We start from the raw sequence: 113,743 nt of genomic DNA, 5'->3' as shown, positions 1-113,743 counted from the left end.
CTCAGTTTTGATCTTTTTATGTTTACTCAGTGACTATCCTGGGGCTAGGGCAACCCTGGAAGTGAGACACAACTTCTTTGCCATCCAGTTCCAATGAATAAGTCCAGAGGAACACTCTGGGCTATGTAGCTAAAGGTATAGCTAAGACTCCCTAATCAAATTACACTTGACCATAACTCATGTTAGCTACAGAGGCTGACATATAATTTTTTTTTTCTTTTCTTGAATAAACTTTCTCATGGATAACATTAAAATCCATCCACTTTATTGTTTTGTTTCTTAGTGGATTTCCTTCTTATTCTTGGCTTCCTGTACTTTTTTATAGAGTTGCTCATGGACTTAAAAGTTCAAAAAGAAGAAAACAAGTCTGGGTTATAAAATGGCTGATTTTTTGTGAAGCACATGCTCCCTTTGGTCAGTACCCGGTGACTTGTCAGTCAAACATCTGGGGAAAACTAAAATGTCAGCTCTTGTATTTTTCACATCCTGTTTTTCTATTTGCTGACATTGGTGCTATTATTGCTACTTTGGCCATCATAATAAGGGAAAACAGCACTCCACAGACTCTCTGCTACAGTACGCCAAGCAGCTACTCATGGAAACTACTTCTTTGTAGACTGCTTTTCCTAAGAGGCTTTTTTAGCCATTGGTTAAATTAGATTGGCATTTGAATTTCATATTTTTCTCTGCCAGAATTGTCTTTGATCTGATCTCTAATAATAAGACAGTGTTTTTTTCTGGGATCTGTTTCCAGAAAGGTTTTAAAAGTGTTGCTTTTACACACTGCCTCAGGTTTACTTCAATCTCAGCTCTAGCCTGACCATAGTCTCATCAAGTTCTTAATTTTTAAATAGAACCTTCTGTTTAAATGTTATAGGAAGCCAGACTTTCAGTAGTATAAACTGAGGACACTTCAGTACTATATCAGTTTATTCCATCTGAGGATCAGACAAAAAATGTAACTGAAAATTCAAACAGAGGTAGTTTAAGAATATTTATTTATTTTAATTGTTGTAACTCAGAAAATACAGTAAATTTAAAACGCGTGAAAGTGACAAAAATTAGGTGGAGAATACTTTTGCTATGTTTTTTGAGCATAATTACAGATTTCTGTAACACAGACATAATACGCTACAAAAATTCTTCATAGAAGAGAATTGAAAATTAAAAGAGTTACAGCTCTTATAAATCACTTTTTTTGCTTGTTCGGGTTTTTTGTTTGTTTGTTTGTTTGTTTGTGGTTTTTGGTTGTTTTTTTTAGTAATAATTAGTTTCAGTCATGTTAATTATCAGGAGCTTCATTAGGAGATGTGATAGTGCTTGGTAGCACTACTGTGGTATAATTTTATCATTTGGATATTTTATCATACAGTTGTATGCATATGTTCTTTAGCCAAATCCTTTCTTTTCAATTAGTGGACTGATTTTCTGACCAGCAGAGCATAAGACAGAGAAATCAAACCGACTGAACTGTAGCCAATAACTCAATTTTTTTACCTGGCAAGGCAAGCAATTTCTCTCTCACATGCATAGAGTTGACTCCTATTGAACTTAATTGTGCCATGTCATCCATACCATCAGCCCAAGGTCTACTCCCTTCCTTCAAGGACCTCCACTCTCTCCAAGTGAGGATGAAATTAATCTACCAGATCAGTTTTACTGGATGGGGTGAGCTCTAAGGTCCCAGGGAGGCATCTCAGACTCTGGACTCTGAAATTTATGCTCCACAACAGCTTCTTTTGTCCTCAGACAAAGCTTTTGTGACAGAGGAGAAATAGCCAAACACACACAGTTCAGCTGGTCAGAATGGCTTATGTGAACGAGATAGTGAAAATCTTACACTTCCATGCTAAATACAGAGCAGTTTTGAGATTCCTGTGCAGTGCTAGTGAGGTGTGCCTCTCTTTAACAATAGGCTTAGGAGGATCACTAGAATTTGTCCTGATTCCTTATACTGGGGTTTTTCTATCTTAGTAAATGTACACAAATCTTCCACTTACAAGAAGTTAGTTATATTCTGTAGAAAAAAAAAAAAAATACAGCAAGCCCTGGATAATCTGCTATTTTTCCTACCTGTACTAGCATATGGGATATATCATGCATTGTTCTCACACTGATGTGACACGTATGTTTTCAGATCCACAACACTTCTCACAGTAAAGTTATATACAATAATATACAAACAATGGCTGGGAAAAATGGATATCATAGTATTTTATCTGAATATGCCTTTCTGTTTAGAGAACTTCACTAGCCATCAAGTTTAGATTGTTCATGGACTCTGACAGCCAGTTTCATTTATCTGCACCACTATCCATTAGCATTTAAGTGCCAGGTGTAGGGTTAGAAAGATTGTAAACTTGAACACAGGCTCACGGGCTTCTCTCTGGCTAAGCAGATGGAAAATAGGTAAACAATTCACTTCAGACTGAGTCATAAAATCAGCATATAGAGAGGATAAGCAGGGAAAGCAAAAGGAAATTATAGATGAAGAAAACAGTCACAACCTGTACACACTGTCTTAAAGCAATATAGCCTGAAGAGAGAAAAATTCCAAGGAGAAGGATAAAAAAAAAAAAAATGAGTATGATGTACCTGTACAGGTGCTCACATAGAGGAGTTTAAGCTGAACTGTTTGAAGGTTGGAAGGCATTTGCACTTAAAGTGAAGATGGCGTGCTGGTGCTTATACTGGAAAGGCATGACAGCATGAATTAACCTGATGCAATCAGGAGTTGTCACTGTGTGGCAGGATTTACTGATTTCAGTGTCTCAAGTAGCAGATCTCTCCAAAGCTGTGTTATTGAAATCTTTGTCTATAGCGTGCCAGAAAGAATAAGATTTTTTGGTTTGAAAGGAGCAGCATCTTCTTTGTTCATAAAGACAAAAATTTAGGGGATTAGATACCACCTCAGCAGCAAGGCTGTATGTATTTCTGTGCACTTTCATAGTGACACATTCATGGATCTGCTCTGGTGCTTTCCTGATTTAAAACTCCTTGTGCACGCAAGGCAAGGCTGGAAGTAAATACAAGTCTGCTGAATTATTTTAGAAATGCCTCTCAGATCTGTCACTATTCCTCTTTTTAATCAAAAGACAGTTTGAATAGCAGTAATACATTGCACTCAAATTAATATCCACCTCATAATGTCCTAGCATTTTGCGTGCAAACTTTGGCTAAGCACATATGCAATAATTAATCTGGCACATGCCAGGAGGTTTTCTCTGTGGCTGTTCAAGTGTTTCAACATGAGATGAGCAGTGCCACTCTCATTGAAAGAAGCAAGCCCAATTACTCAACCCTAAGTGCTGTGAAGGAGCCAAAGGGCATCAAACCAAGAAGCAGACAAGGATTCCTTTAGGAATGAATATTCCTAGGTGGTACAGCCTGCTGGTTTAGGAATGATTAATACTCCCAGGCAGGAGATGGGCAAGCCCAGGCACTCTGGGGTGTATCACTCTTGTTGGACATGTACAAGCTGATAACACAAGTAGATACAGCATGCTTAGAAAGTATCACATTTATTGTGTATGTTATGTACTGTGAATTTGCATTGTGCGCCCTGAAAAAGGTCAGGTTCACCATGTCCCTAAAATGGGTTGAGGAAGCAAACATACATGAACCCCACAATGGACTGCAGTGGACAGGCCTATGGTTTGTGGCCCATTTGTAAGTTTGTGGCCTATCTGCAAGTCCTGGGCAAATAGTGAGACTTCCCAGATTCTCACTGGATGAGAGAACACACGCAGGGAAAAGGGAAGGAGCCAGCACAAGACTTTGGCTGCTTTTCAGGCAGGAGAGGGGGGCGAACATGACTGTACCAGACATCTTATTATAAGGTACTTTTTCTGTATCAAAGATTGCACTGCAGTTTAGAGATGTCCTAGCTAGCTGTGGTAGTAGTGGCACAACACAGGCTGTCTACATTTGCAAGTAGCACAGCCTGACAGGAGTGAATCTGCAGAGCAAATGGTGCTGAGGACCTGAAGTCTACAATGTACCCATTTCATGGTGAGTTAGTTTAAATTTAGATTAGCTCTCTTCAATCCCAGTTGGCAGCTGCAGTCCACTGAGTCTGCTCCTGGAAGAAATCTTTGAGGTTAGTTCAAACTGGATCCAGTTTGCACGGTACAGGATCCCTTCACAATAAGAAAAGAGCACCATAAGGGGAGACAACCAGGAGATTCACTTCAGCTATGTACTCCTCATCCAGACTAGAGCACTAAAGTAGCTGTCCCAGAGAGGTCAGCATGAACTGATTTAGCCAGCCAAGCAGTTGGATTTGCTAGTCTATGCAGATGTCCATGCTGGCACAGCAGAACTGCTGGTAGTGTCTGAGCTTGCCAGTTCAGTTCACTCCACAGCACAGTGCAGGATTTAGCCAAGATCAAGAATGATTTCAGCAACATAAAGAATCCAAAGATTGGGAAAGAGAGAAAAGTTTTAGAGCTGCTCTCTTACTGTGTGCTGGTATTGAATGTTGCTGACAAAAACTTCTGTGCAAAAACCTTAGGCTGATGGTTTCAAAAGTAGTATTTCTCTTGGTGTCATCATTTTGAGTTACAAGGCAAAAGAACGTAAGGAAGACAATCTGAGAAGTTATTTTTAAAGATTTTGGTGCAAAAGGCTTGCCCAGGCCCACACAAGAGGTCATAGGCAGAAACATACACAGTTGTCAGAGAGGCAATGATCCAGGATTTTGAAATCATGCAGAGAACTAGAGCAGTAAAGAGTATTTATACCTTTATCAAAATAGAAATATAATTTGCTATTCATAGGATCCAGGTTTACTACTGTTGTTGTCTGGGTAAAATCAGGCTTCAAAATTTGTGACTGAATCTGCTGAAGATTGCTCCACTTTACATTTTAAATTGACTTTTTTTTAATATACTTTGGATAATGTAATTTATTTTTAGAAAAACATAGAAACCTATTTATGTTTTAAAAATATTTTAAAAACTAAATGGAAGCAAATGTCCAAGAAAGTAAAACAATGGAGATACAGCTGAAATCAATAACATTATACTAAGATCTCCACCATTTGCAAAGCTTCAGAATTAAAGCTAAGTTACAATCAGAGAATAAATATCACAGACCTTCCTTCATCAATTATCTTTATACAGGTGATATTGAAAGCAAAAGCATTGACATTATTGACATACAGCCATATGGGAAATGACAAAAGCCATTGCAGAAATGTATTTGTCTATGCAATATCTTCTGAGTTACACAGATGCAGTTGTGTGGCACACCCTGCAGTAAAGAGCTCTGGAGTCTGGAAGATGGCAGGCAAATTTAACAACAGGTTTTTGAGATGGGGGCAGAATCCCATGTCACAGTTCACTGAAGTTACAAAACACACATTGACCATCTTGTCTGCTGAAATGTGTTTATCCGTTTCCATACACAGCAGGCAAACTTATATTGCTCTCTATTCACATTTCTAAATGGGTGCTTGTTTATTTATTGCTGTTTTTTAAAGCAGATAGAAATTAATGTCATCTTTGCATAAAAAATTGTAGAGGTTTAGATTGTAATCTCTGAAGGATTTTTTTTAACCCAAAATTTGTGCTATTTCTCTTAATCGTCCATATATAGATGTGCTTGAACTGTTCTGGCTCAGGTAAGGTTTTTCTGTGACTTACACAGAATGGTTGGATCAGCTTTTAAATGCAATAATTTAATTTGTTCCTGCAATTCATCTTAGGTAGCCTTGGTAGCCTTCAGACTTGAACAAAACAACATGAGTCAGGATATTTGAAATAATCACTGTGATGAAATACTAGGTGAGAGGAATGCAGCCTGCTGCCCTGCAGATGAATTCTGCCAAGCAGCTAGCAAATCCCAACCAGTCCGAGTATCTTGCAGTCTTAAATATTCTGGCAAGACTAAAGAATAGGGAAGATGTGTAGCCCTAAAACACAGTATTCCCATGATATAACAGGCATTGAGTTTGCAGGGCCTCGGGAACTGAGGCTTGCCAGGTTTGTTCTTTTTAAACTTTTCTTGACCTCCCTCAATTTTGTTTTACATGGCTTATCTCTAACAGCAGCTTTTCTAATTGAAATGAGAATTAGTTTGGTTGTAATATGGAGCTGCAGACCAGTGAAAAAAGAGTCAGAGGTAAAAGCATGTTAGCAAACATATTAAACAGGATTACGCAGATCCTAGAGGGAAGAAGAAGCCATTAACATGAACATCATAGTCCCTGAAATTACCAACTCCAGATGCTACAGCTCACCATAACATCACAGACCACCACCATCAGAATGAAACCACCTACTCTGGGTCTTAGCAAAGCAGGGGAAAGGTGAGGATAACATCCAGAAAAGGAGTAAAAACCAGGAAGTGTATATAAGTTTTAACTTTAATGTTATTAATACTGATTTTTTTTCTCTGTTTAGACATCTTTCTTTTTCTGCCATAATTAAATTGGCTCTAGTAATGATTCTTATATTAGACTGTTAAGATTCAGTTATAATAATTACAAATTCTTGTGTTTATATATATATGAGGTGCGTGTCCTCTTTGCCAATAAACAAGTGTAACAACAGGCAGACATCTACATGAAAATATTGTTTCTACGTGCTTTCTGGGATAAACTTTCAAAGGACCACTAAAAAGGAGCATAATTTATATATGTATTTCTGTATTCAACTGTTCTGACAAATTATTGTACCTAAATATGAAAACAGAAAAGTCACAGTAGACCATGTGCAACTGAAAATAGATGCAATTTCAGATTTTGTGGGGATATTAAGAAAAGCACTTCAAATATTTTCCCCCAACACCCAAGATAAATACAGACCTAAAAGAACTATATTGCTTTCATCTCCTTTTTTGTTGTTCATCGAAAGAATTCTTTGGGGTTTTTTTGGTCCTAAAAGTTAATATTTGGGCTGATGAAAGCAAAAAGTTTGGCATGTTATTCAGAATAGATTGAATAAACACAGGGATTTTCCAAGGGTGAGGTAGGGAGTGTGTACAGATCAGTAATATTTTCCTCTTTCAGTGGACAATCATCACCGTGCAACTGGATCAGAGTAAGGATGACTCTCAACTATGTAATCTGCTCAGTTTATTCAGTATTTTTAAGTTTAAGAAGAAATCTGAGTGATCATCCAGGATCATATGATCTCAGTAATTAAGGTTCACACCAGGCCATGCATTCTGAGATGAGCCGGTGCTATTAGCAGCTTTCATCTGCTTGCCTTCCGTTTGTTTTACTGTATGCACAGATGCACAGATGAATGTTGCCTCAGGAAAAAGATCTGCAGAAACCCCTTCACTTGAAGATTTGTAGAATAAGCTATTTGGATCTCAGCACAAGTATTTTTTCTCAATGCACATGCATAATTTTCTCGTGAATGGGATTTATGTGTGCACATCAAAAGAGGAAAATCCCTAAGGGCTCAGTTTAAACCAACAATAGCAAAGAAATTCAGGAATCTCTCACCAGAGCATGCCCTGCTTTGCCTACTTTATATCACGAAGACTTTGAATGAAATCTGTGGCAGCCAGGCAAAACAGGACATGAATTGGCTTTAAGGCTGTTCATTTTTAAAGGCATACAGTTAAGCCCTTAAGAACTTACTGGCTTCCTAATGAGAGCACATCAGCTGTGGGAGATAGCATTGGTGATAACTGGATGCAGACAAGGTGAAGGAACTCTCAGCCCCGCCACGGGTTTGGGTGGCAGCACTGTGGCTGTACTTACAACAGTACCTCTTAACAGGATTTGCTTAGGTTTGCTTGAAGGGAAGAGGCTGTGAAACACAAAAGTGGTGCTATGCAGGTGGCATTAGCACCATGATGAGGATAGGGCTGGGGGGAGGGTGCCTGGGGTTTGGACCATTTCAGTGCTATTCCTGAGCTACAGAGGCCTGATCCATAGGTCTACACCAGAGGCTGAGTGGTGTGGGTCCCCCACCCTGGGGGCTGGCTTCTCAGGATGCTGCTGCAGCAGGGGCCCATTTTAAATAATACTAAAACTACTACTATTACTAACAACAACAACAACAACAACAGAACAATAATAACTATGCAACCAAAATAGCAATAAAACATAATTTTCTGTAATTATATAAAATGGTATGCTGATATAATTAGTATGTGTTCGAACATAATTGATTCTATTATAATCTATTCTGCTAAATAATAATAATAATAATAATAATAATAATAATAATAATAATAATAGTAATAATAATAAACAACCAAATACTCCCTTCCCACCCCAAAAAGAACCTCTAAAGAGCAATAGTAGCCAGAACTCCATGAGCACAAAGTGCTGCGGGAGGGAGGCGCCGGCCCCGCCCCGGCCCCGCGCAGCCCCGGGCGCGGAGCGGTGCGGACCGAGCTGCGCGGGAGGGCGCGGAGCGGGGCGGAGGCGGAGCGCTGCGATGTGCAGGATGTCGTTCAAGGTGAGCCGGGCGCCTCAAGGGGAGAGGGGCGGGGGGATGCGCGTTTGGGTTCCCGCTTTGCGCTTGTCGTGCCGGCAGCCCGTGGAGTGCTCTGTGGTATCCGTGGATTTGGGGGTTGATTTGGTTTTTTTTTTTAGGAAAAACGAGGGTGGTGTAGGGCGGAAGGAAAGAAAGCAGAAAGCAGTAACGTCCTTCCCGGGCTTTGGGGTGCCCCGGGAGTGCTGCGGTGGCAGGTGATGGAGCGGGCGCTTTTCACAGCTGACAGCCCCAAAAGGGTGCGTGCCTTGTGTTACATAAACTGCGAGCCTGGCTCTGGGGTGGCCGGGCTCTGTGCTGTGGGTTTTGGTGCAGTCAGGAGCCTCCTCCTCACTTTTACGACCATCTCTGCTGGTGCTGGTTGTGTAATAGTTAGGAGGCAGTCTTGATCCGTGCTCTTCCTTTCTGTGCTGTGGTGGCCACTGAAGCCAGACGGGTTCGTTCCCTTTGCCAGATGTGATTCCTGTCACTTTTTTGTACTTCTTCCATCCAAACCCACACAAGAGCAGTCATTTCAAAAGATTGCCTTAAAGAAGTTTTTTTAATCTAAGGACAGGATTAATAAGATTATTTGGCAAAGAGGAAAGCAAGCAGCAATTTACTAATGATGTCAACAGATAATATTTATGATGGATGTACATCTTCTCTGTTTTGCACTTTCTGGTTGCTGTGCTTGCCCTTCTCTTATTGATCAGCAGCTCAGTGCCAGTCCTTTGCCATATTGCTTGCATTGCATTTTTTTAAATTTGATGTATTATTCCCTGTACTTGCCTCTCTCCTGTCAGGGTATCCCCCCCCCCCGGAACGCTGGTGCTTTGATGTCACCGTGTCAGTTCAATGGTGGCACAGCAGGTGGTTCCCACCTGCAGTTAAAGCCCTCCTGTGACAGGCAGCAGAGAACCTTTGCTCCAGGGGCAGCTCAGTCTTACACTTGGTGGTGAAATCATAGAATGGTTGGAAAGGACCTTAAAGATCATCATGTTCCAGCCCTCTGCCATAAGCAGGGACACCTTCCACTAGACCACGCTGTTCAAAGCCCCATCCAGCCTGACCATGGACACTTCTAAGGATGGGGCATCCACAGCTTCTCTGGGCAACCTGTTCCAATGCCTCACCACCTTCACAGTAAAGAATCTCTTCCTAATATCCACTCTAAACCTACCCCCTGTCAGTTTGAAGACATTTGTCCTTGTGCTATCACCACATGCCCTTGTAAAAAGTCCCTCTCTATCTCTCTTGCGGGTCCCGTTTAGCCACTGGAAGGTGCTCTAAGGTCTCCTCAGAGCCTTCTCTTCTCCAGGCTGAACAACCTCAATTCCCTCAGCCTGTCTTCATAGGAGAGGTGCTCTAGCCCTCTGGCCATCTTCATGGCCCTCTTCTGGATTTGGTCCAGCAGGTCCCCACCCTTATGTTGGAGGCCCCAGAGCTGAACTTAGTACTCCAGGTGTGGTCTTACCAGAGCAGAATTGAGGGAGAGAATCACTTTCCTCATCCTACTGGTCTTGATTCTTTTGATGTAGCTCAGGATACGCTTGCCTTTCTGGACTGCAGTCTCTGTGGTCATCCCCTTTTTGGTCCTGCATTGGTCTCACACATAATTTCATTTTCTTTGTTTTTTTTTTTTTTTTTCCTTAGTTTTTCTGTCCATTCTGTCTCTGTGAGTTTTTTCCCACCTTCTTTACTCACAAGCATCCACCCAAACAGCCCCATGTTCCTGGTGATGCCAGCTTCTTTTTCTTTCTTATCTTTTTTTGGCCTCCTTGTTTATTTTACTTGTTCTTCAGGTCTTACTTGCTGTTCTGTCCCTATCAGCTCCTTTTCTATGCCCTATTTCTCACATTATAGTCCCTCAAGTTTTCCTGTTCTAAGTAGCTCACTGTTTTCCCCTCCCTCTGAAGAACTGCAGACCATACCTCCCTCTCTCTGTTTTCACTCCCTTTTCTCCCTGTGACATTTTGTTTGGCATTTTCTCTTTCTCTCAGATCATGAACTTAACTTGGATTCTTACTGTTTGCCACTGGCTGTTCACATTTTCCATCTTATTATCCTACTTACCCATGGCATTGCATTTATCTTTCTTTCTCCCACAAATATCCTCTCTTCTGTCACATTTTGCCTGACTAAACAACATTTATATATTAAATCACCTGTCCGTTTTATCAGGATCCTTCATGTATGATATATTGCTATCTAATAAAGAACTCTGCTCCTAAGTTGCACTAGCCTTTTCCATCATGCTTGATCCTGATTTCCAGTTCTTCTTCTTTAAACTTTTTACTCAATTCCTTCTTCGCAATAGGACTGGTTTGGAAACTAAGAAAGAAAAGGGAAATTTCTTGCATTTTGCCAGCATAAGGAACAAACCAGTGGGTGAACTAGCATTCTCTTTCTCCTTTCTTTTCTTTCTCTTTGTCCATTGCTTTGTTTTTTTCATCTGCAAGATTCCTGTTTAAGAACTGCGCTCTTCCTCCTTAGCGGTCACACCACTCTCACCTGCCCTTTCTCTGCAAACAGCAAATCAAAGGTAGGGCAGGGAGCAGGAGCTGGTGGGCGCAGCATTTAAAACATACTTTCCCCCTCAATATTCCTGAAATGACACAGATACCTTAGCACAATTCATCTTTTTCTGTATCCCTGCAGAGAAATGGTTTTGTTAGATTTATAATATATATTTTCCTCTAGGCCGTTTTTGAAAAAGTGTTTTTTCTAATGTCAGTACCGCATGAACATAATGCCAGCTTTTCATCTTTGGGCTGTCATAAAAGCATATAAACCATCAAAATTATCAGCACAGCCAGATTTTAAAATAATACTTTAGAGAACTTGATGAAGTGAAGGAACTTTTATCCTGAAAGTTGCTGATGCTGGCACAAGTGACATAATGAAACAAGCAATTTTCATGAAAGCTATTGGCTAATAATTTTCAAATGTTTATTACATTCTGCTCCCAGACTGTCAGTGCTGAGGATCAGTTGTTTACTTTGGGGCTGCTTTGGGAGCAGACTACCTTTATAATAAGAATTACACAAAAAGTTTGTCCAATTAATCTTTTGAAATTCAACATTACCTCTCCCTAGGAAGTATCTGATGAGACATGACTGAGTTCATAACCAAACAACAGCAGTCACATCCTGCAGCTATAAACTCATTTATTGCTCAAAATAATTAAATTCATTGGATTAGATTACATAGCTATAGATCCAGAGATATAAACTGACACATGGTACACGATAAGGCTGTTCTTGTAAGGTGCCCAGATCATCTGAATGATTTTGCACTTTCATTCACCTTAGCACGTACAATAGCTCAGATTTGCATCTGATTTTTTAATCTTATCACTGGATGGTTGATGGTCTGAGTGTGCTGTATACTCTACTTTTATACAAGGAATCCCAAGCAACGCAGGGGCACAAGGGGAAGTAAAAGTGCTTAATAGGAATCAGTTTAAATGGGAGAAAACTTTGTTTTGTGTCCTTGGTGCACTGAAGAATTCTTCCATTCCTTGGGTCTGATCCAAAGTATAAGGACAACTCTGCTGGAGAGCTACTGTAGGACTTAGAGGGGAGAAAAAAGAGGTAGGAATTTCTGACTCATAAGGCCAAAGACTTTGAACTTCTACTTGCCATCCAGGGTCACACTGGACATTTAGTTCTCTTCTCATGTGAACTGGTGAAAGCAGGCAAGAAGTTCCTGAATATGGATTCCAGTTCCTGCCTCCCTGACCAGTGAAAGTGGTGGTATATGATGAGCAATAATATAATTCAGTCTGCTACTGTGCCCTTGTAGTTAAAACTGGGGTGGATTAAATTAATCTTTCCCTTTATGGATGTGTTGCCGTACCTCTAAACTTTCTAAGACTTTAAGGGATAGTTTGGGACAATAAAAGGTAAGGAATTTGATTGTCCATTCTGTAAGGTCTAAACATGCTCATGTCTTTCCACTGAATATCATAATAACAAAGCCAACAGGACAATATTCCTAACTGCCAGCTCTATAAATAAATATCTATCTACTAAATCAAAGCAGAAAGGGCAACACGAGCCTCTGTGTGTTTAGGTCAATTGTTTGCTTTTACATAAAATTTTAGTGGTTCTAAGGATAAAGATAGGAAGACACTACAGTCTTGCTAGCAAAGAGGGTATAAACTGCTGTCTCTAGTTTAATCAACATTGTTTACATTATTTACATTATTTAATCAACATTATCTCCAGGGAAATGCAATAGCTGTGAAAAGAAGATCAGAACTGAGCTTATTGTGCTTGCTAAAATTTTCACACTCCTGCCCCTGTGTGCACAAGAAATGCCACTATTAATTTATAGGAAGTGACTTACAATTTATTGAATGGTTGGAACATCTCTCATCTGAAACAGCTGCCAATTTTCCAACCTATTATTATTAAAAATGCAACCCATGGAAAGTGCTCAGACCTGAGAGAGATTCAGATTCATGATTCTTGTGTCTACTGGTTTCTGCAAAGTTTAATGTCTTCATGTCAGTGAAGGAAGCAATTTGAACTGTGCTGTATATGTGCATTTTAATTATAAAGCATAAAACTATTGAATCTTGATTCCCTGCCACATTACATGTGCACACTGACATTTAGACAAGAAGTGCCTATGCCATTTCTGAAGCTGAATGATTGACTTTAATATCACTCTGCACTCTCTTTGGGTTATCCAGAAGGCAGCGTTTGATACAAAGCAATGTCCTTGCATATTTTTGACTCTGCTTTGGTGTGACTGTTGGTGAAGTGATGTTTTACACCTCTGTAGGTGGTTTGGGCTCTTATTAAAAAATCAGCAGCACGAGCCCGCTCTAGGATATAGATCATTGCCATCACAGTGTTTCCCCCCCACACTTCACCCTTGACAGTGCTTACCTGTCAAGGCAGAATATTGGCAACTGTCTGCATGGATTAGATAAAGAGGGTAGGAGCAAAGTCCATGTCTTCTCTTTCTGTCCTTTTCCTGTGCTGGAGCAGTCATCATTCACTCCTACCCAGGAGATATTGCACATACCCACAGTCCCAGGGTGTTAATTCCAGGCAGGAGGTAGAACAAGCAGTCTGGGAGATGCATGAGTGATACTTTTCCTGTATTGGAACTTTTTGTGCAGAAAAGAAGGAGATGGCAGAGAGCTAATCTGAGACCCAAGCAGATGTCCTGCAGCAGGACATGTCAGCAGGATGCTTCAGCCTAACTGTGGCCAGTCCCACCATAGAAACAGACAATTCAGGCATCACTGAGCATGTTGTTTTCTGTGATGTTTCCCTGTGGATCTGGCCTAGCATCATCCTTTCTCATTACAGGGCAATCTAAAAGACATAGGCTGCCATGGACACAAGGAAGACTTGAAATAACATGAGGAAGCACAGGAAGATTGGTCTCTTTAATTGCAAAAAGAAATTAAATTAGCTTCCTTTCCATGCTCTGAGTTTGAAAGAGCAGCACACTAAGCTGAAACTTTCCTGGCTTGAATGCAGAACGTATGCAATGTATATGCTTGCCCAGAGGATTTTCCAAAGTGATTTATTTCTGCTTTCCTTTTTTTTTTTTTTTTTCCTTTTCCTTTTTTCAACCAGAAAGAAACACCACTTGCCAATGCTGCATTTTGGGCTGCAAGAAAAGGAAACCTGGCTCTCCTCCAGCTGCTGCTGAACAGTGGGCGAGTAGATGTGGACTGCAAAGACAGCGTATGCACACAATGCACCTACAGCCACAGCACTCATTTTGCATCACTTTCCATAACCCACCATGCAGAGGGTGTAGTAGGGATCTAACATGAAACATATGTCTTATGGTACTTCAGGATGATTTAAAACCTTCTCCTGTCAGTAATCAAGCTTGAAACATAAGATAAAATAGTGTGATGATTTACATTAGTGGCAAGGGGTTAAGAATTTGCCAGCACTCAAAAATGTGTCTTACATGGTTATTTGTGGTGGTGACATTAAAAACACAGATCCTAGCACCTCGGGCTTCTCTTTGCAAAGAAATGTCATTGTAGTAATAGATCACAGCGAAGAGTTGGCTGAATTGAGCCCAGGTAGCAATGATTCTGTCAGCTAACAGACCTCATAATTAGAACAACAGCTGGCCTCCTAAATTCTTCCTCCTCCACCCAATCTCTGGACTGGGCACCAACATGAAGGCAAAAGATTGCCAAGCAAGAGGAGCCCAGATACATGACAAATGTCATGTGAATTTCCTTACTGTAATTGACATGGGTTGAAATTAGTTTTGAGATTATATATGGGATGATAACACGGATCATGAGCAGATCTTTCTATTCTGCCTACAACGCATGGTGAGATACTTGATTGTGCTAAGCTGAGTCAAAGAGCAAGGGAAAAGGAGGGTGAGAAGTTCCAGGTTTCTTTTTTTTGGCATTGGGAGTGACTGACACGTAGCCATGCTGGTGTTGGTAAGGATTAATGCCACTTCCAGCCCAAAACATGAACTTGCCGCAGCTTCTCTCACTTTGGATACCTTCAAAGTGTAAGAGATTTTCTAAGCCAAATGACTTTAATGTATCTTTTCATTTTCATTTCATTTTTGACCTGTAGGCAAGTATTTGTCCTACAGCACTTTTGCGGCTGGTGCTATGATGTCCTTCTGACAAGGGAGGGAAGGTTGTTCAAATAGAGGCTTGTAGTAAACAGGACAGAGATCAGTATGAAAAAATAAAGTCACTACTCTTCATATTTTCTCAAAAGAAGGCTAACTTTGGACAAGGACTTTCACACTGCACTGCATTAATAATTGTATCAGACATACACATTTTCTAGACTAAATTATTTTTTTTTACAATTAAGACTGCATGTTTCTTTTTTGTAATGTCACCCATTCCTTCTTTAAATTGAGCTTTTGTGTGTGAATGGTTTTGAAGGATGTATTTCATCCTTATGCATGTGGTTTCTGCATATTGTCCATACACTGTATACATATAAATCTTACTTCATTCCCTGGAAGTGACCTTATAGTGTACTGAGGGAGTTGAACACAGATTTCTGTACAGACAGTTCTCTCTTATAATGTGAAGAGTCACTGAGTGAGTTTGCTCTCATTATTTGGATAGGGAATTACTGTTCAAATCACCCAGCCCCTTCTCCTGACTATGACTCAGAATTCTAAGTGACTCAGCTGAGTCACTCTGCTCCTGTGTCTGAGGTTATTCTTCTGGAAATGATGCAAAGAACTTTGGGATTCTCTGCTTAAAAAGAGGGGGGGAAAAAGCTGTTTAGAAACAAAACCCATTCTTTTTATACTTGTTGCACTTATTTTGGGACAATAAGATATCATAAACTCCCTCCAGCTTTTTGGCAGAGATGCTGACTCATCCAGACAGCCTGATTCATTGCTGTAGGTGTCTCTTGAAGGTACTGACTTGTTTTTCCTTACTCCCAGCTTGGCACAACAGCTCTGATGGTAGCATCTTACTATGGCCACATAGATTGTGTACGGGAATTGGTGTTGCAAGGAGCAGATATCAATCTGCAGAGAGAGGTAGGATTCAAACATGGCTTGATTAAGTGACTGGTGGTTTGTTACAAATAATAAGAGTGTTGTCTGCTGCTTGTTGCCAATTGTTTCTTTGTCACTTGCTGTATAGTGTATTTATAACATTTATAACAGGCTCTGTTCTGAGGACATCAGGGAATCAGTTATCTGGAGTTTACAACAGAAAATCAGATGCCAGAGGTACATTTGTAATAACTCATGAAACATTTTCAGCAGATCTGGTTGGTGAGGGTCAGTTACATCTGGGATGTAACCCCCCCAGAGTTATGCCATTTATGTATTTGCAGTTTAACTTTTTGGCACAACAATTTACAGATCTCGCGATGGGATAAATAATAAGAAGACCTTTACCTTTTGATTTGCAGCCTGGTCATTAAAACAGAGTGGATGCCATTGCTAGCACAGGGATTATTTTTGACTCTGTGTGTTTTGGAGATTCTGCCTTTTATTCTGAGCTGACTCATCTCTAGCAGTCACACAGCTTTATCACCCGTACCCTTCCCTGCATCTTCTGCTTGGCATTCAAGGCATGTCTTGCACCATGACATCAGCATGGAAGGGACATCAGCAACTATTTTTTTGGGAAATTGCCTTTCACTCATACTCCATGCAGACAATTGTAAGGATTGCAGTTGCTCTGGTCTGTGTGTTAGCTGTGCAAAGAGCAGAATTGCTCTGGGACAACCACTGGTTTTAAGAGAAGAACAGTTTAAGGAGGGCATGAAGTTACATGGGATGGTGGCAGGTCGTGCAGGATAGCAGTGTGCTTGTTGCTCAAACAGTACAAGCCAAGGTTTCTTACTTTCCTTGGTTACCTGGAACCAGAGCATTAATCTCATGCTGACATCTGCAAGTTACTGAGTCAGTGAATGCCACATTTGATGATGTAGGTGTCTTTGCACTTACTGGCCTAAACTTGCTCTAACCATGATTGTCGATGTCTTTCAGTGGGGTCCTGTTCTAACAAAACATGTACTTAAATATGTCCCTTCTCTTAGGTAAACATTGCTTGGAAAGAAGCAACAAAAGAAAAAGTTAAGAACAGTTTTATGGAGCTGCTCTTGATTATCACTCAGGAAATACTGATTCAACAAGGCAACAACAACAACAAAAAAAAAAAAACCCAAAAAAAAAAGAAACAAAAAACAAACAAACAAACAAACAAACAAAAAAAAAACAAAACAAAAAAAAAACAAAACAAAACAAAAAAAAACACTGAAAGCCTCCAAAATCACTCTGTTGCAGGAAGGGAGCAAAACAGATGAAGTTTAAGTGCTAAAGACCTATGGCACTGTTCTGCAACTAAATGCAGTTACTCCAACCAGTGCTCTTGTGCACTGAAGTTGTTGTGAAGCTCAGGGAAGTGAGAGTCCTATAAATGTGCCCAGGAGAGCGGGCTCTGAAATGGTCTAAATGGGGCCATGTACTATTTGTAAAGGCTTTGGGCACTGGAGTGAATTTCACATCTAGCTCCCATTTCCTGTACTTTCTACATGGGGTGAGAGAGCCCAAAGTCAGGAAAGCTTGCTCCTTCCTTCCTTCCTTCCTTCCTTCCTTCCTTTGGACAGATTTTTCAGTGCAATGGGAAGAAAACTGAGTTAAGATACCTGGTGTCCTCTGGAGTCTTGAAATTCATCATGTCTTTTCAGCTGATATTCAACTGATTGAGCACAATACTTTTTGATTTGAAATGTCTATACTTCAGTCAAGTGTGTTGTGTTTTCTACTGTTTTAATCTATTTTTCCTTTACAGTCAGGTGCAACTTCTCTGTTCTTTGCTGCACAGCAAGGCCACAATGATGTAGTGAAGTTTCTCTTTTCATTTGGAGCCTCGACTGAATTTAAGAATAAAGTAAGATGATGGGTCTATTTTTGCATGCTGATACATTCTGACAGTTAAGGCTGGGTTTTTGTATTCACATGAAACATGACAGGGCAGTGTTAAGAGGATGAAACTTCCTCACATGAACATTTTTGAGTAATGCAACACATTGTGAAATATTAACTTTGGACTAGCTTTTCCTACTTATGATGAACTTAATGGCATAAGTTCATCAAGGTCCCTCAATAGTGATATCAGTCTTTCTTCATAAGCCATCCTCCAATACAAGATCAAAGGGTCTTTTTGCACATACCAGGTAGGATCCTGATTTAGGTGTTTTTGTACTCTGGTTGCATAGAACTTACATTTCATCAGCGTTGGGATGTCTCTGCATGCCACCATAGGACACATAGGAATATAATGCCTTCAGTCCTCCCTAAATTCCCACTTTCCTATCTGAGACAAGAAGATGAAATGTACCTCAGAGCTTTTAGTTCTTTGTTCAGGCAGGTCCTTTCCCAAAATCTTCTTAGAATAGCGAAAAGCACGGGTGGCAGGGTTTCTCACCCCTCGTGGGGTCAACAGCAGCAAGATCAGCAGTTCATCACTGACAGCAGTACATCAACCCAGGTTTTTTTGCCCAAGCCAGTATTAGCACCTCTGCTTTCAGCAAACAGGGGGAAAAAAAACCATATTTTCATTAAATATACTTGTCCTTGACATGCTGGCTATGTTTTGAAGTGTTCCCATTATCTGGGGAGGAGGACGCTTGCCAGTCACTTGTCCTGGGGTCCTTAGTGATGTCTTTGAAGAAGCAGTAGTTCTTTAACCCCACAGTAATCAATTTCTCAAGATATTTTAGTCTGTGATTTGAACGATTCTCTCAATCCATACCTGCTTTTTGGAGTCCCTGGCAATACAGGCTCTAAATATAAGGAAATTGATAGAGCATCAGAAACTTAGCTCCTTATGCTCTAGGGGCTAAAAATCTTGTTGTTAGGATTCTGATACCCCAGAGAGCTGTGCTTGTGGTGAGCAAGTCTCTGACCGCAGCAGCAATCAGAAATAAAAGCATGAATGAAATTGTGGCTGTTTGACACAACATGGAGTGCAGCTGTGAAAGCTGGCAATGCTGGAGGTTACAGTGTTAAATACAACAGCTGGATCTTACAGCTGGATAATCTCATGTGGGGCAAATTTCTTGGGTAAGGTTGCACATTCAAATAAATGTTGCTTCTCTGACTTTTATTTCAGAGTATGGGTGGGGGTTAGCAAGATTCAGAGGGGTCATCTTCCCTTGCATTCAGCTGGCAAGTCAGAGGCTCAGTACCTTATTCTGTCTAGAGAGACAGTTACATCTTCACTCAATCTTTTCACAGCCTGTGAACTAGGAGTTTGTGAAGAGGCCAAGATTTGATCCAAGAGGTGAACAGCAGACTTGAAATTGTCTTATCCGTCATGACAATATACCATCTTTAATGAAGCATGCAAAATACACTGATGTGAAACACTAGGACAGATAAAAGAGAGAAAAGATTAAATTATAAAAGAATATTCCTGTGTTCAGCTGCTCCAAATGGCTTCCATCTTTGGACAAATGCAAGTTTGGGGTCTACTGTTGCTCACCTTGAAACTTTAATTCCAGCCCCTCTTTTCCTGCCTATCTCTGCTTCTGAACCCAGACTTGACTTGGCCCATATGCCAGTCCCAAGTATCTTTTAAGCTGCTGGTTGTTCTTCCTCTCCAGGCCACAGCTTTCTGTTACATCCAGACAAGCTGATTGAAAGATAACACCAGCTCCCAATGGGCATAACATGGGAAACTGACGTGTGATGTGCATGTGAGATGATTTTCCAGCAGCATCACCTGCCTGAGCAGGAGGCACCAGTCAGTTTAGTGCAGGGACAGTCCACATCTTCTACTGGCCCACTAGTGTGGCAATGTATCAGTTCAATCTTCTGATTTAATAATGTGGTTTTCATAGCTTGGAATAATTCCATCATTCTGTTAACAGGTGACCAAGGTGACAGGCTGCTCTATCCCTCCCAAACCCCAGAAACAATATAGTTGATAAAATATGCCTTTTCAGGTTAGAGACAAGGCATTTTCTCACTAAGACACTCATCTGGGAGCAGCACTGGAAAAGATATGGCTGCTCCTGTTTTTAAAGGGCGGTGCAAAATTAATCCATTTGCAAAGAATATATATATTTCTATTATAAATCACCACAAGAATTTGGAATAAGCACACAAATTGAATGTATCCTACAAAACAGAGACTTAACTAAGGAAATGCAAAGCCCAACATCTTTTTCATGTACTTATCTGTAAATTGTGATTACTACGTTTGTTACTCATATATGAGAATTCTGGAGAACTATCTTAATACAAGCATGCAATTCTTGTTAAGCCTTGTATCATTAGAACTGATATTTGCTATGGCAAAACTGCTCTAAAATAGTGTAATAAAGTAATTAGCAATAAATGCTGATGTTCTAATGAGAATGAATAGTACTATTGAAGGTTAATTATTATATAATTAGTACATATAATATTAGTCATTAATATTATTCTGCATTGTCCCAATCTGACATCCATAGAAATATTTAACATAGGTTGAAACTTTTTTCTTTTATTCTGATAGATGTGATAAGCATGTGAGTTCTTAAAAAGCATGGTGGTACATTTTTTGAGCAGTACTGCAGGTTGAACAGTATGTCAGAGGCTGTTTTTCAGCAGGCAGCGATTGCAGAAGATCAGATCTCCTCCTCCGTTCCATATTTAAGAGATAGTAAAACAAGGTATAATTCTAAGCTGTTTCAGGTGATGATGATAGAGGAAAGAGGTCGGCAAATAGACAGGGAAGTCTGCACCACTTAGCGTGCTCCTGTTCCAAGTATTTTCACTGCAGATTGGCAGCTGCTGTTATGTGCTGCCAGTGAAGAGGACAGACTCTGGGGAGGACAGAAAAATGGTTTCAGGGGAAGAATTGCAGAGGTAGCTGAGAAAAGTCCAGGTCCTATCTGAGCTGGAAATATTTGCAGTGCAGGATTAATAGAAGCTTCATTGTGTCAGGAAAACAGGATATGCCCAAGGCAATGTGCCATCTCTAAGAGGTTGCACAGTGGCCTCCTGCCCACTGCAGAAGGGGTGATAGCCCCAGGAGCACCTCAGTGCTTGCTCACATGTCCAGCTCCCACTTGCTGCCCTGCTCAGAGTTTCCAAGAAGCTTGCCAGTACCAAAGACGCTGCTTCAGCTTTTTACTTATCTCAGCTGAAGCCAAAAAGGAAAGAGGTAATCATGTGGCTGAAAGGGGTGCTAAAACTCTGTCATTTACTTTTTTTTTTTTTATCCCCCACAACTTCTGCTTTCCTTATGGTCTGTAAAGCACTGGGGTCTTCAGCTAGAGCTTGTTGGAGTGAAGTGTAAGAGAAAATCAGATGGAAGCTCAATAGAGGCAAGAGGGGGACTGAGTTTTCGCCTACTAATAAACAGTGGACCATTGCACTGTTCAACAATTCCTTGATTTAACTAAGTGCTGTCTTATCACATGGTCAGTGGAAAAGTTTGCGGCCCCCTGCTTCCTTTTCTTACAGAAAGATGTGTATCTGATTTTTCATAGTGGTACCCCAACTCAGAGCATGCAATCCTCTGGATTGGCATGGAATCCCACTGCCTTCTGTTGAACATATTCAGCTTCAGATATCAGACAGACAGTAGAGCAGGTCTTTGAGGTCAGTTGTCCTCTTGATCAGGGACCAGACCTTTGAGCCTAGGAATTGTTACCCACTTCTCTCTGCCGCAGTAAATATTTGATTCAGAGTGGACAGATGAAACTAGGGGCCATCCAATGATCCTCTTCTAACCCCTGGACTCAGATCAGACTGACCTAGGAAAACTTGGTAACTTTAGTCTGAAAGATCCAAATGGTGTATTTTGGAATTGTGTAACTCTTTCAAAAAAAACCCAAACAAACAAACAAACAAACAAACAAAAAAGTATCTGTCTAAAACTGTTCACTGGGTTGAATCAAGCACTTGGTCAGGAACCTCTTTTTGAATTAATTTGACATGTCTTGAGAGACTGTTGCCATTCTTAAACCCCAAGCTGTCGCATCTCCCAGGGTGGGATCACACACTGGGATTCCAAGTGTTGGGCTTCAGCTCTGCTGTGCCAACTGTGGTTAGCTTTGCAGGTGTGCCTTTTATTTGGGATAAAATAAAGGTTGTCACTTGGTTCCTTACAGAAATTATGATAATAACCAAACAATCTTCTAAAAATAACAGAAATTTGTGGAAAACGCAAGAATTTTAGAAAACAAAAGCCAGATCATAAAGCAACTAACAAACTTTTTCCATATGCAACCGAGCATGTCTATTTACCCTCCATATAGGGAACTTTAATATTTTTAAGCTTCCTAAAGCTTTTCCTCCCCTGCCTCTCCACAGAGGACCTTCAGTCTGGCTAGCACAGTTTCTCTTCTTAATTCACTAACTTTTCTTTCTCAACATCATTCAGGGAAAAAGTCTTTAAAAATTTCTCCATTTTTTTGTTTTGTTTTGTTTTGTTTATAGCCCTTTGATCTAGTAAATCACCACTTGAGCAGGGTTTCACTGGTTGGGGAGGGGAAATAGGTTTCATGAAGCTATTAGCTTTTCCATTGTCTTTTAAGTGTGTATAAGGTGTTTTTTAATCCAAGAACAATTGTGATTGCTTTTGTGTTTTGTTCCAGCAGTTCCTATCAGTTCCTATTAAATTGCGGTAATTTAATTTGGCAGGAAAGTCTAATTTCTCATAAGAGAAATTTAACTCCACTGGCCTGATTACACATTGTATTTAGTCAAATAATCCAGAATTAATAGGCAATTCTTGGACTGTCACACAACAGCCTCACATCTCTGGCTTTGCTGACACCCAAGCCTTCTTTTCTTTTCAATGTTGTGGCAGGAAGGGTGAATATGAGGTTTTGAGGGTAGCTATAAACAGTGCCTGTGGGTTAGTTCAGTCATGTCAGAGCTTGAATTTTCACCAGGCTATTACAGCCATGAAATTGCACCATTGATTAATAAATTTGATTGGTGCTTCTCATTATAAAAGATCCATTTGGTCACTCAAGCTGCAACTTCTTTTGTGGATATCTGCCTGTGTGGAAAATTTCAGACAACTTTGGAGTTGTTTCAGAGAACAAGAGACTGCCAAAGCACAGTCTTGTGTCCACATTAATAACAGCTCTAGAAACCATTTACATAAAATACTTTAGATAGTTTATTTTGTGGAAGAGAGGCTTGAGACTGGGAGAAAGGAGGGGAGGAGAGAGAAGACCTGTGGTGGGAACATTTTGGGGTAGGCATCATCTTTGCATGATGGCATGGCAGGCAGACGATAAGTACTTCCTCTCCATAGCTGTGTCTGAAATGATAATTTCTGAGTGGGGCACAGCACATTTATGATGGCAAGACCCACGTCTGCTGTCTCAGTTGTTTGAGCTGCTTTGGAATCAATTACCAGGGACACTGAGGTGTTTCCCTTCTCAGCTGGCTCCCAAGGGAGTGTTTCTACAAGCAGGGATTGATGCATGTGCCTAGGTCTGCCTTTAGTGGTGATATGCAGCAACTCTAACTGCCTGGGATTGATCCCACCTGCGGGGATCACTTCTCAAGCAGCAGTAACGGCGCTTTCACTGATGGTTGTGCCTTTAGTCAGACTCACACTTCCACAGTCAGCTAGCACACTTTAAAATGCTTCCTCTCTGCTCAGCCTCAGGCCAACAGTCCATCGATGAGAGGCAGGACAAAACAGGGCACAAGGTTCTGGCCAAAGAAGAGCAGATGATCAATAGACACTGAAGCAGTGGAAAGGTGTGCAGTCCTTCCATTGGTGGAAGAGTTTGGCAGGCATGAGGAATTTGGCTGTAAAAGGAAGAGATGTGGAGGAGCTTGAAGTTGTGAAAGGAGCAAAGCTTCTAATGGCAAGGCAGAAGATGAGGAATGAAAAACAGAATTTTCTTCATTCCTTTCCCTCCCTAAAACTCAGGAGAAAAAATTTATATTGTGACCAAGCCAAGTTGAAAGATTTGCATGTCAACACTTGGCATTAAAGTTATGAAAGATTCAGTAGCTACTCATTACAGAACTGCTGTGAGCCAAATTCTGAAAACTCTTAAAGTTTGACTCCTTTTTTATGGTGAAGTTCAGCCCAGCACCTGACCTCTCACCTGACTGTACCCATTCTTTTTTGTTTTCACAGGACGGAGGCACAGCTCTCCTGGCTGCCTGTCAGTACGGGCATGCAAAAGTAGTGGAAACTCTGCTGAAGCACGGCGCCAACATTCACGATCAACTCTATGTGAGTTATTTGACACACACAATATTGACAATGGTGGTGGTGGAACAAATGTGCTGTTGCTTAGACAACAGCAGACACCCTGGCTCCAGCACTGACAGGCATTTGCCAAACGCTGCAGTTTTATAATACTCTGTCCCTCTAAGATGTGGATTTTGTTAACTGTCTGCTTTTCATGATGCTGAGAGAAGTAACACAAAATCAGAAAAGATTCTTTGGCTGCCTTTTGGTTCATGAGCTGTATGGAGGATATGTACCAAATCTGGAACAGACTTGTGCTACCCGTTAGCCTTGGATGAAAGAGCATGTCATGTTCCACCACGAATTGCAGAAGAGTGAATAGCTCTAGAGCCTCTGAAGTACATTCATTTTCTGCCAGAAAGAATAGCAAAAATTAAAATCTTTAAATGACTTCAAAGCCGTTTCTTTTTAAATATCAATTATAATTATGTTATTTGGTATTTGTGAATCTCCAGTTTGCCAGTGTTTTGGGCAAAGTAAGGTTAAAATGGCTGAACTGATGTTGCTTAGTTGACTTTTCTGAAAGTTGGATTGAACCAATGAAGCTCTGGATTTAATTTACTCCAAGTGAGACACAGATAAGTTGAGCTTTTCAGCATTCAAAAGAAACAAGTAGCAGATTTTGCCTCTGCTTCCCACCCCAAACTTTCCTACCCCAGGGCACTCAAGACTGACAAAGAAGAAGTTGTTTCTCCAAGATATATGAGTTTTTTCAGCTGTTTTCATTGGCTTTGGATCTGCTGTTGCACTCCCTACTGGCTTGTAGGGGAGCTGAGAGCTGGTGACTGCAGAAGTGGTCATAGAGGGATCCCTACCTCAGTGTTGCCTCACCCCTCATTTATAAATAAGGTTGTTCCACCCTTGCTGTTGTGCAAATTGTCTTTCTGATCTGAGGGCAGTGATTCATCCCTCTGCAGGCTAATCCCAGGGGCTGCCACTCAGTTTAAAAATAGCTATGCTGCCACACCTGCAGACTCTTACCCAGAGGTCAAGGCAATAAAATAATTTCCTTGTCTCTTCTGGAAATGAGCAATGTTTGCAATTGGATTTTAAAATGTACTTTTATTCCTCACAGATATTGGGCAAAGCCAGTCAGAAAGAGTTGTGTAATAAAATAAGAACACGATCTCTTGGGAAAAAAAAGTGTTGTCTAGCTCTTTTTATGGGCTAAGCTGCATTTGTCAAGTGGTACCTGGATGGCAGTTTCACTGGCAGCCAAATGGGAGGGATTTTGAGCATACATTTGGATACTCCTCCCAAAACCATCAAGATCAATGTTTTAATCTTAAATTGACTCATGTGAGGAGTCAGGAGAGCAAGAGACAAAAGAATACTTGAACTAAATAGTATTTCTTGCAGAAATGCATTATAGCCTCGCAACAGCATTCTCATTACAGCATCCATTCAAATCAAATAGGTATCAGTGAATGCAAGGTTCTCCATCTTGATTGATCCTACAATAAAGAGCTTTTTTAATATTACACAACCTTATTTACTTCCTAAATTGACGTGTTCTCTGCATCTGGAGGAAGCCTGCAAAGGCTCTGGTACTGCCAGATTTTTTCATCTACTCACACAGCAACCAGAGAAAACAGCCCATCAGAGGGCCCAGGGACATGCATTAATAGTTCTAGCAGTCACCTCTTTTGTTTACCAGGACATTTATCTTGAAATCAATGTCAAACATCCTAAATTCAGTCCCTGGGGCACTATATTCAGCTCATGCTTCATAAGTCTGTGCTGAGTTTTTCAGCTAGAGGAGTAGCTGTGCACACTCTCTCTGCAGACAGCAGCATTTAGTCTCAACATAGTGATATGCCAACAAGGTCAACAGCAGGCTTTCACTAAAATGCCCTGTATTTTGTGATAAGCACCTGCCTGAGTTGGCAAGAGAGGTGTATTTGCACATCTGAGATGCGGTAAAAGGGTTAATTCCTGTCTCTATTTAAATGAAAAGATTCTCGCCTCCTGGGAAGACTTGCCCTAGCACATCCTGTGCTTGGTGCTGTGGATGTAGGATGGGTAAACACCTGTCCCACCTCAATACAGATTTCTACTTATAGTTGGTTAGATGGATTATAATGCTGTTTGAAAATGTTCCATCAAAAATACTTAATGAAATATGACTTAATAATTTTTTTTCCTATGGAAGGGGTTTCTCTGAAGTAAAATTCTGAGAACATCTGCACATGAAAGACATGTCAAAGAAAAATAAAATTTATTCGCAAATTATTCTTTCACAAGCTTTTTGCAGGAAAATTCTGGTTTCTGATATGGCTACGAAATACTTTTAGATTACCATATTACAGGAGAAGGCTCTTCTACAAGATGTGCCAGAGCAGAAGCATGGTGGTTTCTGGGGTGGCACAGTAGTATGGCACAGGCCTTACTCCTTCAGCCTCAAGGGCAGCCTTCAGTGGTGGGATTTGCAGTCTTGCAAAGTACCTGACATGTCTCCACCATGTATCCATATAATAGAACACATATGCATGAGCATATAAAAGCTAAATGAACTTCTATTGCTGTACAGGAGCTAATTTCTAGTTATGTAGCTTAATGCCTAAAAGAACTAGACTCTTAGTATTCCAGACACAGGATTTAATGCTGGATTTGGTATATGATGGGAGCCACTACTTGTGCATACTGAATGAAAATCTTGACACAGTTTATTATGAACTAGACTGTGCATTTTGGTAGTTATTTCTTGAGCATGGCTGTATATCTGCTGTTACAAAGCATAATGATTCAAGGCTGAGAACTTAATTCAATTTGATTTGTTTTTGTGTGGACAAATGGCATCATTTCAACGCAGTGTAAGACTGATGTGTTTGTTCTTAGGATGGAGCTTCTGCAATTTTCCTGGCGGCACAAGGAGGCTATCTGGATGTCATCCGATTGCTGCTTTCCTCAGGAGCAAAGGTTAACCAGCCACGACAGGTATGATCAACACTCAGAGCACAGCTGGGTTCTAATTTTATAGTTATGAAATTAACACTGGAATTTTCTCCAAGCATTGGGTTCCTGTGGAGGTGTTTCATTGGAAGGCAGTTTGTGGCTGTGTCAACATTCTATGTTTTAGTTCAGATTGGTAACATGATTTTGAAGTCAATCTCTTAGTCATTTCTGAAAGAATTGAAACTGAAAGCTCTGCTCCACATCTACACATTACACCCTATGAGCCACCATCCCTGGAGGTTTTTAAAAGACAGTGTAAATGGGGCACTTGGGCAGATGGTTTGGTGGTGGACTTGGCAGTGCTGAGTTAACAGTTGGACTCAGAGGTCTTTTCCAGCCTAAATGATGCTATGATTCTAGAGCAGATCAAACCACTCCTTTAAACGGGTTTGAACCATGTGCATGTTTGGGTCAGGCACCAAACTAAATCGAAATAAAACCCTCCAGCTGTATGGAATGTTGATGTAAGAGCCTTGCACCACCTCTTGCAACTATCAATCTGTTTGTGTTGTACATTACTTTTGAAGGTCTACACAGCCTACAACATCCCTGAGTTCTTATAAAAATTGTTTGAAAAGCTTTTGAAAATCTGGGCGCTCTAGGAGGAGGCAGTACTAAATTTGAAATCTCCAGACCTTCAGACATGGCTTTAGTGTCAAAGTTTATCTTTGGCAAATGCTTTTATTTTTAGTTTAACTTTTGTTTATTTGTTTGTTTTACTTTGCATCAATCCTGTGCACTCTGAAATTCAAGCATGAGTGTTGCCTTCATCTCTGTAAGTTTTTGATACATATGGAAAGCTTTTCTCCCCATTTCCAGCTAGTTACTCTAGTGGGCCTGATGTTGCAAACACATACAACCAGTGGCAGCTGTAAGCATGAAATTAGTTCCTCTGCAAGCAGTAGGGCTGCTGTTTGATCATTAAATGGGAAGTGTGAGCTAGATTTGTGGCTGGTTCAGAGATCCCTGCTAGGGGGTCAGGGGCTGGATCCACCGTGCATCACTGGATGCTGGAGTTAGGTAAGAGTGCAAGGGGCTTTCTAGGTTTTAAACTAACTGTGGGATAGGTAAGCATAGGTGGTATACAGAGACATGTATGAAAGCTCTCTTGCTTTCCAAATAGAAGGGTTTCTTAATTGTTTAGCTGTTTCTTGACTCTAAAATCAGTGCCTAAGCAGCCAGAGGTGGAGTTGCACAGCTTTACACCCAGCATGTAGAAATGTCTGGTTAGAGATGGAGCTTCTCAGGAATCTCTACCTTCTTTGAGAGACCCTTGCCTGTGGTCTGCTGAAACCCTGCAGGCAACGTAGCTGTCCTGGGTCTTCACTGCACATTTGAAATTGATGGGGTAAGGTCTTTTCCTTGTAATTAATCATGCATGTCAGCCAGGTGGCTGACTGCAGCAAGTGAAAAAGCAGCAGGCAAGAGCAAATGAGTGTGAAAACTCTAATAACAGTGGACAACGTGGCATAAGACAAGCTCTGCCAAGTATTTTCAGTATTTCCTTTCATCTGCACCAAAAGCCTGACAAATCATAACCTGGCAACAGACACTGATCTATATGCTTCTGCTCCATGTGTAGGTCTGTGTACACTCCTAGCTGTGGAAAGAGGATTAGTATTTTAAGGGCCTTAACTGAAACAGTTTTCCTGCTGCCTCTATCCCCTCCTCTGAGCACCAGAACTGTGCTGGCAGCTACCCCTTGGATTGATGTATTAGCTACTCCTAGGTTGCCTCCACACTGTGTCCCTAGAAAAAGCTTAAGAAATGTTAAAAGCTGTTAATTAAGTCTAAAGTTTCAATGTACAAGGAGAGACCAAGGTATGCATTAATGCTTTTTGAGTAAGTCAAAATAGGGTTGGGGAACTTTAGATCTGGCTGAACCCTGTTGCCATTAAAGCTGCATTCTGCTATCTGTAATTATAATGCAGCTAATTCTTTCTGACATTATTTCTTTAGCTCTCTAATCCAATTTCTACAACACAATGTTTCACGAGGCAATTTTAAATCTTAGTTGAGGCAAAGACTTGTGTCTCTGTGAATGTTCCTCCTGGCTTTTCTGTTTCATCTCCAGCAGGACAGACCTTCTTTGCTTGAGGGTACCTTCGATCCCTGCTAAGATTATGCCTGGATAAGTGCATGGCATTTGTATTTGAGCCCACTGTAATCTGAAATATTTCCTTAACAAATGGAACATTTTTACAGATTAATTAGTCAAGTAATGGTTGGATGAACTTCGGTCTCTTTCTTACTAACAAATGGATTTGTACTTTGTTAGGAGGGGGTGTGTTGGTCATGAGGAATGTAGCTCTAGAAGGGGCGGTTTCGATGCCAGACAACTCTCACTCTCATTTACGAGCTACATTGCTCTCACTGTAGTAAAAAACTTTTCCAGGCAATGTTACCTCAAATACAGGGCTGCAGAGTGCCAGGTGTGAGTTCATCTTCTCCTTCCTCGTGGTGTCCAAGTTTTCCTCTCTACCTTGGGAATTTGGTGGCTTAATTCACGGACCTGCACACATGTGTCTGCCTTCTATGTCTCCTCCTGCTGCTGTGGTGGGTACCAGGTCCCCTCAGTCTGGTGTCCCACCTCCTGTCCTATAGGGGTATTTCTGACACCACAGAGCATTTTGGATGGTCCTGGCTGTCCACATGCAAGCCCTTCAGCTCTCACAAAACCAAATAGTGAAGCTTCCTGGAAAGTTTCCTCCCTGGCAATGTCCTTTCTCTTGGCTTGTAATTGCCTTCTGCTCTTGCCAAAATTGAGGAGCTGGGCAGGAATTCTTTTGTCATCTTTTTGTCTAGACAGAGCTGGGGGCAATGTCTGAAGCCTGCTACAGGAGATGTTTCTATGCTTCTTCAACTTACAAAACAAAGCCGTAAGATTCTTTGCCAATGCTGTTTTGGCAATCTGTGTCCCAACAGGCTTTATTCTGCCTGGCTAAGCAGATTCAAAATAACCTGAAAATTAATGACTTTTTTCTTAGCACTTGATATGCAATTACACATACACGTAAGCCAGTAAATCTATATAGGGTGCAGTTCAGCAAGCAAGAATTGGCAAATAAATTGTAGTAGTGCAAGTGGACTAATGGGCAGAGCAGTGAAGGATATGACACTGAGTAGCCTGAGAGTAGGGGTTGTCTGCCCCTGGAAATACCTACCAGAAATTTGAGGGGTCTTTCACCTCCCACCCCAATCTGGCCTTTTCTAAAATTTCAAGCCATAAGCAAAAGTTGAGCTTCAAAGCTGCAAGATGAAGTCATTAGTTATTATCTATATATATAGTTATATATCTATTAGTTAATATAGATATAGGTATATATCTATTAGTTAATATCTATATCTATATCTATATCTATATCTATATCTATTAGTTAATATCTATCTAATATCTAATAACATTATTTCAGTCAGAGTTTATTTGGAACTTCTGGCTGCTGGATATAATAAAGTGTTGTCCATATATACTAACTTGTAACCAAATGTGGAAAAAAGAACACCTTACAAACATATGGGATATTTAAAATTATTCTAGAAATGTAGTGATCTGCAGTCTGCTGGGTGGGCAGAGGGACAGGAAAGGAAAGTAGCTTTTGAACTGCATCTTTCCCTGTGCTCACTTTCTTCCTGACTCATCTCCAAGCCCTAATATCTGTTTACACATGAAGTCACATGTGACCTCTTAGTAAAATGTAGTATCTGCTTTGTGTCATTCATTAATTTATAAATGGACAGAAAGCTCATCTACTCAATATAAATATCATAGATATTTGCATAAACCTGAGTGCTATATTCTGTTTGCTTAAGAGAAAAAAGCTGACCACAGTCAATGTGAGTCCATCATTATCTTCACTATCTTTCTTCTCTTCAAGCTAAGTCCTTCAATACAGCCACTCTTCCTCATAATGTACTTTTGTCTCTATCCTATAGCTGAGGATAATGTCTGACAGCAATACTATTAATGGTAGCAGTGATATTACCCAACATTTGCATTTCCTTTTGCTCCTTTTCATTTATACCTGAAAATAGGGGTTGTTCCTACAAACTTCACTGTGAGTAAACAAAAGCTGCTTTATTTCCTATGCTGAGCTTGTGTTTTCATTGCTTGTGTAAATACAAGCGTGGACTTGTAAAGCATTGGTTCTTCACGCAGATTAAATTGTGCAGGCTGCTCTCAGATATTTTCCAAGTTTTACAGCTTTTTCAATGCACCTATTGCTATTTTCTAGAGCCCTCTGGTGGAGGGAGATTAGAAAAATATGAAGTGTCAGCTTCTGGTAGGGAAAACACTAAAATAAATACATTGGGGATGGACAGTTTTTGCCATCAAACTAACATCACACACTCTGTATACAAGACAGCCTTTGTTATTTTTGAATCACAAAGAACACTCATATTAACAGGTTACATACCAGAGTGAATTCAGTCACTAGTTTCAGTCAGAACACTGAAGATCTCAGGATGTGCATTTGTTCCTTCTCAGAATCAGAAAAAGGGAAGCCCAGATTATTATATCAAAGGAAGAAATAACTTTTCTGTTTCTTTCAAAGGATTAATTCACTAGTCCATGGAAAGCAGAGAACTGATTCAACAACAGTTTTCTGGGTTGCATGTCATAGGAATCTTCAGGTGGCACTGTGAAGCAAAACTATTTCTTTGATCAAGGTGGCAATATCTTATTTAATGTAAAAAGTTGATTTCTCATGAATCTTATCATTAAGGCTGTTTTTGAAGTCTCAGTTTAGTTTGTCTTCCTCTTTCAAGCCAAGCCTACAGGCTGCAGAGGGTGGTGAGGGGAGCTGGCAAGCCCTAAAGACAGAAGCAGGCACCTGCTTTGTGGGGCCTCACTTCTGCGTTAAAGTCCATAGAGGCAAAGCCTTTTTTAAAGGCTCATGAATCATTTTGGCACCACATAACTGCTGGAGTCCCCCCGCAGTCTGGACAATCAGGCCATTTAGAATCAAAAACTAAATTCTACTTGCAGTGTGAAATACTTCTAGTGCTTCAACTCACTTTTGCCTTTGGGAGGCAATTCCATTGCAAAGTTTAGCTTACTGGGAATGTGCATTTTCTGAGGTTTTGTGCTCAAATAATGACTGCATAGGTCTTTTCCAAAGCAGATTTTTTCATGCTGGATTCCTTGATAATTGCCTTGTTTTGAAGATAAAATTTGTGAAATACTTAGCTTCACTGTAAGGCAGGATGTTTTTACCCAATTCTCTGGGGGTGGACAATGTTATTTAATACTGAAAGTTGGTGATCACCTTGCATTGCTCCCTAGCTTCTGTAAACAACTTTCACTCCCTATGGGCAGGCACCCAGCTGCAGAATCTGCCTGTGGATGCTGAGGTTTGTCTGCATCCTCTGTCCCACCTAATCACATAGAGTTCAAAGTACACAGGATACCTTTAGCCCTTATGTTTCAAACTTCCCTGTGTATTTTAGGCATGGCTGGTGCCTTTCTGGGCTTTAATTTCACAGAGCAATGCACATTTCTGGCAAACTATGCAATAGAAAGCAGTAAAGGGGGCTCTACTCCCCAAACTGAAGCAATCCTAACTTAATACACCAACCTACCACATGGGTTTGGACACAGCTTTGCATTTGTCTCCCTGTAGGATCTGACTGAGTAATTGAAGTACATCAATTCCACTAGGCTTGGGCAGTAAAATATCAGAGGGCACTGAAGTGAAGCCATCAGCAGTCATATTTTGTTTGCAGGACGGGACAGCTCCCTTGTGGATTGCCTCACAGATGGGTCACAGCGAAGTGGTGCGAGTGATGCTGCTCCGGGGAGCTGAGCGAGACGCCGCACGGGATGTGAGTAGCACCTCCTCCTGCACTCTGTGCTGCAGCTTAATGCCTCACTTGGCGGGCTGTAAGTCTGCCTGGATGGAGGCTTGGTGCCTCCAGAGTCCTGTTTGTCACGTTGCAAAGTCCCACCACGGGTTTCATTTTTTCCATTATGTCTGGGACAGCTTCCTGGAGGGACCTTCTGGAATAAAGGAATGGAAATGTCCACATAGTTGAGAGACAAAGATGTTACATGGTGGCACTGGTTCATTTGATCCTGAAGTTTTCACCTGCCAGAGGAACAATCCTCCATGTAGCCTAAAACCAGTAGCACATGTTGTGGAGGTGCCCCCTCAAAGGTGATGAGCAGAGGAGACTCTCAGATGCATGGGGAGAGCTGGCATTTCCCTCCAGCTTTTTCTTCCCCTCCAGCTTCCCCTGCAAGGGGAATGCAGGCAAGACATTTATGACATTTCTCTTTTTTTAAAGGATGGTACCACTGCTTTACTGAAGGCTGCCATTAAAGGCTACAACAATGTGATAGAAGAGTTGCTGAAATTCTCTCCCACACTTGGCCTGCTGAAGGTTAGTAGTGAAACACTGAGATTTTTTAGGCAGAACACAAGAAGACAAAGGGTCTGATGAAAAATCTGTCATTTATGACTACTCTAGTGGAAGATGATAGGAGTTTGAGCCAAAAAAAGTCAAGAAAAAAAAGAAATTGTCTTTTTTAGCCTTAATGCCACTTACAAATCTTTTTAAACAAAACTGTGAATTTAATTCTTGGAATGAGGAAGCACATTGTGTCATAGAAGAAATTCTGCTTTTTGTCACTTGATTTTATTTCTACTGTAAGTAGATTACTCTTATGACTGTTCAATTTTAACATTATACCCAGCTTTCTATTGCATTTAGTCAGCAAAACAGTGTCCTAAAAGACCCATTGTGAACAGATTCTCTACTTGATTTTGTTTTCCTCTGAATTCGTAAAGTGACTTGGAAGCAGCTATTTGGAAGCTGCTTTTAAATGGCTAACCTAATTTTATGTGTCCATAAATCACATACTTTGATGGCCTCTGTGCATGCAAATGACTGGCAAACTTAATGTACTTGAAAATGGAGGTGGCATCAACTCAGTTATTAATTTTGAGTATGAAATAGCTTCCACATATATTTGAACTGTCTGTTTGCAACCACAAACAAACAAAAGGCCAGCCATAAAACCCCCCACCTATCAGCTGCCTGACACTGAGGCCATTAATCATCAAAGAGAGAAAATAAAATGCACAGATGGCTTCCATTACTGCTTGTGCTTCTGTTTCACTTGTTAATGACTGATTTTGCCAGGCAGAAACATGTGCTGTGTTCATGTCACCTCTGATCTATTGCCAAGGATGTTTATTAAAAGGACATACTGCTGTGGTAAAGTGAACTTGTGGTAAAGTGAACTTGACTCTCTTTTAATTTTTATTAAAGCATTTAAAACCACCTCCTTCACATTCCACTAGGCTGCCAGCACCCTAAATCAGACCCTATGCCTTTGATGACCTAATCTCTCCCATGTTACTTCTTTCTCACTCATAGGTCTGTTCTTTGCAAACATTTGCGTTTCACTGCCTTTTGCTTTTCTTCCCATGCATGGTACAAACACCTCCACTGGCATTTCCTAGAATGGGACCTCTGCTCTCCATGCAGCCGTCCTGAGTGGCAACGTGAGGACAGTGGCGCTGCTCCTGGAGGCAGGAGCAGATCCATGCCTGAGGAACAAGGTAGGTCCTGGCTCGCCATCGTCCCAGGCAAGGAGCACAGGGGGAGCGCTCAGCGGTAGAGCCATGTGTGCCATCGAGGTGGGGGCAGCCAATTTTTCTGTGTAGAATTCAGGGCATTGCCAATACAAAAACAAAAAAAAAATCCCAAATTACATGCACCTTTCCCATACCTTACATAGATCTGTTAGTTTTTTGAATTTATTTTGCATTCTTTTGATAACAGCAATTTTTCTATAGAAAACTTACCACAGTCTTATCCCATGAAGTATTTTAACATTACATGGTTCATAATTTCTGTAATATGTCTTCTTCTGACATGTTTATGGACTATTTGCTGCTAGGGTTTGATATGGGTTTGTTAAGCTGTAAATGAATGGTCTGGAACTGACTTCTGGGTGAGTGAAAGTTTGTAAAACAAGTAATCCAGCACATATGTTGTAAATATTTTGGTCATTTAACATAAAATCTGTGGCTCTTAATTTCTGGATCATTCCACTTGATGGCAGCACAGTTAATGCCACTCACACAGTAGCCTCTGTTAACAGACATTTTGGGTTTATACTATAACCTGAAAATGTACAAGATTTTTGTGCTACTGATAATGATCTGCAGCAGCAGAGTGTGCAGTAGAAGAAAGTGTGGCTGAAAACCTCTCCTACTGATTTTTTTTTTTTTTTAATTTTTTTTTTTTTTTTTTTTTTTCCTTTGGTAAACAACATGCCACTTGGCATGACAGAGTATATTTGCAGGACAGAATTACTGATTTTCAGAAGCAGCTTCATAAAACAAAACAAAACTCATGTTCTATTACCAACCTTACAGCATAACACTATTTTAAGTCATCCCTTGGAGTTTGGACATTAGTACCTAAGGACTTGCCTCATCTCCCCTGAAAAATCAGCAGCTATGCTCTCCTTTACTTCTGTGGCAGAAGTATAGGGAGCCCAAGCAAGGGCATTGAGCCTGGATAGTCAGCACAAAATAAGCTGTCACTCAGATTCCATTCTGGGATTGTTCTGAAGACTTAAATGAGACTTGAACACTGAAAGATAGTTTCCTAAGATATCTTCAACAGTGGTGAAGACAACACTAGAAAAAACCCACATCATTATAATGATCAGTACAATCTTCTCTAGAATGTCATGCTTTCAGCCATGATTGGGAAATACTCGTTCATTTCTAACCTCAAGGGTTTTTTGTTCCAGGCAAATGAACTGCCAGCAGAACTAACAAAAAATGAACGCATCCTCCGACTGCTCCGTGCAAAGGAAAAGCAAAGGAAAAGCTAATGCAGCCCTATGGCAGATGCAGTTTGACCGAGATGTGCCCTGACCACAAGTAGCATGACAGTAATCCTAGGTTGGAACAGTTTGCAGAACTCATCAGCCTGTCCAGTACATGCACCCTGAACGCACCAGGCCCTTGCCACAGGGCTGCCACGGGCTGGGGCCTCTGCCTGGCATGGCTAAACGCGGGACCGTGAGAGAGCAGGGGTGGCCCAGCAGCTGCCTCTGCACAACAGCCCTGCCTGTCCTCCAGGATCCCACCAATCCCAGCACCGACGTTTGCTCCCCACGCATCCCGGCACAGGCAAACACTCCTGCTGCTTCAGACACACATCCCCACTCTGTCATGGCCACACACCTGTGACAACGTGGGTAGGGAGCACTCGGCCCTTGTGCCAGAAGGATACCCAGACCTTGCAGCTGTTTGGATTCAGTTGGCCACGGAGCAGCCCCATGACACCCCTGCCCTCCCTTTGCTGACAGTGACCATTCCTCTCTACTTCCAAGTGCCACGTGAGACTAGAGGTGAGATGCTGCCGGAGCCATCATAACAGCAAAAGTTCTCCTGTCAGCCCAGGGCTGAGGTTACATTTTTTGCTACTACATGAAGCTCCATATAAATGATCAAGAGTATTACAAGGGATGCCAAAAGCTAGCAACCAAACAAAAAGCAAGGGGAAGTTCTCTCAATTGCAGCATCTTGATCTGCCAATCTGTCCAGCAACAGAAACACAGCGGAGCAGTTTATTTTGTGATGCCTACGCGGCTTATGGGGATCCTTCCCCAACCCTGTGTGCATTTTTGTGGGTAGAGGAAGACTGGCTGCTGAGCAAACCAGCCATGCCCAAAAGGGCATTTTTCCACAGGTGCAAGTACATCAGAAGCTCAGCTGTCAGGCACAACAAACTGCACAGATGCTACACAAGTGGTATTTGTATGTTCTGCACCCAGATGTGTGACACTATGGTTTACTGTGCTACTATGCAAAGCATTCATTCCCCAGGTCTGTGGCAGGAGCTAAGGGAGAAGTGCACAGTGTACAGGTGTTTCAACAGTTGGTGAGAGGGTTACACATAGCCATACTTGAACAGGCCCACTAATTATTGCAGATGTGGAAAATGAAGTCTGAACAGCAGTTTTGGCCTTTATTGTGGTTAAGACACTTAGACATGCTACTAGTGCCTGTGTGGAGAAGGCAGTGCAAATTGCAGGCAGCTTGTGAGGAGCTATGTTTTAACCACGTTGCTCTAAGACACCCCATTAAACCCCAGTAATTTCTGCAGTATAAACAGTATATAACATGTCCTGTTAGCCACAAAAACATTAGCGATTAATTTACAGTGAGTTGAGGTAAAAAGTTAGTTCAGTACAAAAATCCAGGCACTTCACCCACTTTCTAACCTTGGCAAATTACTGAATTGCTTTACAAGTTGAAGACAAGGAAGATTGTAAGGACACAAAATAATTCTTGCTTAAGAAATGTCTGCTTATGTTTCAGCTGAACTGCTGCATTTTTTGCTTTGGTGAGTTAAAAGGAAATCTGTAAGTGATCTAAAACAAATGAATGTAGTTTATGTATTGCAAATTAGCCATATGAAATATCAAATTATAAAGTTATTCTTTTTGTGAGTAAGTTAGGTAAGAAGTCAGTGTTCTGGTGAAGAGAACAGAACAAGGTATACCTTTTCTTGCATGCTGGAATTCCTATTCAATTTCTATTCTGCATTAAATAGGAAAGCTTTAAGTTTTCCAACAATGTAATAAGAAAAATTTATCTGTTTAGGTAATTTATGCTGCTGTATTTTTAAATTAATGTTGTGCCTAACAGAAACTTGCAGATGAACTGGTACAGAACCAAAGAATTATGCAAGATGCTTAAAGGATGACTGTATCCAGGGTTAAGTTCTGCAAAAGACCAAAAAATATTGAGCATGCAGAAATCTCAAGAGCCTTATTGGGATCTTAAATTGCACAGCATTACAAGGGACTGCACTCTAACTTCTTTAACAAACAACACTGGAGAAGACATGTTTATTTGGAGCCTCTAGTGGACTGAAGATGAGCATACTATTTTGGAGAACAGTAGAAGGACTCTGGGCAGCCTGGCCTCAATACTGAACTTTCACCCTAAATTTTCTACAGATCAACAACTGGCAACAACCACACTCTCAAGGTGAAAAGCCCTTTCATATTTGTAAAGGAAGTGAATAATCATTAGAAGGTCTTCAGTAGCTATGCAATAAATACTCTTAATGTCACAAAGGCTGTAATAACCACACAGTCCTCCTAAAAATGTAGACGCATCCATTTTTGGTGAGGGTCTCCTATTTTTTCCTGATAGCAGAGCATAGGAGAGAGGACAAGGCAAGCCAACAGTGGTACTGCAACAGCTGAAGTAAGGAAGCTGAGGCAACAAACACGTATCTGCTATCTACAGGTGGCCCTTCCTTTCTGCCAGGTATGTTTTCTTGGGAGAGTTTTCTCGGGAGAGTTTTCTCATCCCAAAGGGAGCAGTTACTCAGCAAAGAGCTTCTTCAACTATGCCTGTCCATAGGAAGATGCATGTTTGCTCCTCATCACCTTCTGAGAGGATGCAGCTACCAGGGGTTTTTGTTTGTTTGTTTGTTTGTTTTTGTTGTGGTTGGTTTTTGTTTGTTTGGGTTTTTTGTTTTGTTTTTTGGGGGGGGTTGTGGTTTTTGGTTGGGTTTTTTGGGGTTGGTTTTGTTTGTTTGTTTGTTTGTTTGTTTGTTTTTGAGTGATCTTGTGCTATAATGGGCTTTTCTTATTTCTGAACAACATTTGAAATGTGGGGCTAGCACAGGTTAAAGGGAGAGATTTGTTGGTCTCTTCTTGTTAGTGCTTGTTAGTGCTGGCTGATACAGCACACAGGCTGTCTGGGGGAAGCTGTCGTGGAGAACTGGCACTGAAGTCTTTCTCTGCCTGATTCAGGCTGAAGTTGAATCTAGCTTCAGCAAAGACACTATTCAACCAAAATGAGACTTCTGGCATGGAAACCTTCTTTTTGGGAGCATTTTCATCTTGGAGCCTTTGGAGAGAGGGATGGTTTCAGTTTTGGGCTCCCTGTAACCCAAAGGTGCTTAATCTGCCTGTATATGGGCTCTAAAGTTGCAATACTGTTTATCACCATGCAATTAATGTTTTCACAAAGAAACCTTAATAATTATTAGTATTTATCTATGTAGCTGTTGTTATCTTTAAAGTGCTGGTAAATACTGCTGTGGTTTGTTTGTTGTATTAAAATGGAAGCCCCTTTTCCCTTAGTGGCTGAAGTGATTCACTAATATTGACAATTGTTCCTTGCATAGTTGTGGTGCCTTTTGTGTAAGGTTTTCCAAGTGCTCTACAGACATTATTATCTTTGTAAGTTCCAAAATGCATCACTGAGGTAAGCAAGGAAGTAAATTATTTCATTCACAGACCAGTGAAACACAGCAGCTCTTCATCAGTTCATGTCAACAGGAAAGAGTAAATTTAGACATTTAGATTCAGAAATTATAATAATAAAAATAATTTCATAGATGACAGGATGAAGATAGATATAATATAAAGATGTGAAATAGAAATGGGACAGAATAACACAACATTTTTTTTTTCTAAGTTGGGTTTTAGGGTTTCTTTTCCCTTTAAATCTCCATCTTACACCCAAAAACAATAAGCTCCACTAGCATACTGATTTCAGGTTTGCTTCTTTGCACATTCAGAGCCAGAAGCTCAGCCTGCTATCGCTTCTACATTTATGCAGGTGCTGTTAGCCTAGTGACCTTCCATCAGCTGTGAGTACAACGGATGTGCAACCAAGCAAAATGCCACACCCATGAGTTGATGAAAAATATAGGGCATTTTTCTTCTATTTCACTAGTATCAAGCTGTCGCTGTTGATCTTGTTTCAGAGAGATGAGACATACTCTTTCAAGAAGCGAAAAAAGCTAAAATTTTGTTTACATCCCTTTATATGGAGTTTTATAAACCCTCTCAAGTCTATCTCCTATTGGTTGGTAACAAGCTGTTACCCTGTAGTAATTGATCAGTCTTGGTGTCTACATGCAAGAAAGGGTTGTTTGTGAGATACTGTTTTTGTTCTTTTACTGAGACAGTTGGGATTGTTGAAACAGTTGCAAGAAAATAGTCCTGATCTATAGAATTCTTTTTCGCTGTTGCTTCTGTTTTCATAAAGGGCTGTTCGCTTTCCCACGGCTGTGTTGAACCAAGATTCAGTATGCGAGGCCTTATACAGGACTGCTGCTTGCCACCTCATCAAGCTGTTGTAGATGCTGGCGAACCCAATGGGAAGAATGATGATGTCTAACTCCAGTTCAGAAGGCTGAATGATTTCTTTATTATAATTACACTATAATACATTAATATACTATATAAAAGAGGATACTAAAAACTACATGCTACTTTCTCTAACTACCATATTTAACTCCCAACTCATGACCCTGTTCGCCAGAGTCCAGACACAGGTGGATCTGATTGGCCATCAGGCCCAAACAATCCACCATGATCCAACCAAGCATTTGCTCTAAGTAAACAATTCTCCAAACACATTCCACAAGAGAAAAAACAAGGAGCAGAAATAGAAATTGTTTTATCTTTCATTTCTCTCTGTGCACCTCAATAAAAAGTCCTGAGAGAGAGAGAAATGTGCTTGCCACATTAAGGGTGTCAGGATCTGCTATTGGACCAGGGGCTCACCACACTGCAGCCCTTGCTGGACCAAGAAGTGTTTCTTGGTAGGCACAGGAACTTCTCTGTCTGATTGGAATTTTATGCCAAAGGGGGAACAATTGTTCAGGTGTTCTTTTGAGAAGAGGGAAAGATGAGCAGGTGCATTTGATTCAAGCACTGCTAGTGAATTGTTGGAGTCCAGGACATCCCTCTGGCTGCCCTGGCTGTCTCAAGACCCTGGCAGGGAGCTCGGAGACCTTGGCATGGTGTCAAGAACACGTGTGGTTTCGATTTTAGCCCGTGGAAAAAGCTGCCAATTTTGTATGAGGAATTACAAGCCACAAGGATTTGAGTAGTGTGATAGTTGAATTAGCACAGGGTGAAAAAGTGGAATTTTGGGGCTTTCTTAGAATGGGGTTCAGGGGTACAAGATGGAGGGATTTGGGCGTGTCCTAGCCTTCTTCTCCTTCTTGTCCTCCATGTCTTGCTGTGATTGGTGACACTTTTCTATTGGTTCAAGGTAGAGACACGCTGTCCAACATAAATTATAGATATTGGCACATTATGGTAAACATAGCACACGTGGCTTTGAGTATAAAATGGTAACACCAACACCGCCCCAGAGGGCACACAGAGTGCCATGGCCGACCTGCTAGACAGAGCTCTGCAGGTCAGAGAAAGAATGTTATAGATAAGAGAAAATAAACAACCTTGAGAAGCTGATCCTATGCATTTCAGACTCCTTCTTTGGCTGCACGGGCTGGGAGAACAAGGACTTTTACAATCTCAGGGTCACCTTGACACCACAGACCCCGAGAGTGAATGTGTGTGTGGATGGGAATTACCTCTGTGTTGCGTTCTATCCAAAGCTGCCTCTGCCCATTGCCTCCAAACACTTTGAACGGGGCTGGGAGAGGCCAGGAGGAGTGAGACATGAACAGGCAGTTGGCTTCTGAGCACTGAGTTGTTTTTCTCTAACAATATTTATGACTTTTTGGTTTTTAACCCAGTTGAAGAGTCTGTACTGACTGCGTGCAGTGAAACTGAAGGGCTGCCATGATCCAGGTGAGTTCTTTGGCTCGCTCAGATCCTGCTGCTGGGGAGCCAGCTCCTCGGCAAGAAGATGGATGGAGGGAGCTGGCAGGGAAGGAAGCTATGGGAGAGTCACATCCCTGCCCTTGCCATGCTGGTTCTCATGGGCTGCTCTGGGGTGCTGCAGGCTGCTCCTCCCTGGGAGCAGAGGGTGCAGAGCCTCAGGGCTTGCCTGCGGTCACAGGAATTACGTGAGGCCATTTGAGGTTACTTGAAGTCTTCGGAGACTGAGAGTGGTTACTTGAGGTCGTTTGGGCTTATTTGAGGTCGTTGGAGTCACTGGAGCACACGGCACTCCCCGAGCTCAGGTGGCAATGCCCTCTTTTTCTCTCTGGCACCCCCCCCTCTCTCTCTGTCTCTCCTGACCCATTCTTTTCCCACTTTTCTCCCTCTTGCTCTGTCTTTTCTAGCCCTTTTTGGTAAGGTAATTCATTTTTCTATTGTTTTTTTGGTCACCAGTAGCCAGTTCTAAGACACAGCATTTGTCTCAGCTGACTTTATTTGGTTCCTGAACATCCATTACTAGAAGAAGTCGTCACAGTCCCCCACAAAGGAATGTGACAGCTGAGGTTATTGCAGTCCCTGGGAGGGGTTGCTTGAGATCATTAGAGTCTTTTAAAATTGCTCCAGGGGTTATTTGAGGTTCTCTGAGATCCTGACTGGGGTTACTTGAGGTCATTTGGGGTCACTTGAGGTCACCTGAGGCCCTGACCGGGGTCACTTGAGATCATTTGGGATCACTTGAGGTCATCTGAGGCCTTGACCAGGGTCACTTGAGGTCAACTGAGGCCCTGACTGGGGTCACTTGAGGTCACCTGAGGCCCTGACCGGGGGCACTTGAGGTCATTTGGGGTCACTTGAGGTCACCTGAGGCCCTGACCAGGGTCACTCGAGGTCATCTGAGGCTCTGACTGGGGTCACTTGAGATCATTTGGGGTCACTTGAGGTCATCTGAGGCCCTGACCAGGGTCACTCGATGTCATTTGAAGTCATTCGGGGTCAGCTGAGGCCCTGACCGGGGTCACTTGAGGTCATCTGGGGTCACTCGAGGTCACCTGAGGCCCTGACTGGGGTCACTTGAGGTCATTTGGGGTCACTTGAGGTCATCTGAGGCCCTGATCGGAGTCACTTTAGGTCACAGGGGTCATTTGGGGTCATTTCAGGCCCTGAGATATATATATATCTGATACATATACAATAGTTGAGACATATTTGAGACAACACTTAAAACCACACGTATTTCATCATTAATAGCAGTAAAAGAATAAAGATTACTCTGAATCATCAATAGCTGAAAGTAGAAATTTTTTGCATACATGCTGAGAAAAAACAGATTTGGAGTGGAAACTTTTTTGACAAGTATGAGTCTAACAGTATTTGAAGTAGATGAGATATTGATTCCCCAAAATAAATAAACAAATTCAAATGCCTAACCATTTTAAACTTCAAAACTATCTGCAAAGTTAACAATGTCACACTAAGGAAATTATTAAGGAAAAAAAGTCCTTTCTATACAATTGCCATGAAAAAGGATTTCTCTCCATTTTCCTTTCTGAGGACAACAGCAGGCATGGCTGGAGAAAAAGTGCACAACCTCAGGAGTGGTTCCTGGACTTTGTGGTCCAGGTTAGATCAATTTGATAAACAAAGATGTTAAAAAATCTGCACTTAGTGTCCAGACTGGCTACTAAAATAGCAACAACAGCAAAAAAAAAAAAAAAAAAAAAAAAAAAATCCCAACAGTGCAGCAAATCTCACTCAGGCTGGAGTTTCAATCCTTCCTCTGGACTGTTCCTGGGAACTGAATACTGTTCATTTGGTAGCACACAGTTGATGAGATCAATGAGGAGATGTTTCCAGACTGACAGCAGGTCTGAGCAGTGCTGCACACTCCGTGTTCCCCAGCAGTGAATCAGTTCCAGCCCACAAACGTGTGTTCGAGCCCTAAGCTGGTGTCCTTTACCTTTCAGCTGCATTTTGTGTCTCACACCAAGCTCCATGCTCTCAGGCTGTAAAGCTCAAAGGCAGCTGTTGCTACCTAGCTGCCCTGGCTCGTGGCAGCAGCGCTTTTATTAGCATTTTTATTATTCCTCTGCAGGATCCCACTGCTCATGCAGAGTTTGTGTGCAATAACTCGGCCTGCAGCTGGGCAGTTGTTGCATCCTGGGTTTGGGTTCAGATGAAGGGTTCTGATCTTTGTTAGTTTGCTGGTTCTGTGTACCCTCGTGCATTCCCTGTGTTTCCCCCCCGCGGTGGTTAGCTCCAGGCTGCCTGCCATTGGAGTTTCCCCCTGTCACTCTTGTAACCACTCCCTGCCAACTCCTGAGGCTTGCGTGCCCGTCACCCCATTCCCGCAGTCCCACTCTCCCCGAAGCCCCGTGTCCACCCCCGACATGTTCCCATGTTGGTCGTTGTGGCACACGTCACCACCACGGCGTCTGTATTCATTGGGCGGGAGGGCCTTTCCCATCCCCTGTTCCTCCCCCTATATTCTTCCACAGCTCCCCGGCCTCGAGGCCTCATTCGTCCAAGTGAGGCTGGGAGCGGGCTGCATCTTCTCCATCGCAGCTCTCATGGCCAATAAAGCATCCAGCTGCCACACGGACAGATTTGGACGAATTTCCTGCGTCTTCATTTCTTCCCTCGTGCCGACGGCAACGTGCGGCCAACCCACCCCAGGGTGCAGCGGTAGAAGCGCCTGGAAGTAGCGGCAAGCACCAACCCCAACGAGAAGCCAAGGTGCCCGAGCCAGGCGCTCGGGAGCCGACCGGAGCCGGGGAAAGTAACGCACAGCCGCTGGCAGTGATTTGGAATCGGCAGCAGCTCTGATTTGAAACCCATGAGCCGCAAGGCTCAGTGCTGCTTCATTCCTGCCCCTAAGGGCTCAGCACACCTCCAGGTGTGCAGAAATGTCTCCATATATGTGGAGTTCTCAAAATCTTACAAAAAAAGTAGGTGCAAGTACAGACATAAATGAGGGGTTTGAATTTAGACCTTAGAAAAGATGAGACTTATCAGAACAATAAATAGTAACTGTGGTAATTCACGTGCCCTCTGAACAGAGAGAGACTTGGCTTTCTTAGGATTTCTCCTGGGAGAAGCTGTGAGAGAAGCAGAGAAAAGAGAATCAAAACAATTCTTCTCTCACTTGCTGCTTCTGTGTTTGTGCGCATGTGGAATGCGGTATGGAGATTGTTTACCCAAGGTGATTGCTTGATAGGTGTCTGGTGATGGTGTTTGGATTCATTGACCAATTGGATCCACGTGTGTGTCGGGACTCTCATGAGAGAGTCGTGGGTTTTCTAGTTAGTTAGCAGCGATATTGTTAGTGTAATATAGTTTTAGTATAATACAGTATAATAAAGTAATTAATTAGCCTTCTGAAATCATTGGAGTCCTGCACATCATTCTTCCTGCCAGCCGGACATTGTAGCACCGGTAAGTAACTACTACTAAATTTGACTTACGTCCTTTGAATAGACTAAATCTTTTATAGCATTAAAACTGCCGGAGTGTAAAATAGCAACACTTAAAGCGTTAAAGGAAGAAAAGTTTGCTTGTTTGCTACAACCTAACAAAAGGCTTTTTTCCCCAGCAACACGATATTGTACTGCACACCTGGGACTCAATGGAGTTGTGCTGTCTCACAGCAGCTCTGCTTTTGGCCCCTGGGAATGTCATGAGAGTTTCATACTGTTCTGAATTCCACCATTTTTTTTTGACCTGACCTTTTATGCATTTGATAAAGCATATATAAATTCATGTAACTCCATGGGAGACTAATATTCTGCAACTGGAATGTTACTTTACTAAAATATGCTTTTCCATATTATTTCAACAAAAATATACTACTCAGATAATCTTGTTCTGCATAATTCAAGATTTCTTTGCTTTCTTCTCTATTCTACTCTTTTTACAATTAGTTTCTTATTTACACAAAGATCACTTTGTTCTATTCCACTCGATTGATTAGACTTATTGTTTTCCAGGTCTTCAAAGATGAGATAGCATTCACCAAACAAAAACAAAAACTAAACAAAACAAAACAAACAAACAAACAAAAAACCCCAAAGAACAAACAAACAAAAAAAACCCTACCCAACCCCCCCCCCCCCCAAAAAACCCACAAACGAATGGTGTGGCTTGGGAACAGGAAAACTTAATTTGTTAACTTAGCATAACATAACAAGGTTTATTTCAAATATATAGACATTACTGACAAAGTTCCCTTTACATTAACATCCATTAGGTCAGATCTCTCTGAAGGGAAGATTATAAAAAGTAACATTAGGAACCAAAGGAATAAGACAGTACTTTTAATTAGTCAAACATGTCTTGGTGGTCCTGTTTTATTCCTAGATGTAAAACTGGTCCTTACACTGATCTGACATATTTCAGCTAAAAAAAAGTCATCACCCTGTTGATATGCTTATTATGGTGTGCAGTGGATTATGTGCATTATAAAAAGGAAAAAGTCTACACTGAAGCCAATATTTTCACTGTGTTTGACATCCCAGGCTTTTCACCTTATTCATACAATTTTCTGTTGTGATGAGCTACATTTTGAGTAGCTCATCATCAAAAATTCCTATGGCCACAACTCAATAAAGCATCTCACTCAGAGAATATAAAGGGAAAGTAATGTGACTTGTTCATGGCCTAAATCACTACAAAGGATGATTTCTGGGAGTGAAAAGCTCCTTAATTTTGCACATGAAATCATATCAAAACACTATCAAGAGGCTGAAACTAGACAAACTCAAACTTCAAGCTGTAGATTTTCAAGACTGAGGATAATTATTTCAGAAACAAATTGTTGAGATGGTTCCTTCATCATTTGAGTTAAAAAAAACCCAACAAATACTTTTCATTCTGAAAGATGTGTAGCAGCTGAAACATTTTGTGTTTGATGCAGGAATTACTGGATGACATTATATGACATACAGGAACTAACATTATGCCATCATAATAGTCCCTTTCATCTTGAAATATATGAATCAATACACTTTTTGCTTCACCTGCTCTGTGACTTAGAGAGATGCTAACTCTCATGGGATCAATAACAGGACCATATGCCTAGCAACTGGGGCAAGATGAAATCTGAGACACATAGCTAAGTTGTCTCTAGATAATCAATTTTGCTCTCACAATGTTGAGAAGGCATTTTAATTGGACTAATGCTTTAATGTCCTGCTTTTAATGTCAAGTCAGTTGGTTCAGAACTGGCACCAGAGCTGCGTAGTGCTGTACCTTGCCAGGAACAAGGATTAGCAGAGTGAACATGGGACACAACTTTTTGCTATGGCAAATGGCTTGGATGCATGGAGCATGACACTAACCTACAGTGCAGACCTGAAACAGTCTGCAATTTTATACGGATTGCACAGGTATGTTCTTTTATGATATATACATGAACATGTACACATACACCCAGCATATGGATATAGGCTCTCATAATCCCCTTGGAAAAGTGATATCACAACCTCATTATATGCTTGCCTGGAGTACATTGCATAAGAGGCAGAAGAATTATTCTGCTTTCTGAACATTCCAAGAACAGTTTCTGCAGTGGTGCCTTGCCCATGCTACTGCATCAGACCCTACTCACTGGGACAAACTGATATAAAACTGACAAAATGTCTTTGAATCAAAATCAGTCTGTTCCTCATGTGAACTGTAGTTCAGAAACCTGTCTCCTGTTCTTGACAAATCAGATTTTGGTAATGCCCTTAGGCACTCCTCTGTGACAGTTTTGCCTGTATTCTCCACTTGGACAGCAAATTGTCACCACGTGGCAGCATGGTGCTATAAGGGCTCAGTAGACTGATGGTAATGCAAACCCTACACTGCAGTGGTTACCTGCCACGACCTCAAGCAGTCGAAAAGCGCCGGCTAGCGCTGCCTTTGTGAGGCCGTAACTGCCATGTGTGTGCAGGCACTCCAGGGTTAGTGCTGAGCGCTGCGGCGTGGGTAACACAGCTTTGGTAGCTTCACGCTGAGAGGAAGCAAAGGGACGAGAGAAGGACACTTTGCTTGCTGGTCCAAAGATCTTTTATTCCTCCATGCGTGTTTGGAGGGATGCTCTCTGGACTGCATGCAGTGCAAATGTCGACTGGACAAAGAACTTGCAACAGATTAAGTAGGGGGTGGGTGGACAGGGGTGGAAACCTGCCTTGCCTTATGGGGACAGACGACAGGGGAGTGACATGGATTATAACAACCTATGGTAACATCACAGAGGTGGGTACAGCGTTCTGGGACGAATAGCATTGCTAAGGTGGGGTGATTGATGCAGAACTTTCATGAAGAAGCAGGGAGTGGTTACAAGATTGGCACCACGACAAGGAGTGACAACCCCTAACTAACAACCATGTAAGGAGAAAACTGCGAGAAGTGAGAAGATTGACAGGTTGGAGTGGCAGGAACTTTCAGGTAAACAACTTGGAGCAAACCACTGTGAGGGAAACAATAGGGGTACAAAGAACAAACCTAACTAACATTAATAAAATCCCTGACTAAATCAACCCAACCTACAACACTACACAGCAGTTGGTAGGTCAAACTTCGAATTTGTCAGCATATCAGGGCTTATGCACAGTGTCTGGCATGAGGACAAACTGCACATATTTGCTCACAGCAGTAAGTGCAGAGTGTCTGCACACTCTGCTGCAATAATAAGCTGCACTTCTACAGTGTTTTCCTTCAACAGCTCAGTGATTGACACCTGGTTTTGGAGGTCTTGGGCCACATATTGCCATGCAATTGGCACCTCTCTATAGAAGAAGCAATCACACTGGCTTGGTTGGGACCTGCCCACTTCATCCAGCAAGTCTCTAGCAAAGCTGGAATAAACATTGAGTTGATTCAATTCAAATCCCAAGCTTCTGATAAAATGCAGTAAGTAACTACCTGAGTGTAATAAAAAGGAACAGTTTCAATGACTTCAATGATAAATGCAGAAAGGATGTGATTTAATGCGTGACTATAGAACTGTTGAAGGGTAAACAAGGACACATTGGCACAAGTTGGTGGAGCAAAATACACTACGGCAGATAAAAAGATGAAAAGATGATAAACAGACTTGATTAAGCATCACCTGACACACTACTTGCATATTTGAGTATTAGCAGCATCAGACACATCTCAGCCCCCTCACTCTGACTTGATGCCACATGGTTAATCTGAAGCCAAGAGCACCTGGCCAAAATGACAGATACATTGAGTTGTGTATAATTAAAAGCCAAGCAGGCCTCCACAGCTAAGGGAGCCAGACAAATGAGAGCTGATCAAAAGAATATGATTAGTTTACAACACCAAATAGGAAACACTGGGCTTTTTTAGTACTTGCATTATTCTGGTTTAGCTGGAAAAACAGTCTTGGAACAAGCTACAGTGGTTTTGCCTAAGTGAGTCTACATAAAACCAGAGGTATGAGAAACTGGGTGAGACTTCTCACTCACCTGTTGCAGCTTGTCTGCACACAGATTGCAAGACATCCCCAAGGAGAACATCTCACTTTCCCATTTGCATGGTGTTGCTCAACATAGCTCCCAGTCCTTGCAAGTGCCCCTGGGTGTTATTGCAATAGAAATAATAAAGGCTCATTATAAATTATGGAGAATAAACAGCAATAGACATTTAAATTGATTTTGCTGCAAAACAGTCACGTACTGTGTTTCCATTGGTAGGCACAAGTAACTCTACAGACAGATTGCCATCTAGAAATTGCAAGATCATTACCACTAGGTGTTCAGTTTCTACTGGAAGTGGTAACACAGGTTTCATTTCTGCATTGAATAAAGGGATGGATACACAGTAAAGCCCATACCTCTGCAGGCAACACTCGTGGCTTTCCATCAAAGACACAGAACACAACAAAGTTATTTCACATGAGCTTTCTGGCAGGCAACTTTACACCATCCAGGGTATCCAGTGAAGGAAAGGGCTGATTTGACCCTAATGGACAGTTAAAGGACTTTTCAGTGAATTAGTAGCAGGTTCTTCTTCCAGGCAGGAAAATTTTGTTTTGTATACGCTGCTGAGAACCAGAATAAGTGCTTCCCATAAACCTTCCAAGTCCGTAACAGTTACGCATAATCCTGGGTTTAAAAGGGAACCTTATAAAACATAACTTGGTAAATGTCCTTCTGAAGGAGCAGGTAGGAATTTGGAATGTTCTTTCCATGTGTATCACAGACAAGGCAATGAGCTGTTGTCAGCATGTTGACCTGGGTTAAATATTCCAGGCTACTTTTTCCCTGCCCACAAGGAACAAGATAACCTTAAGGTGACACAGTCATGGTGCCAGCTTTGTCATTGATAACACTCATGCAATTGTGCTTAAATGCCCACGAGCTGCCAGGTATAGCTCTGCATCCTCATCCCCCAAATCTGGCACAGAGCCATGACCAAGACTAATGGCTGCTGAAGGACTGAAGGCATACCCTGCTCTATTCACCTGGCTGCCAGGGAATAGAGGCCACATAAAAACAGATACTTGTTTTGAGTTCCAGCATCTGCCATTGTGCAAGATTTCAGTGTTTGTTAATTGGTCTTCATACCTACACCACTTCAGCTTGTGAGTGCAAAAAGGCAGCACTCTGAGGGATTGCACTGGAGTAACAGTGTGAATTTAGTCAGCCATCTAGAGATACTTGCAAGACAGTTAGATAAATATTAAAATACCACCCCTTCTCTCTTTTTGTGCTGCAGGTAGTAGGCAAGGGTGATGTTATGGATTTAATTCTTTTCTTTTATGGTGAAAGTTGTCCTTGCAGTAGCTTTCCACTTGCTTATTCCACAGCATTGTACATTGGTTCTCTCTCAGCTCTCATTCTTAAATCACTTATTCACTATGTTATGTATACAGAAAGAAAATACCATTTCTTTTCAGTCAGTTTTACTATCATTTGCTTTTTTTTCACACACACTGAAATAAGGTTGTTGCATTTTTTTACCTTGCAGCTATGCAAGCTATGCCCACTGAATTCTATGCTTAAGTGGAGTGCCTTGAACTAGTTCTCCTGCTTCCAGGATCACACTGCATAGTCCTCAATAAATTTATTATTTATGGCATGAAAGTTAAAACACAGTGCAACTTTAACTACTCTAGCTTTGTTTGGCACTTGCCAAATGCTAAGTCTTGCATTTAGGGTGGAGTAATCCCACAGAAAAATACAGGCTGGGCAGTGGCTAGATGGAAAACAGTTTGGAAAAAAAGAACGGGGTGGTTGGGTGACACGCTGAACATGAGTCAGCAAGCTGCATCATCAGCAAGAGGGTGGTCAGTAGTCAAGGGTTAGGGTTCTTCCTCTCTTCGGGACATGTCAGACCACAGCTGGAGTGCTGTGTCCAGGTTTAGCCTCCCCAGAACAAACAAGAAAAAAACCCAAACCACCAAACCAACTCCCCTCCCGCCCCAGAAAAAAAAAAAAAAAAAAAAAAAAAAAAAAAAAAAAAAGGGAAGAAAAAAAGGAAACAAACAAACAGATACTGACATACTGTAGTAAAATGTATTTTACTGCCACCCCAACAGCCGGCGCTGCTGGAGCTGTGAGCTGTGTTTGCTCAGCCCGAAGCTGGCTGTAGGGATGTCTTACTAATCGCTGCAGCTACCAAACGGGAGGATGTGGAGAAGGAGGAGTCACACTCTTCTCAGTCAGGCACCATGACAGCATGAGACAACAGCCTCCAGATAGAACATGGGAAAATCTCTTTAGATACAGGAAAAACATTTTACACCAAGAGTAGTCACTCAGTGGAAGAGTTTGTCCAAATAAGCTGTGAAATCTCCATCTCTGAAGCTATTAATAGCCGGACAATTCCCTGAGCCTGCTATAACCGCGTTCTACTCTCAGTGGAAAGTCGGATTACGTGACCCCTGCGAGGCTGCCGGCCAACACGCCAGCCCGTGAGGCTCTGACACCCAGACTAGTCTGCGTTTCCGTCAGCAGATGGCAATATCAGCTAAATTACATGTTTCAGTCTAGCAAAGCAATGCGCATTACCTGTCTGGGGAGGCAATAAAGTGTCGGGGAAGGCAATGAAGAGGTGGGGAAATTAGAGACTACATGCACGGGAATGCCTCACGCCCTGCTTTTACTGTGCCTCCTCCCAGCCAGGTCCCGAACTGATTCCCAGAGTCCAAACCCAATGTAACAGAGCCCAAACACGCAGATAGCTTTAGCAGAGCGCAGCCAGCGCTCCCAGGACTGCTGATTGCGACAGCGGTCAGGCCACCCGGTGTCAGCGCGTCGAGAGCGGACCGGACAGCAGGCACAGCCCCGGGACACCGGGCACAGCCCCGGGACAGCGGCCCTTGGCCGGGCCCGGGGCTCCCGAATATCGCAGCTGCACGGCACGCGGGGGGTTTTAAAGCGACTTTTGGTGTCTACAAGCTACGCGATTAACACTCTCGGGCGTAGATGATGCCGCTGCCCGACTGCCGGTGCAGCTTGGGCGGGATGGTCCATCCCGGAGGGGTACGGCTCCGTTCCCACACCGGGAAAAACTTCCCTCCGGGGCCCCACAGAGCGTCGCCCGTCCGCCACCGCGACAGGCCGTGCTGGGGAGGCGGTGCTGAGGGCGGTGTCTCTGGGCGGGCGGTGCTGAGGGCGGTGTTTCTGGGCGGGCGGTGCCGGGGGCGGTGTCTCTGGGCGGGCGGTGCTGAGGGCGGTGTTTCTGGGCAGGCGGTGCCGGGGGGAGGTGGTATCGAGGAGGGTGTTCCCGTTTCGGCCGTACGGGGCGAGGCGGTGCAGGGGGCGAGGCGGTGCCGGGGGCGGGCCGGTGGTCGCGGTTGGCGGCGGCGCTGGGGCGGCCCTCGGCCTCTCCTCGAAGGGGCTGGCGGCTCCGCCCGGGTAGGCGAGAGCGGCCCTTCCAGACTGCGCGGGCGCGGCTGCCTCGCCGCCCTCCGCCTCTTTCCATCCGGTGCTGCTCCGTGCTGCTGCCCACAGCGCCTGCCGGTCATCCGCGCTCCAGCCCGCGCCGCCATGGGGACCCCTCAAGGCAGCCCCGGGCGAAGCGGCCTCGGGTTCCTCGTCCTCCTGCTGCTTCTGTCGCCCGTGCGGGTGAGTCCGTGGGGTAGGGAATGCCGGGCCTCCCGGCGCGGTGGGAAATAGAGGGAGCGGCGGGTGGGCAGCGGGATCCCGCGGGTGTTGCCTGGGGCGGGGGGAGCCGCGGTCTCCCCTGCGCATCCCGCGACCGGGTGTCCCAGGCGGCGGGGCTGGGTAAGGGCGGCGGTGTCCCGGCTTAGGCCCCTGGGCTCGGGGCGGCGCGAAGCTGAAGCGAGGTACCGAGGTGTCCCCTCCTCGTCCCCGGTGGGGCTCATCCCCCTTCTCCCGTGCCCATGGTCTTCGTCAGGACGAGGCTGTCAGCCGGTGGCGCATCAGGCCCGCCGGGAAGCACCCGCGAACTTCAGTCTGTGCCCTCCCCCTCTACCCCGTCCCCTGCGGTCGCACCCGGCAGCGGCAGCCCCCGGGATGCCGCGTTCCCGTGGCGTGCTCTGGTTATGCAATGCCCAGTGCATGTGAGTGGCCACGCAGTCACATGCTTGGCAGAGGCTTGCAGATGTCGTTGGTGTCTGGCTCGCTTTGCTTGGGGTGTAACTTAGGCTAGGTGACGACTTCTTGGAAGTAATGATCTGTACGGAGTGAGAGCTGCTGTTTTTTCATGTGCCGGTAGTAAGACTACATATTTCCTTAAAATCGAGGACTAGAGTATGTTTGACTTCTTGGGAGCTTTATGAAAAAATATGATAAAGCATTCACTCATTCATGTTTTGTTATGCTGTAGTGCAAGCTAGGAGCAAGATACTCCACATTCCTCTTGAGAAACAAGGAGTGTCTTGTAAGCCTTAGTGATTGGCTTTCTTTCCCTCTCTACCTACGTTCAAAACATACTTTCTAGGTCAAGTTTCATGATTAGCTCTTTTAAAACATAGCAGTTTGTCATCTTGTGTATGTACTGTTCTCATATCCTCTTCGAAAAAACCTTTTTAAGAGCTTGAACATAAAATGAGGAATTCACTCTTCTATTACCACTGGAGAAGGAGATTGCTAGTAGTGACTCGTGATCTTCAGATGAGTAACTAATGGTACTTCACAGCTAACCAATGCACCTTTATGTAATATTTTTTGGAGGGAGATAGCATCTTGGAGCCATGAGGTGTGTCCTAGGCTGGTAAAGAAATGACAGAATGCTTTCCTTATCAGGAGGATACTGACCTACAGGAACTCGAAACAAGTTCCCCAAATATTTAGGGGAATCCTTGCAGAGGCTTTGTGGTCCCTCGAAGTAAACATTGCAAAATTACTCTAACCATGCAGGTCTCGGTTGTGTACTGTGAGAAGGCAGAATGTGTTTTTATTGGGGATTTTAGCCATTAACTCTTCTTTACAGCCTGACACTTCACAAAGAGGACTCTTGATATCTTTCAAAGAGAAACTGGTCCTTCAGTTAGACTGAGCCTATATAGTGTTAGATGCTTGCTGAAGAGAAGCATTGTAAAGGTAAACTGTTCTCTCCCTCAAGTGTACTGCTGGTATAATGGTTTTGTGCTTTCAGTTGTGATGTTTGTAATCCAAAGTGCCATATGTCATGTTTTTTTTCTGTTTCAAATCAGTCTGTGGACTGGAGTGGCAATTCAGCTCACAGTCTTTCCACTACATATGCGTACACAATGAACTTGAAGTGTTCAGCCTGCATCTTTCACTCTGAACAGTACATGGTACAAGATTTCTGCCAGCTATCCATTACTGTTTTATTTTCTTATGAACGTCCTAATGCACTAGATGGTATTTGTGTGCTTAATGGCCACTATTGCAATTGATCTTTGTATAATTGTACTAAAACACAAGCTGTTAAATCACTGGCTAATCAAGGTTAGGTACAGCAGCTAGGACCCCAAGCTGTATTTGATTTTCTGAAATCCCATGGGAATGTGTTAATGACAAGTGCTGCTCTGCCAAGTGGCTGCAGTGTGGTGTTACCTTGTCGGGGATGGTGGTGTAGCTCCAGAACAAGACAGTAACCACTACATCTAAATTACTTCCTGGAAAATCAGGAGTGACTTGTTCAGCCTTTCTGGATGGAAGGTGAGGAAGCTGCCTTAGAAGGGGAGAGATGACTGAAGGGAGTGACTGGCAGAACTGAGTAGTACCTACCTAGCCAAAACAATCCAGGTGTTGTGAAGTATTATTATTATTAACCTGCAGGACATCAGAGCTGTTTTGGTGCAGATGGACTTAGTTGCAGACAGGTGCTAGCTGGGGGCCCTGCACTTCCTGATCATGTATGCATCCTTGCAAGTAACATCAGCTTGTCCCCACAGATACTGAATTATTACTGTTATTGCAGCTTTCTCTTCCTACTTGACTTTGACTTTACTGTGGCATCTGAAATGCACTTGGATAACTCCAGAACTGTGGCTTGCTTTGCCTGACCAGGAGTAGTAATGATTTTTCCATCTGAAAGGAAACAGGCTGGTGAGCAAAGGAACAGGAGGAGCTTGGCAGATAAGGCATGGCTCTGAACAAGTTACTGAAAGAGACAAAGAATAAGAATTAAACCTGTAAAGTTTCCTTTAGTCCATGCACCTCTTTTCCCCACAGGAAGGGTTGTGAGTAAATATGCACCTTCTGGGGCAAATCTGAGTTTGATCTGGTCACCTGTTTCCATAAACCAGTCTTCACCCATATACCATACACCACCCATTTATTAAAGGTGGTATAGTGATATTTCCTTAGAACTCTCAACCTAGTTGGCAATAGCAGATATTAAGGGGGTGCAGGGGAAGAGTGTGCTCTTTCCTGGATTGATCTTTTTGCCCTGCAAGATCCCAGATGCATCATCCTAGATGAAGGAAAGGGAAACAGCTGTATCTGATGCTCTTGCCTTTTCCATGTATTAGTAATCCTAGTTTGAAGAATCAAACAGTGTTCACTTGTCATCTGGTATTTGTAAGACCACAAACAGTTGCTGTTTCTGTGTACAGCATCATCATTGTTCTTTGTCTCCTTAACAGCTATGTATTCATTGATAGTGGTGAATGCTGCTGGAAGTATCAAAATTTATTGGTTTGTTTCAACCTGCAGTTGAAGGAACATGGGCTGAATGAAATGTGTTTATGATCTGTTGTGGAATACTAGTTCTATTACAAATGAATGATAATGCTTGGGAACCAGAAAACTCTTAACAGAACTTTTGTAGAATGCTCATACTCGTTCATGTGCAAGTTCTTTATAATGGCTCCTAGAGCCTTGGCCTGAGGTGAAATTTCTCTTCAAATAGACTAAGCCTGCCAGAAATAGGAATGTGGTTTTCTGAACTCTGAGGGTTGGTGTTAGTGTACTGACAAGTGGTTTCTAAGATATGCTAGAGGCAGGAAGGAACAGCCTTTATCTAGGGTTATGTTGATGTTGCTTTATGAAATACTTAGGAAAGTCCCATTTTAATATGATCTTAACAGGAAAACATACAGAAAAAAGCCAAAACCATGAACTAGCCCTGTGTTACTTATGGAATATTTTTAAGTATTTTGCCTTGTTTAGAAGGCAGATGGGTTCAACATAGAATTTTGCTGTTACTTTTGGGGCTAGGCTTTCGCCCACTTAAGAAACTTAATACCCAGGTGAACAATTATCTGACCTAAAAGTCTGACTCTGCAAGCAGCAGCTTTGTTAACTATGACTTATTTACAACCACACTTAGTCATCCCTATCTCACCCTTCCCTCACAGGAGCATTCTTCTGAAAGAATGGAAAAAGCAAAGTGCTTGTCTGAGTCTCTAACTTAATCTAGTTTTTACTAGAGGGTTTTCAGAGGGAAGAACTGTCAGCTCTATCTTATCTGTGGTAGTGAAGTAGTTACATAGTTACTTGTATTCCTGAATGCTGCCTCGGCCATAGGAGACCAGTCCTCTCCTGTATTTTGGGGCTGACTCAATGGTAAGCAGGCTATTAACTTGTTAATGTTCAAGAGCTGTGCTGTTCAATTTAGGCTGTTGATGCATAACGATTTGGTGGTTTTTAGGCTTATTGACTTGGTTCAACCGCTGTAAATCAAGCATCCCCAAAGCTTACTGGTTCAGGGAACAAACTTATGCTTTTATTAGTGAAACCCTACTAGGTAATGGCATAAATGTAAAATCTTAAGCTGTTTCTGGAACTGCCTTCTTGGTGTTAATAATGAAACAGAGAATTCAGACTTGCAGTTCTAGGCCCAAGTGCTCTTCTAATAGTTTAAAGCAGCTGATCTGTTCAGCTTTTCTTAAACAGGCTGAAAGTTTGAGTGGCAAACATTTTTTTTTTTTCCATTGTATGTTTTATTGCTGTGGAACTTCAGGAATGTGATTTGAAATTCTTTATCCAAATTCAAATGTAAACTAATACTAGGCCGAACTTTGTCTTGCTTTATTTTTCTTTTGTGTTTAGCTGGATACCTTTTGGTACATTACTGTCATGTGCAAGTAAGTTGTTTTATGTTCTGCCCTGAAAATGATGACAGAAAGCCTTGTAGGTAAATTTATAAACATAAGACAGATTGTATTTTGTTTTGTATCCATGTAGCTCTAACCAAGGAATCGCTGCCTTGGAACACAGATAATGTTTTTAAAACAATTGAACTATCAGTCAGACTGACACAGTAGCTGAAATTTACTCAAGCTTTTCCATGCAAGAGGTGCCCTGATAAGTTTTTTGTAACTGTTAACTGCATTACCAGTTTTCCCACACATTCCACTCTGGAAGAAACTAAGTCTTTCTGTAAAGAGTGGGTTGATGAATTTGTGTGTTTTAAAAAATAAGAAATGTTAGATAACAAGATGTAATGAAACACAGAAAGTGTTTTTTAGAAAGGATGATTACAAACCATTCTAGACTAAATACAGAAACCAGCCTGATACTGAAGAAATAATTAATCCTTTTCTCACGGGCATTGCAAAGTAGCTCCGAATTCCTTGCCCTTTTGCAAGAGTAGTAGTGAATCTGTGTTTCTTCTTGAAGAGACAATTAATTTCTGATGCTGGTATAAACAGCAGAACTATTTTCACTGCTAGTAGATTGTTTGCTGTTAAAGCTGGGGCATATAGGTATGAGGACGCAGAGTAGAAGATGATGACTTCTAAATTTGCATCAATTTAGTATTAACTTCTTAGATTACCTTGACACATGAACAAATTTACAATGTGGTTTTGAGAAATAGCCCACAAGTTATGGAAGTTTGACTTTTTGGGTTATGCTGGTGTTTGTAAGTGCAATCTTAAGGGACGTTATCCAGCTTGTATCATAGAACATGGTAATACTTAACAGCTGGTTGTGGGTTTAACTAGAAGATGTACTAGAATAGACAAATGAAATGGTGATCTAGATGAGTGGCACTGAGACTGACTTTTAGACCTGGCTTGCAGTGAGTAACTTTGAATTGGCCTATGTTGCCTGGTTAGGGGAAGGAGGAAACAAGTCTTGGGTTGAGTAAATTAGTGATGGTTATTGTCCCTGATAAACTACCAGCTACTGATGTACTTTTTGAAGAACTGTCAGTGTTGTTCAGCACAAAAATGGATGTTATGGAGGCACTGTGTTTCTGGGTAGCTCTCAGGTATTGTCAGGACAGCCTTTCAGGGGCCTCTCTGGTTGGTAAACAATACATGGTCAAGCACAAAGCACAGCAGTCTGCCCTTGCAGCAACAACATATGGTGTCTCTAAATGCTAAGTCAAGGTTGTTCAGAAGATCAAAATAGGTCAGTTATCTCTCAAACTGTACTAAGCAAACTCCTGATCAGAGATGGCAGAAGTGTAGTAAATGTTTGTGCAGTCTGCTTGCAGCCCAGGTGGTACGAAACTTTGGAGCTATATTAAAGCTTTTGCTGTAAATAACTTGTTATTGCATTAAATGTTTTAATTTTCAGAATAAATATTTTGGCTTAATATCTCAGATGTTTCAGTGTCAGTACCACTGAACAAAAATAAAAGGCTTTCAAGGTGCCACTGCCTTTTTTCAATTTCTTTTATGCACATTTCTGGATTTTCAATAGTCCCTTAAATTAAAACATCTTTAAAATTAGGCTTTTTTCTTAGCACTGTAATCCCATTTAAATGTTCCATGCTTAAGCTTGAAAGTGGTGATGGAGGGCATCCTTTAAGTTTGTGACAATATATGTATGGCAAATACAGAGGTATGAAGTTCTGTTTCCGAATCCTCTCTGTGCTGCTATTTCCTCAATCTGTCACTGTAATAAGTTTTCAGGAAGGATCAGAAGGTGTCAGTAGGAAGTGAAATTGCACATAAGCCGTGAGTTTATCTCCATGTGCACGGACTCATGCTCTAATGTGACAGTTTAACCCACCCATTATTTTGTTGTCTTGCATGAACAAATTATTTTCTAAATTGCCTTGTACGTGAAGATGTTTTTCAGGTATTGATTTAGGTTCTTCTATAGTATATGTAGGTTCTTCTATACTATATAAGATTTAGGTTCTTCTTCTTATACTTGATCTTAACTATAAGCAGTGCACCTCCTGTTTCTGTAATGATCAAGGGAAGGTGGAGAGCTAAGCTGAAGATCCCTGGTGATGTGCACCATGTCCAAAACACCTGCTTTTGTTAATGGGTGTTTTATGTAGTACACACTGATGTTTTAATTAGCAGAAAGTTATCTAATCTGGACTGCAAGTGGCTTTTGGAGTAATAGCACATAAATTCTACAACAGCTGAGATATTTGGCAACTAGTCCTTGCAGTTAAACACTTATTTTGTTGATTAGGTACTTCCACAAATGTGTGTCTGGTATGGAGAATGTGGAGTTGCTTCTGGAGACAAGAGGTACAACTGTGCTTATGATGGGCCACCAATAGCACTACCAGAAGATGGCTATGACTTAATCCAGGTGAGCTTCTCTTGTAAGTTTGCTGCTAAAAAATAATTCTTCAACAGTAGAATTCTGTATTGGGTTCTTTTGGACCTGTGCTATGACCTCTCATCCTAACCTGATGAGAAAGTAGACAGATTGTCTCTGATTTCTCAGGTCCAACTGGGTTAAGGTAATTTACCTCAGTTTCTTTTCAGAGGTAGGAGAAGTCTCCAAAATGTGTTTAGCGGCTGTCACAGACAAAACCTTAAATCTTAAATATAGGGTTTGTTCACTTCCTTGCATATTTCCCTCACTGGTTTGACTACTCTTTACGCAAATTGCTTTTTTGAAGACTCTCCCAAAATATGTGTTCCACAGTTATGCCCTTCTGATCTCTAAAGGACAAGACTAAACTATTTTCCTTCAGATGATCATTCCTGATAAAGGAAGGTGCTAACTGATACTTGTTCAAATGGAGCAAATTTGGACAAAATTAGCTGTGCCTAGTGTGAGACTGTATTTCCTTACTTGGGCTTCAGCTGCCAAAGTGAATGAAACCACAGTCAAAATAGAATTTATATATTTCATGCACAACACAGCATATTGCCAGATTTGCCTTCTGGCATCTGTTAGTTCAAAGCTTTAAAGAGTTAAATAACTACAGAGTTAAACAATGGTTAGACTGGTGACAGGAATGACTTCATTAAATATGTAGGTGAGTTAACTGCTGTTGTGTGTTGTTTCTGAAGACTTAATGTACAGTTCTCATATCTTACTATTGGATACACTTGTGTTAAATGCATTTGTCTCTTCTACACACTGAACATGAAGCAGCTCTTCCAGGTAATCAGTGGTTTTATGGTTAGTGGCTTACCTTCTGAGACTTTAAAATCTGATACTATCCAGAAGGAGTACTAGAGGATAAGCTGCAGGAATACTTTCAACTTGGATAAACATGTGTTGTCTTCTTTCCAATAGGCTCTCAAATGCCATTATCATTCTATATATAGACTCTGGTGACTAAAGTTCATCTGAAGGAGTTTTCAAAAGGAAGTGCTGCCTTGAATAAAAGAAGTGAAAAAAGTGATTCTTCTCTCTAGTCTTTAAACAAAAATCTTGTTTGCTGGACTGCTTTTCTCCTATGTGTCTCCCACAGCAACAGCTACTGTGTTCTGAAATATGCTGACACAGAGCCCATGATATTAATGAGTTCTGAAGTCTTAAACATGCTTTTTCTTCCTTTCCTCTTGATCTCAATGTTGTTTGTTTTTTGGTTTTTTTTTTAAGGAACTCTGTCCAGGTTTATTCTTTGGCAATGTTAGCACTTGCTGCGATGTTCATCAGCTTCAGACTTTGAAAAATAACTTGCAGCTGCCTCTGCAGTTTCTCTCCAGGTATGCTAACGAATGGCAAAGCAACTAATTTTGTAACAGAATAACAAAGCACTTGTCTTCAAGTAGACTGTAGAAAAAAGTGGTAATTTCATTTAAAGGATTATTGGAGCAAGCTGCTGGAGTGACTTTCTCATCCATAGCAGCAGGCTGTAATGTCATGAAACATGTATAAGTCTGGATTGATTTAGCTGGTAGAATAAACTTTCCCTTAGCTTGTCTCAAGCTACTTTATCTAATGAAACCTTCAGAAGAGGGCAACCAAGTAGCATTTGGTCTTGTTCTAACTAAGACTTGAAGAAGTCTTCCTGCTATCAACAGTTAAGTTTTTCTTCAAATTCTAGTAAAATTGTTTGAATCTGCTATTTGAGGCAGGTAATTTTATTAGTGATTTATGGTGCTTAAAATTGTTCATCTGTAGCATCAACAGCAGTTGTCATATTGCTGATTAAAGTCTTACAGAATTTAAATACTTTGTTCTGTTGCTCTGAGCAGAATGTTTATATTTGCAAGGCATATCTGACTTGACCTACATAGCACCTTTACCTCTTAATCTAATTGCTGTTCATTGGCTTTCCTTCCAGATGTCCATCGTGTTTTTACAACTTGATAAACCTCTTCTGTGAACTGACTTGTAGTCCAAATCAGTCTGACTTTTTGAATGTTACAAGCACCATACCTTACTATGATCCCATTTTAAAAGAGAACAAAAGTAGCATTACAGAGCTGCAGTACTTCATTGGAGATCGATTTGCAAATGGTGAGTAAACAGTTTGTTAATTTACCGTGGTTTTTGTCCAGGTAACAAGACCAGTGCTTTTTCAGAAAGAATTTGGAGGGGGAAACATCTCTTTGACTGTCTTTTTGAAGTTTGAATCATCACATAGGTAACAGTAGGTCCCCCTTAAAACTCATGGAACACTTCGCTTCTGCCTGGGCAGGGGACATTACACTGACATGGTTAAAAGTTTTAAAGGTTCAGCTGAGGATAAACATCTATACAAATGGTTTATAGCTGATAACCCTGGTGACTATAACTTCAGAAAAATAAAGTTATTGCCACATATTGAATGTCCAAAGTCTACCTGATACTAAAACAGTCTGGCAAGCATGATAGTAAAGTTTGTACACAGTGTACTACAATGGTTCTCTAAGAGGTACTCAGTCTTGAAATGGACTGTCTAGTCCTTTGTCAGAATCAGATGTTTTTAGAGAACAATACATTGGGGTTGTATTTGGATTTTGTAGCAAGATTAAATTAATTCATTCCATCTTTTCATGCTTTTTGCAGTGAACTTTAATAAAATTGAGACACTTGAAAGTCATATACGGCCCACAAGTTGAAAGTACCTTAAATGCTTTTCATAGCTTTCCCTGAAAATAATAGTAGGTAATGTTTCCTGCCAAGGAGAAAAGTAGGTTCTAGCATAATGCAGATTTGAGTGGCTTTCTCAGAGCAAGGGAGCTGTAACAAAGCCTTGCAACCTTGAATGCTATAAATACAAGTGAAAGCATTAGTTCACTATCCTAAGATGTTTCTACTTGAAAACTGTAAGTATGTTCCTGGAACTTGGGGAGTCTGTAATATTGGAAATACTTGGAATGCTTACTCAAATTATAACATTGGTTTAATGACTCTTCCCAGCAATGTACAATGCCTGCAAAGATGTAGAGGCTCCATCAAGCAATGTTAAAGCACTGGGGTTGCTGTGTGGGAAGGATGTCAAGGACTGCAATGCAACCAACTGGATTGAGTACATGTTTAGTAAAGACAATGGACAAACTCCTTTCAGCATAATTCCAATCTTTTCAGGTAAGAAACTGAGTAGTCCTTGCCTTTGAAACTCCTGTCAAAGGCTGGGTGCTATGGCTAGAGCATTGATCTTTAAACAGCTGCCCAGCAGTGAAAGTCTGCAGTCAGAGACTTTCAAAGCAATGTGAGATTAACTTTTTTTTTTTTTTTTTTTTTTATGCTTGGGCTTTTTTCTATACAGCTTGTTACTGTAGAAATCTCTAGAACTCTATGATAGACTGAGCCTAGGTAACTGGCTACTTGTATTCCTTGGGAAATGGGCAGTACCCTCATCCTTGAGTATTTCATTAACAGGAAATTGTTACACATTTCACAATCTGAATAGATAAGAGGGATGACAAATCATTGCTGAGATGATAGAAGTATGTGCTTGTTATTTTTACAGACCGAAGTGTTATAGACATGACCAGTCATTTAATTATTAGACAACTGTAAATAGCTGGTACCTACTGTGGAAAAGGCAGTGGATTCTTCATCTGTAAGACCAAGAAATGCTGCTCTACACAGGGGCTGTGGACTTTCATATAAAGGGTTAACTCACATAACTGGGAAGGTCTGAATTTTTCCTGGTAGTAAACTGTCTCTGCAACTTGTGATTTGTCATAGATGTTCCTGTCCATGGAATGAACCCTATGAATAACGCTACCAAAGGCTGTAATGAGTCCATGGATGATTCAACAGGACCATGCAGCTGTCAGGACTGTTCAATTGTCTGTGGTCCAAAACCTCAACCCCCTCCATTGCCTCCTCCTTGGCTATTGTTTGGTTTGGATGCTGTGTATGTCATCATGTGGCTCTCATACATGGGATTTCTACTCATATTTTTTGCACTAGTTTTTGGAGTCTGGTGTTACAGGTAAAGCATTCAAAACGCTGAGCTCTGCAAGTCAATTGTTTATCCCTGAGAACTTCTTTGCCCTGGTCGGATACTTATGTCTTTGACTACTTCAGCCAGCTAAAAGTCGCATTCTGTAGCAGATACCACATATACTTACAAAAAATGTTCTAACAGCTAAAACTACCTGGTAGAAAGTGATTACAGAAATTGGTTTAGTTGATGCACATGTGTCATAACATTCCTTGCTACAGAATCACAGACACTATTCTTCAACTTTCATAACTCAGTATGCAGAAAATACTGGGAAAACACACATTCATAACAAAACAGTCACTGCCCTATTGCAAATTAAGTCATGAATACTTTTTCCTAGTCTCCTATTTTGAAAAAAAAAACTAAATGAAAGCTGAACTTTCAGTAATTGTAGCATATCACCCTTGATCACATGGCTGGAGCACCTCTCCTATGAAGACAGGCTGAGAGTTAGGGCTGTTCAGTCTGGAGAAGAAAAGGCTCTACGGATTCCTTACAGCACATTCCAGTACCTAAAGTGAGGCTACAAGACAGCTGGAGAGGGACTTCTTACAAGGGCATGTAGTGACAGGACAAGGGGCAATGGTCTGAAGCGGGGGGAGAATAGATGTGGGTTAGATCTTAAAACAAATTCGGTACTGTAAGGGTATTGTATCAGTGGAAGAGGCTGCCCAGAGAGGTTGTGCACTCTGTTTCTGGAGGTGTTCAAGGCCAGACTTGATGGGGCTCTAAGTAAACTGATTTAGTGAAGGTGTCCCTGTTCATGGCAGGGGAGTTGAAATTAGATGATCTTTAAGGTTTGCTTCTAGCCTAAACCACTCTGATTCTATGGTTGTTCAGTTATAATCAGCAAACTGAAATTGCTCTATAGTAAGAATTAAGTCTGCTTGGAAAAGGATAGTGGGTATGACAATTTGATATGTTCAGCAGCCTTACCCTAGTGGGCATCACAAAATGGTTTGTTTGAGATGCCTGGTTCATATTTCTAATGTAAAAGATCACCTGCAGATATCAATTTAGGATCAATTTAAATAAATTCTCTGTGTTGCTAATGCTAGTGATCTTCTAAATGTGCATAAAAAAATCTGTGCTTGATGTAAGCTGAAAAAGTTTCTTAAGATAGCTGACATGGTGTTCCAAAAGATCACAAAGCCGGAGACTGTTGTACAAACAGTACAGATGCCTTTTTGGACAAGCAGGATAACACAGCTTCTTGCCTTGCAGGAGGCGGCACTTTGTCTCAGAGTACACCCCAATTGACAGCAATGTAGCCTTTTCCGTGAATTCCCGCCGCGACAATGGTATGTCTTGGATAACAGTAACAGGTTTATTACAAACTCAAGTGTATCAGTTTCCTATGGATGGGCTCTGCGGTTTTAGCTTTGTTAGGCTATAAGTCCATTCTGAGAGGGCCTTCAGCCTTTTGACCAGCATTTCTCTTCTTTTAGAGTAGTACTTACCCCTATTTTACTGGATGCTGAAAGCCCTGAGTACACCCATCATTGATCTAGCTAATCTCCAAGGAAGTTCTGGAGAGCTTTGTTGTAGGAGTATAGGGAGGACAACATGATGCTAAAATCAGTTCGATCATGTTTTGACTCATCCATATATGCATTTAAAGCATACTAGGAAAGAACTATACTGTAACTTGTGTACTGGCTGAGGTAGCTTGTTTTATTGCTTATATATATTTTAGCTTTATTTGCTACACCTGCTGCTGTCAAACCCAAGCTTACCTTACAAGGGGCAACACAGGTACGGGCTGTTTTCTGCCCCTTGGCCTCAGTCAGGGATTGGTCCCAGGATCTGACTGTCAATTGAGACATAGCTTCTGGTGCTTCCTACAAACAGAATAAAATTTCATCTTTCTTGTAGTGAACTCCAAGAAAATGCAACTTAACTGACTTCTCAAATATTTACTGTTTTCTTGCTCTTTCAGGAGACATTACCTGTGGTGAAAGGCTTGGTGAAAGGTTTGAGAATGGCCTGAGGATGACATTTACGTCATGGGGGGCTTTCTGTGTCAGAAATCCACGTCCAGTTATCCTCTTCTCTGTGGTCTTCATTGCAATGTGCTGCTCAGGCTTTGTATATATTAAAGCAACTACAAATCCTGTAGATCTCTGGTCAGCCCCAAGCAGCCAAGCCCGCAAGGAGAAGGAATACTTTGACACACACTTTGGACCTTTCTTCCGTACTGAACAAGTTATTATTCAAGCACCAAAGAGCCGCCCAGACACCTACTCGCCTTACCCATCAGGAGAAGATGTACCTTTTGGGCCTCCCCTTACCAAAGATATTCTCCATCAGGTAACTGGGACTTTCCAAGAGCAAAGACCTAAGCATACTTAACAGGTATAACCACATGGAGTTGGCTTCCACGTGCAATGTTATGTATCCATCAAAACAGTCACTGGATATTCATATTAAAAATCATTGCCTTACTATAAAAGCTTTTTGCTGAAAACCTTTATGTCAGACACTTGCATGCCAAGTCTCCGTTCATAGTATGAACACAGAAATAATGTTCTTGTAATGTGCTTCTATCAACATGTGCCTCTGTCTCTGGAAACTTGCAAGAATATAGCGTGCACTTAAGTCCTGTCTTGAAGGGAAGTGCTTTCTTGTGCTGCTCTTAAACTATGGTTTGTTTTTTTTTTTAAAGGTACTGGATTTGCAGGATGCTATTGTCAACATAACTGCTTCTTATGACAATGAGACTGTAATGCTGAAGGACATTTGCCTGGCTCCTCTTGCTCCCTACAACAACAACTGCACTATCTTGAGCGTACTGAACTACTTTCAGAACAGCCATTCTGTTCTGGATCACACTGTTGGGGATGAGTTCTTTGTCTATGCTGATTACCACACTCACTTCTTATACTGTGTTCGGTGAGCAGTACAATTGCATGTTTTTTAATCAAGTTACCAGTTCAGCTTGTTTTTGTGTGGGTACTGACTCTGGTTTATCTTAAACATGTTTTCAATGTTTCTGAAGAGTTCTGAACAGAAGATCAGTTTCTAAGCTTTCTCTTTAGTTTATCGTTCAGTTGGTTAGAAGGTACTCCTTGCCTTAAAGGCTGTAAGACAGACACCTTTAAAACTGTATTTAAATTCAAAGCAAATGTAGCACAAGGGCAGTGTACTACTAGCAGTCTTGTCTTGTTTGTCTTGATTTTCAGTTACAAAAAGCAGCTTTTTACTGTTCTGTGCTGGGCCTCAGCTGTCAAGCAGAAGCTAACAGTTGTTGCTGGTGATCTCTTTAGGGCTCCAGCATCACTAAATGACACAAGCTTGCTTCACGATCCCTGCTTAGGAACATTTGGTGGACCTGTATTTCCATGGCTGGTGTTAGGAGGATATGATGGTGAGTGGCAAAACAGTATTGCAGTATAAGTCTGACAGTACATACTTGTGTGCTGTTCTTGGTGCTAAAGGTGCATTCTCATTTAACACAGCTGTTTAAATGCAGTCCAGAGAAACTGGAGTTTTGTTAACTTTCAGTAAGTAAGGGCGTTTTAAGTAAGTTTTCAGTAGAACAGTGCTGGGATTGGAGACAGACTACTCTGGAAGTGCAAAATGCAAGCAATCTGTAATTAGAACATACTTGTCAACAGGACAAATGTTTGATCTGCTTTGGGCCTGGTAAAAGATAAAGACATGAAGTAGCTCGGGTTGACATGCTGGGACATATGTATATTTTGCTTTGGCTTAGAATATTTTGTCACTGATCTGACAAAGCAGTTAAGAATAAAGTGTTCACAAAGGAAATTCTTTCATAATTACTCTTAAGCCAGGATTTTGTTCAAGCAATTTATCTAATTAAACTTGTGTTTAATATATCTAAAATAGTGTTTAAAGGCAAGCGGTTCTTTATTAAACTGTAGGGGATTTGTATTTGCTTTGAGTAAAATCTAAGTATGCAAGAGGTACAGTGTTTAGGAAGTCACATTTCTCATTAGATGGAAAATCATATTCAGTGGTTATACAGTAGTCTAACTGTGCAACAATGTAACATTGTGGTGTAATGAACATGTTAAACAATGAATAATTACTCTGGAATACAAATTGTAGTGCTTATCAGCTTTTGGTTCTTATTTCAGCATTTCAGTGTATTTGAGAACTCAGTGGTGTTCAGTGGAGTTGTAGGGTTGGAATTGCTTTGGGCAATGCTAATTTTAAACTTACTTGTATCTTATACTAGAATGTAAGTTCCATTTTTTAATTCCAAACTTTTTATTTATTCTACAGATGATAACTATAATAATGCTACAGCTCTTGTTATTACTTTTCCTGTCAACAACTACTACAATGACTCAAAAAAGCTGATGAAAGCCTTGGCATGGGAAAAAGAGTAAGTAGTCTTCCTGTGTTCTGAAATGCATGCATGACTTGAAGCAGCTTTTAAATGTTGATAAGCAAAAACACCTGCACTATACTGATGGTTTTTCAGTGTAACTACAGGGATGTTTTGAGAGGCAGCAAAACTGGTTAAAAACAGACTGCTGGTCATAAGAGCCTCACTTTGTCTGGCACACTTAATTTGCTTTGAGGCATAGGTTCTAGTCCACCTAATGACCATTAGCCCAGTAGTACTTGCCAATAAGTAACTTCAGAAAGGATTTATTTTATTGTGGCTAGAATTGCACTGGTAGACTCTTGAATTTACTGGACCATTAACCATGGGTGGAAAGGTTGAGCCTGATGCTGTAGTTCTTTACCTTTAAGTTTTAAAAATGTCATCCAGATGAACATCTAAGGCTTTCATCCCCCTTACCACCTTGAAGAGCTGGCTTACACAAGCCAGCTGCTCTAGTTGTCAGTTCAGATAAAAACTACTGTACTAGAAAGTTTGGGACAAAATAAAAGTATGACAAGCATCTGCCTGTGTCACAAGCACCTCCCAAATTGGGGAACTGAAACAAGGGATAATAAATTGTTCCAGTACTGTAAGCAAGATGCAGTCATCTTTCCTGTGTGTATTCCTAGGTCTAGCTTTGAGGAAAATTGTGCTTAGAGTTTGAAATAGCTAATGCAAAGTAGCTATTGGTCCTCAAATGCTAGATAGAACATGGAAAGTATTTCAATGCAGTGTATTTTTAGCTCTTAGAGTTCCAGGTATGTGTAGCCAGCACCTCTCTTTTAAAACAGAGAAAGGTCCCCTCAAACTACTGTCTGGCCACAGTGTACTCTTGTACCACACAGATGGTGTAAATATGCCACCAACTGAGTTTCAAGTATTTCTAGTGGAAGATGTTTTATCCTTTTAAAGTGTGATCGACCTTTTGGTTTTGTTTTTTAGATTTATTAACTTTCTGAAGAACTACAATAATTCAAACTTAACGATATCATTTTCTGCTGAACGGAGTATTGAAGATGAGATCAACCGTGAAAGCAACAGTGATATTAGCGTTGTGGTGATAAGCTATATTGTGATGTTCGTGTACATATCGATAGCTTTGGGACATATCCAGAGCTGTAGAAGACTGCTGGTATGTGTACAGTTGTCATTGCTGTAAAGAGTGAAGCTAGAGCTTGCTGATAGCTGCAAGTGACTTAACTATTTTTGTGGAATGCTGATGTTCAATTTTTTATTAGAACATTGAGTCCTCCTTGGGCAGGATTTAGGGGGAGCATTGTTCTTGTACTAGACAATTCATGTGTTTCATAGTCTCAGCTAAGATCTTTCACTTGATGTTCAGTTAACATCATCTTTAAGACTTGTAGCTTCAAGGTTGATATTTTTTTTTAAATATCTGGATTTTCAAAAAGACCCTGAAAAATTTTCTGCTAGACTAAATGTTAGAATTTGGCTTTTGCCTTTGCAATAATTATTCTGTGGGATGATTCTTGTTTGGCTGATGTTTAGTACAACTTTTTTAGGTGGATTCGAAGATCTCTCTGGGCATTGCAGGCATCCTGATTGTACTGAGCTCAGTAGCATGTTCTATAGGCATTTTCAGCTACTTTGGAATCCCACTGACACTGATTGTGATAGAAGTAATTCCTTTCTTGGTGCTGGCTATTGGAGTGGACAATATCTTCATTATGGTTCAGACACTTCAGGTATTTATTCTTTCATACAGACTTCTAAAAGTGCCTGTCATTTTTGAAGGCTGTAAACTTGGAGCAGGAAGTCTCCAGTGCTTAGCTCAATTGAGCAGCTCTGGACTGTCACAAGTGGAAAAGAGCCAAGAACTGTGTACATTCTGCCTTCACAAAAAAAACCCAACAATTTATGTCTCTGCGTTTTTCTTACTGCTGCTTGATATCAAAATAGTTGTAGAACTCAACTGGTATTTTGATCACTTGTAACTTTAGCATATTGTAAGCAGTAGTCATGAACTAAACTACATGCTTAAGACTAGAAAATTCTGACACTAAGTCTTAGTGGGTAATAAGTTTTTTAATTTGACAGGTTCAGTAACCCACTGAAACTTGTACCGCCTCTGTTAAATGTGTAGTTTTATCTGAAGTACTGAACTTGGCACTATGTTTTAAATTTCAAACAAGACAACAAGTAATGTTCAGGCTGTTCTTGTTTTAGAGAGTCTCAGCTGTTTTTTATCTAACTCTTGTTAATGCAGTTAAAGCAACAAAAGATACTTAGGATATTTTAAAGTTTTGGGGCTTTTAAAGCCATATGAAATAGCTTTATAAATTGCATGATTCCTAATAATAATAAATTATTGCCTCTAAACAGAGAGATGAACGCCTTCAGGGTGAAACTCTGGATAAACAGATTGGCAGAGTCTTGGGAGATGTAGCACCCAGTATGTTTCTCTCATCCTTTTCAGAGACTGTGGCATTCTTTCTTGGTAAGACTCCTTTAATATTTGAAGATAAGGGCCTTATGATAACAGCATGTTGCAAGAATAAATGCAGTATAAAATATAAAAGCAAAGTAAGAATTTGTAGAGGCTGTTTAGCTTAGTTGTTCATTCTTACTATCAAGTTAAACTTCTGCTGGGGATAGGCATTGGAGTACTTTAAGAGCCTGGCACAGTTAAAAAGATCCAATTCTGAATCTGTCAAGATTTTCAGCCTGAAAGACTGGAGGTTTTTACGGACTTGCAGTGACCGACAAGTCTAAATTTGACCTTAGGAACAGATCAAATACCAGGGTATAATATCCCTATGATAGATTTATGTTTGAGGCTCACTTTGTAATGTTTTAGAGGTAAATCTTTTGTTGCCCTACAAGTCTAATTTGGCCTTCTTTCATAACAGCTTTGTTTACCTGCAGAGTAATTTGTCATTGGATCAACTTGCATTGGAGTGGCTTAATATTGAAGCAAGATGTTACACAGTCTGCACCTAAATTTGGAATTGAGTCATGGCTTAGAACTCGTCACTCCTTTGCACAGCCTCAGTGCTGTTAAATAGGTTAAAGACAGCAGCTGTAGCCAGGCTTGTATGGGCTGTTTTCTTTGCTCTGGAAAGAAAGGCTCTTTGTCCTGCTGTAAGGCTACAACTTAAACTGGATGTTTGTCTAGAAAATGCTCGTGCATTTCTAGAAGGGAGCTCTCTTAACAAACTGGGTCACTTCCTCCAGGGACACTGTCTACGATGCCAGCGGTTCGCACGTTCTCCCTGTTTGCTGGAATGGCTGTGCTCATAGACTTTATTCTTCAAGTCACTTGCTTCGTGAGTCTCCTGGGCTTGGATATTAAGCGTCAAGAGGTGAGTATAAGTGCACCTGTAACTGCAGTGTAATGGGGATGATGACATCTGCAGAACTGCTCTAACTCTGGCATTTAATCCGTTTTCAGAGTAATAGACTGGATATTCTGTGTTGCATCAAAAGCAGTGAAGAAATGAGTGGAGTCCAGCGTTCTGAGAACATATTATTTCTGTTCTTCAAAAATCTATTTTCTCCATATCTGCTTAAGGATTGGATGAGACCAATAGTAGTATGTATAATCTATTTCAAATAAGCAGTCATCTAAACTTGAGCAAAAGAGCAGTGAGCCTGAAGGCTTAAATAGGGAGGAAAAATCTTCAATACACTGAAAGAAATTAAGCATAAGAATAGAAATAAGCTTTTGTAGCTGCAGAAGTATTTCAGTAAATAGAGCCTTGATTGTGGATTGTCTAAAGCCTAGATTTAAGAGTTACATTGCAGTCAAATTACTTTAGCCTATGTAAAAAAAAAAAAAACCAAGCATGTGTTGGCTTCTACACTGCATTAATCCAGAGTGTTTTTGATGAATCTGTGATTCAGTTTAAAGTTACCATGCTTATTTACAGAAGGTGATTGTAACCTTCACTGATGATTTCTAAGAGTAAATTCCTTACAGTTCAAGAGGGACCCCTGAAGCACCTGTGTTGTACTACCGCTGTTGTATTAAGCCTGGATAACACATTTAAACTAGAGCCTCTTTGCATGGTTCCTGTTAGCTTAACAAATGACTCCTATTGCCTGTTGTTTTTGTGCAGTTCTCACTTCCATGGATTTGGTTTTTTTTTTGCAGATAGCAGTGTTTGTGGGTATCCTGTCATTCAGTGCAGCAGTTATACACAATGTAGAGATTGGACTAGATCAGTCTCTCTCAATGCCAGATGTAAGTCTTATGATCATGTCACTGTTTAGCAGTTTGTGGCTGAATTGAAACCTTGATACTTCGTTGTGCTACCTCAACATTCCATAATAGTAACTCCAAAACTTTCCCTTGAAGGACTCCTATGTAATAGATTATTTCAGCAACATCAGCAAGTACCTGCATGCGGGTCCCCCTGTCTACTTCGTCCTAGAAGAAGGACATAACTACACCTCTTTGGAAGGGCAGAACATGGTGTGTGGTGGAACAGGATGTAATAATGATTCACTTGTCCAGCAAGTCTTCAATGCTGCGGAAATTGGTAGCTAGTAAGTCTGTCATGCTTGTGTCTGCATAGTTGCATGGAAGAGATGTAGCTGAGCAGTGTGTCCTCCTGATTTACTCAGGCTCAGCTGTTGGTCATAAACTGACATTCTATTTTATTTGCTTTATATTGTGGATTTGGGAGGGAAGGGGTTTGGAAGCAGCTGTGACAGTCTTTTAGAATGAGGATAAAACCTGTCTGAACTGATGGGATACATTGATGTACTTGGGTTTGGAAAAGGGGCTTGATCCTTCAAGGAATCTTGGAATGGTAGTAAGAAAAACTTGTGAAAACCTCTCAGCAGGGTTATGATGTTCTGGAAGATGGCTGCATCCTCAGCTTCTAAACCTGGTGAATTAACTAGGCTAGCCTAGGGAGGCTAAGCAGGAATTTTATCTGCAGCTAAGAACTGAAGGAAGTCTTTTCCCAGTTCCTTCCACTGTAGTTCATTTCAGCCAAACTGAAGGAGGAACTTTACCTGAGACAACAGGGTGTGGAATAGTATGGGGAACAGAGTAGGCAGGAGAATGGAAAGCTGAGCTTGGCAGCAGAACAGGATGCAGTGAAAAGGCTCCTGCTGTTTTCTGGCTGCAGTGTTCTGAGCTACCTGAGCATTATGGCTCTTGGATGGGGTACTGGAGCATTGGACCATATGAAGAGCTGTGTAGATTTGACAAGAATGAGTTGATATGGCATAAGTTGGCACTGGAGAGATCAAGTGATATGGTTTGGAATTAAACATAAAATTACTGATGATGGATATGTTGTGTTATTTTTATTAGCACGAGGATAGGCTATGCCCCATCTTCCTGGATTGATGACTACTTTGACTGGGTGAAGCCACAGTCGTCCTGTTGTAGAGTCTACAATACCACTGGACAGTTTTGCAATGCTTCAGGTATTGGCATCCATCTTGTTGCTAGTGAATTAGTTTGGTTTATAAGTTTCACAGCCAAAACATTTTCTCATGGTATGAGTCAAGTGAATACCTTTTCTTATTGTAAGCAGGAACCTCTTGAGTTGCCCTCTTAATTTATTTGAACTGCTGTTTGAATGAGCTTAAATATTCTACTGGAATGCTGCAGACTGAAGACAGCCTACCTAGACAGCTAATGTAACTTGCTGTAAAAATTCTGATCCTTCTCTTGGCTTTCTTAGAGCACTCAAACTTGGGGCTCTGCTTTTGTTCAGGTCCTTCAGCTGGGTGTAGTTCTCATCAGATCTAATGGAGATAAGTGCACAAGTAAGAGTTCTCTGACGGCCCTTGCCTTAGTAGCAATAAATCAAATTAAGGACTACAAATCTTATATAGAATTTCAGGATGGATCAGTTCATTCATCAGTAAAAATCTTATGCTTTTTATGGAATTGCATCCTGTAGTAATGCAATTTAGAAGTTACTAGTGTTAGGAAAAGAATACTTGACCATGTAGATGACCTTCTTCCTGTATTTCTTCAGTCAGTGATCCATCATGCACTCGTTGTAGACCACTGACTCAAGAAGGCAAGCAGAGACCACAGGGTGAAGACTTCATGACCTTTTTACCAATGTTCCTATCGGACAACCCTAATCCTAAATGTGGCAAAGGGTAAGAGCCTTATTCTATAGACCCTGCTTAGACCAACGTGTCAAAGAAATGTGCTTTGGGTTTTGTCTGGAGGTTAGGTATCTAATGTCCTCCTAAAAGCCATACAAACATTGACATCTCATCAGTGCTGTACTATTTTCTGAAAAAAAAATCCAAATGCATCATCAACTAAATGGAACAGCAGCTTTCCCCTGTACAAAGAGAGACAATATCTATGGTCAGTCTGTTCTAGAATATCCTGCACAATTTTGAAATCTATTGTGCTCTGAAGCTTTTATAGTTTTAGAAACTGCTAGGAACAGCTACCAGCTGTTAGCCCTCTAAAGGGCACCTACAAGAGAGCTGGAGAGGGACTTCTTACAAAGGGGTGTAGTGATAAACAAGGAGGCATGGTTTAAAATGAGAGAGGGTAGGTTTAAATTAGATATTAGGAAGAAATTCTTTACTCTGAGGGTGGTGAAGCACTGGAACAGATTTCCCAGGGAACCTGTGCCCCATCCCTGGAAGTGTTCAAGGCCAGGTGGGATGGGATGTGAGCAGCCATAGTCTAGTGGAAGGTGTTCCTGCTTATGGAACTAGATGATCTTTATACTCCCTTCCAACTCAAACCATTCTATGATTCCATAAAATTATTTGTTATAAAAGCTAATGTATTTGAATAGTGCTGACATCTGATACCTGTTTTTATAGAGGACATGCTGCATATAATTCTGCTGTCAACTTTATAAACAACAAAACTGAGGTTGGAGCCACTTATTTTATGACTTACCATACTGTACTGAAAACATCATCTGATTTTATTGATGCTATGAGGAAAGCTCAGATTATAGCAGACAATATTACTGAAACCATGGGCATCAAAGAGAAGAACTACCGAGTGTTTCCTTACAGGTATGGTTAGATCTTTCTTGCCTTGGTGACAAATACTTGAGCAATGCAGAAAAGGTGCTGGCTAATAACGTATTAGAAACCTGAGTTTTGTCTAACAGAAGGTAATGCAGAGACTTGGGGATTTCTAGTAAAACTAGGAAGATGTAATTTGTATCCATAGCACTGGCCTCTTTCTACTGTCACTGATAACGAATTTAAATCCTTCACTACAAAGGTAGATCTGACTCCATTTTTTTGGCATTTCCTAGCTTTCATAGTAGGGTTTAATAGTTGAAACATAAGCAGATACGTTGACATGGATAGTTGTAAGCTGTGATGTGAATGTATTGACTTCAAATAAGTTATTTAAATGTAAAGCAAATGCAGCAGCAATGTCAAGTATAGGAGTACCACACTAAAATTGAGTTGGTATCTGTACAACTGAAATACTGATCTCTGCATCAAAGAATCCTACCTGTACTTTTGGTCCATCTGCAGTAGCTCCTGCAGATATCACAATGGATCCGAGCACCTGCCTTCTGGTATCTCCTATAGCTGCCTATATTGAAATATGAGAATTACACTGACTTCGAGACCATGATCATTATTTGAAGTGTTAGTAAGGAGTTAACTCCTACAGAATGTTACATGACATTCCACTGATACGAGGAAGCCAGTTTCTGTTGGTGACTTCTGTTGAGGGGAGCTACTTTATCCTTAGCACAGAAGCTAATCTAATATCAGCATATAAAAGGGAAGATGGCTAATGACAGCCTCTCTTTTTTCTACAGTGTGTTTTATGTCTTCTATGAACAATACTTGACAATTGTGCACGATGCTATCTTTAACCTCTGCATCTCTTTGGGATCAATATTTCTGGTGACAACTGTGCTTCTTGGTTTTGAAGTATGGGCTGCTGTTGTGGTTTCAATAACTATTGCTATGATAATTGTCAACATGTTTGGAGTGATGTGGCTCTGGGGCATCAGCTTGAATGCAGTTTCATTAGTAAATCTTGTCATGGTAAGTCAACACGACCGCTCTTTGCTTCTGTTTCCAAGTTTTGAACAGTTCTGTGTGCTATATATATACTTGTGATACTGAGGAGTATTCTGCTACTAAACTTTGACAGGCCTTTGAACAGTAGTGGAACTATCTTAACACATCCAGAAGAAGAGAAAATAAGTTTATTCTGACAACTAGTCCTAGTACTAATAAGATACAGCAATTGAACTGATACTGCATCTGGTGGAGATCACTCTTGTATTGCAGCAACAGCTGCGTTGCTGCTGTCTAGGCTAGGTGCTGCTCCACATCAACACAGGTGGCTTGTGCTGAAGGAGAGGATGCATAGGTTTGTATTAAGGTTTCTGCTGTATTTATGTTCTACAGAGTAGATCTGGGATGTGCCAGCAGCAGTATTGTTCACTTTCGTAAGTGGATGAAATCATCTGGGCAGAGAGAGCCTTGGTAAAGCACTCCAGAACTAACTCCAGCAAGCAGCTATTGGTTGCTCTGGCTTACCATCTTCTCTACAGGTTTATGGCAGGTCTGAGGGTTAGTGTAAACTGTTGGCCCATGTTACAATTAGATGTATGTTCAAGGAAGTCTATCTACTAGATAAGGCTAAGATTAGCCAAGTGTTCAGTTAGTGTTGTAAATTACTGATGAGCTGAATTGTCATGGTATCAAATCAGGATGTATATTCAGTGTTATTCTAAAGCAATGTTATTGCAGCTAATAGTTGTAAACTGATTCTAATGTTCACTACGTGCACTGCATCAAAGCCAGCTTGCTTCAACCTCAGGAAGCTTGACCTCTGAAACAATCTCATGTTCCACTTCCTGTTTGATTGTCTGTTAGTAATAACTGGTGGTAAAACACCACACAGTGTTTTACATGTGTGGTAGACACCTGCAACAGCCTCTGGGAAGCAACACTAAGTTTGTAACTTCCCATGGTACTTCAACTCTGGGGACTGATGACAGCTGCTAGGAATCTTTCTAGCCCATCGAGAATTCTGAGTAGAGACCTTGCCATCAAAGTGCTCATCTAACTGAAGTCTACACGTGTGCTTTCACTCTCCAGAGCTGTGGTATTGCTGTGGAATTCTGCAGTCATGTGACAAGAGCGTTCACCATCAGTACCAAGGGCAGTAGAGTGGAGCGTGCGGAAGAAGCTCTGTCTCACATGGGCAGCTCAGTGAGTATCTGCTGGGTGGGGAGAGGAAACGAGTAGCCAAGTAACAGTATTACTATTTTAAGAAATGTTATAGGTGACAGTCTTAAGTCATAAAGATGGCCTTGCTTTTTCATTTTGGAATGCTTAAAGCTCTTAAGGCCAACACAGGCTTCTACTAGTAATAGGGGTGATGAAGACTCATTTTTAATCTGATGTTATTACTACCTAATAGTTGAAGAGAGCTAAATGCTTTAGCTGAACTAGTAGTTTGGATAACCTCAAATTGTCCCATTAAAATTCAAGTATTTATCTTCCAGATAGTCAAGGTGACTAGGAAAGGTGGTTGTGAATATGGGATGCAGTTGGAGCTTGTAGAGAACAAGCAGGACTCAGTGTTTAGGCAGTACTGTCATGTCACTTGTCTTAGACTAAGTGACATGTATGGGGTTGTAATGGACAGTTCTTGTGATATGTGTACCATACCCAGGTACAGAACTTAACTGGAATGTGAGTTAAATTAAGTAATGGTTTTCACTTGTATCTGCTTGAAACAAAAATTAATTAGGTGGCTGCACAGATCAGAGTGGATTTTTAATCATACTGAGCCTGTCCTGTGGGACCAAAAAGATGAATTCTTCTCCTGAGTGCATCTTGATTTGGTTCTAGACTGGCAGGGCAGGAGGTATACTGCATATAGGAGCCTTAGATTACACAGAAATGTTACCAAATGCTAAATACTTGAAGGAAATGGATTACCTAAAGTCCTACTTATCACTTAAATACTGTTGTTACTGCCAGGTTTTCAGTGGTATCACGCTGACCAAATTTGGAGGAATTGTAGTATTGGCTTTTTCCAAATCTCAAATCTTCAAGATATTCTACTTCAGGATGTATCTAGCTATGGTTCTGCTGGGAGCAACACATGGACTGATATTTCTTCCAGTTCTGCTTAGTTACATAGGTAAGATGTGACAGTCTGCTCTATACCACACTTCAAACAAAAATAGCTGTCTGGACTTTCCATGACATGGAAAGGTTTGCAGAGATGAAAAGCAGCACTTGGATGTGCCTCTCTCATCCAAGTGACACTGCAGGCTCACTGCTATGGGCTTGCTGAACTGAAGTAAGCACTGCCTGGCCCATGTGGTTGCACTTCGCTGTGCTTTGTGAAGGTGCCTGCTGTCCCAGAGAGCAGCATGATTAGCATGTTTCAACTTGGAGACAGGATGGTGGGTGGAAGCAACAAACCTCCTGTGGGTTACTGCTCCTGCGTTTGCAGAAACAATCTTGCCTTTCAGTGAGGATAGTCCAAGCATTATACTCTTGGATTTGAAAATGCATGTGTATAGTGTAGCCCTTAAGTAAGGCTCAGTTGAAGTCTACCTTTAATGGGCTTGAGACTGATGGGACTTGAAACCACTGCCTTTGTTGGGGCTGAGAGCAATTAACAGCTGAGCAGAAGCATGTTTCTGACTCTTAAGCTGGCCCTAGACAGTAAGATCACATATGCTTCCTGGTAACTGATCAGCTGAAATGTGGAGCCTTTGGATAACTGTGTTCTCTCACTCAGGCCCGTCAGTAAATAAAGCTAAAACTCGTGCTGCACAAGAGAGGACCAGAGGTACAGAACGGGAGAGACTCCTCTACTTCTAGTTTTTAACAGTGTTCAGTGGACTGCCTGAACTGCGGCTTAGGCCCAACTCCTAAGAACTGAAGCGCAGCAATGTTCTATGACTATCACACTGTAACCACCACAGACTTGACTCCTGCACAGATTCAACTAGAAGATACCAGCTGCAGCTTTGGACATAGCTTTAAACTCAGGAAATGCTAAGTGTGGCTGAAGTAACAGTATTACTAAATCTAGATGTGTTAATAAGATTACTAAAACACTTCTGTTTTCAAGAGGTTGCATCTTTTTCCTTCAGAAACCTAAACCAGCTGTAGTGAGAGTTGAATAGCATTTTGTCAATGAAATTAAGGTGATGTGTATAAGAATGGACTGCTAAACCACTGACACTAATTTTAAATGCAGGTCAATGCAATTTTTGTCTCTATTTTTAGGGGGAAGCCATCACAAGTTGTAATATTTTTAGTACTATTTGCCAAAATGTGTTGTATATACTTTATTATAAAATAGCAATTTTGTAGTTCAAAAATCTACTTAAATGCAATAAATTAAGTTTATACATTTCAGTTGAAGAGTCTTTCAGAATGTTGTGGGTTTCATGAGAGCTTGTTCTCCAAAAACTTGTTTGAAGAAAGTGACATGTTCTTCACAGTGCTCACCTACGGAAGACAAAACAAAAGTTCCATGTTCGCTTTACAACTCCCAAACCAAAAACCAAGATTGTGTAGTTTCACTTACCTTCATTTATTGGTACTAATTCTCATCTTTAATGTGTTTAAGTACCAGAGTTGAATAAACAGAAAGCATTGGAATACTGAGGTATTTCCAGTCCTGTGACTGGTATTCTTGAGGTGAAGCAGATGTTTGATCTAGTTCATGGATCTAACCAGCAGATTCACAGCCATGAGAGCCCTTTACTGTCACGATGCAAGAGTGTGGGGTGGGATTCTGTGCCTACAGAATGTCTGGTTATTATGAACATGTTGCTAGTACAAGCAGTTTGGCTTGGCTTTCAAAGAAAGAACTGTAGCATAAAACAGGCCTTGAATTTTTGTAATTAGTGGAAATAGACAACTGAACTCAAAGGTTTCCCAAGCTGGTTGCTGACTTCAGGAGAAAGCACTAATTGGAGACAATGGCTCTGCTAAGCAGTGAGAGCAACTGCAAGTCAAACAGGTTCATCTGCAAGTTTATGTTTAGTTCAGCCTCTTTACTCCTGGATGCAGTAGACAAAGGAGTAAGACAAGTTAATTTGGAACTGTGTTTAAAGGTGAGTATAAAATATAGGCTAAACTGTGCCAAGAGTTTTTATCATCTAATACAGGCTCAACAGGATTGCACAACTGAGTATCTTGGTCAAACTGCTTATTGCTTACCTGGTGTGAAGCTGGGGTTTCCTCGTAACCGCTGGTTTCTTTGTTCAAAGAATCGGAATATGGTGTAGAAAAGCATCTCATCCTCTGCTTGTTTCGCTGCATCGAGGAATTTGCGGGCTGAAATACTGTCGTGTCCTCCAATACCCCTGATGAATCTCAAGGCAGCCAAAACTTGGTGTTTGGACAACAGAACTTCCACTATTTCATCATTTGCTGTGGAAAGTCTCTGTGAAGTCAATCACAGCTGTAAGACAATGCTTCTAATGCATGCAAATGATTGATGCTACCTGGTCAGGGAAGCTGTCTGTCCAGTCTAACACACATGTGACATGGAGTTACTAGAGTCAGAAATGCTTACTTTTAACATGTCCAGCGAGAGCTGATGTGCAGGAGGGTAAATGCTTTCCAGGGATAGTAAGAGACAAGCCTAGGGCGAAAGTAGAAAAAAACTTAAAATTCTTCTAGACTTCCCACTTCCCTCACTAGCTTATTGGAGCTACTTGTCTTACATACCAAGGGCTTTGAGTCACTGAGCACATGGTACTGCAGAAACTGATGGAGCATGTAGAACAAGTTGTGTTGAACAAGGGTTTTGATGACCAGCTCATACAAGTAGTGCTGTGAATGTAGGAAGAAGACAATTAAAGGCATGTCTTTATATGTGTTTTTACAATCTACAAGTCAATATTGTATAGAACTTACACATGTGACCAAGACTGGACTAAAACTTCATGGAGTAGGGCAATGTACTTAGCACATAAATGATTTACCTGAACTGCAATCTGGAACTGGTTGAGAGAGCGAATGTATTCCATCAAGACAGCTATAGTGAACTTGTGAGGTGCTTCCTGGACAAAGAAGCAAGCGTTAAGTGGAACTTGCATAGCTTCTCTGTTAATATCCCCATAAGAATAGGCATCAAAATACCCTAATCCTGACAAAGATTCCTGCAGCCAATTTCAAGCCATCAACTTAGGTTGGCTGATCTGAGACTGCTGCCAAATTAGCCCTTAAATTTATTTCATTAGCCCTTAAAATTAACTTACCTTCTTCTCTGTAAAAACAGATAAAACATGTGTGTACATATCAGACTGGTCAATAACTGCTTGAGTGCGGACAGGACGTTTCAGGAGTGGATTACTTCTACTCAGGCCTGTTTCTACCACCTAGGAGGAAAAAAAGGTCTTTTAAAAAGAAAACTCTAGTGTAGTACAGTTCTGAGTCAGTCTCAGTTGTACAGACTGTTTTCTGTTTCAAACACAACTATAAAATTGTTGTGTTAACAAGGAAATTAATATCTGTGTTCATGTTATATTAGATGCATCTTCTTCAGTGGGGATTTAATATTAGATTTAAAACTGCTTTTTAAAGTTACATAAATACATCTGCTCTTATATACCTCAAAGCCAGGAGCTGAATCTAACTACACTGACACCAGCCCTCAGGCTTAGAATAGTTTTGAGTATGTGACTGTACTCTGAGTTGGTGCTTGAATTTGGTACTTTAACAGAAGTAACCGAGATGTATCAGGACTGCCTATTATGCCATGATACATGTGCAGTGAAATCAGTCCTTTGGAAACCAAAGTAGTAGTTATTGATTCCGAGTTGCTTTTTCAGCTTCTACCTTCTCTCTGCTTTCAAGCACTGGGGTATTTTAACTCATCACTCTGGAAATGAGCTATGCAGCACCTGCCACACAAGTGTCAAGTGGGAGTCTCAGTGCATTTTCCACAGTAGACTTTCACTTGTGAGCCTGAGGCAGTCAGGACCTTTTGGGGTAAGCCCGAATTTCCTAAGTAGAAAGGAGCATGCCTTCACCTTGATGCACCTGAAAAGCAAACAGCATTTTCCTGTCTCTGTAAGCTGCTACAGCTAACATGGTTTACCATTGTATAGCTTTGCTCAGCTTCCAAGTACTTCTTATATTCATAATTCAGTTTGTCAAAAACAGTTGCAATCACAGACAGTGATCCTCTTTCTGGCTCACTAAGCACTGAAAAGATAAAAAGAAAGAACTATGAGAAGAAATAACCAGGCACCTGAATGTTGCCTTTTTCAAAAGGTGATCTATAGTCTCTATCTAATTTTTAACTTTGAAGAAATACTTTCAGTCATGTCAGGTGTATTTAAATTGAAGTGGGGGGAAAGTTTAATTTTTCGTGCTGTTAAATTCCTTCAGAATAGTGACTGAGGGGAGTTGAGGCAAATGACATCCCAAAGACCAAGGCAGCTTCAGAGGTGATCTCAAATCTAAGAACAGCTAAGCTAACTTGGGTGAGTATTTATGAATAAACAGTATTGTACTTTCAAGATACAGAAAACACACTTGAACTTACTTTGAGAGCATACAGACAGGATAACCATTTTGCATTCTTTTCTTTGGAGAAGGAAATCCATTAGTTTTCCTTTATCTAGCAAGAGGTTAACTACAGGTTCAAGTTTCACTTGAAGACTCCAGAGGTAACCTTGATTTGAAAAAGTAAACAAAGTGAATTGTCTTGTACAGTATAGCCTAGACATACAACTTTTCCACCCTTAAATGAAAACACATTGAGATTGTTTATTTGCCTTTCTAAGCCCATATTTTAGAGCAGCATTACCCTTGAAAAGTTGTAGTTGAGATAGATAATCCTCAGTTAACAGTACCAAAAGCAATCAACTCAGCAGATGTACCTAGTAAGTCACTTCAGTTTTAAGCTGCTTTGTGCACTGAAAGTGTAAACTAGCCATCCTGGTACCAAGTATTGTAGAGTCCAAGAGCTCACCACTTACCTTCACTTGCACTGATGATAATATCAGGTTGAAATACAATCCAAGAAGAAGAATCTAAATGTTAAGGTTTTAACACCTATATTAACATTGATACTAAACTGTTTCTCCTGAATTTACATTACTATAGAGAAGCAGATCCCATTAACATACTTTCATTTACTGTCACTTCTGAGGTTTTGAACCATGTTCTTGGAATGATATCTTCAATTTTATGGTGTACCTATTCAATATTTTCATACACATGTATCAAATAACTAGGAAATGTGGTATTATACTAGACTTCAGCATTTACAACTTTGTGAAAGCATTATGAGGCTATTATGACACATATTATTTTGTCTTGAAGCACATGTGCATAATCAGCTAAAACTGCTCTGTTAAGGAGCCAAGGTAACAAATGCTACATTCTTCCCTGCTTGATACATAGAATGAGGTCCTTACTTTTTGAGAGGATTTAAAGGATACAGAGTTTACATGGAACAGGAGCCTGACTTGTCACAGAAGCTGGGCCTGCAGAAAAAAGAACATCAGGCGAAGAACAGTAGTAACTCTGGCAGCTCTCCTATACCAAGTATTTTATGCCGAAAAGGTAAGTATGCAGTGTAACACTCTAGCATGTAGTCAAAAAGAAAGATCCATTTGTGTAGCCAGATCTACAAAGAAAATCTGACACTGAGAAGGCAAACAAATCCTTCAAAACATGACTGTTTTGTTTTTCAGCCAAGTGAAATAATGCATGCCAAAATATTCAGCTCTAGTACTGAAATTCTAAATACACAGATTCCATTTGCTGTATTTAAATGTATACTCTTTAAAAGGAAGAGTGGTTTGTACATTCTATTCCTAACCTTTGTTTAATACAAATCTCCATCTGCAGATTTATCATACTTGCTATCAGATGTTGGAGCTTTTAATGTGCAATCTTTTTGTATAGAAGCATCTTTCTCTTCTACAAAGAGAACCTCACTGCTTTATCACCTGCTAGTGAAACTATGCTCAGGCTATTTCTATACTTCCAGCTTGAGGATAACTACCTGTCACACTTCTAGTACTGGAGAACAGAAAGTTAATTCAAGAAGAATCTAAGCATTGGAGTCCTAACACTGATTGTAGCATTACTTCCAAACTGATCCCAAACTTGATTCTGATCTTGTATTGTCTTTCAGCCTCTAACTTCATATAAGCCAGAAAAGCATGAAGTGCTTTTGAGCACCCACAAGCTTTGAGAGCCATGGCAAAAAACTCCCTGAACCCAACATTTTTCAAGTGTAAAAGCAAAGTACTATAGGAAATGTGCCCCTTAAACAGCAACTCTTCTGCAGTTGGCACACATTTGGAACACCAACTTCTGCTCAATTGCTTCTTACCTTCTTCCTTCCTCACTCTCTCAAATATGGATAACTGAAGTGTTAGTAACCTGAAGCACTCCTGTATGTGAGCTGTTATATTTAAGTACTCTTGCTAAGTGTTAGGTTATTCATTATATAGTGGTTCTACCTGCTACAGGTATTTGATAGGGTTGTATTGATCGAGGTGGAAGTACAAACTGATGGATAGTTGTGGATCCATCAAATTCTCCTTTTAGCTTGATGTCAAATATAACTGAAGTCTGCAATTAAAAAGAGGAAGTTAGTATTGACAAATGTGAATCACCACCCATCTGCATGCATTCAGTCTGCTTTTCACATTTCCGTCTAGTATTCTCTGTTAGGATCATAGAATGGTTGGGATTGCAAGGGATGTACTGGGATTGATGACATTTTTCACTGGTCAGGCTGCTCAAGGCCCCATCCAACCTGGTATTGAACCCTTTCAGCAACGGGGAATCCTGTTCCAGGGTCTGACCACCCTCACTGTAAAAAGCTCCATCCCTTGCATCCCATCTAAATCTATCTCCCTTTGGTCTAAAACCACTGCCCTTAGAACTGTCACTACATATCCTAGAAAGAAGTCTCTCTCAGTCTGTCTTGCACAACACATGACTTTGACACTGCATAGTTAAGGATGCTAGAAACTCGGAGGAAAATTATCTATCTTCCCCTGATATCCTCACACTTCTACCATTCAGTCTTGTTCAACTCAAGTCACTAACACTTCTAACCCAGTATGGACCACCAGGGAAAGCAGCTTTGCTTTCAGTGCCAGTGAAACTTCAATTACTGGTGTCTCCCAAAGGCAAAGTGAGTAATGTTTTCTGGGTTTCTGTAGTCATGTTTACAGCTTGACCAAAATGCTGGGGAGGAAGTGCTCTGGGTTAAATGCTAATGTGTAGAATTAACATGAAATATAACTGAAACATGAACTAATCCTCCTAAGAAGGTAATGTGCCCCCACCAAGAGAAGATAATACAAGAAGTCCAAGCCTTTTCCCAAGTTAAGAGCAAAGTACCACTTCAGCTTAACCACTGACCAAGCCTTGCTGCTGTGACTACAGACAAGAAGTTTTACCTGCGCTACCAGATACACATGAAGGTTTGTATTCATACAAGTTTTTAGAGAGCCAGTCCTTCAGACTATATGAGTGTAAGTTTGTGTCACAGAAATAGTATAATTCAAATGTTTGTGATATAAGTTTCCCAGGATTGATAATTTAGTATCCAATTTAACTCTACTTCTTTGTATAATGCCTTAAAAGCCTACACAATGTAGCAGCAAAGCATCATAAGAAACTGACAAGAAGCAAAAACAGTGTAAGAAAAAAGCAGGCATTACCAGCAGCCCTGATTAGCCCATCAGGATAAAAGGATAAATTTGTATCTCTTACAGTGTTATGGTTTTGTTCCTGCAAATATTCTGGCTTTTGGCCAAGCTAAGCCCAAAGAAAGCCCAAATAATTTCTAAATTAAATTATTAGGTTATTATTAGGTTATTAAAACCTGCCCCTAACTTCTCAAAGTTATGGCACAACACAATATAAATAAATCAGACCTCAGTATCCTGATGATGCACTACCACCAAGTTATCCACTACATTCAGTGCAAACTTCCCAGTTCTGTTCAGCTTTAAAATATGTGTCTTCTTACAGGAGCCCTCTCTATGGAAACAAAGAGAAATAAGAACTGGTCAACAAGCCTATATAAGATGTCTTTTTGTCCTGGTTTTGCTGGGACTCAGTTTATTTTCTTCCTAGGAACTGGTACAGTTCTGTATTTTGGATTTAGTATGAGAATAACACTGATAAGACACTGGTGTTTTAGTTGTTGCTTAACAGTGCTTACTCTAAGTCAAGGACTTCTTGGTTTCCCATGCTCTGCCAGCAAGCAGGTGTGCAAGAAGCTGGGAGGGAGCAGGGCCAGGACAGCAGACCTGAACTGGCCAAAGGGATATTCCATACCCTAGGACATCATGCTTGGTATATAAAGTGGGGGAAGTTGGCCAGGAGGCACAGATCAGTGCTTGGGACAGGCTGGGTGGTACGTAATTGTTACTGTGTCACTTGCTTTTCATAAGTTTTATTCCCTCCTCCATGCGCTTTTCATTACTACTACTATAAGCTTTTACTTTATTTCACTTATTAAACTGTTATTATCTCAACCTATGAGTTTTACTGTTTTCTGATTTTCCTGCCACTCCCACCAGGGGTTTGGGGGAGCAGCTGGTGGTACTTAGTTGCCAGTTGGGGTTAAACCACAACACTGACACAGATGTGAACTGCCACCAATGTTCTTCATTCTGCCCTTACCTGGGTAAGTGATAGAGCACTACTTCTGCTCCTGTACTGTTGGAAGTCCTTGAGTGATGCCTCAAATAGAGAACGTAAAGCTGCCCGTATCTAACAACACAACAGGATTAAAGCATTATTTTCAATTAAGAGCTCTACCAGTCTCTTAGGTAATCTCATCCCTTCTTCTAGGATAAAATGTTTGATTCTAAGTCAGGTAATCATTTAATTAAAAGTGAAAGATTAAACAGTACTTGCATGAGTATAGGCCATGCATTGTGATCTATCAAGTTTGACATCCGTGAACAATTCCCCTACCAAAACATCAACTAAAAAGTGAAACATTCTCCAAACTTCAGTGGTAATCCAGAACAATCTCATGTAAGACTTCTCCATTTGCTTCCCCTCCCACCTTGCTCCAAGAGGGTTGTTTAAATGCTTTGTTCAAGGCAGTAAGTGAAGTGATTTAAAGCAACAGCACTGCTAAAACAAGAAACAAGTGCAACCATTGTAACATCCTTATCTTCTCCCAGCATTCCCAAACCTTCCCAAGAAAGACCTGATGTGTAAGATACATACATTGTAGCCATAGCAATATCTCTTTCAGAAAGGCTGAGCTTGGATGACTTGGGTGCTGCAGGTAACTCAATTTCAAATTTTGATAGTTTTGACATGGTCCCGCTCTGTAAAACGGCAAAAGAAGAACTGTCACAAACTGAACCAGAAAGGGACGAGCCGCCTTTGCCCAAAAGCTGTATCACCAGCGCCCCCACGAGGCGAAGGGCTGTCATAGCCCAAAAGAAAGAGTTTTGTGCTTTCTTTGCTAAAAAAAACCGCAAGCGATTCTTAACACACACTTCTCTAACTTCAGTAGCTTTATCGTCTTGATTTTATGACTTCAGCTACAAAAATATTTCTATTTCAATTCAGTCAAGACACATTTGTATGCAAATCCCAAGTACAAATGGTCTGGAGATCTCAAACAGCAGTTCTCTTAACTTACTTTCCCTCTTCCAGAAAAGTATATGCTCCAACCCTTAAATAATTGCTTCCTGGGAAGGAGAAAATATCACTACCTCCTACTAGTCACAGTCTCCTTTAGTTCCTGCCTTCTACTTAGAGCATGTCCCTTCTCTTGCCCAAAGTTTCCGCTCTCCTCTATGGAATTTATATTTAAGCAAGTTTTCAGTTTCCAAAGCTCCTACTGAAATTAACTTCCTATTCTTACTGATTCATTCTTGAGTGTGAAGTATGAATACTACAGAACTATTTCCTTAGCTAGACCTCTATTTTCAAGTATTACTTTCGTACAGGACCTTTCTCAGGAGATCTTTAAATATGACCTTCTGAACACAAGACAAAAATTATTTAGCTTCAACCTACAACTTGACACAAAATGTGAAGGAGGGGGAACCATAACCTAAGTTGTTAAAAAGAAAACTGAAAGGCTAGTAGGTTCCTCCCAGCCACCTAAGGGAACATCATGTCAGGATGCAGCGCAGACCCTACATAAGATTAACACAAACCAGGAAACTCATGTGGATAAGATGCTTTTTAATCTCTTCACTTAAATTGCCACAGCAATCTTCCTAATCCATTGGCAGGAGCAAGACAAATACTGTAGTTATTTTCCTAATTTTTAAAATCACCTGACTGCATCATTAACTGAAAACAGATTCTGGTTTTCACAGTGCACTTTTTCCAAGATAAAAACAAAAATATTTTCCCAGTAACAATAAGTGTTGCCCACAGCGAAGAACACCAAAAGAAATAACTACTGTAGACAAAGCCCTCTCTGGCTTGGGACAACAGTTGTTCCTTAAATGCTACCTTTTTCCTTTATCTCTTTTTCATCTAGTCATATCTGGGAGGTTATAATTATAATCACAAGAGAAAGGCCTTTATTTTTTCTTTATCATACTACAGAGAGCAAATGTTCATATTAAAAGTAAATCATAAATACCTATTTAAGTGAAAAAAATTATTTAAAGAAATTAAAGTTGTAAAATATTTAGTCACCACCAATCTTTTCTTTCCTTTCTCAAGGTCAACTGCCCAGCCTTGTCTGGACACACATCTTTCCAAAGAGCATGTAAGAAAGACTGAATTACCTAATTTTAAGCCATCACCTAGGAGCTGCCTTATAGATTTACTTATTGTCATACAATGATGTGAACACATCCGCCTTTTGGAAGAAATTCAAGCAATAGAATATTTGGATGAAGAAGCAGTTTAGGAAAAAATTAAAATGACAAGTTTACCCTTTACCTTGAAATAGAATGGCTGCAGGACATTGCCAAGGACAGTGGTTGAAAGAAGGATGACAGAGCTCTCTGGACAATACATGTACCAATTGACATTAATACTCTGATTCTTCAGAAGCTTTAAACTTCGTTTCTCTGGCAATACCTGGAAACATGGAATATTAGCCTTATATTACCACCAGGATTCCAACAGCATAAGTGGTAATGCACAGGCAAGGAATGTTAAGCACGAAAGAATTAAGTGTAAAGACGTTTACCATGCTAGAATTAAAAATCAGAAACCTCACAACTACAGCTGAGGCCCCACTTTACTGTAGCTAAGGAAAGAATACACATCAAATACTAATGATCTTAAAGGTGATGTGTTTTCCCACTCATCCAGATCTGGGTATAAGTTCTGTGCACAGTGGAGAAAATACCTAGCTTGATACAACTAGTGAAGTTTTATTAAAAAGTTCTTCTTACAATAATTCTTGCTGCCTTCACTCCCCAGCTTCCTCAATCTTTTATATTTTGACAACTAAGTATATAAATCAATTCTCTTCAAGGGCTTAAATATCCTCTCTTTAAAATGACACTTATTTGATTTAGTCCTTTTAGCTGCAGGGTTGACATTCATAATCTTTTCAGGCGCTAAATTTATATTTTCCCCTCAATCAGCATGAAATAATGCTGCATTCTAAGTTATTTTCTTTAGTACTAGTTATTAGTAACAGTAATTATGAGAAACATTGTGTCTCAGTTCCAGGACTGAAACTACTGGGAAGTGCACAACTTTTTTTTAAGAAGTGTTTAAATATCCCTCATGATGAATGTTAGAAAGGATTATTTATTCATCAGACATCTTTAAAAACACATGCAAAGGAAATTACATGTTACATAAAGGAACTCAATGAGGTCAACACAGGAGAAAGCTGCAAGTTGCAGAAGGGTACTAGCTAGTCAATTATTAGTTCTTTGCCACCTTTTAAGCATTTACACATCTTCCCAATGCTGATTTGTTTTGTGTGAAGCTGTATTTCACATTAGATTTAGATACTCATTTCCATACAAGCCAAGAGCATCTCATAATCTAGAGTTCCCAAGGCTTAGTTGAGTACTCCTTTATACAAGGTCTTAAAACCTGTAAATGATAAATTTGCCCTGCTCTAAAAATGTATTCTTCTTAAAAATTAAAAAATTGTAGTCCAACCAATTGTAGTCTACCAAATGGTAGAAATTGGTTTTTTAGCAGTACACTTTCTGAGTTACAGAGACAAGAAAAGAATTCAAATATGCTGTTACAAATTTACATTTTCACATCTCTAAGCAAGTCCCATGGGAGTTATTTGCATTACCTGGTAGAATTCAATTCCTTGATCTGTGATGAAGACAATTTCTGTAGAACTCGTCCAGCAGAATCCTAGAATATTGGCATTCTTTGTCTTTTAACAAACAAGCAAACAAACACTCTTTTACTTGGAAAAATTAACTATTCAGGTAAGCTAATATTACTAAATGAAGAACACGAGACCAAAGGCAATTTAGGTATCCAGTCTCTGGAGTTAATGCTTTTGGCCAACCAGACACCCAGCATGCATCAGTTGCTTTTATAAAGCATTCCCAAATTACATATGAACACAATTACTGTATGGCCTGGATTTTTGGCAACATGTAAGATTTACAAGTTTATTATACAATCAAATTTTATTTTCACCCTAGATAAAACTAAGTTCCTCTGCTTCAAATTCTACTGCCAATTCAACGAGTTTCTGACATGAAAAGCAGGAAGAGATGTTGAGAGAAACTAAAAACTAAATGGAAAAATTTGCCATGACTTCACTCAGAATCTACTCCTATTACACACGGAAGTTTTATTACCATAAAGGTTTTGCTAGAATGGTTTACTTTAAACTCATAATCCTAAATAATGAAGCAGACAGTGTTTCAGCTTTAAAGACTAGAGGGATAAAAGGATCTGTGTAAATCAGATGTATAAAAATTTACTTTAGCATTCTATTACCCAAAAATGTAATTTGTTTTAGTTAAAAGTTGGAAAATATCAAGCAATTACAATGATACTTGTTTCTGGTAAATAATCATCAAAAAATAGAAGGATTATTAAAAATTAGCAAACATAATATGAAAACTAGTAATAGCTAGTAATATTACTAATTAGTGACATTGGGAAAGAACATTCACATTAACATATCTAGCACTAATATAATCACTGTCCACTGTTTCTGTATCATCAGCACTTTGTCTCTTCTCCTTACCAAACCTTAACATTTGTTGCCCCCACAGCATTTCTGATCCCTCTAGGAAACAATCACATTCACAAGACATAGAAGTTTTTTTTGGTATTGTTAATCCTGTTTGCTCACTCAATTTCAATGGACAGTAGTGCTTACATCTCTCCTTTCCTTGATGTTAAGTGTTTTTAAAGGTACCTCAGTTAGCTCTCTTGTAGTCACCAGCCTAACTAACATCAGAGTTTCACTTAAGCATATAAGCTTGGGACATTTAACTCACCTTACATTCCTGTGTATATTCTAGCTGAGGGCTATCTGGAATAAAATTCAAAAAATCCTGCAAAAACACCCATTAAGTGGATTAGCAATTATGAAGCACAGAGATAGCAAAGAATAGATAGCAAAGAATAGATATAGATAGCATACATACATACATACATAGCAAAGAATAGATATTAGTTTATCCAAGTGTCTTAGATGGAATATATATATATACATATATAGTGAAGAAAAACTTCTGTTCCACCTCACCCTTGACAGAGTTGGCTCCCCCTTACACTTTTTGTTTAAATGATGACACTATCAAGACAACAATGTTGCCTGACCAACCTCTCAGGATGATGGAGGAATTTTCACTACAGCTGTTGCTAGCCAACAAACTTCTTGAACATTTCTCTCAAAGAATTTTAGTCTGGAAGTAGAGGATTTCCTGCTCCAATTCCCTAGCTGCAGGGTGTACATTTCTTACCACACTTTTCAAAGTTCTCTGCACAGCCAGGATCTTGTTCCCCAAGGAAAATTTGATGCACTTCACTTCTCCTTTGTCCTCCATCCTATACAGAAAGAAACAGAAGTTATGGAAATACAATCTAAAAGTTATGGAAATCTTAAAGAATATACCCTAAATAAGGCAATGATGGAGGAAAAAAAGTGTAATGCAAATGCTTTTGAATACAGATTATTACTCTTGCCTGACTAATATATTCAAAACCCAGACTGACAGAACATTGCAGCTCACTCTTCAGAGGTCCTGAACACATCAATTGCAGAACCATGGCTAAGCTCACACAAATTAGCACCTGAAATCACTGCAAATGCTCAGCTCTGTTGGCCTGTGATGTAGAAATTGGAAGACTTGTGGGACTCTCCAAACCTGCATCCTCAGTTCTGTGACACCAGCATCCTGTAATCTGCTCTGTTACTTCCAGAACTACTGCTAGTTGACACAAACCTCCTTGCTTTCCCACTAGGACACAGCCTCTGGAAGAACTACTGACGTTAAAAGGAGAGTGAGGCTGTTTTCACACCATTAAAATAAATTTAAAAAGTATTCTTATCAAACAAGCATCAGCACAATTGGCATGAATAAGGTATATATAGTTCCTCCAGCATATGCTATTAAGTCAGGCCAAAGAGAGAGTCAAATATAAAAATAGTGGAATATCATGAAGTTTATTAAATATTTTCAGCTCCTTCAGAATTGATAAGTGTAATCAAATAAAAAAGTAAAATAAACCCAGCAACTTTCAGGACAGGCCCTATGCAATACCCAAGAGATCACAGTAAACACATCTTGATTACAAACTGCTTCATCTGTATTTGGATTGATATGGAATAAAGGAATACTTCCTTACATATGCACAGCAGAGTACAAAGAGCCATCACTCTTAACAGAGACATACGTAAAATAGTTTACTGTCGTCAAATTCTGCAAAAATGTTTCCACAGGAAATGGAAGACAAAGAAGCCAATTCAAATGAAACAAGGAACAGAAGATGAGAAACCTGTATCTAGGTTTGGACATGTGTGTTCAAAATGCACACATGATTCAAGCACACATGATTGTGCTTGAATCACAGACATCACTTGCTAAACTGTATCCTTGGATAAGTCCTTGGATAGGAATCACTCTCTCATATGTATAGCATATCTTAATAAAAGACTGTTGTTTAAAAAAGGAAGTCACAGCCTAATTACTTTTTCCCCCCAGAAGACCATATGGAGGGAAAAGCATAACCTCTTAATTGCAAGATTATATCTAAGAACAAATCAAAATATGATCACAACTACTTTTAAGTTTAATGCCTGGATTACAGTGGATCAGGACTAACCACTATATAATTTGAAGATTCCATCATTCTATCCCAAGATAAATGTGCCTTACCTGAAGGAAATAGGATTTCTATCCTCCAAACCTTTAACAACAACTCCTGTAGCTCCACCAGATCGAACAGCAAAAACCTACAAAAACGTTTTGAACATATATTTAACTCTTTCAAAGTCATAACCTTCACCTGCTTCCTCTTCTATAAGCCACACCTTCTATTTTTTTTACTAGACACAATTTTTGTTCTTCTGCAGATCTGACAGTTCACACTGAGACAATCTGGAATTGGGAGTTTACTTTGAGTTGTCAGATTGCATGGTACTGCAACAGTCTTGCAGGCATATTCTGAACTACTGGGCAAGTAAATAAGAAATTTATTAGGTTGGATTTCACCTGCCTTACTCTCACTGCCGTAAGGTCTTTCTGGAATTCGTCGGAGTCAGCACTTCTCCTTTCTCTTCCAAGTGTCCCCACATGACTTGCAAACTTTGTCACTTTGCTCTTAGCTTAATTTCCCTGAATTTTTCACCCCCTTTCAATTCCTGAAATTCAATATATTCATTAAGAAAAAAAGAATAATTACAGCTTTCCTTGTGGCACAGACCCAAGTGACCATTTCTTGGCTTTATTGCTTTTAAGCAGGTTCTCCTTAATATCCGTATGGGCTCCTGAGAGCTCAGCTCAGTACAGCTAAAAGATCCACAGGCTGTCATGAGGCTTATTAAATTAAATTTAAAATTAAATCAGTAAAAATCTTTATAAACCTTTATCTTGGTTTTGTTTCTTTTATATTTTCCTAAGTCATGTACTAGTAAAATTATCTAAGACATCAGAGCATTGTTTAAAACAAAAAGGACTCGGCTTGGGGACTGGGAAGAGATGTAACTCAATGACCCAGAAGCCTGATCCTGTCAGAACATGTTATTAAAGAGGAATAGTTTAATAGCAATAGATTTTCATAGAGATTTTCAATAGATTTCCCCTGAGGAGTTTCAGCCAACATGCCCTAGCAACTGAAAATTCTTTAGTCCAGTTTCACATATACATGTACAAAACCTACTAGAGATATGACATGTATTGAGCTGGGAAAACAAAAAACAAAAAAAAAAACAAAAAACAAAAAAAAAAAAAAACAAAAAAAAAAAAAAAAACAACAACAAAAAAAAGAGTCATAAAGAGTCATGCTGTTACAAACTTTACCTAGCTTGAAAAAAGTCATGCAAATGCCTTATTGGTACTTGTTGTATGTGCAGCAGCACTAAGCACACAGATCAGGGCTCAGGGTGACAGGGACATTGTCCTGTAATATCAGCCATGCTGCCAGTCTCCTGTGCTCAGGCAGGAAATACAGGTATCAAGATTCTAAATTGCAAGCAAGTCCACAGCCTTACTAGAATGATAAATACTAAGTTAAACTATTTTTAGTATTATGAAGATAGAAAATGAAGGCAACACTCTTTTAATCTCTGCAAGATGAGAAGGTTGCATGGACAAGTCTCACATGGGAAACTGCCATTGAAATGCTGGTTAGAAATGATTCAGAGACACGCTGGAAATCAAACTATTTTAGGTAACAAGAAAACAGAGAGAAATAAATTTACACTGGAAAATATGAATCTTTCAAGTGAGCTCTCAACAACCAGTTTCTATGTAGTTATATTGCATCCACACTATGATACAGTGTGTCCAGATAAGGTATTTCAAGCGGCCCTCAAAGATAATGGTTTATAAGAAGAAATATCTGGAAAGTGGCCCAGTGGAAAAGGACCTGGAGATGCTGGATGATAGCAGCTGAACAAGAGCCAGTATATGCCCAAGTGGCCAAAAAACCAATGGCATCCTGCCTGTATCATCAATAGTGTGGCCAGCAGGACCAGGGCAGTGATTGTCCCTCTGTACTTTGCACTGGTGAGGCCACACCTCGAGTGCTGTGTCCAATTCCAGGCCCCTCAATTCAGCAAGGATACTGAGGTGCCGCAGCATGTTCAGAGAAGGGCAACAGAGCTGGGGAAGGGTCTGGAGCACAGGTCCTATAAGGAACGGCTGTGGGAGCTGGGTTTGTTTAGCCTGGGGAAAAGGAGGTTCAGGGGTGACCTTATTACTCCCTACAATTCCCTGAAAAAGGCTGCAGCCAGGTGGGGGCTGGCCTCCTTTCCTGGCAACCAGCAACAGAACTGGAAGACATCATCTTAAGCTGTACTGGGGAAGGGTTAGGCTGGACATTAGGAAGAACTTCTTCCCTGAAAGGGTGATTAGACACTGGAATAATCTGTACCACCTCCTGAACTGGAGCTGTTTAAGGAAAGACTGGATGTGGCACTCAGTGCATGGTCTAGTTGACAAGATGGTGTTCGGTGAAAGGTTGGACTCGATGATCTCAGAGACCTCTTCCAACCTAAATGATTCTGCAATCATTCTGAACAGAGTGCAACAGCAAGAAACACACCCCAGAAATATTGCTCCCTCTCCAAACATGCCACAGATCATGTCCACACATGGGGCAACACATGCCAGCTATATGGGGAAGAAAGCCTGAAGGTTTTGACTCCATGAATGCTGAGGTCAAAGAATGGCTACAGGAATTCGACAGTGGAATGTATCCACATCTGTATAAGCCTCATGACAGCCTGCGGATCTTTTAGCTGTACTGAGCTGAACTCTCAGGAGCCCATACGGATATTAAGGAGAACCTGCTTAAAAGCAATAAAGCCAAGAAATGGCCACTTGGGTCTGTGCCACAAGGAAAGCTGTAATTATTCTTTTTTTTTTTTAATGAATATATTGAATTTCAGGAATTGAAAGGGGGTGAAAAATTCAGGGAAATTAAGCTAAGAGCAAAGTGACAAAGTTTGCAAGTCATGTGGGGACACTTGGAAGAGAAAGGAGAAGTGCTGACTCCGACGAATTCCAGAAAGACCTTACGGCAGTGAGAGTAAGGCAGGTGAAATCCAACCTAATATATCGGTAAAGGAAAAAAACTAAAATTCTACCGCCTCTAGCACGATGACAGGTCCTGAAGGGAAACAGCCGGGCTCATGCCCGGCGGCCGAGGGACTGCAGGAAACCAAAGGTGGGCAGGGAACCACAGGCAAGCCGGCGAGCAGCAGCGGGCCGGGCTGAGCCCACAGGCCCGGACCCGCAGCCCGGGCCCGCGGCAGGGCCCGCCGCCCCCACCTGCTTGTTGGCCTCGTCGAAGAACACGCAGTTCACGGGGTTCGCCTTCTCGAAGTGCACGGGCCGCGCGCACAGCGCCAGGTAGCAGCCGCCGGCCTCCGCGCCGCCCTTCGCTCGCCCCTCGCCGCCTTCTTCTCCTCCTCCTCCTTCTCTTCCCGCTGCTCCTGCTGCCGCTCCCGGCGCCTCGTCCTCGGCCGGCCCCGGCGGCTCGCGGCCCGCGGCGGCGGCCATGGCCGACCCCCCGCTCTCGGGCGGCCGCTTCCTGTTTACACTCCCCCCGCGCGTGACGCGGCACGCTCCCGCCTTAAAGGCGCAGCGGCCCGCGAGAGGGAGCGGGGACAGGGAGCGCTGCTGAGGGAGACCGGGAACGGCCGGCACTGCCGAACGCCGAAGTTTGAAAGGTATCAGTGAGCTTAACAAACGGAAACAGAAACCTGAGAAGCCGCAAAATCTGCTTCAGGAAAGGCGTGAGTGCTGGCAAGGTGGTAGAAAAGAAAGACGTGGAATGAGCATAGCGTTACAATGCGGGAACACATTGCAAGTATTTAGGAGGGCACGTATTAGAGGAGGGAAATAAGGGAATTAAGGTGCCAGGGTAAGCTCTGACTTAACCAGTGTCACTTATCAGGGCACTGCTCTAGCTGGGAGGATTTATTCTGCTTTTAAAAGCAAAGCTAGTGGACTTTAAAGTGGTTAGGCAAGCAAAAACACTGTCTTAACCAAGTGTGGAGGCCACAGCAGCAGACTGGGGCTTTTAGCCCAATCGTTTATAGTGATTTTAAAACCAACCAACCAAAAAGAAACGCAAAACTTTTATGAGGAGAAAGAAAAAGGAAACAACCGCTTCCGAGATCTGCCATTATTTGTCCACAATTACTGCATCATCACTGTCACTATTGATCCTGCTCCTTGGCAGGAAACTGCTTTTTAATGTTGTAAAAAATGGCTCAGGAAAAATATTAATAAAGCATTATTGAAGTCAAGTTATTGAAGTGCTGAGGACTGGCTTGGTCCTCAGCATTTATGCTGAACATATATTTTAGTTTGGACAACAAAACAGCGATGGGATCTTTTGTGTTGATGCACTGGCTAATGCCTTAGCTCACTTGCTGTAAGCCCTACATTATGATCTAGAAATTGTCTGAAAATATCAATTATGTATTTGCTTATTGGTTTCGAAACGAAAATTTAAAAATAGGGGGGGAAAATGACTAAGATCATAACAATTTTTAAAATTTCAGATTAAAATGGTAGCACAGTTTAATATGGGAGAAATAGAAATTTAAGTACCAGGTAGTAACACAGTATCATGCAAACAACTGTTGGATGACTTGTGACCCAGTTAGTCCACCTGCACTAATTTCACATCAGATACTAAAGAGATTTCACATAAAGATACTAAAGTCACAACTAAGAATTACAACAAACTGTTCTCCAGAACCCTCCTGCATTACCAAACAATTCTGTTAACTGGAGGTGACAAATATATCCAAAGCATTTAAAGTACCTTAAAGTTTATAATTTTTTACAAAGTAACAAAATTTATTGCTAGAAGTTTAGTTAATCCACGGTGAAAATTTAAGAAATTCTACTGACATTTACTCTTTCCTACTTCTCTAAAAACCAGTATGGACTTCCTACAATTGCAATAGAAACTGAGGTATCTTTGAGGGGAAATCAGCAGATGAGTAAATAACACACACAACTGATAACTTGTCTGATAGTAATAAACCTTAATGGCCAATTTCAAAACTAAGATTCTATTTGCCCAGTAATAAACCTTTTATTTCAAAGGAGTCCAGGAAAATGCTTCTTTTAGCAAATGATTGTTTTCAACTACTTGGAAACATGCCCAAGTGTCTTAAAATCTCAAAGCAAATTCCTGAGCCAATTTTACTGCTGGAAATGAAAATATATTAATATATGATATAGTATATAATATATAGTATATCATATATTTGGGCCCAGTAGCTTTATATTTGACTCAAGAAAAATGGCTTCATTCATTTGGGGCATGTTTGGTTTTCTTAAGCCTGTGCTAAACAGATTTTAGCAAGAAATTAAAAATGACCGTTACAACTGAGGCTTTGGACCAAGCACAGAGATACAAGCAGGGGCCTGTTTCAAATAGTAACTCAAAACACACCCTTCCTTCACTTCCTGTTATTTCTGCCTTCTTCCTCTGACTTGATGCAAATAGCTATAGCAATCATAATCTTCCTTCTACAAGAACATTTTAAAGTGTTAGCAACTGTTCTGAGATTTTCCTCCCTAAGAAATGTTAAGAATATTAAAACTAGTTATAAGCCAAGAATAAGACTATATTAAAAAAAAAAAAAAAACAAAAAAAAAAAAGCCTTCTCCTCTGAAGGAGATCTGGATATCTTTGACAACAGCAGCTTGTAGTCTTCCTAAAGAGTTAGCACTTCCCTTGCAGTAGCTAGTCTGTTCTTTCCCTGATACCATTGTTTTGGGAAACTTCTTCACTGAGAAATTCGGAACAGACTTAAGTATCTCAAAGATTCAAATTCCTTTATTTCAGAAGTAAGGGGTAAATGCAAGATACTTGTCTGATTTAGAAAAAGGAAGAGGATCCAAGTGTTGGGATGAAACTGGCAAAAGCAAGGTTGTTTACTGTTCATGTAGTACCCACCCAAAGAGTCATTTTTATATTGTTGTAAAGAATTAGTGTGGTCCTACCCTAAGACTGCTCTAGTGAAGCACCAAAGATCAATGAAGGCCTCCGTGATGCAAAGAACCATGCAAAAATACCACCACAAGATCTTAACATTTTACTTCACCACCAGTTTTCCAACAAAAAGATTAAAAAGTCACTTTCATAGCACACTGTGACGTCACATGTAGCATCACTATATTCTGCTTGATAAAGAGCAGCATCAGAAACTAGAAACCAGAAATCAGTTAAAAAGAAGTTGATTAGAATTCCTTAATTCCAAACTATCCCACCACATCAGTTCATCTTTAAATGTGTTCTTTGGAGAGAAACATCAGTAGATTTTTAGAAGTTGCTGGAAAAAAAAAAAAGAATAAATAGTCTATGGAAACCAGTATCAGTCATCATTATTTCTAAACAAAGCTTTTTTTGCTTACGGGTGCAAAAAGAATACTCAGAATTGTCTATGATTATCTTCAGGGCAGGAACATTTGATGTTCCAAACTGATATTCTAGGTAGAGACAGGATTATTATAGTTTTATTTTTGGCTTGCACCAAGTTCTTGCAACCACCTGTGTATTAAGAGTGAAGCTTCCTGAATTGACTTTTTATTATACATCGTTGACTCAGGATTTCCTGGCATGCCACCAAGGAAGTCCTCTGCTGGTTGGATTTCAAATATATTTCCCACATAATACCCAATAGTATTTACAGAGATAATTAGAGCCACATTCCCTGTACTTCAAATGAAAAAGTCCAGACTTTTACATTTATAAATATATTACTTTGCTAAATTAACATTTTCATATGATGGCAGTGCATAGTTTGCCTTTTCATTTTGCCCTTGGTGGAGATGAATGAAAGACATTGTGTCCATAAAGAATGTTTAGTTAGTTTTCCAAGCTGCATTAGGAAAAAAAAGAGAGCAACTCTTCTAGTGTGCTTTCCCACTAGATACTTTGGACAATATAGATGATTTTTAATTTTTTTTTTTTAGATTAAAAGACATGTAAGCTCTGAATCATGCAAAATATTACCATCTGAGCTACATTAGTCTAATGTAACTGGGCAATTGGTGAAGTTGTCAGTCTGTTCAGTGGTAGTGACGGTCCATTCTCACAGTGCCAGCCTGATGTGTGGGACAAGTTAAAAAAAAAAAAGCAAACCACCAAGGCATCACCATATGCTTGCTGTGTTTTCCATTTTGGTATTCCCAGCCAACCACTCTCTTGACATTGGCAGTTGACATTTACCACTGCACCAACGTAGTTAGAAGCAGTAAATTTGTGTTTTGTTTTGTCAGCGACTATAAACTCAGTGCTATTCATCATATATAGGTGGGTCTCCATCACTGGAAAACGTTGACAGTTTCTTTCCATGATTCTGCACGTGATCTTCATTCATCTTCTCCAAAGCTTCAATCTAGAGAGCCAAAAATAAAGCCATGTTGAAATCATAAAACCATGCCAGTAGCAGAAGGCTTCTAAACAGCATTAAAAAGTAGCTTTTGAGGCCAGAGCAGGTATGTAAAATGTTGCTATTTCAAATATTCAGTAACAGCTCAAATACAGCCAGGTACACCTTCAAATATCTGTTCTCAACAAGTTACTAAAATGAGCAGCACTCCTTTACAATTTGAAGCTATGTAACCAAAATGCACCAGTTGCAGGGAGGACTGTATGATTTCTTAAGATTTCAGCTGTATTCCTCAAAGTACAGAAGTGTGCCTTTCTCCAATGACACAGAGACTGTGGAACTGTGGCACTATGTTCCCTTTATCTCTTTCTTACTTTGACCACCTGCCCCAGGAGTCACCTACTTACCAGCTCCCACCTACTCCATGCTGGACTAGCACAAACCTGCAATGTCACTAGTAATTAGGGAGAGTAGAATTGCCACATTGCCCTTACTTTAAGTGGAAAATATGGAACATTTGACAACTTGTTTTTTTTTAAATCTGGTATCAGGACGCAGGCCTTGAGGAGTTACAGTCAAAGGTTGAAAACTAAAAGCCAACAGTGACCAAAGATTCCTAAGTCCATATTTACATTAGCACGATTTTAAGCTTCAAAATTAAAAATGCTAGCTTAAACTTTAAATTCAAATAAATTAACATCTAAACCATGAAAAATAAACAGTAGAATAAGTATTCTTTTTAACCCAACTTTCATTTTGTTATACAACCTTTAATGTATATAAGGCAAGACAACAGCTTTTAAACTAAAACAGATCACTAGATTTGCCTTAATGCTGAAATGAATCAACTATATTCAACATGAAATCTTTTCTGCTTGGGAGCACGGGGATCAGGAAAGGGAGTGGAGAGGTCTGTCAGTCTGAGTTTCTGTAGATGTTTGTACTAGGTTGAAATACTCAAGGTTTTAAAAAGAGATGCAGAATGACTGCTGAATTTTTACTCACAGCAATCACACAAACTAAATCTGGAAACTTAAGGTATTATAATAGCTACCATAGCTAACCAAATTTAAATTGTTAGACAGAGAAAACTATACCTCTGCTTGGAAGTCCACTTCATTGTCAGCTGTAATATTTAAACCTGAGACAGCGTTGAAAAGTTCACGCTCATTAAGTGCTTCTGCCACGCCTCCTTTCTGGAAGAACTAGTCAATATAAAGAGCACACATTAAACACTTTACTACACAGAACAAAATATTCCTTTGACTTTCCCCAGTTACTACATTTACCCAAAATTACATTTTTGTTTTTGTTGACCCAAGGATAAACATAACCAAAGGAAGTTCCAGTTTTAAGTTCTAGTGGTATAATTTTACTTTTCCACATTTTTTTTTCACTTTCAGAGAAGGACACTATCAGCATTGAAAATGTGCAAGAGTAATCTTCTACATATCTAAGATATCTTGTATCTTCGAAAACATGCAGCATAACAGAAGACTGTCAGACAAGGAAGTCCTACCTGTGAAACATTCCTACAGTCTCTGAACAAAAACTCAAGTCCATGAGGATGGGTTGGCTCCACAGACTGACTGACATCAATGAGCCAGACCTGTAGTCACAAAGAAATAGCAATTCACTTTGTATTACTATTTCACAGTAGATAAAACTTTTCCCCCCCAAATTAAGAACAAACTCACCTTCCCATCATGCCAAAGCATGTTGTATTCACTCAGATCTGCATGGACCAGATTGCACTCCCTATACAACTGCTGCATCATCTGCAAGGAACCAAATTAATGAAGGAAGTATGCTATACTCAAAAAAAAAAATCGCTAGCATGACTTAAAAAAAAAAAAAAAAAAAGCCAAAACAACCCAAACCTTTCCCTAATCACCCACATAATTATGTAAATTACCCAAGTGTTCAATACACTTCCATCCAGGGAACTGCAATTTTGGCAAACTGCCAGCACACTAAGCATTTTATCACTGAGCTTAGCTTTGGCAAAGTCAGAAGAGCTGCTCTGGTAAACTCAAGTCAGCTCTGCCAAGCAGTCCAAGTGCAGGAGACAGATAAGCATATTCTCTAAATGCCACTTTCACTCCTATCAAATGGGACGGAAGTCTCTCACAGTTGTATAGACTGAGTCCTAACCAGTACACAAATTCACTTAAGACACAGCTGTGTTGCTCACTGGCTCACTGGTCTCATACATTTGAGACCTAGACCACTCCTGTTACCAAGCTGTGGGGCTGGTTGCCTGGTTGGGTTTTTTTAATATCTATAATGTAATAGTGAGTAGACAGTTAGCAGTTGGTGTGTTTGAATCAAGCAGATAATAGGAAATTAAAGCATCCACCATGCAATAGTCTGATTAATTCTCCAGTTTCTAGGTTTGCTGAAGAGGGGGTGGGTGATCCACTGGAGAGTGCTTAAGCATTGTAAATTAAATGTTTGGGAAGCCCAGAAAGACTTCAGAGAATTTTCTAAACCACATACTGCTTCTGTAAAAGGAGGACTACTTGCTCACAATTCCTCTGCTGCTAAGCATATGTTTGTCATCAAATTCCAGTATGTTTTCCACTCAGATTAAGATTAAATTTAATTGTATTTTTTCCAGTGCATAATTTCTTACTGAGTCTAAGTCACACATTAAACAGCAGCAAAATAAGACTCTGGACTTTGTATCTTGAAAATTATGTAAGCATCCTGAAAAGTAAATAAGTGCTCGTTTGTCCTTACAGTTATTCCCTTAAAAGAAAATACAACCCAGAATTGGAGGAGAAATCAGCATAATCTTACACTGAGAATCTGATAGTAGGCCTTTTTCATATCTTCACTACTAAGTGTTACATCCTTTAGTTTAGGAGCTGGGACTTGATCCTGGCCAATGAAAGACATAACCAAGACGTGTTTCTTAAGGATAACCACTTGAGGACAAGGAATTCCTGCATTTTGCATCCTGTGGATCAGAAAATAGATGCTGATTAAGAAAAACAGAACAAAAGCTTCAAAGTCTCCAAAGTTCTAGTCCCCGCTATCTCTTTTGCAATCTGAGACCTCTGTGAAAAACCTGATCCAGAGTAAACAAAGTCTTCGAGAGAACTGAAAACTGAATAATTTCATAAATTGTACAGTATTTTAAACAGGAAAATTCTGAAGTTGTAAGTGAATCTAAAAATGCTCACTAAATACTAATCACTTTTACAACTAGAACCTGTTAACTTCATGAGCCTGTAAATTCTGCTGCAAAAATCACTGAAGATGCTGACACAGCTTATTAAATTGTAAAAAAAAAAACAAAAAAAACAAAACAAAAAAAAAAAAAAAAAAAAAAAAAAAAAAAAAAAACAACCAAAAAAAAAAAACCAAGGGCTTATTCAAGCTGTAGCAGGTTGTATATTATTTTGGCCTAAAAGTCAAATACCCAGACAGAGAGAGTATCTTCCTTAAACAGAGAACGGGAAACTGACAGGCATTTGGCAACTACACTTCCCTTTTCTTTCTTTACCTTGTTAAGTTATGCATTTCTTTCTCAGCCCACATACGAATAATTTTTCGTGGATTCAGTTTACTGAAGCGGTCTTTAAACCTGTAGTCATCCTTAATGTATTTGTCACGGTTCTTGAATTCATTAAGAGTTGTTTTAAACACTTTGATGGCACATTCTGGAGGAATAACTTTATCTTCAGTTGCACTGCTCATGGGAAAAGACAAATAAATAACAAAGTTAACTATTCACATATTTACAAGCAAATGCATGGCTTTGGGTTTTATACATTGCAACATACAGCAATTTTTAATATAAGAGAGGATCTAGTTTTCTATCACATTTAGAAGCCAACTTAAGTTTATAACAAATCTATGATTAAACTTACATATGAATGTTTGGGTTTTGGCATTTTGATTCTAAGTTGCTTATCAAATAGGTTACCTCTCCCAATTTGTTAAGGCGCATCTTTTCTCCCTTGACATCTAAATATATTATCTGTATTTGAGTTTTATTAGTTCTTTCTCAAACATCACTGGTTTAATCTAACTCTGTTAAACACAATGCAGTTGCCATAATGTACTCTAATCCTTCCAGTATGGCAGGAAGGATTCAAGAAGTGAGCAGCATCCCAACACTATTCTCAAGATAACCTGAAAGTAACAAACAGCACCTCCACTGAGCTGCAAATATAGAGCTGGCAATAGAGCAGTCTCTATGGAAAGACAACCTTCAGGTAGCCCAAGATCCTCACGACAGCTCTGTGGTCTAGGGCAGGTCAGTGGAAAGAGTCTCTCAAAAATCTGAAGACTTCTTTTTAAAAAAAGGAATACATTTTTTTCCCACAGAAAGGCATGGTGGATTTGTCCCCATTCATTAATAGCCTCCAAGTAAGAAAGTGGGGATTTTTTTACTTTATGGTTTATATAATTTGGTTTTCAGATTTTATTATTATCTGCATATACACGAATACAGCCTTTAAGTCTCAGAAATAAAAAAAGTGCAGATGTTTACATATTTTTGTGTTTTCTGCTTTTTAAATCATCTCTCGTACTTAAAACTATCATCAGTAACAAACAATATACTCACTTTCCTCCATAGGCATGAAAAACAACAGATTCTTTTCCCGTGCTGATGCAGCCTGTGATGGTCTCCAGCATCCCAGAATTGACCATCTTGTACAGAAGTAAACGTGTTTTAGGATCCACTGCTTTCTCCTACAAGAGATGAATAGGATTAATAGGCAAGATGTGAATACTCAACTCAATAAAGCAATTCTTTGCTTTACCCTGAGTTTAGAATATTTATATACCACAAGAATTCAACTAAGTGGAAAGAATAATGTATTAATAAAATTTCTCTCAGCTGACAGAAGGGAGAAAAAAAAGCCAAACCAAAATAAACATCTGAAGCAAAGCAAATCTGCTCCAGGACTGATTTAATACTCTTAAGTTTCCCATCAACTGTGCAGCACAAAGAATATTTTACTAATAGCACATATAGACTGTGGCTCAACAGCACTTTCTATAGTGTTTTCAAGAAGTCTTTACAAATAATGAATCACAATATCCCAAGTATTATATTTCTTTGATATAAGTAACAATAAAGCAAAGCAAAACACACAAATTTGAAGAAGTCCACATCAGGAATTACCAGAGGCCCTACTTCAAACTCACCCATACAGTCTACCAATTAAATTATTAGGTCAGTTGGTCACCTCATCCTCCTGGAACTTGTTATGCAGACAGATATTTGGGACCATATGGTTCAACTGCAGAGGATTAGTCCTCTGGATGTTTCTATAAATAACTTCCAGGCAGTTTATTCAACGTAGCTGATTAAGAGACAAGTTTAGAAAGACGAAGAGAAAAAAACAGTAGCTGCTTGCTCTTACTTCAACATGGTTCTCACAGTAATGCAGCTCAAACAAAGAGCCTTTTTCTAGTAGGAGCTAGCTGATATCAGCTCTTTCAGCAACATTAACATAATGTTGCTTAGCTGTTTTACTAAAAATGGAATGTTGCAAGAAGTTACCCAGCAGAGTTTAGCTATTACACAAGATAAGGAGTAGATAGAGAGACTTTATTAAAAACATACAGCAGTGGAGTGCTCCTTCTTCTCATGGAGCCTTGCACTTCGACGTTCCTCAGAGTATGCATGCTGTTTTAAGGCATTGAAGACTTGATTTGACAGCTTTAAGTCCATCCCAATTCCATCCCCAACTTGGAATTCAGGTGCAAACTACGAGCAGAAATAATAAGAATTTAAGCATTGTTACTAGCAGACGCCAAAAGTTGGCACAAACAAATTTCTCATTCTGATTTGGAAAAACTCAGGATAGATTTGGACCTATGTGAAACCTACTTTGTGCAATGTTGTCACTATGTTTAAAAAACCCACTGCTTTAAACTCAGAACTCAAAGTTCTGCCCAAATTGATATGAGATTACCTAACATCCTGCAAAAATAGCACTTGCAGCATTTCCTTATTTACAGAAGTTGCACCAGTTACCTTAAAAAAATGAAAGGTATGTCCTACAGATAAACAGACTGAAAAGCTGTAAGTCAAACAATTGACTGAAAATAAGTTATTTGGCTTATCAGACAAAATTTATTAGAAGAAAGATTACACAACATCTATGCTTTTCAAAAAGAGCTTCTGTGTTTTATTTACTTGTGTGCCAGACTTCCTGATAGTTTTGTTTTCCCAAAAGAGTTCTGTGCAAATTCTTGAATTGCTCAATAACAAACTACTTTTAAACAGAAAACCCACAAAACTCAAACTGCCAATGCGAATAACCAATAAAGCAAAGAGTGCATTGCTTTCATGCAACAGGGAAAAAACAGAAGTCAGCCCCCTACCCAGCAGTACTGGTGGACAAGCATTGGTTCTTTGGCTGAATTGCAGCATTCCAGTTTTACACACAAAATAAGTTTCCCTAAGTTTTCACTTACATTTTCCATGCGAGCAGTGTTTTTTCTTCCACATACCACTTCATCATGTTTTGTAGTAATGTCTTTTCCTTTTCCTATGAAACCCCTTCTTGGTGTAGTAGTAGGTTTATCTGCCAGCAGTGAGAAAAAGAAACCAAACTTTACACCTAAACAAACATAACCAAAGTTCATAGAAGTCCCACAACATCCACAAAAGTCATATAATTTTATTTATAAAACAGAATAAATTACTTCAATTGTATGATCTTAATGCAGTCTTCTCCTATCCTAAGCACGACAGCTTCTTTGGCTAAGTAACAACTTACTTCTCTGTTTTCTCTGGGGTGTCAGACACATTTCTGGCATGCTACAACAGGAGTATTCAATATCATGTGCAGATGGTATGTAACCATATCATCCAAACGTAGATGACAGATGAGCACATCCCACAATACTTCCCCTGTACACTGGTTATTTTGCCAGATTCAGCCACTGAAGCCAATATATTGGCAGACAGAAGCCTGAAGTTACCCACCCAACCTCCTGCTGACACCTCCCATTGAGGTGACCTGATTTTAAATGTAGCTGGTGTCTCTCCTCACATTAAAACAAGACCTAATTTAACTCTGTCATACTCTCAGGTCTGTTGGCTGAAGAAACTGTATTGTATAAAGCTGTCACATACCTGCTCTATATGGATCATGACGGGTATCCTGCCAATCAACCTCATCCTCTGAGCTGTCACTGTCATAGGGATGCACCTTCCGATAATTTTCAAAGGATATGGAGACTTGAGAAACAAAACAAATAAGCATGTCTGTGATTATCAGGGATTTGCTACTTCCTCACAGCTCTGCCAATTTAAGCTAAGTGCCAAAAACAGCTCCAAAGCAAAAATATTCCTTCTGATGAAGGTACCTTTGCTATCTCCATTGATCTTCTTCTCTTCACGCCGAAGCTGCGCATCATATTCCCTGTCAAATTCCATCTGCAGCATCTGAGCTAGCATTAGATCACTAGAAGTATCAATATTTTCTCCTGTAATAAATGGTCCTTCTGCAGCACTACATAGGATGAAAACAGGAATTTTAAAAAAATTAAACACAGCAATCTAAGCAGAAACACTGCTTTATACTACTTTCCCACTCTATACAACAGACTTCATGCAGAGCTGACAGAAAGGAATGGATCTCAGCTGTCTGCCTCCTCTCCAAGCCAACACTAAATATTAATAGATCATTACTTCATTTCTCTTTGCCACTCATTAACAATGTAAATTTTACTTAAACTTTTGCTTGTTTACCATTCTGCAAGAAGCATTAAGCTCTATTTTTAAGATGTTCTTCAGGAAAAAAAAAGAAGGCATGTGTATATTTATTTGTATGTTTAAAACATCCCAAATATTGTTGCTTTGTTCTGTTTCACAGGAGAGATAGTCAAAATTTGTACAATTTTAGAACTAGTAAGCTCTTGGCCTTAGTTTAGAGCTTTCAGGTAGTGGGAGGATACAGGTGATATACCTGATAGTTCTCAAAATAACATTCTATATTGTTGACAAGAGTTCCTAAAAGGGTAGAAAAAACCCATTTCTGACATTTCTCTAAATATAGCTTACAGACTGTGTTAACAGCCCCAGAAAATACATAGAAAACATCAATAAGGAAAGAAGAGCATCAGAGAAGAGAATCTAAGGAAGACTTTTAGCTGGGGAAGCCATCTTCACTGAAGAAGATCTGAGGAAGCAGAGTTAGGGGGAACAGGCAAATCATTTACTGTATTGCTATGCACTGAGCACATTGTAAGAAAATGCACAAGAGAGAAGATGGCATCACAACTATGGAGATCACTAATCCAGGACTTAAACTTACGCAACCACTTCAGGAAAAGCAGCATTTTCTTCTTCTAGCTGCAATTCTTTTGCCAGCTGTTCACTCATTACATCAGCAAGAGAACATGATATTGATGTTGTGCTAGGGGCTCCCCATGGACACTGTAAATAAGCATTTTATTCAAGTCAGCAAGACCTGTGCAGTGGCAACACAATAATCAGGATAATTAGCTATCGCTGGCTCCAAAATAAGCTCATGTAATCCTGTAAGGGCTCTTCTATAGATACTTGGGGAACTACTCAAAGAGTAGTTTCATAAACTCAATAGGGAGAACCAGGGTTGAAAAATTGTTGATAGTCACTCACTAATGAAGGAAAAAAAGTCAGTTTGTCAGTGTCAGTACCCTCTGGAGACAGGGGTAAAGCTTCCCCAGGAGGTTTGCATACAAGCAGACACGCAACCTATGTAAAACTTCTCTTGGAATGACCCAACAGCAATGGCTCCTAGGCCATGAAAGGTCAGCCATCGTAAAACACGCCCTCAAAACCGCAGAGGGACACAACACCTCGCTCGGGGAGGCGGGGGCTGGGGAACGACAAATCCAAGCAAGCCGGGACTCGCTGCCTACCGCCAGGATAGCCGAGATCACTCGGCTCCAATTCCCTCGGAGGGAAGCAACTCAGTTATCAGGCTGTCACAACAGCTCTCACCACCAAGGAGATAATTGCCGGTAGCAGCAAACCGCGCTGGGGTCGCTCTGCCGAGTGACCGCCACCCTGGTGGTGCTGGCACCACCTCGAGCGCCCTCTCCACGGCCTCAGCGCTTCTCCTCCTCTTCCTCCTCCTCCAGCTCCCCGGAGCCGGGACAGCGTCGGGCGCGGCCCCGCGGTGCAGGCACAGCGCTCACCTTGCCCTGCCAGGCGGGGCCCGGCCCGGCGTCGGGCGCGGCGGCAGCGACTCCCACCGAGTCCATCGGGCACGCAGGAGCGGGCGGCGGCAGGAGCGGGGTTTCTCCGCGGGGCAGCAACGCTCCGACTGCGAAACCTTCCGGGTCCTCCGCGGTTCTCCGCGGCCGTCAGGCGGCCCATTGGCCGGGGGTGACCCGCCTTTCCGGTGATGTCACCGGGGCGGCCGCGGCCTCACCCACCGGCGGCGTGCGGAGCCTGCCGGCGGAACCCCCGCCCGGCCGCCCCTGCCCGGCGGCTGAGGGACAGCGCCGGGCTGCGCTGGGCTGGCGGTGACGCGAAAGGGAGAAGTTAAATAGCTGACGTTTGTTTTTTATCTCGGGAAGCAACCAAGGGTGGGAGGGAAAAAAACCCCAACAAACCAATCAGTAAGCCAGCGGCAAAAGAAATGGATGGAGTCCAGAGAAGGGCAACGGAACTGGTGAAGGGTCTGGAGCACAAGTCTGATGAAAAGCGGCTGAGGGGGCCGGGGGTGTTTAATCTGGAGAAAAGGAGGCTCAGGGGTGACCTTATCGCTCTCTACAAACACCTGAAAGGAGGGTGTAACTAGCTGGGGTCGGCCTCTTCTCCCAAACAACAATCAACAGGACCAGAGAACGCAGCCTTAAACTGCGCCAGGGGAGGATTAGATTGGACATTAGGAAGAGTTTCTTCACAGAAAGGGCGATTAGATTGGAGTGAACTGCCCAGGGAGGTGATGGAGTCACCATTCCTGGAGGTGTTTAAGGGAAGATTGGATGTGGAACACAGTGCCATGATCTAGTCCACTTGGTGTTTGGTCATAGATTGGACTCAATCTAGAGGTCTTTTCCAGCCTAATTGATTCTGTGAAATGAAATAGTTGGCATTTGTTTTTATTTCAGGAAGTAACTGAGGGAACAGGAAAAAAATACAACAAATTAACCACACCATAAGTAAACAAATTAATTTAATCCCAATGCTGTAAATCACTGTAGATCCAAATTTAAATACTTTGTATGTGACCTGCTGCCTTTTACATCTCAATTTTATATGTAATGTTTATCTGGAAAATAGTGTTGTGAGTAAAATGCCCTATTTCCAGGACAGCAGCGAAAGGATAGTGTTTTGCTATGACATGTTAGGTCTACTTGGGCAAGTTTCCTTAAAGGAAGGAAGCAATGCCTAGAAATCTCCTCTGGCTGGCTTATCACCATCTGTTGAAGGTATCTGTCTGCAGTCAGACAAATATGCTGTCACAGTCACTGTTGATAATCTGAAAACCAGCCTAGGAAAGCTGCACTTCTGCAAGGGCAGAAGTTCCCTGTTTTAAATCTGGCAAAGCCTGTACTGTCAGGCAGGCCCAGTAAGGCCATTCATATCAATTCTCAGCCATGCAAGAATCAGCTTCATCGGCCAAAGTTCCTCTTATTTGTCCTTAGCAACCTGCAGTGATGTAACACATTACAATCTCCTAAGACACTCTGTTCCAGAGTTCATTACCCCAGAAAGTTCCCTGCTAAAAGACAAACCATTTGGAAGAGGGTGGGGACCCAGATTGTAATACACAACCTGCATGCATGACACGGGCTTGTGCCACGAAGACATTTTAGGATCACAGAATTATTTAGGTTGTAAAAGACCTTTAAGATTGTCAGGTTCAATGACACACAGCACTGCCAAATGCTGGCAAGAGTGGCTTTGTCTGGTGATGCAGTACCAGCATGTTTCTTACCCTCTTTGCACTTAACCTGGTGAAAAGAGTTTATTTCTTTCCCTTTGGGAAAAGAAATACCCTTTTGGGGTATGAAGATTACTGTCATGCTCCCTTCTATCTTTTTTGTCTAAAATCAACAGTTTTATATATGAACAGAATATCAAAGCAATGTCCTGCTGTCCTGGGAAAAAATCATTAATCTTGCACAGCTGTACAAGCACTGATAAAGAAAATGGGTTTTGGTAGGTTTTGATTCAGAAAGACACGAACAGTAACTAAATATTCTATGTCTTGTTATTAAGCTTTTAGTTTTCAAAAATAAGTTTTCCATTTTAGTCTCTTTGTTTCCTGATTAGGCCTTGATCCCATGACCTCTCATATGAAAGGATCAAGCTTTGAACTGAATTGTGTTAAGAAATTTACAGAAATTTACCTCTTCATTCTTAATCCCTCACTGTAAGTGGTGTACAAGAATTCATACCTGCCTCTGTATTTGGCTGTAAGAAAATATATCATTGATGATATATCAAGATAATATATTATATATGTACCACTTCTACTAAGAAATACTGCAAAAAGCTCAGAGATATCACTGTAATATTTTGCATGAAAGTGATACCCCACTGTAATAGAAAGTCAAAAGTAGTCTTACTGCATACTTACATTAGTCTTTGTAGATACCATAAACTTTACTTACTCTTTTTTAAAGCTTTACAGGCTGAATTTGTGGCACAATGCAAAGTGTGCCTTTGTTTGCCATATACACATTTCACATTTGTACGTAAACAGGTGCTCTGCACAGTGGAAATGCTGTATCTCTGATTGCCTTCCATCTCTAACACATCCATTACAGTGGCTCATCAGTGATCTCCGTGAACCTGGATGGACCAAACATTTCAGCACTGGAAATCGATGTCTGTGTTGGACCACTGCCTTACAAACCAGATAGGATCACGTCTGATGCACCAAAATACTTGGATTTATGTTGGTCAGCTGTTCAGCTGTTGCACTCTGTTGATCTTGTCTTTGGAGGCTAAATGCAGCAGGTTAGGCTCATGTTATGGCCTGGATTTGACCACTTAGTGCCTCCCTCCGTCCCTAGTTTAAGCCATGTTCATAAATAATTCCTTATTTATGCTGCTTTGCTCTGTCCTCTAAAGAGAGGGTGTATGTGTACAGAAAGGACCCGGTAGTTTGTGTTACCTGAGCAAAGTCAAGGTAAGAACTGTAAAGATAGGGCCTTGCTAATACCAGGACTGGGAAAAACAAGGCTTACCTAGGTCATAATAAAAGATCACCCAGTAACCATGACCTGACAGGGCGTGTCTTTCACTGCTTCTGACCTGCCTGGGATATTTATGGCTCACACGTCACCAGTGAATCATAGAATCATAGAATAGTTGGTTGGAAGGGGCCGTTAAATTTAACCATCTAGTCCAGCCCCCCTGCAATAAGCCGGGGCTTCTTGTCATGAGTGTGGGTGGGGGCTTCAGACAAAATTTATTAGAGAAGCCCTCCCATTGCACCATGAGGTGCAGAAAGAACACCCTTGCTTTCTAAATTCCTTCTCAGAGAGGAGCCAAGGTGCAGCTGGATCCAATCTTAGCCTCAGACTGTTCGTGATTTAAGTTTAAGAAATTATAGGAGGTGTGATTGAACCTTTGTACAGCTTTGTCCTGTAGGATAAATGATGGTAAACCAGATCTATTTATATAAAAATGAATGATTTATTATGGTAAATTATTAGACAAAGAGATCTTACCCATAATTATTTACTACACACTATAGAAGATAAAACTACTAGAATAGGATGGTACAGTGCACTCTGTCAAAGCAACTATATTAAAGCAATTCTATTAAAACTAGCAAAAAATAAATAGTTATTAAAACAGAGATGGATGTCATTCATGCATGTCAATGACCATGGGCAAAATCTTTTTCACTCACTCACTTTTGAGGGGTGTCCCCACCCAAAGGAGGAATCTTCATACACACTCCAAGAAGGGATATGTTAGAAGAACCTAACCATATGGAAATGGACTGGACTTTTATAGTGTGCAGTGACTGACTACCAGTCATGTATCCCCAGGTCAGCTAAGCAGCTTGTCTGCCAAATCTTTACCTCACTGTCAGGATGTTAATTTGGGTTGATGTGTCAGACTGGTGTTGTCATAATTCAACACCAAAACCAGCTTGATGCCCTCTCTCACTCCACCACTGGACTGATAGCCTTGTAAATAGGGCACTGACCAAGTTGATTGACCACATTCCAGGGCAGGACATCCTGCTAAACGTCTTCAGCTAGATCAGGTTGCTCTGAGCCCCATCCAGTCTGGCTTTGACCACTTCTAGGGATGGTTATCCAC

The 113,743-nt window shown here is 40.7% G+C and overlaps 4 protein-coding genes and 1 long non-coding RNA gene across 7 annotated transcripts; 3 read left to right on the top strand and 2 right to left on the bottom strand.

The window, feature by feature from the left end:
* The first annotated feature begins 8,376 nt into the window (after positions 1–8,376).
* On the top strand, positions 8,377–41,383 carry ANKRD29 (ankyrin repeat domain 29). 2 transcript variants are annotated; one of them, XM_053997440.1, is made up of 10 exons: positions 8,377–8,423; positions 14,042–14,152; positions 15,867–15,965; positions 17,734–17,832; positions 24,049–24,147; positions 27,004–27,102; positions 32,845–32,943; positions 33,406–33,501; positions 34,587–34,685; positions 35,891–41,383. In XM_053997440.1, exons 1-10 carry the CDS (start codon positions 8,403–8,405, stop codon positions 35,972–35,974), a joined length of 906 nt encoding a protein of 301 aa, XP_053853415.1. In that variant the 5' UTR covers positions 8,377–8,402; the 3' UTR covers positions 35,975–41,383. The 2 variants fall into 2 exon arrangements, 1 of the variants encoding a protein (XP_053853415.1); XR_008440426.1 differs by lacking the exons at positions 8,377–8,423; positions 14,042–14,152 and having other exon boundaries at positions 15,875–15,965; positions 35,891–38,429; positions 40,167–41,383.
* An 11,275-nt stretch (positions 41,384–52,658) lies between these two features.
* Positions 52,659–79,373, top strand: NPC1 (NPC intracellular cholesterol transporter 1). The gene is made up of 25 exons (XM_053992304.1): positions 52,659–52,818; positions 59,512–59,634; positions 60,886–60,992; positions 61,574–61,749; positions 62,635–62,802; positions 63,409–63,658; positions 64,898–64,974; positions 65,613–65,983; positions 66,339–66,565; positions 66,940–67,040; positions 67,925–68,027; positions 68,976–69,165; positions 69,557–69,739; positions 70,377–70,491; positions 71,229–71,356; positions 71,446–71,586; positions 72,148–72,237; positions 72,352–72,542; positions 73,321–73,436; positions 73,997–74,126; positions 74,817–75,017; positions 75,788–76,019; positions 77,085–77,198; positions 77,976–78,138; positions 78,748–79,373. Exons 1-25 carry the CDS (start codon positions 52,741–52,743, stop codon positions 78,828–78,830), a joined length of 3,858 nt encoding a protein of 1,285 aa, XP_053848279.1. The 5' UTR covers positions 52,659–52,740; the 3' UTR covers positions 78,831–79,373.
* RMC1 (regulator of MON1-CCZ1) lies at positions 79,289–96,632 on the bottom strand. Its single transcript, XM_053992314.1, has 20 exons — positions 96,395–96,632; positions 93,278–93,354; positions 91,862–91,946; positions 91,394–91,450; positions 90,220–90,306; positions 88,887–89,027; positions 87,198–87,301; positions 86,640–86,729; positions 85,886–85,991; positions 84,455–84,566; positions 83,423–83,467; positions 82,958–83,011; positions 82,522–82,650; positions 82,072–82,178; positions 81,230–81,349; positions 80,954–81,031; positions 80,697–80,801; positions 80,542–80,610; positions 80,184–80,409; positions 79,289–79,466 (listed from the first exon to the last, which is right to left on the bottom strand). Exons 1-20 carry the CDS (start codon positions 96,623–96,625, stop codon positions 79,387–79,389), a joined length of 2,103 nt encoding a protein of 700 aa, XP_053848289.1. The 5' UTR covers positions 96,626–96,632; the 3' UTR covers positions 79,289–79,386.
* A 124-nt stretch (positions 96,633–96,756) lies between these two features.
* On the top strand, positions 96,757–105,262 carry LOC128815533 (uncharacterized). 2 transcript variants are annotated; one of them, XR_008439668.1, is made up of 2 exons: positions 96,757–96,795; positions 105,077–105,262. It is a non-coding gene; the product is annotated as an uncharacterized LOC128815533 (long non-coding RNA). The 2 variants fall into 2 exon arrangements; XR_008439667.1 differs by lacking the exon at positions 96,757–96,795 and adding an exon at positions 100,499–100,591.
* Positions 99,172–109,821, bottom strand: RIOK3 (RIO kinase 3). The gene is made up of 13 exons (XM_053992327.1): positions 109,645–109,821; positions 108,777–108,898; positions 107,827–107,972; positions 107,594–107,698; positions 106,930–107,039; positions 106,073–106,216; positions 105,065–105,192; positions 103,997–104,182; positions 103,288–103,447; positions 102,183–102,263; positions 102,005–102,094; positions 101,583–101,690; positions 99,172–100,491 (listed from the first exon to the last, which is right to left on the bottom strand). The coding sequence occupies exons 1-13, from the start codon at positions 109,708–109,710 to the stop codon at positions 100,390–100,392; spliced, it is 1,548 nt and encodes a 515-aa protein (XP_053848302.1). The 5' UTR covers positions 109,711–109,821; the 3' UTR covers positions 99,172–100,389.
* Between the last annotated feature and the right edge of the window lie 3,922 nt (positions 109,822–113,743).

The sequence above is a fragment of the Vidua macroura genome, chromosome 1 (genome assembly GCF_024509145.1).
Source record: "Vidua macroura isolate BioBank_ID:100142 chromosome 1, ASM2450914v1, whole genome shotgun sequence".
Lineage (NCBI taxonomy): Eukaryota > Metazoa > Chordata > Aves > Passeriformes > Viduidae > Vidua > Vidua macroura.
This window is presented reverse-complemented; position numbering and strand designations above follow the sequence as displayed.

Coding starts and splice junctions, on each gene's coding strand:
- ANKRD29 (XM_053997440.1), top strand. CDS start 8,403: ATGTGCAGGATGTCGTTCAAG. Junction 14,153..15,866: donor ATGTGGACTGCAAAGACAGC/GTATGCACACAA, acceptor CCTTACTCCCAG/CTTGGCACAACAGCTCTGAT. Junction 33,502..34,586: donor CCACACTTGGCCTGCTGAAG/GTTAGTAGTGAA, acceptor GGCATTTCCTAG/AATGGGACCTCTGCTCTCCA.
- NPC1 (XM_053992304.1), top strand. CDS start 52,741: ATGGGGACCCCTCAAGGCAGCCCCGGGCGAAGCGGCCTCGGGTTCCTC. Junction 68,028..68,975: donor GCCTTGGCATGGGAAAAAGA/GTAAGTAGTCTT, acceptor TTTGTTTTTTAG/ATTTATTAACTTTCTGAAGA. Junction 72,238..72,351: donor AGTCTCTCTCAATGCCAGAT/GTAAGTCTTATG, acceptor TTTCCCTTGAAG/GACTCCTATGTAATAGATTA.
- RMC1 (XM_053992314.1), bottom strand. CDS start 96,625: ATGGCCGCCGCCGCGGGCCGCGAGCCGCCGGGGCCGGCCGAGGACGAG. Junction 93,355..96,394: donor TCGACGAGGCCAACAAGCAG/GTGGGGGCGGCG, acceptor ACGTTTTTGTAG/GTTTTTGCTGTTCGATCTGG. Junction 86,730..87,197: donor GATATTGCTATGGCTACAAT/GTATGTATCTTA, acceptor TTGTGTTGTTAG/ATACGGGCAGCTTTACGTTC.
- RIOK3 (XM_053992327.1), bottom strand. CDS start 109,710: ATGGACTCGGTGGGAGTCGCTGCCGCCGCGCCCGACGCCGGGCCGGGC. Junction 107,973..108,776: donor GCTTTTCCTGAAGTGGTTGC/GTAAGTTTAAGT, acceptor CATCCTATGTAG/TGCTGCAGAAGGACCATTTA. Junction 101,691..102,004: donor ACTGTAGGAATGTTTCACAG/GTAGGACTTCCT, acceptor TATATTGACTAG/TTCTTCCAGAAAGGAGGCGT.